Below are 144,179 nucleotides of genomic sequence, written 5' to 3'. Positions count from 1 at the left end.
TCTTTGAAAGCTCTGGAAGGAAGCTACTACTTCTATAAAAAGAAACCAACCCAAATGACTGGTGGCTATCCTTTTGCTTTTAAATGCAGTGATTTCAGTCTTATATTTCTGTTTTTAGCTTTTTAATGATTTATTCAAGAATAATGCAAACCGATCTGAGAATACAGAAAGACGACAAAATCAGAACTACTTCATGGAAATGATGACTGTAGAAGGAGTCTATGACTACTTAATGTATGTTGGTAAGAAGAGATTTCTCTTAATTATTCGTATACTTCATGACAAATATGAAGTCTTTCTGCTAAGAAATGAAATTCTGTCATAGCAGTCATATATGACTCAACACTTTCAAGCTAATATACAACTTAGTAAGTTGGTCATTCCTTAGAAGACTTTATTGTGGTGCTAAAATGTCATTTATCATCCATCATTGCTATGTTGCTTTGTTATGTCTCCATCTTTCTGCATCTCAGTAGTATGAGTTTATGAAAGTAGGTCTTATCCCTTTTCTGAGGTCTGCCTAAGCTGTTAGTAGACTTTGGGAACTGGAATTGTTAAAGGAATAGAAATAGGTGAAGGAAGTATTTGAGAAGCACAGTGGAGAATACTGATATTTTCAGTGCTGCACTAACAAAACTGAAATATTCTTTTCTTGTTTGCAATCTATTTTTTCTTTTCTTTTGAATAAATGATTCTTTTATCTTCAATATTAGGAGACCCTTCTATGTGTTACTACTCATAGATGTTGCTGTGACTTTGCAGGTAGGGTAGTTTTCCGCATTCCTGACTGGCTGCATCATCTCTTGATGGGAGGAAGAATTCTCTTCAAAAATACATTGGAACTATACACAGATTACTACTTGCATAACAAGTTAGAACAGCTATTTGAGGAGCACCGGTTGGTTTCTCTGATAACACTCTTGAGAGGTCAGTAATAGTTACATCTTTGACAAAAAAATACTGCTTTAGTCTGGGGTTTGAAATCCCTTCAGTGAAGTTTCTGAGTGGTAAACTTTGCAATGCTGACTAACATTGGGGAATATTAAAAATCAAGTGGGCCTGGACTAACTTCAAAGCTAGTTATGGAAGGATGTTGAGTCACCCATGTTGTCTGTCAGTGATTGTTACAGAAAAAATATTATGAATAGTAATTTTTTTGGATGGGCAAAGAACAAGAAAAACAGAATGAAGGTGGTTTAGTGTATCAATGCAAATGTTTCATGAAGTCATCGAGTTACTTCACTTGTGTATAGCAGTCTTTCATCAGTCTTTTATTGTTAAGTTTTTGGTTCCCTTTGTTGTGGTTGGCTCTTGAGAGGGCTTGAGTGTCCTGACCTTCAAATAAGGGAAGGGGAGAACAGCTAAAAAAAAATTAAATTACCTCACAACTGTGGAGTATTACCTGACTGCAGTCCGATCCAAACAATGCGTCTGGCCAAAACTCTGGAGTCAAGTCCTTATCAAACCAAAAATGAAGCTTGTGAAAGGCAAAAAAGGAGTGTAGTAAGACTTTCAGAGCCTAAAACAAAAATGGAGCGCCTGTTATTTCAGACAAATAGCAATTTTTGTTTTCTCGTGCATAGGTAAATTTGAAGTTTTTGACAGTTCCATACAGTGTTTTAGCACAAGGTGTAAATACTCCTTATAGTTTTGAAGGCATAAGGGAAATTGTGAGTAAGGAGATCATAACTAATCTAAAATAGACTTGATCCAAACTTAGAAGAGAATGCTTTAAACTTTGAGAAGAATGGAAACAAATTGTGAAAAGATGATTGTCCTTCAAACAGGGGGGTATTCTGGATTTGATTGGGCTAATGTAAGCAAAAAATATGATCTGACAAAACTAGAATTCCCTTCTAATCAACACAATGCAGAGAAAAAGTTCAGTTTTGAAGCCACAATCCAAAACACATTTCTATGTCAGTGATGTGTAGCTGCCTAAAGATACATTTTTTTCCAATGTGTCTTTGCTGCAGATGCTGTCTTCTGTGAGAACACTGAGCCTCGCTCTCTCCAGGATAAACAGAAACGAGCAAAGCAGACTTTTGAAGAAATGATGAGATATATTCCAGGTTCGGTATTCCATGACTTTGTGTAGGAGTGTGGTTAATTGTTCAAGCAGATATTTTACCCAGATACAGTTGCACCATCTTTCCAAATCAAATAATACTTGGGCTGCTGAGATTTGAGTTGATTGGAATACCACGTGTAAAAACCCAGCAGTTCAGCTTTGTCATCTAAGTGTTGCTGACTAAGGTTATAGCATAGTGATTAATAAAGACATGGTGATGGAAATCAAGAGCTTTATACATGTACTTAATACCATAATTTTTCATCTTTTGAATGTTCCTATGGTTTGTATTTTATCCAAATGAAAACTGTGTTAAAAAAGGCACATCATTAAGCTGGAAGGTACATCTGAGCTCTCCTTGCACTGTATAAACTAGGAAATAGGGACCCATTTGTTTGAAAGTAATTTAAGAAAAAATCAGCTTGTGGTTTAATAACAGTGCACTAGAACAAAATATTGATATTAGAAAAAGTGTAGTAATTACTTAGATGTGGAGCTCTGAAAGAAAGGGAGGAGAAAAGGATGAACCCAAAAGTGTGGGGTTTGTTTCCATTTACCATTTGAGACAAAAAAAAAATGAACTTTCTTAAATTTAAACAACTTTCTTCTTGTTAATTACTGGAGTTCTATAACTGCATCATAAAGCTGCTTTGCAGTGCTTCCTCATGACTTGTGTGTTTGTTTTTGAAATTTGATCTAGATTTAATAGGCAAGTGCATTGGGGAAGAGGCTAAATACGAAGGCATCAGGCTGCTGTTTGATGGACTGCAGCAACCAGTGCTCAACAAACAGGTAACTCATAACGTGTGACAAACTTGCCTTCTGGCACAGGATTTCCTGAAGTGAATGTTTGATATAGCAGAGGAATAGGCTGTTACTCAGAATTAAGAATAAAAAGCAGTAGTTTTGCCTTGGAGTGTCCTTAATTTTCTGTATTTTCTTTTAGTTAACTTATGTTCTGCTGGACATTGGGATTCAAGAGCTCTTTCCAGAGCTGAGTAAGGTATGTGCTAACTCCATTGAAGAACTGTAGAATTCTTCAGGCTGCTACTGAGTCTGGTCACTGGTGCATTTTTGCTGTTGCTCTTCCCTGTTACTAATATAAATTCTAAATTTTGGAGGAAATATGTGTTTTTCCAATACGTTGAAATAATTGAAATCTGGATTACTTACATTTTGGCTAATTAGCTCTTTCCAAATCAGCTCAGGCCCATTTATTTAGCACGCAGCAAGTCCGAGCAGCCTTTCAATAGACTTGGACAGATAAACAGCAGTCAGGATCTCTGTGCCTTTCTCTTTGATTGATTTGTCTCCACTCTATTTTATGCATTTCCCAATTTAGGAAGGGAATTCTGCATGCAAAGCTCAGGGTGTTGCAGCTTTTTTCTCGAGAATATCTGGGAGGAGGATTTCTTACCTGTAGTTTGGTCACTGCAACATTAACTTCAACTGTCCAGATAAAGGAGAAAGAATTTTGCACAGCAGAAATTGCTATATAAATGCGTATCATTAGGTTTGGGATCTGTCTGATATTTGTACTTATGTATATCAAACCTTCACAGATTTTTACATAGTAATTTTACAGTTTGGTCTTCATGGCAAGCAGGTAATACTTGCTAGTTACCTGGTAGAAAAACAAAACCCCAAACAAATTTGGAAAACCCTCTCACTAACAATAAATGTTCATTGCTTGACTCCTGTGCCTGAGAACTGCAGAGTGCCAGCAGTGATCTGTTTTGCATAACAAACAGAAACAAATACAAGATATTGGATCAAGCCAGGACACTTCCATTGTTTTCAGTGAAATGAGGCTGGCTCAGCAAGTCTGACCTACTTTGTGCTTCAGCTCTGTAGCTGCCCTCCTCAAGCCAGTGCTCAGACAGCTAAAAACAGGCAACAGCTGACTGAGGGAACAAGGAAATAGCCAGGGAATTTGAGTGCAGAAGTGCAGAAAAAAAGACCTGACTTAGCCCTGCTATTTTACTCTGCTGAACTGGTTTTGTGTCTCAGCAGCTAATTATATATATATGTATTGGAACAGCGATGTTCAGTTGATTATGGAGACTAATGAGTGGCATTTAAACTGTCCTTAAAGCACCAGTCAGGCCCAGAGAGTGATTATCAGTGGAGTGAAGTCTAGTTGGAGGCAGGCCATTAATAAGGGAGTTATTCAAGGGGACAGTTGTGGCTTCATGTGATATTGTTTAACAACTTCATTAATGATCTGGATCATGGGCCAGAGTGCAAAGCCTGATGATGACACAAAACTGGGAGGAGTGGCTGATAAACCATAGGGTCATGCTACTTTCCAAAGGGAACTAAACAGGCTGGAGAAATGGACTGGCAGGAACCTCATGAACTTCAGCAAAGGGAAGTGCAAAGTCCTGTTCCTGGAGAACAGCCGCAGGTGCCATGACGGGCTGAGGGCCAACAAGCTGGAAAGACAGAAAGTTCAACAAAAGGCTGATGGTATCTTGGGCTGCAACAGGAGCAGTGTTGCCAGCAGGTCGAGGGAGGTGATGCTGCCCCTCTGCTCACTACTGGTGGGGCCGCACCTGGAGTGCTGTGTCCAGGCCTGGGCTCCCCAGTACAAGACAGGCATGGACATACTGGAGTGAATCTGGTGGAGAGCCATGGGGATGATGATGGAACTGGAGCATATCTCCTATGAGGAGAGGCCAAAGAGCAGCGCCTCTTCAGCCTGGAGAAGAGAAAGCTCAAAGGGTCTTACTGATGTCTGTAAATACCCAAGGGGATGGTACAAAGAGGACAGAACCCGTGGTGCCCACTAACAGGACCAGTGGCAACAGGCACAGTCTGAAGCATCAGAGGTTCCCTCTGAACATCAAGAAATGCTTCTTCACTGTGAGGCTGACCAGACACTGTCACAGTGCTCATCAGGGATGTGGGATGCTCATCCTTGGAGAGATTTAAAAGCTGTCTGGACATGGTCTTGAGCATCTTTCGGTGGCCCTTCTTAAGGTCTAGACCAGGTGACCTCCAGAGGCACCTTCCAACCCCAGCCATGCTGTGATTTCATAGCTGTGTATATTTAATGGGCAAAAATGTTTTTTCTTCAAAAACAAATCAAGAAGAAAGATTATTCAAGGTAAATCAAGATCATGTTTTTTACTTCTTAATCTATTCTTTTTTCCTGTGTGACTGTGACGCTGCCCGGGTGCTCTGCAGTGTTTCATAACCACCTGCTGAGGAGGGACCTCTAGTGCCACCTTTGCTCCTGGTGAAATGGCATAAGTGAGGGGTGGGCTCCCCCTGTCCCCTCTGACTGAAGCTGATGGGGACAGAGCAAGGGAATCTCCAGACCAGATTTCAGTACGGGGAAGGAAGAATAATACTTCAGCTGGGAACTTGAGCTATTTCCTTATTTCAGATATACTGAGAGCAACGCAGAACAAAGTGCTGCATCTGCGGTGTTTGGCAGTGGGACCTGCTTGTCAGTGTACCGGGACTGAGAGGGGAAATGCAAGGTGGAGAGGGTATGGGTGGAGGGATGGCAGTGGTTTTCATCCAGAGCCCTAAAAACATTTTCCCAAAATGACTGCAAGCACTTGGCATTGTGAAACTACTTGGAAATAGAATTGTTTCTTCCTAACAGCTGCAGTGGGAAGGTTTAAAAGTAACGACTGGTTCTTACTTAGCTATCCCTTGTATTGGGAGGAATCAATCCAATGCCAATCCAATCAATCCATCAGCATAGACTGGTACTTCTTGAGTTGCTTCATACCAAAATATTTTTGTAGTTAAAGTGAAGAATAGAAAAATGTTTCTGGCCAGTTAGCTTTTAAAGGGGAAAACTGAGCATCCCAGAAGTTTTGTTTTGAGCACTGCGCCTTTGGCAGGAAAAACAGTGATGGGAGAAATGGGAAGATTTTTCTTAGTGGGGATGTCTGAGATTGGTATCTTGAAGGTGTTTCCTGCTGCACGTACCAGTGCGGATATATGCTGGATCACTCGGTGTGTGCTCTGTTTGATGGCAGCGTGTGTCAATGAGCAACCTCCAAGAGCTGAAAAACTCCTCTGAGTGTACAGCCAGTCACTTGGGAATCTGTCAGACAGGATGCAAGAAGAGACAGCTGAAAGGAAAAAGCATTCCAAGCAGACTAAGGAAAGAAATCCAGTTGAAAAAATACCTCTCCAGTACTATTTCCAGGGCAGAAAATTGCTGTGTTAAGAAAACTGTATTTTGCAGCTAGGAATGGGGGAGGTGAGAACTTCTAGAGAAAGAAGAAAACACCTATTGTGAGAAATAGTATTAAAATCTAGTAGCTTTCCATTCTGTTAACTCTGGTTTCAAGTGGATGTTTTCAGATACCATTAATCATTGCAGCTTGGTTCAGTCATTTCTATGTAAATACACATTTTCAAACTTTCTAAGTAAATTTCCCCCCTTTCCTGCTTAACAGGGTCCAAAGGAAGCAAGCTCTGTGTCAAGTTGGATGTGAGTGGACACCCAGTAGGATCTGCTGTGCACTGTTGTAATGGAAATGTGGCATTTTAACATTGCTTTGTATATTTTGTTGTAAATAACTTAAAATTTAAAAGTTAAAAAAATAACTTATGCAATAAAGACATTAAAATTTAATAACAATTGCAAATAAATAAAATATCTGTATTTTTTATTTAAAATTTGTTTTAGCTGTTACCAGTAAAAGTCTAATTAATTTCACCAAAATCACTCAGTGTATTAAATTACAGGATGACATCAAAAAAGACAGCTGGGCGATCAGCCAACTTACACTTTGCTAAAAGAGCAATTACTGGGTGTTTTCCTGAAAGGATATGTAGAAAAATTGTTTGGAAGAAGTTGTAGAATGCTCCCATTAAGTTATTTTAAAATGTCTTAAAAAGTCCTTTTTTTTTTTCGTTGGTTTTTTTTTTTTTTTTTTTTTTTTTTTTTTTTTTTTTTTTCTTTTTCTTTTTTTTTTTTTTTAACAACAGAAGTATATGATTGAATCTGTTGCATACAAATAATCTCAGAACTCTTTAGCCTTTGTCTTTCTGTGAGCATGGAAAATCACATTTGTAATTTGGCCTTTTTAATACCTGATCTTCAAATCTAAAGCCCTCTTACAATAATAATGGATATGAAAAGTTTTGACTTAGCCTTTATTTTTCTGCAGTCACTTATCTGGCTTTGTGGGTTTTTTCTGACATCCTCTTTACAGGCTTAGGAAAGAGGATGTGAGTCTGTTCACAGCATTTTATAAAATTCATTCTTATAAAAATGTGTGGAAAATTTTTCTCTGTAAATCTTATTTTGTTGGCAGAGCCTTTATAAAAGAGATTTTGAAAATACTTCTATGTGTGGATTTTTAACAAGTTTTACTCACAGAACAATACAGAGATACTTTAATAGGCATTCCTCAGTTTTTCTTTTCATACACCCATTTTCTCCTTTTTTACAAACAAACCAATCTAATGCAGCATTGGTGTTTTCTCAGTATACTTTGTCTGTATTACTGTTGCAGATCTTTCCCTTCTGTCTGTCAAAGGAAGATAAAGTGTTATTTCTCTCCTTTCTAGCTCTGCTAGAGCAGTTGTGGCAACTCTCAAAATCAGTGTGCAGGTACAGCTCTGTCCATCAGTGCCCTCTCTGTTACTGGTTTGATGTTGATAGGGGGAAGACCATTCTGTAAATTAACAACTTAGGGAGTAGTAGTGACATCATCAATGCCAGGGCAGAACTCGAAGTATGTCAAGGCCTGTCATCATTTGTCTCCCTGTTCTACCACCCCTTACCTAATGCAGTTGTGTAGTCCAGAGCCCTTCAGGCACAGCCCTTGAATGGATGTGGAAATGAATGGAGTCTTTAAATTTCAACATGCTGAATGTTTATCTTAATGCACTTTCTCCTTGAAATCTACAGGTGCAGTGAATGGAAGAGCTTCCATTGTGTTGAAAACTACTGTAGTGAGCTTTCCAGGAAAACAGGAACTTTATTCAAAACATTTACAATTGATTTAAAACAATTTAAAACAATTTAAAACAAAGCATTAAACAACCCAAACATGTTGGTGTCAAAATTCCCAGTAATCTTAGAAAAATAATTTTTCCCCCTAATTAATAAGCAATCGTTTCTTGATAAAGCATCAGCAGTGTACATTTAGCATTTAATCTGATTTCATACTCATTAGCCTGTCTCTTACAACTATTTTTTTAAACACAGCCTTCCCACAGAAGATGTATAATCACAGTTATCATAAAGCCAGGTTACATTGTAAAAAGCCTCATTCCCTGACTATTTCCAAAGGATGACAGAAGTGCCGCAGGAGTCAGTGCCTGTTATCTGACATTTTCTTGGAATATTAATACAGAGTAACAGGCACTAGTCCTGTTCTTTGGAAGAGGTATAAAATTGAGCATATTTATATGAAATACAGTCACAGATTGTGCTCTCACTCTAGATACAGTCCCCAAACTGGTCATATTTAAGAGTGAAGAATACTCAATTTGTTAAAATTGATCAAAATCAAGTCAAGCTTTCATTGCATCTTTTATTAATGGAAAATATAAGTGTGATGTTTCTTTTTCAAAAGAAAAAGAAAAACTTTGAAAATTGTATATTAAATAGACCTCATGATTTTAATGGCATCAAGTTTAATCCAACTCTTTTAAGCATTCATGTAGGTATGATAAATATGACTAGAAGCACAGTAGAGATTTTAGATTGAATACCTTAATCCTGAGTAGAGATCAAAGAAAGAAATACACATATGTATAATACATCCATTTCTAGAATCTTGTTTACCTCTGGAATCAGGTTCTTAACTCCCCGTCTAAAGCAGCTAAAAGAATTTGACAATTTGTTTTGCCCATTTCAGTTTGTCACCGTTTTATGATTGAGCAGTAAGGAGGCTTTTGAGACCCCCATTTCACATACCTGCTGATTCTGACCAAGGGAAGTTATGGATTCTGCCCCCTTGCCCTGCACTGAGTGCTCCAGTGGCACAACCAGGCTAAAGACAATGCAGGGGGCTGCTCACTGCTGACATGCATCAGCCTCACTGCTCATTCTTTGTAGGGTGTAACAGAAGAGAATGAGTCTCACAGCTTTGTCAGTATCATCTCTCCTCTGTTCCTCCAAACAAAAAAATCAAGTGTGCAAGAATGTTACAGTGAACAATACAGAGATCAGGGTGAGACTTGCTTCGATAAGACTTCCAGAAGAAAATTTTATTCGACCTTCAACTGCTGGGTAAACTCTCTTCATTCTCTGGAGGTAGCGGGAAACAACCTCAATGTCAGGTTCACCTGAGGAAACAAATAAATGTTCTTTGCATCTGCCAAGCTCTTATCCAAAATGTAAGGACTTGCCTAAATTCCAGCTTTAGCTCAAGAATCAAATTGTTTTCTATGGTTTGCCATTCTGAATCACCACACATCACCTGTAGTGGTTTGTAGCCAGAATTTTTGGTAGCAACATGTATTTTACAAACAAATGTTAGTTTTGTTTTGTCTGGCTTGTTTTGAATTTGTTACAATGGTATTTTCCAGTCAGGTAGTTTGAGATAGTCTCCCACCTGTTCGGGGTATAGGGTTATAGACCTGGCAAAGCTATCACTTTTTCACATTTTCTTTTTTAGGAGAAGTTTGTGGTCTGGGCACTGCTTATGTGCACGCAAGGTGTTATGTGGGTTTTCTACAGTGGGAGACCCTTTTCAGTCACTGCTGCCAACTATGGAACAAGCCCCTTCTGATCCAAGCTCTTACAATCCAAAAGTGTGACCCTACATCTTAACAATAATTAGAGTTTTACCCTTCTGTTGTACTGGAAGAGTTCACCAGAACCTTAAAGGTTATTGCCTTTCACTATCCCTAATGATTTTTCTCAGTCTTATGGGAAAGCTACTCTTTGAAATCAAGTTTTGCTGAACTTGATTTAAATCAGCAGTCCTACCTGTGAGAATCAATTTTAAATTTAAACACCTGTAGAAACAAAAAAATTGGCCTGCAACAAAGGCCCAGAAGGAAAAATTTTGCGGTGAAAAATGCTTTCACCATGCACAAGCAGAACATACAAAACTGAAGTTCTGCAAAAATGTAGATAGGCTCCTACAGGATAGATTTTTTTAAATACAGCCCTACATCCCTTTTATGGTTTCAAGAATAATGGATTTTAATCTCAATTTTTTTTCAAGTTTCCCTTCATCCTAAAAGATGGACACTGTTAATTGTACAAACACAGACTTTGTAACACTTTGCATGCAGCTTTAGAGGACCTTAAGCCAGCGTTACAAAACACCTCTTCCATCTCTGTGGTGTGGTGTCTCTGGCACCCTGCCTTCTCCTGCCTGCAGAACTCCCAGGGGTCCCTGGTTTTGGCTGGTCAGGCTAATTCCATTAGAGTAGGTTGGCATCTTTTATCCCACCCTATGTTGTTCACCTGAGCTGCATGTCGTTTAATAGGGGAGGTGATGATTCTGTCATTCCAAATACTTCTATACAGTGTAAATTTAAGGTCTATAGAAAATAGCACCTTTCTTTTTGATGCATTGTTCAGTAATGAGTGCAAGTGCAAGGCAGTGTAAGATGTACTTTCCATGTACTTTGCTGCTTTTCTGGTTTACCACAATCTCAGAACTGCTCTCTGAGCACTGCTGAATTCATAAAGATGTTTCTCTCTGAAACTTCTGTGGTTGTAACTGAAAAAGAATGGAGTTGCTGCCTACAACCAAATCTAACAATCCAGAGCTGTCAGAGGAGAAGCAAATTTCATCGAGTAAAGGGAAAAAGTCTAAGGTTTGTACTGTAGAAAGATCTTTTCATTTTGGGGAATTGTTTGTCTGCTACTCTGCTAGTGCCCATACTTACCTGGACTGTATCCCCCTTACCTTTACTGTATCCCAGGTTTTTGTCTTTCAGCATACTGTAGCCATCTCCACCAAATAACATGTAGGATGGCAGAGTCACGTTGTATATTTCATCCATCTGGAGTGGGACGTAGGCTGGGACTCGGCAGGCTGTGCAAAGCACTTCTAAGCTAACAACTCTGCTTCCTGGGGCTCTGGAGAGATCATAGACCACATGGATGCCTACAAAAATACACATAGGAATGCCACTAGTGCATGTTAAACACACAAGGCCAGGAGCAGCATTCTCCCTCATCTTCAGCTGGTTCTCTGCATTACTCTGTCTGACCGAGAGTTGTATCGTTCCAAATTACACCAGTTAATGCCCTGTGTTCTTTGCACACTTACTGAACTTCTATGCAAGAGCATTCAGGAGAAGTGAGAATTGCTGAACCACTGTCCCACTTCATTTACTTGTCTGTTTTCACCACTACTCCACAAAAGGAAATGACTAGTCGTGGGATTGGAATACTGCAAGACAAAAATACCTTCCCTTATTTCTGTAGTCCCATGCTTTCTCATTTCCCTGGCCTGTTGGCTGAAATAACTTTTTTAAAGGCTTGCCAGCCAACCTAACTTGGTAGCTATTCTGGATAATAGACACTGTCCTGAAAAAGGAAAGCGAGACCAGGCTGTACACTGCAGTGTCTCCTCACTGTAGAAGCAACATTTCTCATTGCGAGCCTTCCTTGATCAAGGCCAGGGGCGAGCCAGGCCCCCTGAACAGCACTGCCAAGATTCTGCAGATGAGGAAGCCACTAAAGGTCGTTCAAAGCACTGAGGCTCTTCCAACCCTGGCAGTCTTCCTGCTCTGAATCTTCCATCCTGAACTCTTTCCAGAGCTACTGGCTTTCTTCTTTTTCTGTGAAGAGGCAGCAAAGCAGAGCTTGTTCCTGTTTTACCTTAGAGGTACCTAAGAATATGGGAACTAACTGGTGAAAGTGTGAGACACGGGTTGTGACATGTGATGGATCACAGTGTCAGGGTACTTGGGATGAGAGGCATGGAGGGAGGGAATGCATCAGCCTCTGCCCTTGAAGTTTAGTTCTTCTGCTAACTAAACAACAAAATCTGCACTAAATCACAGAGACACCAGGAATAAACATGATTGTCGCCTAATACACAACTGGATAAACATATAGGCAGCTGCAATTAAAGATATGAATAGGTTTTTGATATTAACTGTTCTTCCATAAAATATTTAGAACTTCACTGGAACAATTCCACAGTCCAATTGGACAAACTAAAGCTGTCACAAATCATTAGAGAATTGCACAAAATTATTTTGATAAATTGAAATTCAGCACAGCTATCCAGTTTGTGTTTCAGATAGGCTGCCAGTTAAGTACTAAAAACTGAAGTTTGTTGTAGCTATTTTTGTGTTACAGCTATACTAAATTATATTTTCCTTTAGTTAATGGCAGTGTTAAACTGATGCCATTATGAGTTCAGGAAGCTTGGGAACACTGTCTCTGCTGAAGGGAGCAGTGATGGCCTGTGTGCTGCAGTGGCTCAGTTAAACATACACGGGATAAACAGTGTCTGCTGGCTGGCATGTGCGAGGCACAGGGCGGGGATGTATGGCCAGCTTGACATTCTGTTCTTAAAAAAAGGCTTCCAGATGTAATAAGGTCAACAGGAGGGATGGCTGTTTTGGAAAACTGAGAAGAGGAAAGAAGAAAATATACCTCCAACCTGCAGCAGCTCTCCACTTCCTTTTCCATGTCTCCTCACACTGTGCTCAAAAGCTTCTTTCAGTGTGGAGCCTTTTAATGTCACCATATCAAAACGACCTCCAAATGGCAAAACAGACAGCAAATCTTCCATAGTAATACTACCTGGGGGAAAGAGACTTTGTTCACTTCTTGGTTTGGGGTGTTTTTTGTTTCTTTTTGCTGTTGTTTACAGAATTATTTTAGGATTGCTTAACATCAAGTTTTTGACAAGGAACGTGGCAGACACAGTTTAAGAAAATGAGGGCCAGTATGGGTGAGAATCATGTGCATTGTCCCAAAGAACCTTTATCTTTTTTTCATCCATCAGGTATCAAGACCAATAAATCAGAGTCTGATGTAACTGCATGTATTGCTATTGGAGCAGAGCTACTAGAAGACAAACCAGCAACCTAAGATGAAGAAACACAGCTATTCATACTGTGTTAGGTGCATTTTCCAGTTGATTAAGGTTTACTCACATAGTCCTACAGAAAGACTTAGCTAAACTGAGAAGGCTGTTTGTTTTCAGGTTGCATTTATAGGGTATCAGGAAAATACAAACAAAAACCTTAGCATTCAGAAAAATCCAGAATTTACTTACTCTACAGCAGACTACAGAAGGCTCACAGCGACCATACCAGATGAACATGACCCTGTACAGCAGGAGACCTTTCTTTGTTCCAAGGCAGCAAGGAGAGAGGGAAATTATAAAAAGCATTGTGTACAAACAATGCTAGAGACTTCTGTTAGTGTCAGCCTGAGTGCAGTTGTGCTCAAATGGTGGACAACCATTTGCAAAAGTTTGAAATCACTTCTAAACACTGTGCAAACCCCATCAAAACAAGCCCATACCTAACACTGGGTTCAGGCTGGCATAACTTTATTCCTTCTTTCTGATAAAGTTGTTCTTCAGCTGGGAATTTTACGTACCATTAGTGCTCTGCTCATCAATGGGTGACCGTATCCCACCTCCATTCAGGATGCACATTGAAACGTGGTTCCACGTCTTTTTATCTGGACGCCCGACATTCTCATAAAGCTACCAAAGAAAAATGTTTAATCAGATTTTATCTTCATGTAATATAGGTTCTGGAAATTTACACCAAATACAATCTGAGACTCAAAAGAGACAGAAAGGTTTTGTTGTGGTTTTTTTTTTTTTTTTTTACATTATCTTCATACCCATTGTAAAATACTTAGTTATTAAAAAACCCAAACAACTATTTGCTTTTTAAAATTCTTAACATGAAAAATGTTTGCCTTTTACTGTAATGAACTCTTGGGCTCTGCCCTAGTCTGTGTGTCTATGGCACAGCCAAGGCAGGCCAGCTGAACAAAGGAAAAGTGATTTTTTTATTTCAATGACTGTGATAAAGACAAATGATTTAAGCATATTTGGGGAACTGAGAAGTTAAGAGGACCTTAAATGCCGTTGTTCATTAAAATCTCTTAGGGAAAGCATAAATTAATCATTTTTGCAGGGAATTAAGTTTTTTCATCTCCTCTGTGGCTGGTTTTTAGTATTTGGAAGGGTCTTGGGTAACTAGAAAGATGTAGTACAGGAAGCAGGCATACTAGATCAGAAAGTCTACTCTGCACAGCAATGTGTCCCCAGCAGTTCAGTGGGGAGGCTCTGACAAAATGCAAGGACAGGATAATATTTGCTTATGACATCTTTACTAGTAAAGAAAATGGAGGCCAGATATTTACTCAGTTGCATAAGGATGAAAAGCCTCCAGTGTTAATCCTCAGAAATAACCAAGTGGTATGGGAAAAGGCTGAAATGACCTAGGATAATAGAAAGGATGGATTGGTTTTCATACAGGAATGACTATGGTCATAACTCTTCAGTCTCACAGAGGGAAGTATGGGAAGCACATGACAGAAGCCTATAAAATGAAGAAGGGCGTGTAGAGGCTGGGTAGGAATTTGTGTATTTTCTCATTTCAAGAATGATAAAAAACCTACAAAAAGTTCAGAGAGGGGTGACAAGGATGGTCAAAGACACAGAAAACTTCTGAATGTAGAATGATGATGTAGACTTGACTGTCTGACCTGGTTAAGAGATAATGAAAGGAAATATTCGAGAAAGCTATAAAATCATGAGTGGTGTGATGGTGGATGGGGAGCAAGTGCTCCAGAGCAAGGACCACTTGACCTCCAGCAGTTATGCAGCAGTGGGCAGCAGCAGGCTACACACTGACAAGTCCAAGGTCTCTGCAGGATGTGCAGGTCTGTGGTGGAATGCCCTGCCACCAGCTGCTGGGAAGGCTGGAGACAGGCACAGGGTGGAGCTGCTCTGCAGGAGCTAATCTCCACTGTCTCCCTCCCTTGTTTCCCTTCTCTCCCTGTTGTTGTTTCTTGCCCTCCTCACATGTTCCACGTGAACCAGTAAATGTCAAGAGACCACTTCTGCTTTGGGAATGCCTGAGCTGTAAGCTGGTGGGAGACTTGGGCAGACCTGAGTACAGCAACTCCACAGGCTTGTCCAAGAGTGTGCTTGTCCCCTACCATCCCCACTCTGTCTTGGAGACAAAACTTTGGGAAAAATGATCCTGTCATCTGTTCCAGGTGGGTCATTTCTCTCTGCTGCACCCCTATTCGAAGTGTTTGTGACCTCTGACTTGCAGCTGTGTAAATGCTTTGTGCCTCCAGCTTAGTCATCAAAGTTATGCCCTGAGGCCAGATCCATGCTTAGGTTTGTAACTCATAATCAAAGGATTGCAACTTCCCAGCCGTGAGCTGAGGCAGCTTAAAAGAGAAGCTCACAAAGTGCTGTTATCAATTTCACTGTATTTTCACACCTGAGCCCCTTTAAAGTCCTTTGTAAAATGCCATCTAGGCCTGTCAACCTTTTATTCTGAGATTTTGGGCTTCTGGCTGATACATCACTGAACTAAATGGACCTGTTTTGACCCAGCACAAACAATCAATCAGTCTTCCGTAATTCTCAATCTCTCAGGACAACTCTAAATATTAAAGCTTGTGGAACAGGCAGGTTTATTTTTTACCTTTATACCTCTGACCACATGTCAGGAGACAGGAAAGCAAATACAGAACAGGGAATACAATGTGAAGAGAAATGTATCTACTGATGACTGCAGATGAATTCTGGAGACATTGATGGAACTAAAACAGAATTTGACTCCCCTAAGAAAAAATGTATAGCAAGAAAATCTCCAGACTTCTGAAACGTTACAGGGTTACTTTCTTTAACCTTGCAAAGTGCCAAAGCATTTGTTCACATTTTTGCAAATAAAGATATTAAAAAATCTAGCAGAAAAAAAGGACAAGATACTGCAATTCTAGGAGAACTGTATACAGAATTCCCAGACATTCATCTGATTTGAAAATTAGCCCATGAACTAGCAAATTATTTTAAGGACTACAATAAGAGCAATACCATGGACTAGATAAATAGCTTTGGGGACATAAGCCCATGAAAACCCATGATTATTAACTGTCCCTTTACTTTCCCTTTATGGGAAAGTTAATTTTCTGGAAATAGTCACATTAGTGAATGTTTTCCCTGAAACACTTAAATTAAATGGTGCTGCTGCAGGGCAGTAAAACAGTCAAACTCAGGAAGATTAAAAACTGGAAGCAACTTCTTGTAAAAAGACTTTTCTGGAGTTATGTGACTGTTAAAGCCCAGTAGTGCCTGTCAGAACACAGCAGGGGCTGGTGTCTCCTTCTGGGCTGGGGTGTTCTGTGCCCAGCTGGGTGTATGACCTTTCCCACCCCCCCTCCTTGCTTCAGCTGGCACCTTTTATACTCTTCAGGGGGACAATGCTTGTTAGTAGCTTGACAGAAAGTTACTCAGATTTGTTTTCTGTGCTAGTGCACTGAAGTGACAGCAAAGCCCAGTGAGTGATGAGAGGACAGAGGGTGAGTGCTGTGAGCAGGGGCCAGTAGCAGGAGAGGGGCAGGGGAGCTGAGCTCTCCTCCTTGCTGGGCTCTTAGATCAGACTGCCACATCCCTTGAAAGTGCAGCCTCAAAGCCTGCTGTGGAAAAGCTGTTCCCTCTAGAAGGCTATGCACAAAGAATAAACTGCTGCTGACTCCCTACAGCAACATTCCTTATAGCCTTGCTTCTGCCAGGTCTTTCTAGGGACACAAACTGGTTACTGCACTGTTGAAAAGCAGGCACAGAGCCCATACACTGATAATTTGGATCTGGATAGCTCTGGAGTAACCCTTTGATGTAATTGGCACCTATAGTGGTGAAAACATCTTACCATAGCATCACAAAGCAAATTTCCCATGTTACATTCTTGGAAACGGCATGCTTGGCTTGTACCATTCAGGTAAACACTAGTTTTTCCAATCTCTTCAGAATAATTCCCCAGGTTTTCTCTCCATTTTTCCACTTCTTCCTTAATGTGCTCATCTGTAACGTAATATAAAAATGTAAAATAAGCATCATACATATCTCATACTAATGACAATTCAGTGAAAACAAACCTTAGGGAAAGAAAAAGGTGTTCATGATTCTAAAAGGTTGCACTTTTCCTAAAAGCTTCTCCAGGCAACATGGCAACTATATTAACTTCAAAAAAAGCCTGTAAGGAGAGAAGGCAGGACAGGGCAATCAAGGGAATAAGCCCACCGTTAAGTGGGGTTAACTTAATAAGTTTCCTCCTCTATACTCTGACTGATGGGGTTTCTAGTACCTACCTTGACAGCTGAGAGAATTTTTAGCATACAAGTGAGATTGGTCTTTGATGTAATTTTTTTTTTCTGTTTGTAATTTCCTCCCTTTAATGTTGTGCTAACAGGAAAAATAGTTCAAATATCAATGTCAATGAATAAACTCTTTACAGAAATTAATTCTCTATGCACACCTGTCTCTCGAGTGAAAATTTAATTATTTCAGATAAAAACAAAGATACTTGTATATGCAGACAGATGTTACAACTATTTTATACCAGCTACTAGTTTTAATGAATTTGGTCACACCTGTCAGCAGGAATAACATTCATAAAATTATACCACCAATGTATCTGAATTTTAAGTTTTACTGACTTCAGAGGGAGAATGTAAAGTTTCATTACATCATCTCACTACATTAATAGGTCACTGAGAATAACACAGTAAATATCTATGAACAAATAATTTTTGAAGGACTTGTTTTACAAATATTCAGGTAGAACTTAGAAAGTCTGATAAAAGCTCAGAACTTCATACAGCGAATACTGGAGAAGAAACAGAGGTTAGAAAACCAGCCCTGGGTAATTACAGAACAGACGAAAAACCAGTTAACAGAGCTCAGATGGAGTTACAAACAAAAAGTGACAGAGAGACTCTCCTCCTCCCACTTCATTAAATGTTTCAGAGTTAAAACGCTGAACACATTAGCACTGCATACAGGAACTCATGGGTTTGTATATTATATTTGCACGTTGGCAGAGTAGTTGGCAGAGTACTTCAAGTTTTTACTGGAACATTTCCACTTTCCTATATTGCTCTAAACTCTGTTCTGAAGAACACAACCTCTGGCAAAACTATAAATTAGTCCTCATAATCTTTTAAATCACAATTACAGGACTAGCTAAAACAGGTTCTGCGAAGTGGTAAGGTATTGTATCACCTGAATTCTTACAAAATGACTTTCAGGGATTTAAAATAGATAAAAACAAACTCTGAATGCATGCATATTCAACTGTAACACAGGCTGAACCCTAGACAGAAGAGAACAGCAAGCTCAGAAAGAAAGTTGAATTCTTATTCAGACACTGTATTTAACATGACAGGCCTTGAATTGTAACAGTACTGCAGGCAAACTCAAACTGCAAGTTCACATACCTTCAGGAATACTGCTGTCCAGCAGAATGGGGTTTCCAACTGCTTCAACTACATTTCCTTTCTTGTCAAATGTAACATTTAAGCAACCAAGATATTTTCCATAAGCATAAGCTTGTACCACTGGCACCTTCCTCCCATCATCTGAGTCAACCATGAATGGATATGGGCCAGCTGGCTGCTCAGTAGAGGGTGGGGTGCCTGCACAGAAAAAAAGCATGAAAAGCAAGTCTTCAGCTCATGTGACCTTCAAGGAGTTACTGCAGTGACATTTCAAATGTTTCTCAGCCTTAAAAATCCACATAGGTCAGAAACAGCAAGATAGTATTGGACAGCAAACACATATTTGATTGTTCAGTTATCTCATAAGAGATAATGTTGTTTTCAGGACACGAACTCAAATAACTACCACAGTGTTTTTTAAATTATGACAGCACACCCCGCCATGACATCACATCACAACAGCAACAAAGCAACTTTTCATTCCAATATTGCAATCTATGCAAACATACCAACCACTGGATGAAAAGTTTATTGTTGAGCCTTCATACTACATTATCCTGCATCAGATAGAAAATAAGAGTCTTTGTAAAACGTACATCAGACTTCTTGATCTGAAAAAGTCTAATGCATTTTTACTGTTAATAAGCAGATAGAATACCTACGAACAATTCTGTGAATTTGTACATAAAGCCAGCTGATTTTTTTTCACTATGCCAAACAGCCTCAAAAATGTCAGACAAACTGCACCCTCTGCAAAAACAAACTTTATTAGCATTAAAGTTGTGTGGTCATGGACTTAAAACTATCCAGACCTGCGAAGTCTGAAAGGTGACTAGAGGTTGGACTTGGAAACAGATTAAGGCAAGGCACTGGCAGAAAAAAAAGATAGCTCAATTGGCATAGGCTACCACAGGATTTAGAAACTACACTGGGGCAGAAGGTGGCAAAGAAAACTTGAACTCCACAGCACAGCTCTTGCCTCAAGGGTACCAGCCTTCTCCGTGTCTCCTTGATGTTATCTGAGTATGAAAACACTATCTGAATAGCAGAACATTATCAGAGTAGTATCTCTCCCTGCCATTATTCCTGTCATTATTTCTGCCCCACTGTCAGACCAAGGCTGGGTAGCTCCAGTGTGACTGGAGCTCCCTCAGAGGCTGCTCCTCACTCCTGTCCCAAAGGCAGAGGCTTTTCCCATCTGTGTGTTGGTGAATGCTGGGCTGCTGGCAAGGCAGGGGCACAGGGTGCAGAGGACATGGATCCAGAGGAGAACAGCCTCTTCACTTCCACTGCTCACAGAAAAACTTGTTTCCTTCCATTTACAGTTGTTTACATAATATTAAATCCTAGGATAAACAGCATGATAAATATTCCTTCTAGAACTCCAATACGATTCATATTCCTCTCTAATCCCTCCTATTTCTCCAAGGAGAAGAACTGCAACAAACTGCAAACTGAACCAAACCTACCACAGAACTTGCTTTTCTACTTTCAGCCAGGTCAACAGAGTTCATTTCTTGGAGTGCCATTTAACTATTCATTTATTTGGGCAAGAATTTAAGAAATCCTGTAGCTAATGAAGACTCTCAAGGATTTATGCACACAAAAGTGGCTTTGGGGTTTTCTAAACTGACAAAGGAATCAGTTTTTATTTCTTCTCCTTCTTTAGTCCTCAAATGAACAGAGTATTAGAAAGATAAAGTTATTCTTTCTAGGCATTATTTCAGTTTATATCAGCTGTATGTAATCAAGTGCTTTTCCAAAATTTTACTAATTTCTTTCTTTCTAACAAAATACTTTCTAATACTGATACTTCCTTGTAGGATTAATTAGCACTATGACATCTCTCCCTTGTAAGATAGATGTGTTCCTTCTGAAATGCAAAGACTATTCAGTGCATCTTACCCCAAAGAACACAGCAGTAGAATTCATGCTCAGTCAAGGCATGAGGTGCTGTTTCATTACAAATGCACCAACTCATAATGGGTGACTGAAGAATACGTAACACTTTTCTATTTCTCACCCTGTTTTAGCCAACACACTACATTTTCAGAACATCATTTCTGATGAAAACCAGGAACTAAACTGCTCTAACCCAAAACTACCACTGCTGTTTGAATCAGTTCCTCAAACCAAAGGCACACTGGAACAAGTCAGGACAATATTTGCCTTATAACCTGTGGATAAACCAGAGATTGACAAGTGTCTTAGAGACAGGGTGGACAGTCCAAGATGATACCTTTAGACTGAGATTTCTCTGTGGAGATGTCTTCTTGGGTTGTATGTCCCTAAACCTCCATGACAGACAGAACAGGCTGAACAGCTCATACTTCTCCACTTAGACTGAGCTGAAACATTCTCCCAGATTCTGCTGCCAGTTATTGACTACTCCTCTTGATTTAAATGAGAGCTTATAAGCTTAATATACGCATTGAGACATGCACAAAGCAATTTCAAATCAGATGTTTTACTCTGCAGTGAAATCGCCTCCACAGATGTGGCTGTTTCTCTGGAAATGTTGACTGATGGCTTTGACTCAGCAGGGCACGGTTCACTCATGATGCTCTTGAGTGGGTGAGCATGTGCTTCACTGTACTTGGCATAAAAACTATATGCTCAGACCACATTCTGTCAAAAAGCATATTTTGACTAAATAAATAGATATTATTGGTGTATCTACCCCAGACATTACTTCATTTTTTTCTCACCCTCTTAGTATTAACCTAAGAAGTAAAAAAATTTTGTTTTATCAAAACAGTAGAGCCCTCGGAAAAGGGACCGGAACTCATTCCCAGCTGAGATTTTTAACCTGAAGAGGTAAAAATGCAGAGTCTCCTGCAGTGCGCTCTCTCTGGCCTTTTGAATCTTGGACAGCTTCAAATGGGAAGGGGTAGAACAGCTTGACATATTCTAATCTGACAGCAGAATACTCTCTGGAATGACTAGAGGCATGCTTGTAAACTCCTGCAGATCTAGACAGGATATAAATTCAGATGTGTCAGCTTCTGCAACACTTCACATTATGATTCCAAATCGTGACACATGCTGCCTCTTTGGATAACCCCCAAAAAGTATTTTGACTACTGTGGCTACCACTATGAGGCACAAACTCTCTACAGGCATTGGCCAGCAAGATCATGCAAGAGCATATGGATTCCACAGTGTAAATGCACAATGAAAGCACACTTTGAATATGGAATCCATCCTTCTTTTTCCCATCTCAAAAATAATTCAATAAAATTGCAGGCTGCACCCCAAGATTAAACCAAGCTCTGTGGGTTGTGCAGATCAGTGCCCGGCTATATAGGCTTTGTGGAAGTTGAAGGTAGCCAAGAGATGGAGCCAGTAAATATCAAGGCACCAGTTCTGTCTTGGGGAGTCCCTGAGGTGCAAGCTGGTGGGAAACATGGGCAGATGTGAGTAAAGTGTCTCCACAGCCTCATCCAGTCCCCTCAACCATCCCCCTTGGTCACTCTTAGACACATGGTATCGGGCTGGTCCATCCTGTTGTTCCAGTTTGGCTACTTCTCTGCTGCACCCCTAGCAAAGTGCGAGCTCTGACGTGAGTGCTTTGTGCCTCCAGATTAGTCATCAAAATTATTCCCTGAGGCCAAATTCAAGAGATATTCTGATCTGCTCAATGTATAACTGTGGCAAGCAATTCTTTCTTTTTAACAAGTGAGATAACAAAAGGTGTGAGTCCAGATAAGACAAAAAAGGCATAAGAAACAGAGAGGAAATGAATAGGGAGAGGAGAGGATGATGGACAGTGTAAACCTTGTAAGAGGTCATGCTCCTAGGGTAGGGTACATAATGTTACCCCTGCGAGTAGGGTGCATGGGAAACTTTTCTGAAAATTACAGAAAGTTCCCGTTATAGTCTCAACCAGTTATTAAGGTTTCTGCTAAATTAAAGAACTTTAAAATTTCAATCAAACAGAACAAGAAAACAGCCTCTCTTTTACTTGTGTCCTTATGCTCTGGGAAAGGTAACAGCACTGGGGAAACTGCTGATGGTAGGTGTTACCTAAAGTAGCATTACTGCAGGAGAAAATAGATCAGCAATGTTTATCTGTGGAATGACATGTGTCTCAACAGAAAAGAAGAATAAAGTCAGATTAAAAGAGGGATTGAAATAAACAAATGAAACTTGGCGAAAGTATTTTAATGGCAGGCTAAATGGCGACCTATGAATATAGAATCAGATACAGAGAAAATCAACACCAGTAGCAGTTCTGAAGTCTTCTACAATTGATTTTTTTGGTTAAGTCACATATATGTTTAGAAGTAGACAACTAATTTACTCTTTTATAGGTGTGATCTTGAAAGAAGCACAGTATATTTAGCAGTAATTTACCAGTTTTACTACCTTTGTTCCTCTTCCTCACCTTGAACATCCACAGCATTATGGGATCTCTCAGTGAGTTGTAGTACTTGGTGTGCACAGGCTGTTTTGAATTGGTTTCTTCCATGAAAGTTATGGACAGCTACTAACCTGGCTGAGTTACCAAGCAGTAAACTATATCGGTGAAAGTTCTCTGAGTTTAAAGACAGTTTCAGCTTAACTTTAGAAGCAACGTTTTAGTAAGAAATAAAATACCTGTATAGAGAAATGTGTTTGTATGTCCTCCAATCACAACATCCACTCCTTTCACTTTTTGGGCAATGTTTTTGTCCACTGTAAAACCAGAATGTCCAAGTGCAATTATTTTGTTCACTCCCATAGCAGTAAGTTTATTCACTTGCAGTTGTAATGCTTTAATTTCATCTTCAAAGGTTACATCATCCCCTTAAAAAAGAAAAGTATTTACTTACAAAGTACCTTAATTGCTAGTTAAAAATAAAGTAGTTGACATCAGATATTAATTTATATAATTAAAAGGACTTTGAATGGCAGTGCCTTTCAAATATCCTTAGCTGGTTCAAGTTCTTGATGTGAGCCAGTGTTCTTCAATCTCTCAGGAGCACACAGGTGCTTAGACTAATACAATATTTCTGCAACAAGCCTAGACGAAAAAAAAGTTATAACTCCATAAAAAAAATCAGTGACATCAATAGTAGGATCAAAAATTGAATAGCTTTTATTATTTAACTAGAGAAAGGAAAGTAAATGTGCCAGTGTTTGCATATAAACACTTGTATTCTCTTACAAATGTCTTTTTCTTCTCCAACTGTATTTCTTTGAGATTGTCTATTTTCTCCTAAGTTACATCTCCCTTTTTACTGCATGCTCTTCTTGTTCTTTCTTTTGTCCCCCCTCCTCAAGGCTTTAAACAGCAGCTTCTTCAATGTCCTACATTAAACTCTGAATTGTCTTTTTATACAAGTTATCTCACCTAATGTGAGCCACTCTCAGTAATACCAATACACCACAGCACAGATCTGAGATATCATCCTGAAACAACAGATAAGGAACAGAAAGTCTGGAAAGGAGAAACCTTTTCCAGACAAGGATGTTGGGAAACTGACAATCTTTCTGCAAGTTTTCTGTGCCTGTTGAAATTATTCTAAAGTAATAGACAGTTACATGAACACTAGAATAACAGGAGTTTTTTATCCTGGGCACAGTAGTTTGGTTGCACAAAAGGACTTCCTATGTAAGAGGATAATTTTTCTGATAAAGTTTTAGGAATAGAGTTTAAGGACAGATTCAACCAACTGTAAACTTAGACTTTCTGGTGAAGACCACTGAGTGACTTTTCTACCAATTCCTCCTCTACCCAATTCCTCTCCTTCCTGCAGAGTTCTGTGATCAAGTGACTCTGAAATATGCCTTTGAAGTAAAAAGATTTACATTATTTCATAACAAAGGGAGGAGTGAAACAAATTCACAATCCACTGCAAAATGTTTCAGGAAATGAGGAGGAAGCTGCTACAATGGAAGAGATAAAAGAGGGTTACATAAATTGGCTCAGCACCACACCCATTCAATAGTTCTGTTAGTGCCAGAGGGAATCTCTGTACTGCACATTGCAGAGTGAATTGTGCAGTGCATCCCCACATTCTCTTCCTGTGGACCTCTTCTCAAAATAAAAGAGTCAGAAGTTAATTGAGGTTGGAAGAGACCTCCAGGAGTCATGTAGTCAAAAACCCACTCAAAACAGGAACTGAAAGCCAAATGAGGATGCTTGGGGTCTAGTCTGAGCTTGCTGAAATTCCAGTCTCTCTGGACAACCTGTTTAATGGCTTAACCATGCTTACTTACCATGACAAATTTTTTCCTTAAGTCCCACCATACTTTCCTTTGTTATTGCTTGAGCCCATTGTTTCTTGTCTTTTCTCTTCCTCTCTGGGAAGTGTCTGTCCCTGTCTTCCCTATAAATTCCCTTACACCAGTGGAAGACTGCACTTGGTTCCCTCTTAGCTTTCTTCTCCAGGCTGAAGGAAACCACTGGCTTCAGCCCCTCTTTGCACATCCTTGCATTTGACAGCAGCTGGGCCTGATGCAGAGCTGCTGGCAGAAAGGGAAGTGCAAGAATTATCCCTGAGCACGGGCTCTCTCACCACCATGGACCAGCTGCATCCCAGTGCTGTGGGGACCAGTTCTGCAAAGGGAGCTGAGCTCTTGAAACAAAGAGCAGGAAGGAGCCACTGAAGAGCTGTGCCAGCATGCAGGTGCCTGTGGGCTAACTTCTTCCATGGCCAGTAGCCAGGTGGTCCCTGACAACCAAACTCTCCCCATCAGCACCAGCTCTGTCATTTCTCTACACCACTGCAGCCTACAAATGCACTGTACATTGAATACACATTATCATTAGTCTTTAACCCACAGAATTATAGAATCCTTTAGGCTGGAAAATGCCTCTAAGATCATGGAGCCCAGCCATTAACCCACACTGCCAAGCCCACCACTAAACTGTGTCCCTAAGTGCCACATCTACACCTCCAGTGATGGTTACTCCAGCAATTCCCTGGGCAGCTTGTTCCAGTGCTTGACAATTCTTTCCAAATTTTTTTTCCAAAAATCCAAGGTAAACATCGCCTGGCAAAACTTTGAGAGCATTTCCTCTTGACCTGTCACTTGTTAATTAGGAGGAGGACACTGTTCCCCACCTTGCTACACCCTTCTTTCAGGTAGTTGTAGAGAAAAGGTTTTTAAAAAAAGAACACACTTTCATAGCGAGGGAAGAAACAAGACCCATCCCATGCAGGTAAGGCCATCCCTCTCCCAGGACTGTTCCATTAGGACAAGCAGACACCAGAGCTCGGATGGGTCCTCCCATTGCCAACCCACACACCCACTGATCTGTTGTTTTCCTTGCCTTCAGAAAGAGAATTCTGCTTGAGGCCTGCAGGGTTTCTTTCAGCCCTTCTCCATTGCTTAGCCATGGCATTGCACACAGCTTTGCATGCCAGCCATCTGAGTATTTGATGTAGTTGAGATGAAATGGGCCAGCAGGTTTGAAAGTTATACACTGGGGGACTGTAAGAGTAATTACAGAGTGTTCAATTCTCTAAGAAACCAGGCAAAAAGCAATATACTGCTCAGCACTCATCTGGGTATTTTTCAAAACAATCTGAATAAAAATGACTAATTTATTGCTCAGGTCAATATTTCACTTCTCTTTCAAGGTATTAAGCTGATGTAGCATTTTCTTCTCTTTAAATGAGGTAGAGTTTCAGAAAAAACAGCCAAACTGCTAAAACTGAATAATAAAAAGAACTGTCTACCTGTTAAAAATATTATGCAAGATAGCCAGAATAAAGTGGAATAGATGCCATTTAAAATTCCATTTTAGAAAACTCTGCCAAGTTGATAGTTTCAGTAAATATTTTGCTGCCTGTAGGGTTACAGAGTAAGTAGGTTTGGGTTTACATCTTATACAAAAGTACAGTGGACCAAACAACAGGACAGAACTAAAGCAAGTGGACTGGAACCCTCAAATATTAGAAAGATAGACTTGTGATTATCAGTTCAAAGTAAATACACAGATAATCATGTCTGTGTACCAAGTTATGAGCAACTCTTATACGACATGGAAAAACCTGCTGGGAACACAGCTGAGATAGCTGTACATAGCAAAACAGGGAACTCCAGAAGAGCTGCCAACTGGCTGTAATCTATAAATGTGTTCCTCATCCCTATGGTTTCCAAACAGTGACATTAACAGTACCTTCAGCAGAGATTAGTTGGTCCCTCCCAGTGGAAACACTGAGATTTAAGGATTTTATACTCTGTTCAAGTCTTTTGATAACATTTTTTAAGCAGACTATGAAAAGTACAAGTTGTAATTTCACAGTTGGGTGGAAGTTACTGAGATTTAACAATAGAAGAAATCACACTCACAAAATACTTCCACAGAAGGCAGTAATGTAGGAATTCACGTTTCAGCATTCTCAAGCTTCCTGTTTGCCTTGAGAATGCCCTAAGAGTGTAGAGCATGCCAAAGCACGCAGAGGCAGAGAAAACGGAATCATCTGGAAGAAATGTGTAGAGATAAGCAAGGTGCTAAATTTAAAATTCACAAGGTCCCTTATTAATTGAATATAAGGAACTGGGTTGATAATAACTTAGCCACTGACCCATGTCTGCCATGATTTTACCAGTCTGAAGGATTGCTATGTCACAGGCAATATAGAGTCACTGAGTTATATTAACGTGTCCTGAGTTCACATTTTCAAAACTTCTAAATGTTCCTTCACACACTGAGAAGACAAAGCAGAAATCTGCGAGAACTCTGATCACTATAAATGTTGCTGTTAGAACTTGCCCTGCTTTTTGCTCAGTTACACTGTGGGATATACTTCCTTAGAGATGCTTCAGCTCCGTCTATCGAGCTGACAAGACTTCCAATTTGACACTGCTTTTTTATCTAGCTATGGCCTCTGACAATGTCTTAGCACACTGAGGCACTGGATGTCTAAATGTCATTGGAAATATATTCAAATGCTTCATAGAACCATTCCAGCACTGTCTGGATTTTCACCTAGTGTATTTATTTGCAAGAAAGTTACTTCGATGATCTCGCTGCCCCAGCACAAGTGTTTGGAAGAAGAGCAGCAGCAGATTTCACTGATCCCTAATGGAGGGCAATACTGACTGTTATTATTCAAACTTAGCACCATGTCCCATGATATCTACCCGCATGCCCTCAGGCACAGGTAAAATTCTACTGCCTACACAAAATACAGATCAATTTTCTTTTTTGTTGGGGAGAAAAAAGACAGGAATCCAAAACCCCATAACCGAAAAATAGAAGGGAGATCAATAAGTCCATTCAGACCTCAGATGTCCATTTCTAAACAGGTTAAGCATGTAGCATTGGAATTAAAAAACACAGAAGAAATAGTTTTATATTCTAATATGTCCTCCAAGTATTGAACATTCCTCTTGTCAGGAAAACAATGCACTATTTCTGTATTACTTAACAATAGAAAGAGAAATAATAATATTAAGTCCCTTTTCAATGTGAGTGTGTTTCAAAGCAGCACTTAGAGCATCCCTAACTGCAAAACCCAGGGAAGAAGCTCTGTTTTTGTTACGTGTAGGCTGAACTCTGAGCGGGCAGTGACTCATATCTCCTACAGCTGATTTAAATGTGTTTCTCATTCCAGTAGACCATTTTATTTTACTAAAAATCCAAACCCAAACAAAACCCTCATCAAACCAAACCCCCTGAAACGCTGGAAAAAATAGTCAGAAATTGAGAAGCTTTTTTCCTCATCAATTCTAATTTTACTCATGAATGAAGCAATTGTGGTAAAAGCTGAATGGGTGTTCCTTCTGTAGTCTAATTTCTGCAAATATTTTGAGAGGCTAAAAACATCTTGGGTAACTTTTGCTTCATAAACAAGTATGAAACTCGCCTTGTTTTTGGGCATGGAGGCACTCAAGAACAAAATTTCAACACACAGAGAAGTGGCACACTTGAAGCTAGAGATAAGCTGTATTCATGTTTTAACTTTCATTTAAATGGATAAATAAAAATATCATGTAATATAACTTTAAAAACCCAAGTAAGAATAAAAATCCCAATGGCCTCTGAGCCCTCCTGCAACCTCACTGACTTTCTGATATTCTTAGATATGGTACAGATCTGTATGAAAGAGGTTTTAATGTTAGCAAGCCTTTTTAAAGTTAAAAATCAGCCAAAGTTGAGTAATACAAATAAATACTGATAAAACAACAGACTTCCCACTTTTCAGCTGAAAATATTTGTCTTTAGATTTAAAAAAGTGGGCAAATAACAAAATAGTAACAAAAGACATAAACTTACATACTGAAGAAAACATACCTGGCTGTGAAAGAAAAGAAGTTTCATTTGTAGTGTAGCCAACAATTCCAACTGCTTCTGAGTCAAAATAAACTATTTTAAACGGATGAACATATTTCATCATTTCATTTGCTAATGGAGTTTTCCCTTTAATATTTGCACTCAGGACCGTAAAATTTGCATTTTTAAGAAGAGGATCCAATAATCCACTCACACCTTCATCAAACTCATGGTTGCCCAAAGCCTGCAAAAACAAGAAGAAAATATGAGACCCTACCTCAAATATTGAGTGCAAATAGTCTCCTAAGTGATATACAGGATATGTTTGAGAAAATAAAGTCTACATTCTATGAAAGAAAACCCTAGCTTGTCTAAACCAACACATCCCTGTTTCTAATGAACACAAAAGTGGTTCAGTTATTTTTCTTTTTAGATGTAGCTTTTTGTTTTTCAGACTCTTTTACATGAGTACAAATGTGAAAATCGAACTCTAAAACTTCTCTGTTTGTGACTGTGTACCAGATCAAACCCCACTCATTTTACATCCTGTAGCTCTGAAAAAGAGGATTAACCACAACCATAAAAGAAAAAATATATTTTGTGTATGGAAAATATGTTGTTTAAATACTGAAGAAAACAAATATTGTCATTGATATGTAGCATTTTCTTTAACTAAAAAGTGCAATTTAAGAGCCTTGTGTTTGGACTACAGTTTTTAAAACATACTTATGTTGCACTTAGTAAAGATTCCTCTCTGCTTTAACATGCAAAAGAAAATATCATTTTCTATCTGCCATCAATATCATTACCTGCCTGTGGAAGATCTAATTATCAATTTGGGAGAAACCCCAGAGCTAATCCACAGTGAGTGTGTGTGCTCACAGCTGGTGTGCACTTAACATGGTGAAGTGTCAAAGACTGCCACACAAAACAAGCAGTCCAGTTCATTTATTACCTAGGTAATACTGGCCAGATGAGAATGTTTGGTTTTTCCAGGCTGGTTAAGAAGACAAAAAAATACTTACTTGGAGGGAAATTTCTCTTACTCACCCCATTTTCATGCTCAGCCTAAGTTGCCACACGCCTGTGCCTGCAAGTTTGGTGATAAGCCAGTAAAACCTCCCTAGATGACACTTTGCAGAAGCACAATGCACACAAGGACTTTTGGGCATATTTAGGTGTTAAGGAAGGACAAGACGCACGCACAGAAACAAAATAATTGTGTAACCTGGTACATAATAAATTCATACCAGGTTTCAGGTTGCAGCTGGAGCAAAGTACGTAAGAGGTATCAAAGTCAATGGGCCAACACTTCCAGGCAAAAGTGTGCTCTTAATTTCAGTCTGAGATTACGTGGGGAAAGCTTCATTCATCATTTCAGAAGGCTTAAGTACCTTTCTGTTCCACTTAAACCCACATACCCAGCTGTGCTTGCCCCAGCTTTTATTCTCCAAATGGGTGCCTTAGCCCTGATCACGTTCTAAACCAAGCAGGACCTTGAAGCCACCTTTTGGGAGCTCAGTATTTCAATCAACTGATTGGCAGTGTCTTTCTTTTGGGACAAAGATCTCTGACTCCTTTTATCCTCACAGGCAGGCAGTCAATGGCTCTGTGGAAATTTCAGGGTATCAGCAGTAACTTGCATTGGAAATCAGCTGCTCCTGCTGACACTGGTGAGAACACGACTCACACCTCTGGGAAGGAGCCAAAGGGTGCTGCTGCGGCACTTTTCCAAAAGAACCATCTTTAAAAAAATCCTGTCTTGAGAAGACACAATGCACTCCAACTATGTTCCATTTCTAATTGTATTCTAATTGCAATCTAATTTGGTGTAAAAAAATACTAATAAAGAGAGAGAGAAAAAAAAAAAAAAAAAAAGGACACTCATCTTGATGCTGTCTGGATGTTCTAAAAAGATATCTATGGACTGGCAGAGTATATCAAAATGATGAAAAGCTCTTTCCCTTTGGCTAGTGCACATGCCTTCTGTTCCTCCTTAATATGCAATTAAACCCCAACAATAGAGGTTGCAAACCGAATTAAGAAACTGAATTGGTGTAACTGCCACTAGCTTGTTGAGGGAAAAACCCCCAAAGCCCTAACCCAACCAACCAGTAAGGAAAGATTGTTTCTCTTGGCTCTGTGTCTTGCATTTGGATTAGTTCATGTCCATTAGGACACTAGCTTTAATCAAATTTTTTTTCCCCATGGTGTGGGTGGTTACAAAGCTGGTAATGAGAAATCACTGGTGGCTAATAATACAGTTTTATTTTTGCTGCTACTCCTCCTCTGAGGAAGAAGATGTGGACCATTTTGGGTTTCTATACTCTGCTGACTGCCCTTGCACCCAGAGCTCCTGGGACTCTGTACCTGTGCACCATCCCTTCACCAAATCTGAATCTGTTGGCCAGTGTAAGTGTAAGTCACAAGGGGGAATAAACAGAAATATTCAGGCACACAGCATGTGATTATATAATCCTCTTTTTCACAAGGAGCATGTCTAAAAATATTTCAAAAATCAGGATACAAATTAACAGAAGGATGCAAGTTAAAAGTAAAGCTAGAAGACTTCCATCACCTCTCCAATTACAGACTTTGAGGCATTTAAATTGGTTTTTAGTCTTAATTACACCAAAAAAAAAAAAAAAAAAAAAAAAAAAAAAGCTAGCGCCATGAAAATTTTTGGAAGGCAATCAAACAGGAGAAAACAGACTGGAAGTGATAACGGGTATAAATGAGAAAAAGATAAACTTAAAAAAGGATTTTTCTCTTATTTGTGAAGAAAACCTCTAGTGTTTCCAGCCTGTCCTAAATCTTCCGATGGCTCCTGCCCGCATCCTGTAACAACTTCAATGACTCATGCTCTCTCCTCCATCCTGTTGGTAATCCTAGTGCTGTAGTCCACTTCTAAACATTTCAGTAATCCCCACCCCTTCTGTCAGATATGCGACTCTCCAAAATGTTGCTCAAAGAAACTCCAGCTCACTCTTCTCAGTGCGGCTCTTACCTTGCTCCCTGGGCCCCCACCCAGCCACCATCCCCACTGCACGGCCCCCCTATCACGGTCCACAGACAGAAGAATAGAAACAGATGCTGCAGCACTGCTCGACACTCGGCATCTCTTCCTCAGGCTCTTTGGTAGCAGAGAAAGATTGAGAAGCTACAGAATGTTTAGCACCTTCCCTGTTACCTTCTGTTCTATTGTAATAAGCAGCACCTCTACATAGAACAAGTGGCTGACTACTTCGCCTAAAGCATTCACATCTGGCACAAGCCTCTGGATATCTGGTACAGGGTGGGCTTATTTTTAAAGCTTATTCCGATGAAAAAGCTCATGGTATCTCCAAAACCAGGTGCTTTTTACACAACTTTTTTCTAAAACTGAACAGTACGTCAACACTGCCTGAAAAAATTTCTTCTTGTGATGCAATCAGGAACTGTATAGGCTCGCAGGCTGCCCATGAACCAGTTATACCAGCAAGCCCAAGACTGAGAAACGACAGACAGCAGAAAACTTTATTAAGAAAGGTAGGAAAAAACACCTCAAGCTATTTCTGCAGTGCAGAATGCCAAGGTGCTCCCCAGCTCTCAGTGAGAATGAGTCCTGAATGCACACACTCCTCTCTCTCCATCACCATTGGGAGGAAAGATCCTGTTTGTTAGTTTCACAATTAGAAAACCGTTCACCAGAGAGTGTGAACAGGGAGCAGTATCCCTCACAGACCTGTCTGGTGCTTAGCCTAAGAAAGGACACTGGGGCATGACTTTCCCTTCCACAGCTGTCCTGAGGTAGAAGGAATACACAGGTGAAGACATTTTTACCTGGAAAGGGGAGCACAGTCCTTTACAGAAAAAGCAAAAAAAGATGAAGGCAGAGACTGTGATATGCCCAGAAGGTTTTTCCCTCAAGTTGACAGTAGGGATGAAATAAATATCCAGTCACTCTCACAACAGCAGTCATGCTCAAACATGACTTTAATCTCTCTCCTTTCCGGGGTTGTACACAAGCAAACTAAGTCACTGCCCTGAGACAAAAGATTTAAGGACACGGTGACATCCCCCAGTGTCAACCACAAAATTTACCTTCCTCTTAGCACTTGCACCACCAAAAGAGACAGAGTAAAGGTGTTCGATTAGCACAGTCTCAGAGACCTTCCCTCACTACGACGCTGTTGTAGTCTCCGGGCTGTTTGTACACATTATATATACATACCCTGTAATGAACACAGGTCTGAGGAGACTGGACACAACCAGGGCGGGATTGATGAAAACTAAAACCCTCACCCTTTGAAACAGCTCTGCCAACGTGTGCCATTTGTCCCTTCCCTGAGGACCGAAGCAGGTCAGGCTGCGAGCCTCAGGCAGACTTAACTCCTCTGTGGCAGACCAGACTTCACCCGGCTTTTGCTGGGGTCATTTCCACGGCTTGCCAATTCCTCTCCAACAGAGCCCGTCCGGCCCCTTGCCCTCCCCCTGCCCCTGCGTCTGCCAAGGAGAGTTCCATTGCATCACTCTGCGTAGCCTTGCCATCATCGCCCGGTTTCTGGCTGCCCGCGGGCTGCCAGCTCAGGACTTTAATTCGGCCGGGAGCCCATCACCCAGCAAATCACTTCCCTTCTCGCCTGCCTCCCAGCCACCTTTGGCCACGATTTTAGCATTACCTGCAGCCTTTTCTGATGCAACTTTACGCACCGAAGGAGGCGGCAATGCGAAAAACCGGCGGCGGTGGAGGAAAGGCGGGAATAGACCCAGCACCCAAGAGAGGAAGAAAAGGAGGGGAAGACCCCACGGCTCCCCTCGCCGTGCCCCGGTCCGCTTTACCATGGCATCGTAGCGCAGGAGGTTCATGAAGTGGGCGGCCTCCCGGCCCTTGAAGCGGGAGAACCACACGGTGCCCTGGTACTGGTCCCCGGCGTCCAGCAGCAGCACGTTCGGGCGCGCCGCCCGCTCCGCCGCCACCCGCGCCGCTCTCCGCGCAACGCCGCCGAAGCATCCCGGCGCTCCGGCCGCGCAGCGCCGCGGGCCCGCGCCCTGCGCCTCCACCCGCCCGTGCACGTCGTTGGTGTGCAGCAGGGTCAGCCGCAGCTCCGCCGCCGCCGCCGAGCACAGCCACAGCCACAGGAACAGCCCCGCCATCCCGCGGGGGCTGCGCGCCGCTCCGCCGCACCGCGCAGGGGGTGGCCGCGGCGGGGGAGGAGGGCTGGGGAGCGGCGCGGCGGGGCGGGGAGCGGGCGAGGCTCCGGGAACACCGCGCAGCCTGCGCGCCGCCCCGGGGAGCCTCCGGCCGTGACCCGCCCGCCGCCGGACGCGGGCTGCCCGCCGGGCGCGGCCGCCGCAGGTGCTCCGCATCTGCCGGGCGTGTGCCTAAGGGGCTCGGGGCGGGAACCGGGCTGCCGGCCCTGTCCTCGACGGCTCGCTCGCTGTCCGCCCGTCCTCGGGGCTCTCCGAGCTCCAGGCAATGTCCTGCGCACGTCCCAGTCCCCGCTGTGTCCTTCGCCCGAAGACGGCGGCTGTCGGATTGGAGAACGGCTTTCATCCGGCTACTGGAGGTCAAACGGGATGAAAATCCAGCCAGCAGGGAAAGGACAAACTCCAATGCTCACAGGAAGCCTTGGTGAATGTTTAGTACGCTGAAAAGAGTTTCCAAGTCTTCACATGGAAACGTTTGCCTCTCTCCTCCTCTTTCTCCAATGATGCTTAAAATAAAGACTGCTATTTCAGCCATAAAAAGAGTTACACTACTTTAAGAGTTGATTTAATTATAGCTCTAGTGGTTTTAGTGTAGACATGAATTGCTTTCAAGATTTTCCTTCCGTAGCTAAATGAAAAGCTCTTAGTTGTGGTTTGGCAAATGCACGGTAAGGGGAAAATCTGCCAATGCGCTAAACAAACAGCTTGTTAGGGTTACAGCATGGGGTGACCATCTCTTGGGTGAATCAGACCGACTGGGGCTCCCACCTGCTCCTTTATTTCGTGCACTCATAGTGCAAGTCCACATGACCCACTATTGAATGACAAAATTATCTGGAGAAAGAAATGTTTTGAAGTTGCAGTGCTGTCACTTCCATGCACTTCCTTAGAACTTCCAGACAATCACATATTGTAAGTGGTGACCGACAGGTCACTTTTTCCCTTAAGAACACGAGCTCTCCCACTGTGCAGAGAAGTGGTGGTTTCTTACAGCATTCCAGAAGCTGAACGGGCTGCTGTCTCCTTTCTGATGCATGATGTCATGCCCCAGTTTCCCGGGTACCCGAAGTCCATGGAATGGAATCTGGACTCATTTGGCTGTTTCCTCATATGGCTGGAAAGTGAATGAACCTGTAGTTTCTTCCATGATGGCTATGCTCAGCTGTCCCCATTCTCCCATACGTGACTTGAATTAAAACAGCTGTGCAGTATCTTGTTATTGCCTTGGTGACTGCACTGTGCAGTGCCCACCTCACCACAGGGCAATCCTTAATGGCATGAGCTGCATGCTAGCAAAATCTGGAGTTGTGCTTCCTCCCCTCCTTTTCACATCCTCTTTGGCTATGCTTTCTTCCTCAGCTGGCCTCTGCTGGCAGCCTGGCTGGGATTCAGTTCGAAGCCAGGGCACGCTCAGGTGTCCACAAGGAGGTGACTACATATGCTCTAGTTCGCTTAAACTTGCCCTGTGGCAAATGGAAATCTGATAAGGACAGTCATGGGCACTTAGAGAGGGATCTGGTCACACTGAAGTAGACCCACCAGGTGGGATTCATCACTCAAACAAAGGTGCTCTCCAGGTTTCCTGCAGTAAGGAGGATCTTAGGAGTACCTGCCAGCCTCATATGGCAGAGTTCTGGGTGTCTGGCTGGCTCTTTTTGGGCAACTGAGTGGCAACTCATGCCACAGCAGGCCTGACGAATTGCTCTTTGGGTGGCATTCCCTGCAGTGACTAGATCTCTGTTCACTTGGTAAGTTTGAATGGCTCACGGTATGCTGAAAGTAAACACCGGTCCTGAGTTTAGTCACAGCCACTTCATCCTGATCCAGTGACCTTGCTCCAATCTGCTAGACAAATAGCAACATCATCATCACCAAGTGTCTCAAATCTGCTAGGAAGTCAGTTGTGTGAGAAACACAGATAACTCTGGCCGGTTGCTCTTCTTCTGGATGTTTGTGTGTACCATCGCCATTTATCTTGTTGGCGTCTGTCTGGCCTTGTTTCCTCTCCTCATCAATCCCTATCCACAGCCACATCATTTCTAAACAGATGCTGGTTCTGCCCACCACAGCTGTGTGCAAACAGCAAAACCCCAAAGGAAGCAAAAAGGACTTGTATACACAATATTTTCTTTGGCTTGTACAGCACAGCCCTACCCCAAATGCCACAGAGCTCTCCATGCCTGGAGCACATATGCTTTAGTCTGGTTGGACAGAGTGCAGCAGAAACAGCCTGGGCTGCCCTGAAGTGACCCTGCACCTCATGGAACAGGGTGGACAATGAAGCACTTGTGGGGGGTCACCCTGCCACTTGTGTTTGGCTGTTCATGATGACTCTCTTAGAGAACTGCTCCTTCTGGTGCTTCGAAGGTCTCATCTCATGTGACATCCATTTACGAGGTGATCAGAAGCATAAATAGGCATCCTTTTGCTGTGGGAAGGGCTCTTTGACAATGCTGTTTTTATCTTGGAAAATCATTTCTTGGATATTAATTTAGGCAATAGGAGGAAAGAAAATATGTGGGATTAGCTTTATGGTAAAATGACCTACTCCAGAATCGTGTTGGGATGCCCAAAACAAGGGTGTCTGAGCCAAGGGATGTGCTACTAAAACAAGATGTCACTGGATACCTAATCCATCTGCTCCTATCGCTGCCTCTCCAGCCTATCACTGAGGCTTTAAGGAAAAGAGTAACACTGTGAAAACATACAGAAATAAACCTGAGACTGCTGGAGTGAGAGGAAATCAGACAGCATTTTCTGGAGTGTCTGTCTAGCAAGTCTGTGAGAAAGAGAGACAGCTAAAGAGAGAGGAGAAAGGGCTTAATGTGTAATGTAATGTAGTTGACTCCTTCCTGTCCTCCTTTCTGCTCCTCTGAAAGAAGTGATTAAGACTTGCTCCAGGAAGTCAGTGGCACATCTCATGATAATGGAGGTCAGTCTTCATATTCAGCACTAGCATGTATCCCAGAAAAGCTCTTCTGGAGTTTCTTGAACCATCTCCAAACCTCTCACGCAGGATTAGTTCTGGCATGGGCAAGTGTTGCAAACCTTGGTTGGTCACCTCCACAGCCAGCCAGCAGTACCTTGAGAGACCATGAGTATCACCTCTCCTCTGATGTTTCCCTCCATGAAGAAGCTTGCTCTATAATGTTCTTCTAGGTCACTCAGCAGAACTGGAGGGGAAACAAATTCTTGGTCTTCGTCTGGAGGCCAGCATGGAACAAAGGCTAATATGTGCATCCTGACTTTAGGGTTCAAATGTTGCTAGAAGAAATTTCTGGAGTGTCCGCACAAGACTTCCTGGTAAAAGGCTTGTTTTGTCACTGTATTCCTTCCTGGAATCTCTGTTGCAACGCCTAGCAGCTCACATCAGATATTACAAAATACTTGGTTTGCAAATGTTCTGGAATGGATCAAGACAGGGCCAGTCAGCTGCACTTGATGAGGAGTTCAGAGCAGTGAGGCCAGAAGAGCTCTCTCTTCAGGGACTGGCTCTGAGATGATTAAGAGCTGTCACAGACCCTGCCAGTCAGATGGGTAAATGTCCCACATAGACGGAATTTCTCATGAAATTTCTCTACCACAAAGATTCCAGGGTGGTCTGGCTCAGCAATCTACTAAGCTGCAAGGAATGGTGATTCGCAGCATTTCTTTCCTTGAAGGTATAACAGGTGTAACCAGACTTCACTCTTCAGCCTTGGCATAGGCTATCCTTCTAGCTGTGCGATGGAAGGAGTTTGAACTAGTGAGAGCCCAGAGCAATGAACTGTCTCAGCAGACATCAGAAGGCTGTCAGGGACATAAAAAATGTCCTTGGCTGCTCATATAGCTCATCACTTCCATGCATGGCTTCCTTTTGCCCTGGTTTACGTAACTCTGAGGCATGCTGCCATTGCTTTTCCAAGGCAGAACAAGAGCGTGCCCTCCTTGGGCACACTCTCATGCCTCATAGGCATGTCTTATAAGACAAAGCAATCCCCCACACTGTTCTTTCCCTCAGTAAATCCTTTGGACACCATTCTCATTTTCATCCTGGTGCAGCGGGGATCCTCATCAGCTGTCTCTCCCTTCTGTGTCTAAGAAGTGTGAATTTTCATTGCGATGTTTAGTCCAAACAGACGCAGTCTCTTTTAATGCAGCTATATTTTTTACTTTTCTAGATGTCAAGGAACCACAGAATGGGGCAGGTTGGAAGGAACCACAGTGGGTCATTCGGTCTAACCTCCCTGCTCAAGCACAGGATTGCATCCAGATGGTTCTCAAATATCTCCAGTGAGGGAGATACCACACCCTCTCAGGGCAATTTGTTCCAGTGCTCAGTCACCTGCACAGTAAAGTTCTTCCTCATATTCATGTAGAATTTTCTGTACATTAGTTTCTGTCAATATCACTAATTGTTCTTAGCCTTGTGGCATTGACTGATGTAATATATACTATGTCCAGTATAGTGATTTTAATTTAATAAAATGAGAAAGTACTTTGCTTTCCTTGAGGATAATTCACTCCTCTGTGCACATGATTGGAGAGATAAGGAAAGGAGAGCGTCTACCATCCCTAATTTTTTTGGGAGCTCTATAATGAAATTTTTCAGGCAGTATGACAAGTCAGAAATGTGCAAAAAAGCTCTAGAAAAAATTCCCCTTCATTTCCACAGTAGAGTAGAGCTGAGTGGAAAGGTGCCAGTGACTCATAGCGTCCCTTCCAGCTGCTACAGGACAGTCGCTACTTCTTCCCTGAGAATGGAACAGCAACCATGTGTGGTTGGTTGAACCCTGTGCTGCTACTGAAAGCAGATTTAACTTCCTCAGTCTCTGTTTCCATTCCTACAGCATCTTCATGTAATGGTTCACTGCAGAAATTTCATCAGTACTCTAGATCTCCTGGATGCAGTGCTAGATTCAGCCATGGATCTCTGACATATACTGCTTTGCTTCTGCTTGACTGAAACCATTATGGTATTGGCATTATGAGTATTTATTACCTGTTCTGTGGAAGTGCTTAGTTTCAAACCCAAGAGATGTCTCAGATGTTAGGTGTTGCACAGACAGCACATAAAAAACAGCCCCTAGGCCAGAGTTTACAGTCCAGATTAAGGGTACATGGAGCAGGCTGTTAAACAAAGAACTGTCTAGAGCAAAGTATCAGGTAGAAAAAAGAGGATGTGGAAAAGATAATGTAGGAATCTAAAATAAAACAAGTTTTGAGATCAAAGTTGGGTTTTGCTTATACCTTTATTATTTAGTCAGAAAATAAAGTTTGGAAATCAAATTCATCAGATAGCTGTGTTTCTTCTTGACTGACCCGATGTAGTTGTGTATTTTACGCATGCCATTAATGAAATACATTGGTTTTCACAATGTGAAATATCATAGTAATTTTTAAGCCATGAAGCAGAATACCTAGTTCTTAAATAAATTTTCTCTGAGAAAGCAGCTAGCAAGTAGACATAAAGAGAGACAAGTGCCCTGCCCGTCACACACGCCTACTTTGAAATAAAATCCCTACTGACTGGAGCCAGTCTAGATAACTAAAACTAGGTCAGATGAATCCAATGTTGCCCACACAACATGGCCATATTTAATTTCATTTCACTCTGTATGTGTTATGGTCGGGTTTTAATTAAAAGATCATAAATATACTTTTCAGTAGCATCTCTGATTCTTGTGCGAGATGGACTATGGAATCCTCCACTGCTGTGCCCTCAGTGTTAGTTAGCATGGTACTGCTTCAGTTGTAGCCTTTGGTAGTCCTACACACTGCACACCACTGATCCTCAGGTCAAGCACATGATCACCACTTAGAAAACAAAAGTGAGCAAAAAAAGCAGAAGAGAACAAAAACAACTAGCAAAGTTTCACCAAGTGAATTCCCAGCTATCATGGCAAAGCTTAAAGGTGCTAAGGCACTGAATTAAATGCTGTTTTTCTGAGTTTGTCCAGTGACTCTAACCATGTCATCGTCTTTCTCCATAAAATTCTCTCCACATATCTTATGTCCTTTGTATTTTTTTTGCAATAAATGAGGTATAAAGGAAGGGAAGTCACCCTCCTTCACTGTACAAATCTGGTCATCCCCAAAACAAGCTTTTTCCATACAGAAAATGAAACAGAATTCCAGTGGAAAAAGACCCAGTTGGCCATGTACTTCAAGGACCCATCACAATGCCTTTTCACTGAGGATTGGGTTAAATCCTCTGACTGTCTCATTGCCTGACTTTTCCAGATTTAACTCTGCAAAGTTAAGAAGGTTTAAAAAGAATTCTTTCTGCAATGTCCTTTTTTTTTTTTTTTTTTAAGAAAATGAGAACACAAAATCATAAATTCTACCACATGGCAGCATCTTATTATCTCCATGATAGCACAGTTGGCTTGGGACCTCTAAATCCACAGTATTGACCTCTTCCTTGTGTTCTTTTTCAAAAGGAGGGACAGCAACAGCATGTTTTCATCCTTGATAGGACAACGATGTTAGACATGTCAGACATGGGCTTTCACAGAGACTTGTAGGAAGGAGAATAGTGATACACATGCATCCCAAGGTCTCCGTAGAGAGATGGGCTTTACTGATAACAGAATATCCTTTCTGCTTATTCCTTCTCTCTTTCATCCCACCTGTCTCATCTCTTCCAATATGTTTTTCTATTTCCTGTCTCTGGCTCCAGGTACTAATTCCCTTCTCTTTGCCTGTACTTCCTCTCATTTCATTCTCTGCTCTGCCAGTCACATGAGTTATTTATTTCCATTGTGCTGCCCTATCACCAGGATACCAGTCAACTTATTAATTTTTTGGCTGACCTTTCACTCCTCCCTATGTGTCTGGCTTGGATCTTCCTGGCTCCCACTTCCCATTCCAGTCATAGATTCTTTCTCCTACTTTCCATCCCCAACACATTCATCGTACACAGCCAATCATCTAAAAGTATCTAATTATTATTCAAAAGTCAAAAATTGAAAGGTGTAATTATTTTTCTGAGAGATTTATTTGCAATAAACACCTACTATTTTACCTTTTATCAATAGGCAAGTGGTTCTCAGCCTTCATGTTCATGCACAGCTCATCCAGGGTGATGCTGCACTCTGCTGGAAGTGTCTAGTTCTGCTACCTGCACTTTTTAGTCTTCTCTCCCCTATTTTCCTGCAATTAGTTTGCACTTTTCAGCACATTTCTACTTTGCAGCATTGATTTTCATGAAAGCTGACTGACATCCCTCTTTCTGATTTGACTTCCATTATTCTCAAATTCTAAGTCATAAGAAAATCACAGGAAGATAAAAAGGCCTCCAACCATCCAGGTGTTTCCTTTATGTTTGCCAGTCCCCAGTTCTGCAAGTGCCATCTCCTGTGAGAATTCTCCATAGTCCAAGCATCAAACATCCCAACTATGATAGGCTCCAGGCATCTTTCTGCAGTTCCTCCTCTTTAGAAGCACCGCTAAGTAAAAGTCTGCATGAAATTTGCAAACAATCAAGGACTCAACTGGTCTAATTAAAACAGAATGTACTAAGAATGTATAGGAAAACCAGAGTGGACTGAAAGGACTTGTCTGAGTTAGCAACTAACTCAGTTTACTCAGTAAATGTCAGGCTACAGAGGTACATCTTGGATTCATTACAAAGGAAGCAATATCTTACTTGTCCTGCGCTCCTATCCTCGGGCAGCTGTCAGCAAGACAATCTCTTCCTTCCTCTCCTTTCTGATCCTCTTGACTACAGTGTCTCAGAGACACAGCCTCCAGTGTCCGACATTTCTTGCCCCTACTGCTCCCACAAACACTGCTCCTTTATAGCCTGTGACCACTTTTGATGTTCCAGTTGTGACAGATTTCATTACCTTATAACATGGGCTGGTCACAGTTGTATTTCAACAATGAAATGTCTGCACCATCTGGGATAAGAGTCTCTCTTCTCTCTACAGTGGTTAACACCTTCTAACATGACCCTCATCCCTGCCCCCTCCAGCTAACTCTGGAGTTATATTTCCCAATTTCCTTTCTCAGAACTTGGCATTTCAAAAGCCTCTTTGATCTTGCCATCACCTCGGCATGCCTGAAGGGTAAAGATGTATAGACCATGGTTTGCATGTCAGTCTCCCCTCATTCAAGGTGTTGGACTGGCTAGGTCAATTTGTCCATAAAGCAACAAGACTGGTATTTTCATATTGTTTTATTATTGATACTTCTCCATAACACTGATGAATTATTGACAAATTAAAGTCCATCCATCCCGGTGACTACGGAATTCAGCACCTTTAAGTCCATAGAGTTCTGTTTCTGAACTGCTTATAATTCTTCATTTCTCATATCTATTGTGTTTGATTCATGATTGCCCTGAATTGTCAGCAAATCAAAAGAAGATTTCAGATGAGGGAAATGACAAGCAAACTGCAAAGTACAACACTGCACTTCTGACTTCTTATTTATGGCACAGACAGGTATGCAGGACCTGAAAGACCTCACCTATAAAGAGTAAGTCCAGTCAAACTTTGGAGAATAAATTCAAAGCATGTGTTCACACAGGAACGGTATCATACTACTTAACTGATAATACCCCGATCACTTAAGAGCATAAATGGCAATAATTTTGCTTCTTCACTGCTATGGAACAACAAAAGGCAGTATTTTACTCTACAGAAACCCAGGACAACTTCAAACAATAAAGTTTTCACTGAAGGACAACCTCAAAAAACTTGTCACTGTTCATAACATAGGCACTTCACCAAGGACCATGAATGCAGGAAGGACCCGGTAGGCATCCTCTTTTACCATATTATTTTGCATACTCGAAAGCTACCTGCTGTTTCTGAGCTATTCCCATACAGTTTATTTCCTCTTAGAAAAGTACAAGTATTTTTCCTTGGCCCATTTTTTTTACCACCCATCTCACATTTTGAAAATGAATTTTATTTTGTAGATGCTACTGCCATAGCTAAACAGTAACAGCAAGTATTGCACACTGCTAAGTCTAGATACCAGAGACACTGTGATTTCAGAAAAGAACTGGGATTGCTTGGGATTTGTGATGCCAAATAGTGTTAGCAATATTATAATGATGATTATTGTGATGGTTATTATCCCACTAGACAATGTTTACGCTTGGAATAAAATGTCAAGCTAAAAGGGTCAGTTCCTATTAATCTTAATGGAAAAGTGTTTTGAAGAGATGCTAAGAGCATAACCTATCTCACCTTTAAAATGGAAACTTTTTTTTTTTTATTTAGAAGGGCACACAATTTTGAATTTTAGCTAATTTATTCTTAAATGGGTGGAAAAGCAATAAGGTCAAAATAAAACTCCTTTTCCATTTTTAGTGGATCTGTTTTATTTTCTATTCAAATTATTTGTTCATGAAAATACCTGAAGTGGTTCCTTTTGGCTAGTTTTAGAGCAAGACCTTTCAGTTTTCTGATACAAATCTTTCCTGCAGAGCTATAATGCCAGTTCCCCAGGGTGTCTATATGCAAGTCACCCACCAAGCTCACAGATCACAGCAGGCCTGTGGGTGACAGCAGTAGAATCACAGAATGAATTAGGTTGGAAAAGACCTTTGAGATCAAGTACAGCCTATGACTGAACACCACCTTGTCAACTACACTGTGGCACTAAGTGCCACATCTGGTCCTTCCTTTATCACCTCCATGGATTGTGACTCCACCACCTCACTGGGCAGCCCATTACAAAGTCTAATCACTTTTTCTGTGAAGAATTCCTCCTAACATCCAACATGAACCTCCCCATGAGCAGTTTTGGAGTATGTCCTCTTGTCTTGCAGCTGGTTGCCTGGGAGAAGAGGCAGACCCCCATCTGGCTATACCCTCCTTTTAGGGAGTTGTAGAGAGTGATAAAGTCACCTCTGAGCTTCCTCTTCTCCAGGCTAAACCTTCCCAGCTCCCTCAGCCACGCCTCATAAGACTTGTGCTCCAGACCCTTCCCCAACCCCACATGGGAAAACGCAAGACAGTACAAAATTAACGTGGAGGAGTATTTAGGCAAGAGGGCTTCATCTGGACTCGGATGGACTTGGATCAAGCTCCGTGAGGTGCCAAGGATGCAGCACGGCCCCGAGGCTCAGCAGGGCACCTCAGCGTCTTCCAAAGGGTGGCGTGGGTGGCAGGGCTGATGTGCAGGAAAGCTTTATAGCATGAGTGAAAGTCCTGCTCTAAAACCAGCCAAAAGACACTGCTTTAGACATTCTCATGAACCAGTAATCTGAATAGAAAATTAAACGGGCCCACTGAAAAGTGGAAAGGATGTTTCATTTGGACCTAAACACTCTTGCACCGATTCACCATAAATTCGCTAAAATTCCAAGTGATTTCCCAGGCCGTTTTGCTGCCTTCTCTGAGGCGGCTCCGAGCGCTCCAGGACGCTGCGGCACCCTGTGCCCTGCGTTCCCGCGGCAGTGATGGGCGCGGTGCCGGGGGCCGCCGCCGGCCGGCCATTCCTGCGCCCCTCCGCGGCTCCCTGCGGGGAGGGAGCGCTCCGGCCGGGAAGGGCCGTGCCTCTGCGGGCTCCGAGCTGCAGGGGCTCGGTCTTCCTTCCCCCCGCTGCCTCCTTCTCGCAGCCCGGGGTGGTCGTGGCTGAAGCTTTGGAACGGGGTGACCGTCGGGAGAAATTGCGTGAAACTCTGTTAGAGGCGTGTGGCTGATTTGGGCCCGCGGGCAGCTGAGGGGACGCAGCAGAAGGTTTCCCCTTCCCCGTCGCCAGCGGGGGAATTGCGGCGCCCTCCTTGAGGGGCCGGTGCCGGGGCAGGAGCGGCGCGGCCCGGGCAGGGCGCCTGCCTCCTCCCGCTCTCCCCAGAGCATCTCCTCCGAGGTGTGGAAACACCTCAGGGTCAAGGGCTCGAGCAGTTCTTCCTCAGACCGAAGAACGAGCGGTAGGAGCCTCCTTTGCCTGCGAGGGAGAGCCCTCGGGGGTCTGGGGGCGCTCCCGGCGCCGTGCCCGCTCCCCCGGGGCTACCGAGCTGCGGGAGCGCCTCCCAAACCCCTGTGCCAGGGACGTGCCTCACACTCCATCCAGGGCAGGGTCTCAACCCCAGTCTGAGTCTCAGCTGGCTGCAATTCCACGTGAAAAGGGACGCTACAATCATAGTATCCAAGTATTGACTATTTCTGAGTATTTAGGGTTCTGTGGTGCATGTAAAACTGGAGTAAAACCTGTCACAGAAAAAGTTTCTGCTGGCGTCTTTTATTCGAGAGAGACACATTCTGCTGGCCTCTTTCATACCTCCCCCTGCTTTCTTCATCAGAGAGAAAATCTAAAGATGACATTTTGTTTATATCTTAAAAATAGCAATAAAATAAAGTAGCAGTGAGAGATCAGAGCTTGTTCGTGTCTCTGCCAACAGGGTGCAACAGACCTGGGGCAGAATGGCTCCTGGCTTTGTACATCAGCAGCAGTGATGGAGACATGGGGAAAATGCACACAGCTCCCTGTTCCCCAGACACATCCCTTCATGCCACCCATTATCCTTTGCATATCTAAGAAGATGGGTTTTGTTCTGAAGCTTGTGGGTGTCTGCATTTGTAACTTATTAAACAATGTGCAATTCTTAGTATTTTGCCTTTTTTAAGGCTCTTCAGGTGCTCAGCATTAGTATTAATTGCTGTTAACCCTAAGGTGCAGTTTATGAGTATTGTAAGGGCTTGGATATTTAAAATTTGCATTTATCTTTTTTTTTGGTGTATAATAGGGAAAGTGTGTGTTTGAGACTAGTTTGAGGGGATTTTGCTTCACCAAAGGCATTAGGTCCAGTCCTGCTACTCCAGTGGAGAGATGTTACCAGGTGCTGGGCACAGTCATCTTCTCAAAAAACTCTTAAGTCTGTGACTCTTCTCTGGCTCCCAAATCAGTTTGGAAAGGGCAACTGATATCAGAGGCGATAAAATTTAAAATTATAAGCAGCCTGAAGATGGTCAATACCTGACAAACAGGTAAAGTAACAGATGAGGGAGAAAAAAAATAAATTCCTCTTTCTCACAGTTCTGCTGTGATTGTCTAAGGATGCAAATGAGGAAAGTTTGCAGAGAGAGTTAACATGTTTTGTGACGTTATAGTGCTTATAGAGCTAGAAAATACATACAAGCTGGAGGGCTCTTACATGCACATAAGCACTTCTTAGGAGAGTTTACCTGGTTTCCCCATTTTAATCTCTTTTGATATTCAGCTGAATACAAGCTGAAATTCAGAATTTTCAGGTGTCTGTATTTGTCAGAGCCTTTCAAGGCCTTTCTCAGAGCTTGATGCACAAATTTCGTAGTTTATGTCTTCGATATCTTTAAATTTATTTATTTTACAGCTATATGTATGCATATACAGTGCCCTGATTTCTTCCCTAATACCAATATAAATTATGGTAATGGAAAGAGAAATACGCAAAAAGTTATTTCCAAGATAACAAAGTTGATTATTATAGCAGCTAAGCATATAGAGGACTGTAATATATATAATTCAGGAAGTGAGAACATCTTGTGTTGTGTAGACGATTTAGGATGCGCCACTTTCCAGTCAGCTCGTACTTCCCAGTAATAGCTGCTGTCCATCGGAGGGCACTCCTGATCCTACAAAGAAATAATGCCGTTCTCTAGAACAATAGTGAACAGCCAGACTTTCCTAATCTGGAAACACGCTTTACATGATTTATATCCCACTGGCATCTGGATTATGAGTCAACAGATGATAAAGTCAGATATTTATGACACCTCCATTTACCACCCTTTACAGCACAGTGCTAAATATCGTATAACCGAAGCACTTGATTTAAAAGTCACTTGCAGCATAGTAGTTCTAGTGATTCCCTCACAATTTAATATGGTGCTTAGCTGAGGCTGTGAGGGAAGTTTGCTTAAAGCAATGATTAACAATAGGGCCTGTGTTTCTTTACCAATGTCCTTAGTGTCCATGTAAGAGTGTTAGTCTGGGTCAAGATACTGAGCCTGCTGTAGTGCAGTCTGTTCTTACTGACATTCACCTAGGAGCAGCTTGTCTGGTTGTGTGTGAGAGGAGTCAGACAGGTAAGGTGTGTGGTTAGCAGAAAAGCTTGGTAAACTTTAATATTTTCTTTATTATGGTCTTATACCCCTATGAATTTTGCCATGTATGTCCTTTTGGATCAGTGTCCTTTTTTTCCCTAGGAAAAACATTCCTAAAGTATGCATCTCTCTCTTTTTTTTTTTTTTTTAATTGCACTTCCATTCTCTCTTTGAAGGGGAGCACTTTTTTCTCCTTGCAAAGCAAAAACACGAGAACAGTTTCTGTTTCTTGAAAACAATTTCAAGAATTTAGAGCAAATGTTCACAAAACCAGCAAATCAACTCCCAGAACTTTTCTTTTTCCCTTTCCATTGACAAAGGGGGATACCTGATGACACCTCTGACCCTAAGACAAGCATAACAAGGGGGAGGGACCTGATAAGCCTTTTTTTTTTTACCTCCAGCACCAGCCCCACAAAGTATTGGAAGGTTTATTCCTTGAGAATATGCAGCTTCCTGCAATTGGTTATACATGGTCTCCTTTGCACCCGTGTCCAGATTGCATAGAGGGATATGGCAGAGGGAAGAGCAGGCATTACTCATATGGCTGATCCACTGGTTTCAGCAGTGTTGAAATTGCTCCCTCCTGCTGTGATTGTACAAACTGAGCTGATATCTAGCTTGACTCGAAATCCCAAATCCCATCCCAGATCAGTGTGTCTCCAGGAGAGTTCTGGAGATAATTTGCTGGCCTTTGCCACTGCTGTTTTGGGAAATGATGCCTCAAGTTTTAGCTTTCAGAGTTTTTGGATTTTGTACTGCCTTAGTGTGTGACTCCAAACTTCATATAAAGCTTTAGCAAGTTCTCTTCACAGGGTAGTTAGACAGAACAATGCTTTTCCAGCTTGAGAACCAAGGACACCTAAAGCTGCAGCTTTAGGCTCAAGAAGTAAAAACAATAGCAAATTGAGGAGAGTGAGCTGGGAGCATGGGACTTCATAACCTGAAGCTGTAATTGGACCATTAACCCCATTATATAAATGGACCCAAACTTATAAAAGTGTGAAACTTCATGACTGGTCATCCATCTTGCATTCACCTTGGGTCCATCTTGGGTCCATCTTGGGCAGAGCCCCAGCCAGGCTCTTGTACTGCCCAAGGTGTATCCTTGGAAGGACTTTCTAATAAATACCTATTTTATTCCATTAACTCTGTCTGGCCTCTCTAGGCATCAGTGTCAGTTGATGGCTGGAAAGCAAGTGTATGTAGGGGTCTTCAGAGGTGGTTTTCAAGTTTCCTGGAGGGAAAGATTTCTTCTTCATATTGTCATAATAGGCTTATTACTTCTCTAGAACTAATTTGCCTGCTAGGGCACTGGGAAAATAACATGACAGAAGTCTGATTACTTATTACTGTGTCTCATATAGATGATAGAAATACCCAGTATGAGAGTAGAGCTTGCTTTTTATGACTAAAATGATCTTGTTTCCTGTATGTAACTTGCTGTTGAATTCTGGGGTTTTAGGAAGTGTTGCTGTTTAGTCAGCTCTGTTTCTGTTTACGATATAGATTCAGAAATACTTTTAACTGAGCAAATTCATCCAGAGCTTTTTTGTGGCATATTAAAATGTCTTTACTGATAGCAAAGAATATGAAAACAAAGTGTGGTTTGGGAGTGCATGCCAAAAGTATATTTCTCTTCAGCCGGTCAAATATTTCCAAGCTGGGAACAAGAAACATTTTTAATGGCCTGGCACATTCACAGGGAACTGCCTGAGGAGTGTGTGTGTGTGTATACACTGAGCTCCAAAGTTGACTGGAAGCTTGTAGGAATGGATAGCCCCTGGGCTGGGTGGGATTTGGCCTGGATGAAGCACACATGATGGCTAAGGCAAGGAGAGCTAAGCAATTGTCACCTGCTGGTGGGATACTTGGACTCTTTGCTTCAGGCCATGGTCAGATAACCTAAATCCCCTCTTCCTAGCCTGTGGGGATAGCCAGGCAGCTTTGATGGCTTCTGGAAAGCAGCCCAGAGACCATAAACAAGGCACTGAGTGGGGAGATACCTAAAGAAACAGAGAGGTGGAGTTAGCTTTGCTCAGTAGTAAATATGGACAGAATGTCCTGACAAGCTGAAAACTGAGATTTGGGTGGAATCACAGCTATTAGAATGTGGTTCTTCTGTTCAGCGGCTGTTTCTCCCACCTTAAGGAGGTAAGTACACAGCTGAACTGCTGAAGAAGAGGCCAGAGTCAGTCACACTGCTCATGAGAGGGGTAGTATCCACCACAATCCATGCAGTCAGGGGCCAAGAACTGATGCAGACCATAAGTTCTGTGTGATTAGCAAAACATAGACCTCCTATTTTGACATAAGTTCCAACCTTCACTTAGAAGGACAGTACAACAGATTTTCTGTGGTTCAGACTTGCAGATTACTACCTATTAGTTTTTGACTTCTTCCTCCATTGGAAATTATGACAGAGAACTCTTGTAATTACTTGGCTATAAAATTGCTTTAAACTGTCTGTTGTTGCTGTCTATTTTGAAAGTATTTCTCTTATCAGTGTCTCCTTTTTCTCCATATTTTCCTCACACTTTCACAAGATTTATTAAATGCTTGTCTGCTGGAAAGAGTTGTGCAGGGGATTTCTGCTCCTCTTAAATCAAGGACAGCAGTCATAAGACTTAGACTGCATCTGATCGTAGAACTGTTTTTTCTATTTCCTTGAAATGACCCATTTGTGGAAAAAAATGATCCAGGAATAATGACATTGTTTGAAATTCAGAGGCAAAATCTACCTGGAAATGACCTCCAAGGGATTTAGGTGAGGTGATGGCAGCTGTTGCAGTCCTCATGATCTGCCATCCTGTGCTGTCCCCAGAGCAGAGAAAACAGAAGAGGGCTGTTGTGACAAAACATTTTCTGTCATTTCTGAGCTAGGCCATTTCCCCACCTCTGAAATTGGGAAAAGTCACAGCCTGGGACATCAGTGCCTTAGACACCAGCCCCCAGCTGGGCCTGTCAAAGGCTGTATCATAAATCCCAAGCAGAATAAAGGGGTTGTTCAGTGACAACCTTCCAAGCAACCCTGAAGAAGCTGAGCTCATCCTATTTGTCTGATGTGTGAGGTTGGCTGCAACATTGGGAGTGTAGAGATGCTGGAAAGGGACAAGTGGAGGGCTACTAAGGTGGACAGAGGCCTGGAGGATGTGTCCTTTACAGAAAGGTGAAGGGTGCTATGCTTGTAGAGCCTGATGAGGAAGCAGCTGTGGGCATTCTGGAACTGCTTGAAAGCAAGCTGTGGAGATGATGAAGCTAAACCCTTCTTCATAGCTTCAAGTGGCCAAAAAGGGGTCACAACTTCAAATTGTGACTGAAAGTTAGAATGGAAGCTAGGAATAATCATTTTGATTTGGATGATTGGAGCAGAGTACCCAGAGAAGAGGCAGAATATCTACTCCTAAAGGTTTTTGGGACTTGACTAAGGAAAACCATTGGGCACCTTTGTCTGCTGCTGGTGATAGGCCTGCAGACACAGGCAGCTGATTGAGATGACCTCCGGAAGGCCCCTCCAACATCAGCATTTTGGTGATGGTGTGAACAATGTAATTTTTTTTCACAAAATCACAGAATCAATCAGGTTGGAAAAGACCTCTGAGATCACTGAGTCCAGTATTTGGCCAAACAACCCCATGTCAACTAGACCATGGAACTAAGTGACACATCCAGCCTTCTCTTAGACGCTTCCAGGGATGGGGACTCCACCACCTCCCCGGGCAGCCTGTTCCAATGCTTGACAATCCTTTCTGTGAAGAAATTCCTCCTGTCCAACCTTTTTGCCCAAGACTGTCTTTAAAAAAGATATTTGCAAGTTGCAGCATATTGCAACTCTGAAGAGGTGATTTTTTAATAAAATTGATACTCAGAAGTGTTCACAGAAAACTTACACCACCATTTCTCAGTGTTTTAAACAATGCCAGTATAGCTGTAGGCTTTGATTAAAACTGTCTTCATTTTGAATAATCGTAAAAAATGATGTTCTGTCACTTAATTCACACAAAATAAAGAACTTTCCTTTACTTTTCTTTTATGGCACTGAATAAGCACTGTAGTTGATTAGGTATTTCTCCCTATTCAGTATGTATGAATAGCTGCTGCACATGCATGTATGTGCATATATAGGATATCTCTAGAAAGGATAAATGCAAACATTTTTTCACTCAGCAGACTGCTAGCTCTCAGTTGTCACCTCATAACTATAAATAATAGCTTTGGAGTTAGGTATATTTCAGACAGAGGCACAGAAAGAGCAAGCAAATAGAGTTATTTTTTTTTCTCTGTCATTGGCACACCATTGTTCCGCTGTGGTCAGTGGTAGGATGTACAAACAGTATTTCAGATTCCATAGGAACCTGTTTCCTATTTATACTAGGCTAGCATCATGTGTTACTCAACTGACTGGAGGGGTGGGAATGATAACCAGCAGCTTTCTTGGGCAAGAAGGAAGAGGTGCTCTTCCCTGGTTAATAAAGAGGCAGAAACTTGAAACAAAATTGGACTAAGATATATGCTTTTAGAACTTGAATTTGCCTACATCAGCTAAGTTTTGTCATAGCAGAAGTGCAAAGAGGAATGTGGGAAGGCTTTCACCAGGTTGTCTTTTTCTGGAAAAACAAAGCAAGAAAGTAATCAAATGTTAACCAGAAATTGAACATTAGCCACTTCTGTGAGTCTTTAAACATTAACATCTATGGAAAGAATACTATATTGCTGTGGCTTTTCCTTAGAGCATTTGCAGGAAATGCCAAACCATAATGCTCTCCAGTTAAAGATGTGAGTCGTTGGACAGAAGGAAAACACATATGCAAATAATAGATTTTCTTAATAAGTTTTATTGAAGTTATCGTTGTTTGTTTGTTTGTTTGAGTCAGCTATTAGCTATGATTATTTCTGTGTCATCACTAGAGATAAGCAATGCAGTGCTTGCACAAAGATGTACTCTGGAAGTGTCCTACTACTCAAATGCACCCCAGTTTGCCCCTGTTGCATTAATGATGTTTTAAAATAGGCCATCATTTACAGAATCCATCTAAAGTAGTTCTCAACTGGCCCTGCAGTGCATCTTTATTACCATTTCCTCTGCTGCATATTTGTCCTTGGAGAGTTACAAAATGCAAAGACCAAGTGGTTGTTCAGGTTCACTGAAATGCACAGGAAGAATTTTCACTGATAATTCCAAATTCTGTACTAACTTCATGGAAAAAATATTTAACATTGTTAGTAACCTGGCCATATAATTCCCCATGCCACTTTTTGATATATTTTCACGCAGTTTTAAAGAAGGACAAGCCATACTTGAGTCTGACATAATTTATCTAAAACTTTTGGAGATTTTGTTCGTAATGTTAACCTCCCATCCGAGATTCATAGAATAATTGTTGTGGATTCCTAAATTTGTGTCATGGCAGATTAATGCTTTGCGGTTTGCCTACATGAAGTCGAACTGCCAAACAAAGTGACTATTCTATTGATACAGCGATGTCCAGTCAGCTCTGCGGTTGACAAGTGGACTAATCAGGCAGAGAAAGTCATAAGGAAATACGGATCCATTGGTTGCATGAACATAAGAGCACCATGTGCTCTTTTAAAATAAATTATTCAAAGTCAGCTTTCAGTTAAGATTGAATTTTATCTTTAAATACATTCTTGTGTAAGTCTTCTTACATCAGTATTGGAAACGCTAAAAGACCTGTTCAAAAGTCACATTTCTGCTTATTTTATGCTTTCACTGTTATCATTAAGAGAATTCTTTGGACACATTGCAGTAGAAATTACTGGTGTTTTATAAATGTATCTGTACTTTCCTATTTATTTCGGTACCAAAGGGCCAATGGCAGTTATGTACAGTAATGCAAGTTCTTAACGCTTAAGTCTGGTCCTGTGTGTATAATAAATGAGATCTACTCTGAAGAATTTGGAAAGCCAGGAGGTTGCAGGGTTAGCCTGCTATGGAATACCAGGGGACTGAGGCCCTGATCCCCAGTCCATTCTTATTTGTAAAAGCACTTCGGCACATATGTATCTCTAGGCATGTGTTTAAGACTCACTGACATCAATGAGACTTTAGCTGATGCTTAACCTCTGAGCATATGCTTAAGTTTCCTGCCGAATAAAGAGGGCCTTGAGCACATGCTTGAAAATACCCCGCTGAATTGCTGATCTCTCTCAGGCCTCTAGCCTGCCCCAAATACAAACCTTTCCTTGCTCAACTAGGTCACTTGTTTTGGCTTGGACTTCAGATTTTTTCTTTTTTAGCATTTCCTTTTCACTCAGCTGGCTAGATCTATTTTCTACAGCCCCCATTATCACACACACATGGTGTTCATTATCACTCCACATTGCTCTACATTACAAAGTCAAGTACCCAGTTGGTTAATTTAATGCTTTCAGTGAAAGTGCTATCTATTTATAGTTTTCTGCAAATTTAAAATCGTGTATGGAAAAAGCTGCTGTCAGTTAAACAAACATGTTGTTTATATTCAGGTGCTGCTGGGATACAAACTTTTTACTGTAATCTTTTCACACTCTCACTGTGCAACATTATTACTGCATTAGGTGGGGAAATTTTAAAGGTTCCAAAAATCCATTGTGGCTCTCTCAGGCTTTTGGATAAACTGTAATTACTCTTGGCCACAGTATTTAGTGCAGAAGATTTTCTTACCAAAAATACTGTTCTCTTAATGCTGACTTTTTATGGTGTTACTTTATTTCCACTGGAAATTTTCAATTTCCCGCAGCAAACACATCCAAAAGTTTTTTTTCCTACAAAATCATGTTTCATAAAGAAATATTCCTGAATCATTTTAATTTGTACTGTTGAGGCTTTTTGGCAAAAGCCCTTGATATTTGGAATCAAAGTGAAACTAAAACACTCCTTTAAAATTATCAAGAATTTCCCATGATGAAAACCTGCAACTTGAAAGGAAGAAGTTTATATAAAGATTTCTTTTTTCACTTCCCATGTGAAATAAAATGTGCCACATTCCTTTTACTCACAGTTAACAATGCAAAATTTACCTGGTGTGTTTTACTACCACCAAGAGAAGCTTGTGAAAGAATAAGTGAAACATGGGCTGATTATTTTGAATTCTATTCAGTAGCCATTGTGTTAGAGGACCAGTTGTGTTGATCCAAGTCATGGATGTGAAACCCCACAAAATTCATGGGTTTGAACGTAAGTGTTTCTTAGGTCTAAGAAATCTTAGATCTGAATTGCCTGCAACTCATAGTTTTTGTCAGAACATAGGAGAATCTCAGCACACAGCTTGGTGCACTTGAAAAGGTAAAACATATCCCAGTTCTAACAGTTGTCTTTGGAAATGAAAATGATTATTTACTTAACTGTTGTTTTCACTATCTGATGTCCACTTTCAGATGTTTGCCATTGAACATTCATGACTACAATGGTTTCCACTGCACATACTGATTGAATACATTTCTTGGACGAATCCAGAAAACCACCAATCAACGAACTGAAACTTGAGCTCCTACTCTACTTGTCAAGAGATTCTGGACCCTCACGTTACATCAAAAAATAACAAACTGCTAAGAACCATTTCATGCTTTGTTGACTTCAAATAAACCAGAAGTACCCTGAAAAAGGTTTCCTCCAACTTCCATCTGCATCTGAATTTGCTAAAATTCAGATGTTTGGCACAATTTGCTCCTGGCTTCAGTCACTGCAACTTACTAGGAGGGCAGTGGATTTTGTTTTCCCTGCAAGTGAGGAAGAAACTTTTTTTTTTTTTTTTTTTTTTTTAATGAAGCAGCGTGATTCAGGCAAAAGGGGCCATTTGTATCTTGCTCCTCACACAAGCCCACACCATTGCAAGGTGTTGTCCCTGGCTGATGGAGTCTAAAGCCTCCATGCAGTGAGAGAATTTTCTGTATTTTTGCAGGGACATGGGTCCCGTGCAAGTGCCAAGAACTATTAGGATCAGAGTGGGTATCTTCCAGGACAAATGGAATCCAACACATATTTTATAAGATTTCAGGACAGATTGGATTCTTAATTCAATGAAAAAAATCCTTCTGCTTCTTTTTTTCCCCCTTTCTTTCTTTCTTTTCTTTTGCTGACTCAGCATATTGTTTGCAGCTCGACTGGAGTGGGAATGCCTGTGTAGAAGAGTTATATGACTTTCTGGAAAAACTAACTAGTATGGAACTAATTGCAGCCCACCCAAACCTAGCAGGAGGCTGGGTTTTCCTTTCAATTAAAAGCATTCTGCTAGAAGGCAGCACACAAGAACTGATGTGTGTGTTCTGATGAATGCTTAGTAACAGCTTTCATGGGCTTAAAAAAAAAAAAAAAAGGGTCTTCAGTAATGAAGGCAAATAGGCCATGGAATTTAAAGAAAAGTATTAACTAGGGGGTTAATTTCAAACCAGAAGCTAGGAATAGCTTTCTTGAAAAGGATCTCATCTACCAAATAGAACTGAAAGGAAAATTAAAAAGGCCATTACTAATTGGACTGTTCTCATTTATTAGAACTTCTATTGCAAGCTGTCATTGCTGATCTTCTCAATTCCTCTTGTCAGCTAAATTTCTTGTTCCTGCAACTCACTTGCTTATTTGGAGTCAGGTAAAAGACACCGACTTCATTCTGGCTGTAAGACAGATGGAGTTGGGAGAGCAATTATCTCTTAAAACACAGGGAGCTATAATTTAGGACAGGAATTTTACTGAGGAAAGCTCAGGAACAGCTTGGCTAAGTTAGCAATTGTGTTTGTGCTCTTATTATTCAAATTACTGACAAAACCAACTCATCCCCAAAAGACTGAAGGATTTGGATTAAATATGGTGGAGGGGAACTCTTCAAAGCATGCTGTCTTGTCTTCCAGATGGTAAAAATGAGGTTTGAAGCTGCCTGCTGTACAAAAGAAATTTTGAGCAGGGAAGACAGGAATGGAAATGAATGTGGAACAGCAGGGGGAGGTGATCTGATCTCTAGATAGGCTAGAAATGGTGATGACTGAATGATTTACTGTCATCCAAAAAAGAGATCTTTCACAAAGGGCTGGTAGACAGGGAAAGGTAAGAAAGGCTGAGGGAGTCTGTAGAAGTTCTGATGGAATGAGCCTGAGGAATGCCCATGGTGCTGTGAGGCACTGGCGAGGAAGAGCACATGAAATGTGCAGAGCAGACTGAAAACTGGTGTACGAGAAGCCCCTGTGTCAGGGGGCTGCAGGAGTCTGCATACAGGGAAAGGACAGCTGGAGCCTGGTGGGTTAGAGGGGACGACCACAGTACTATTGCTGCTCTGGCACAGCTGTAGGCAGGGGGAACCAGGAGGCCTACTGGAATTTTTATGGCCCCACTGAAAGCTGGGCTACTCTACCATCATACACAGCCATTCTCATCCTCCTGTGTTGCTCATTATTTGGGGTGTTGTATGGAGAACCTTTCCTCCTCCTCTTTTAGAAATGTAACCAGTATTAAAAAAAAAACTTTTTCATGCTTTTTAAGTGAAAGGGCCCTGCTACCTGCCGAGAACCTCTGGCTGTCTTTGAAGAGTAGTGTTTGAATAAGGATTATTTTCCACCCAGTAATAACGGAGAAAGATGTAATCTTAGTATTGTGGTGCAAGTTGCAAAAATAATTTCTGCTTGCTTGGTAACTTCATCCTTTGAAGTATCCAGATTCTCTCAGGGGTGTATGTGACCTCACCTTCTAGTTACCAAACTTTTCCAAATGTCGGATTACACTCAACACCAGATTAGGAATGTGCTTGACATTTCTTTATAAGGTGCAGGAAAATATCTGGGTGGAGATGAAAGCAGATACAAGTGTAACTGGGATACTGGAATAAATTATATATTGCTACTATTACACTTCTCTTCCTGTGTTTCAGCCTACCTTTGTGCTGGATTTTGGCTAACATTCAATTGTCTGCATACTTGCTGAGGATTCATAAGAAATTTGTTCATTATAAATCTGAATCACCTGAGAAAGGGACTGCAACACTTTACTCTTTAGCATGCATATTCAGGAAAGCTGACGGTCTATTTTTACGCCCTTGCCTATTTACGTATACCTCTTAAATTACAGATGGTGCTCCTGGTGCTGTACAGCTGCCAGTTTGAATACTATGGACTCCTGGAAATGCCAGCAGAGTGTTTGAATCTGCTGCTATTTGTAGCCAAAATTTATGTGTGGAAAACTGTAATGCAATGCCTGAAAATGCTTCATAGAAATTTTGTTTTAAAATAATAAATATAGTGAATATTTTTCAGGAGAGTCAATGGCCAATCATGCACCCCACCAGGACCTGTCTTCTGTCCTTCACCGATAAACCTTGTTAAAACCTCAAGACAAAACTTCACCATTTGGAATAGAAAAGAAACAGAAGTTTGCTGGAAGCTATGCTGGGCTACTCTATAGGAGTGCTGAGCTCTGATTATGACATGAATAATAGAGGCATCATCAAGATAATAGTCTCCAGGCATTCAATATTTCTTATTCATTCTTATTCAATAGCATTCCTATGGTGCATTCAGTATTCAGTTGGCATGGCTTATGTTAATACATTATTGCTTTTTCTTAGGCAGCATGGGTCTTAATATTTATCATAAACTTGTTAAAGTGAGTTTCAATTCAATGAGCTGAAAAATAAACCAAGTGTGTCTGTTGAATGATATTTGCTGGTTTGTTTACTTTTCTTAGTAAGATTTTTACCTGTTGACTGCTTGCTCTTTTTTCCTGAACAGTCTCCCTTTTCCAGATGGGGGTGCAGCTAAAGGGATCATTTAATTAATCTCTTATGTTTTGGCCTCTTCCTCATCTGAGGCTTAGTTTTGGTACTTACAGAAATGGCCACTGCCTGTACCTTCTCACCATTGTGCCTCTCATTTTGATTTCTACAGAGAGCAATGTATGTGTTTTCTCTTCCATTTTCATTTTTTTTTCTTCCTTATGAACTAGCAGGATTGCCTGATTGTCAACAGATAATGTGTTTTACCTTTTCATGGTATCTAATTCAGATTCAATGTTCTTGTGTGAATGAGTTTGTAGCTGCTCTTTCACTCTACTCCCATGAAAGTTCTTGAATAGCTGAGTTCCTCTGCCAAGCCTCAAGCCTCTCCTGCCAACAACACTTCAGCCCAGTGGTCTGCTTTGGCTTCATACTACTTAGTATCTCCCAAGAAAGAAGCTGTGACCTATGGATCTTTCTGACAGTGTAAACATCATTTTTGCTTCCTTCCAAACCATTAGATTTGACATCAGGATGATGAGTTTCTTCATGGAAAGCGTCATGCCCAATGCATTGGCTGCCCAGAGGAGTGGTGGAATCACCATCCCTGGAAGTGCTCAAGAAAAAACTGAACATGGAACTTAATGCTGCGGTTTAGTTGACAAGGTGGTGTTCAGCCAAAGGTCAGACTTGATGATCTTGGAGGTCTTTTCCAACCCTAATGACCCTATGGTTCTATTGTTACAGCCCCCAGTAGTTATCCACAGCCCTTCTTACCCTGCATATGGCTACTGGGAATGTAAGGGTAAATTAGGTGGGTTCAGTGCTGAGGCTTTGCTGCTTGTGCCAGTACCAGGCTGTGGCCTTGTTTTACCACATCATCTGTCGCTAACCCAGGGACCCCCAGTATGGTAGCTTATAAGACAGAAGCAAGTGAAAGAGAGGATCTGCAGCTGAATAACACTGGAGTTAGCAGACCATAATGTTAAAGGCTGATCAGTGCTTGAGGTTTAAGTGTTTACTCTTCTAATCATTTTGAAACCTACATGTGTCTGGATTACCTTGTACAATGTTTTATCTCCTGAGGCTTTAGATATAATCTTGATTTCTGAACTGAGGGTTGTTTGAACACGGGGTCTCCAAGTGTTTCCTGAGAAGTAAAAGCAATTAATAAAATGACCAGATGGCTTTTTTGCTTTGTTCCTTAGAAGGAGCACAGTGCAGGGGATGTGTGTGTGAGTCTGAGATTCAGGCAGTGCCTGTGGTCTCACTCTGAATGATCAGTGTCACTTGTCAGGGCCCATATAATGCAGACTGAAGCATCTGCACAGTTCAGGACTGGGTAAAACACTCTGCACCCGGCCTGTCCTGAGGAAAGTGGGTGGCTCAAGGGTATGTTCAGTGGTCACTGAACCTGCACATAACCTGTACAGTGGAAGTTGAACTCTATCCCTGGCAGAAATCTGAGAGTGACTGTGAGCCTGTTGTTGCTGTTGACCTCTATCTGTCGGGGATTAAGTTTTTGTTTTGTTTTCACTATTGGCAATGTGCCCTACTAAACTATAGTTAATTTTGAAGGTGCTATGAGGTTGTTTTGGGAAGGAAAGAGGCCACTTGTTTTCTCGTGCAAATATTTAAGAATGATTGCTGACTTGCAGCTAGTTTTCAAACTTGAGGGAATATTCCAGAGAGCAGCAATATCTGTTGATTAGTTAGTGTTGATTAAAAAAATAGGAGACAAAGAACACTAGTGATATTGGAATTGCACTTCCTGAAAAACAGACCTGTCTGTAACTCAGGCCGAGGCATTCCTCATACACAACCCTGTCATTCAGATGGTCATCTGTTTTGTAAGAGTTCTTGATAAATTATGCTTCTTCAAAACTGAGAAATAAGGAACAAGGATAACAGTGAGAAGGAATGGGAATCCTTTTGGGTTTCTCAGGCTGAGGTCTGGTATTTGAAAAGATCAAGAAGAGAAGATTATAGGTGGATTAAAAGGAGCAGAAAACTATTTGTGGAAGTAGTGGAGGAAAGGGAGCAGGATGGGTATACTTAGTTTTGCAGCAGTATTGAGGCTATTCATGTTAGGCCAGTGAGGAGAGTTCTGTTCTGTATCTGCATCTAAAGGAGCTGTTCTTGACTAACACTGGAGAGAGCCAAGAAGAATTAGCATCTCTAGGCTAAAATTAGCCTTACTGGAGTCTGCTTTAGGAAATGACTGAGCTCATCCACTCCACCACTTACTCCAAGGCAATTATCTACGTTTATTGCAGGCACTGTTGAAAGTTGTTAGTGAAACTCTGTTAATAGATTGGGACAGTTGAATTTCCACTGCACCACCTCACTAGTATTGCTAGAGAAAGAAGTCTCTAATGTCAACCTAAACCTCTTTTGCTGTAAGTTCAGAGCATTTTTGACCAATTCAAAATCAGACATGTTCATTCTAATTGGTTAATCTCCTTCATGTTGCACTACTCTATTTTTAAAGTATTACAATCTCGTAAATCAGTTTGGGTTTTTTCCCTAGTCTTAAATATTCTGAGTTCCTTCAGCAATTCCTGATTTTCCTCATATTTCTAGACATCTTCAGACTACCCACAAGAGGATGACATCTTTTGTGAAGGGCTGCACCACCATCTGATAATGAGACAAGGGTTGTAATAATTACTGGTTTTTGACAATGCTCTCATTGCTGCTTCTTTAAAGAACTGGACTCTTTTTCTTTCTAACCTGTTAAAATGGCATTTCTTGATATCTGTTTTCCTAAATTCTGTTGTCCTTTTTGCTCCTTCCCACTTTGTCTTCTAAAAATCCACAGTCACTAACTCACTTCTCCTTGTTTACCCCAACCCTCCCCATTCCTTAGAGTGGAGTCCAGGCAAGTGCTGTCCTTTTTGTGCCAGCACAGATACATTTCAAGAACTTGATGGGAAGGAGTCAGCTCATGTATCCTACACATCTAGACATTTGGTATCTAGACCAGATGTCCAGGCTGTCTCTCCAGTCAGTGGATAGGAGCATTCCCAAAGTGTGTGACTCCATTTAGAATATCAATCTAGGATTAATAGCTCTTGTCAAATATTTATCTTTGTTCACTGACTATAAATGTGTTTGAATATTTGGCCAACTTGAACAGGCCTTGTAATATTCCTTTTTTTGAGCTAAAGGTCGGGAAATTCGAAACACAAAATTATACACTTGAGGTAATTTTTGTTGCAACCGTCACAAGCTTTGCCGTGTGAATTTTCCAATGTGATATTACGCTGTGCTCTAATCCAAGACGGTCCCAAAAGTGTTCTAGCCCTTTTAGTATTGTCCAAAGGTCGTAAAACAGCAAGTGTCTCTCTGTTTGGACTTCAGAGAAAGTGTATTCATGCTTAGTATGTCTGATTTTTCTTTCTGCTGAATAAACTGTAACCTTCTCTTAATATGCCATAATATCATCCAATGCTAAAGAAATAGTTCAATAAGACCTTGGGCTCAACACTCCTTTCCCTTAATTTGTTCATGGAAAAGAGATGGTTCATTTCCCACCATTGTCCTTTGGCCTCTATAATTTTAGCGAAAAATTTACCTTTAATTATTTTAAGCCCCTCCTATGCCCTCATTTAACCATTCCCTGAGAATTTCAAATTCAAGTGTCCAGTAGTTCTGGTTAAAGACTATGCTCATTGTGTTAGGAAGCCAGTGTAGAAATATATTGGTTTTTGTTAACAGGAAGCTTAGGAGCTGAGGAGAGATAGTGGAATGTTGGGTCACTGAGGAAAAAACCTGCAGAAGAGGTCAAAACACAAGCCTAAATCCATTTGACTTCGAAAGTATCAACAGAAATTTGAAAAACAAAATTAAAAACCAAGTTTCTATTCAAAATTTTGCAGTTCTGGCAAACCTGGCAAACTAAAGTAAAATGCTAGTTTTTTAATACTAGTTTGTCATCTCACATGAAAAGAAAAATCAGGTTTATTTTAGCAAGATGGGTTTTCTTGTGGTTTGTTTCCAGTCTCTTTCACTATGTGCTGATGCTAGCAGAACTTGACAGTGTAGTAGAGAAAGACTTGAAAGTGTATATGCAATATAAAAGAGACTAGAAGCTTGTCACTGGAACTTTTGTACTGCCGGGTAGTTTGAAGCAGAGTTTTTCTTTATTCTAAAATTAGTTTGAGTCTGAGAAATCTTATAAGAACAAACCTACACGCCTGGGAGTGTTCCATGTGATTTCTGTCCTGCTCCAGTGTGTAATGTTGCACTCTAAACAGGCAATGAAATTCTCTAATGCTGAAACTTTTTCCGTTGGCCTTAGGAAAATGTCAAACCTGGTTGTGATTGTACTTCACTGAATTAAATAGCTGTTAAACAGTCTTTCATAGAATCATAGGATGGCTTGGACTGGAAGCGACCATAGTTTCGATGAATTTTGGCTCATATCCAGTTACTAGAGAGCTGGCCCCACCTAATGCATCCCATCAGACTTAAAAAGCTTAACAGTTTTAAAATTCTGCATTGATTTAAGAATTTCAGATGGTTGTTCGAACACCAGATTTGCAAGCAAGATATGGGATTATATTGGCCCTTCCTTGTGAAGAGGGAAAGCTGTTTGCAATTTCAGCCTATATGTCACTTCGAGCTCTCTGGAACTTTTTCTGCTGCACCTAAATCTGGTCTAAGCTCATTTGTGAGTCCGTCTGCTCAAGACTCCTGATGGATACATGGCTGCTTTCTTTTGATGGCAGTGGAGTCTGTTGTATCCTCTTTCTTTTGTACCACTGGTGTCTCTAGGAATCAAAACCTTCTATATGCTTGAAAAAATGCTGGATGGATGCTGTCAGTGATTTAGTAGACTGCCAAAATGACGTGTCTATATATCACTGATGGCAGTTATGCAAGTGATGGACTTGCTTTGATGCCTTAAGTTTTGACTTTCATGTTTTTCAGATTCTGTGCTGCCTAGCGGTGTAGTTCTGAGCCTCATATTAAGTGCTAGTAAGCTCTCTTCACAGGGTAGGTAGACAAACCAAATCTTTCTCCTGCTGAAGACCAAGGACAATGAGTACAAATTTCAGGCCCCAAAGCATAAACAACGGTGGACTGAAGGGAGAAACAAGAAGGATGAGACCTCACAACCTGAAGCTGTAACTGGAAAATTAAGCCCCAATATGCAAATGGACCCAAACTTATAGAAGTGTAAGACCTTGTGACCAGTCGTCCATCTTGTGACCATTCTAAGTCCACCTTGCATGTAGCCCTGGTCAGGCTCTTGTCCTGCTCAAGGTGTATCCTCAAAGCCCTTTCAATAATTATCTACTTTATTCTCTAGCTCTGTTCAGTCTCTGTTTCAGGTCAGACTTCCAAAGGCATCAGATTAACAAATGAAATCTGATGAAAACAAATGAAGTTCTGATAAGTACTTGAATACAGGTATGCAAATAACTGTTTCAGAAAGTATTGTAAAAGTTCACACATTGATTTGCTTGCTTTAGTGGTTAATATTTCTTCTTTGTAATTTTGGGATACGAGATTCATCTGTAGCCGAATTGTAGATCTGGGAGAGAATTCTTTTATAGGATATCTCCTACAGAACTTGGTTCTCAATTTTGTGAAATGAGAGAGTTTAAGTATTTAGATACTTATAAATACACATAATCTGTAGGTCTATTTCCTGATCAGAAGCCAGAAAAAAAAGAGTTCCTCTGTGACTTGAGAAAGGTTGAACTTATGAAGAACAAGATTTTATTTATAAATAAGACTCAGAATAAAGCTCCTTATGGTAGTCTACTGAAAGACCATGAAGACCAGACCCTCAGTAAATTTGAATCCGCAGTAAATTACCATGGCTTCACTGAGTTCAGAGAAGCTGCATCCATTTATACCAGTTGAGGATGACAAATTTCCAAGGACTGGAAGTGGGTGGAGGCATGAAATTACTTCAGTATTATTACTTCAGCAAGGCCTTCTACACATGTTCCTACCATGGGACCACCACGGAGCATTTGTCTGAGGAGCAGTTTTGTCACATCAAACTAAATGAGTTTCTGTTGCGGCTCTCAGCCCTCAGACCCTTCGAGGTCTCTCACATGGCTGCTCCAGCACACAAGAATGCACTCAGGAAGGAGCTGTGATCAAAGCTCTGCTGAAGCTGGGAGTCTGGACAGAGGACCAGAGCAATTCCACCCAGAGCAGCACACCCGGGGTGTGTGCTTGTGGGGGAAGGAGAAGGCTGCAGATGGTGGGCGTGGATTTCAGTTCTGCTCCAAGCTACATGTCTTCACTCATGTTTCCTTCAATGTAAAATTATGTTTATATGTATTTAATTCACTTTAATGATTTGCTCTAATTTGTCTGTCTTTATTAGACTTCATGGAAAAAAATCCCAACTCTATCAAAGAAAAAGCCAAGTCAACTGAACAAACTTGCCTGATGCAGCTTTTTTAAGAGTCAGTGATTCACAGTAGTCTTGTCCTTACTTAGTTTTTCAGATTTTGCTGAGGGTAGGGATAGATCTGGGGTATTTTCCTGTTTCCAAGTTGCAGCAGATGACTTAGAGCTCCTCTCTCCCACGAAATGAACCTTCTGAACATGAACTGGAAATTGAGCAACCAGTTTCATGTGCCAAAAACGCTGTCAAAATGGTCTCATTCATGCTTCCTGTCTGCACGTGCAACAAACACAACACAAACACACACCTGCATGGCTGTGGGACTGAGACACTCAGGGAGCTGACTCAACTCACTGTAGTAGCAGAAAACAAGTCCAGCAAAGAAGTGCATGATTTTCTGCTGTTGCAGTTAGTTAAATTGCCACAGCAAGGGTCCCGTGAGCATCACAGTTAGCACAACAGAAGTGATGGCTTGGTGTGGGTGGGAGTAAGAGTGGGAACAGGAGTGAGATACCCTCACTAAACTCTTTGTGGGAGTGTGCTCAGTTGGTCTTGGTGAGCATGGAGCTGAGAATTAGTTGCCTGTAGAGTTTTCAGGCAGAGGAGGAAAGTGCCTGATTTATTTGAGTGCCTAAAAGGTTAGACAGTTCTCAAAAAAAGGCAGACTGCATCATCACTCCTGGTTTACGCAGATTTTAGAGGCTGAAGTTTCATCTTTGGCAGGATTTGAGCTAGTTGGATCCCACCCTGGAAGATCTGGTTATAAAACAAACAAACAAAAGGCTTGTTCTGTGTTTTTCACTGGAACGCCACTAACTGTGTTAATGACAATGGGGACCACCAATAGTGTGAACTCCCTGTTCTAATGCAATACTTCCAGGCTTCTTTATAAGAGGCATCAAAGGCAAAAAAAATTCTGCATTAGCTCTATGGGAGCTTAGTGCATACATCAGAGGGCAAATTTGGCCCCCAGTGTTCTCCCTGCAGTGGATTTGAGTCCCTGATAGCATCAGTTCAAGAAGAATAGAGCAGTAGCTTAGGAGGCATGTGGCATTTCCTGGCTTGGTGCAATGGATTCCCCAGCTGAAACCAATAAAAATCAGTTCAGGAAGAATTTTTCAGAAAATCGGTGGTGAAAATGACAGTCTTGAAATGCTCACACAATTCTTGCAGCTGTGGAGTCCTTAAAGTCAATGAGTTCCAGGAAAAATGACAATAGTTCTGGAAACTTTCCCATGACTGCCTCTGGGCAGGCATTCAGAATAGCTCGTTTACTTCAACGATGCTAATTCATTAATCATTAGAATACTTTTGTTCAGTTCCCTTTGAAGTTGGCCACAACTTTTCTTTTCTCCTAAGATGAAATGTGGTCAATTATATCCATACATGGATATAACACGGGGCAGGTTCTTCTCTTTGACAAATTATTTACTTGCTTTGTCAACCCAGACTTCTAGCTCTCTGATGTTTCTCAATTGTATATACTAACCAGAAAATGTTGCATGTGGTCCAGTTTTTCTGCTTTAGAGTGGCTTTTATTTTAGCTCAGTCCTTTATGTCCTTAGTCACTGTGGTAAACCTTTTCGTGATTGGTCCTCAATTTTCTTATTAGAGGATACATCATTTTTTGTGCTCACAGCCCTTTCTGCAGCACTGCCCTTTCAAAGGCATGACTAGTCCAGCACTACCCCTGCTCCAGGGACTGATATGGTTTGACAACCTCCCTTGTCCTTCCTGCCTTTCCTTCCATTTTGGAGTTGGTGGGTGACGAAACTTCAAGCCAGAGAGTGTCACAGCTCTCCTCTGAGAAGACTTAGTTTTACCTAGTCCCAAATTTCTAGCAGCTTGGGCCCTGCAGCACTGCATCTGGACTAGAAAGGTCTCACTCTATCTCCCCCAGTCCTCTTTAGAGTATCTCTCCAACAGGCTTTATCCCGTCCTGCGGGTGATGCTTCATGAGGCAGCTGATTCAGCCCGTGAACTTGCTGCTGGTGAAAAGGGCAGGCCTGCTCCTGGACACATGCTCCATTTGTCTCCCTTCTGTCATCTCTGGGATGTGTCTGATCCATTAGCTCACTGAAGTGGTGAAAAGTATTCACTTTTTCATGATTTGTTGTGCTTTTGTTGGGTTCGATTTTTGCCAGTTCAGTGAGCTAAATTCACTTTCCGAGGGGTCAAATGAATGCAAGAACTGGTGAAAGGGAAGGATAGGTCTCCATTGCTGGCAGCAAGAGAGGGACCAAATACAGTGTTGGTTAAACTGAGCTATTTTGGAAAAATATGGCAGCTACTGCTGCCTTTTGCACATTCCTTCAAGCACTTGCTAGATTGAGTGTCTCAGGAGAGACTGAATGAGAGTTCCTGGTTTGCAGATATGAAGGAGGCCTCAAGTAGGTGTTGATAAGGAATTAGTGGATAAAGAATTAGCTGGATGATCATGCTCAGAGTGACGAGGGACATCCCTCAGGGGCTGATGTGGGGATAGGTGCTGTTTAACACCTTTCTCAGTGACATGGACAGTGGGACTGAGCACACCCTTAGGAAGTTCGTCAATGACACCAAGCCACAGTGAGCAGACAACACTCTGGAGGGAAGGGATGTTATCCAGAGGACCTGGACAGGCTTGAAACGTGGGTCTGTGTAAACATCATGAAGTTCAACAGAGCCAAGTGCAAGGTCCTGCCCCTGGATCGGGGCAATCCCAAATAAACTGGGTAGAGAATGGACTGAGAGCAGCCTTGAGGAGAAGGACTTTGGGGTGATAAGATACTCAACATGGCCCATAATGTGCCCTCACAGCCCAGACAGCCAACCACATCCTGGGCTGAACCAAAGGGAGTGTGACCAGAAGATCAAGGGAGGAGATTCTGCCCCTCTGCTCTGCTCTTGTATGACCTCACCCAGAGTACTGCGTCCAGCTCTGGGGCCCCAGCATCAGAATGGTGTGGACCTGCTGGACCAAGTCCAGAGGACGACCACAGAGATGATCAGAGGGCTTCAGAACTTCTCCTGTGAAAAACAGGCTGGGAAAATGGAGGTTGTTCAGCCTGGAGAAGAGAAGCTCCTGGGAGACCTTCTAGCACCTTCCAGTACTTAAAAGAGAGTGACAAGACAGCTGGAGAGGGACTTTCTACAAGGGCTTGTAGTGACAAGGGGCAATGGCTTTAAGCTGAAAGAGAGTACATTTAGGTTAGATATAAGAAGAAATTTTTACTATGAAATTGGTGAGGCACTGGAACAGATTGCCCAGAGAAGTTGTGGATCCCCCATCCCTGAGAATGTGCAAGGCCAGGTTGGATGAGGGCTTGAGTAACCTGTCTAGAGGAAGGTGTTCTTGCACAAAGCAGGAACTAGATGATTTTTATCATCCCTTCTTACCCAGACTATTCTACAATTCTATGATTTGATCATCATCATCATGGGCAGTATTGCCATCAGTATCTGTGTGATTCATTCCAGAGGAGAAAAAGAGAAGTTTGCCAACACTGTTATCTTATATGTAGGAGCTGTCTGTGTTCCTGGTGACCACGTTCAGCTACTTCTGGTGAATTTGTGGTTGTGGGAAGGTTCTATATGTCTCTGCTTCAGTGGAAAGGCTGAGAGTCTGGGCAGATCTACAGGTGACTGAATCCATGGCAGAAGTGGGACACTTTTCTGGGGAGGAAACACAGAGGTCTGAAATTCCCATGGGGAAAAAAAAAAAGTGACAGGTCCTAGTTTCAGTAATCTCCTCCAGAAATATGCAGACAAATTAATGGATGTTAACTGCTTTTGCTGAGCACTTAAAATACTGAACCTTAGTCTCCTAAAATTACACCTTCAGGATGGAATATTTAATTCTGACTGAATTTTTCTTGTGATGTGTTATGGCCAAATAATTTTTGCAGGACATTAACGTACATGGGAATTAGCTATACAAAAGACAAATACAGTAAGTCCTTAGATCTATTTTCTCTTTTGATTGTGTTTTGCCAATTAAATTGAGTTCCTGGCTTGCACCTGTGGAATATCTGACATTTCTTGTATACTTTAATCAGGTACACTTCTCTGTTTGCATACTTTTTACTGTATGGGAGGAAGTGAGATTAATTCCCATTATAAACTGAGGTGAATTGATTATACATTAAGTGCATTCCTTTGTCTCTCTGGTGTCCTAGGCTGTTCTTTTCCAGCACATGGAAGCTTTTTCCTTCTCTTTTTCCTTGGTGTCTTAATACACCAATAACTGCTGAATAAACTGAATTGGTGACTCTTTTGTCTTCTGGACATATGATTATTAATTATCAGAATACATAGGTCTCTCAGAATTATATACATACAAAAATAATTATGTTAAATATTTCTCCCTCCTTCATATAGTACAGTCACCTAGCACCATCTAATTTGTCCCAGTGTTAAATTACCTCTTTCAAGATATTGGCTAAATACAGTGTGGGCAAATGTAAATTTGCTAACATCTCTCATGTTTTTGGTATGGCACAAGATTAGGCTTGTCTTGAAAGGAGAAGCAACCCTGTTGGACATTTTAACATGAAAAGTAACTTAGACATTTGCTGGAGGATAGAGAGGAAGAAGAAGAAAGCAAGAAGTATCAGTCAGAGAGTGAAAGAGAATGCAAACCTCCCATTTATCTAATTTGGTGTTATGGGATACTTTGGCCTCTCAGGAGCCATATTCATGCACCTGATGCAATCAGCCACTCCTGTCAATGACTTCAAGCCTGAGAGTTACACCCATCTACATTAGGGAATGGAAATATTCCTTAAAGAATACTTAACTCTTTGGGACTTTGACCTTTAAGCTACTCTACTTTATCATCTGTTTTCTGACCAATCCCATCACTGTGATTTAATTCCAACTGCTGCAAAACTTGGCTTATAGTGTACTGAACCAGGCAGGCAAAGCAGAGCTAATTTTGTGAATCTCATTATTCAAAGAAACAACTATTTTAGTTACAAAATAGAGCTTGTTTTGTGCCAAATCTTGATTCTGATCCTTCTCTGTTATTGTTTTTTACTAGACTAACTGATAAAATAACACAGACAAGATTTCAGGCATACAAGCCCTTTTTCAAATATGAAGCAGAAACAGCAAATATCAAGGGTGTAATTAATTGCATGTGCCCATGCCCCATTCCATGAACACTCATTCTTCATGCCAGTCTCTGTCTGCTGACTCTTGTGCTATGCTGACAGAACCATTTGCAACAGCTCCTATTGAATTTGATCAGAAAACTGATGCAGGTGAGGAATGGCTGTGTTTTCCTTCTTCTCATCCAGGTGAGCTCTTTGGTGTATTGCTGCCTGAGTGCTTGTGTTTGCACAAGAGAGAAAAGAACTGAGTGAAAAGCAAAACAGATTGGCACCAACCCCAGGGCAGGGTCTGGGGACACCATCTCTGGCAGTACCTCTGTTCAGCACAAAGCTAGGATTTAGCAGTATGATGCAGTACTTGCATCTAGGAGTACTGATCTCAGCTTATATTGTAAAGAAATATATCATTTGAAACTACTATTTATCTCACCTTTCTTTTCAGCTCAATTTATGTGTCCTGGAAATTTCAGTTTTCTGTTATGACCCACCCCATGTTTTCTTGCTGTCTGTTCCCTGCCTGTCTAGTCTGCCATGCAAGTTTTTATGTAATATCACCATACTGAGAACTAGGAAATGCAGGTACCTCACCATTCTTTCCTTTCTTTTGCTCTTGAACATTTCTTGTTTCTTTTGCACATTATTCCCCTTTCAACTTGAACCTCTTTTCCGTTTCCTGCACAAGTTTCTCCTTGAGTTATTCTTCTGCAGATTTGTTTTGTAACATTTGCCTGTGTCTCACATTGATTCCAGGAGGATCTGAGATTATTTAAAAAATGCCATGACCTTGTACTTGAATTTGTATCTTGTGAACTGAAGATAAGAAGCACCTACTGGAACTCATTTAGTGTCCAGCTCATCCAAAATGGTCCAGCGTGGAACAGTGGTCACCCTCTCCCCTTTGACATCTTGTCATAAATGCTATTGCATTGTCATGCTGTTGCATAAAGGATGAGAGCTGTGCTGCAATGGATTTTATCTGTTTTGCAGTATTTCTCTGTTTAATTGTGTCCCTACTTCTGAAACTAGGAACAGTACATTCCTGGGAATTATGTTTCTGAGAAACAGCGGCAGCACAAAATGGCATGCTGCACTGCTGGGAGTGACCCTTTGAAATAAAATGAATGTTCTCTGACATTCTTTCTCTCTTCATTGTAGCTTAACTGGCATCAATACAAAGGTTTACATCTGTATTAAAGATGTTGGTGATTGCTGAATGCATGATACATGAATGGCCATTATCATCTGCAGAGAGTTAGTGTACTATGCATATAATCAATCAGATTCTGTTCATGTCAGGAGCTGGCCAGCTCATTACAGCCCATGTCATATTAACCCTTGCAGCAGAGTGATAAAATGCAGAAATATTCTGAAACAGGCCAAGTGGTCATCCAATCTACCTACTTTTTTTGTGTGACAACCCCATAGGAGAGTAGATTTATTAGACACCAACCCAGACAGCCTGAACACTTTCATTTAGTCACTCATGTCTAGTCTTCAATCTATTTCTCACTCATTCAAGAGAGGAATTTATTTCCCACTTAGCAATGTCCTGATATTCAAATTCTAGGCATCCTGGTACTGTATCTGGTCAGGGAAGCAACTTCCCTCACCTGACATGCTGCCATCTGCCTCTTGCATGATAAGCTAGTGCTAAAAACACTCAGTCGAGAAGTAGGAGGTAGAGAACAGGAGGCAGAAGGGAGCCTGACTAGTCCTCTACTCTGCCTGGGCTAAGGGCAGAATTGTGATTTCAGATCATGCTTCCAGGGCTCTGTTATTTTATCCAGTAACAAATCATTGAGGGAAAGTAAAAACAAAACTGAGAGCATGGCCTGGGAGGCCAGCTTCCTAATGTGCATGCACTCCAGCAATCATCAAAGTGAGCCAGCAAAATAATAGAGGAAATTATGCATATTCTGGAAAAGTTAAACAGCACTGATAAAGCTACTTCGGCTGTGAGATACATAGATTCGGGGAATTTTTATCTGTTATAAAGGATAATCTATCTGGCATCGTAATCTATGAAAGGCCTTGATCTCTGGGTTTGCTGATCTACTGATGCTTCACAGCCACAATGCTGCTTAACTGGCCACATCCAGCATGGGAGGAGACACAGCTTCAGCAACAGCTGGAGAAAGATTATCTGATCTGTAAATCTGTCATTTTGCCATGACCTTTTCAAGGAATATGAAAAAAGAAGGAACCTCATGTTTCAACCAGAGTTAGTTTAGAATGATTGTGGCTTTCAGTTGTGACTCATTGCTAATTTCCATGGTAACTCTCAGGCTCTATAGGATACTGAAGGTGAACTGAGGGAAAGTCCAATGCACATCTGAGAAGCCCAGAGATGTCCTCAGACATGTGCTCCCACCTCTTGACTGTGCTGAGAGCTGAATCCCTGTAAACAGCTGAAGAACCTCTTAAAATAGCTTTAATTTTTACAGCAAGATGATGACATCTTTGAAACTGTAGTCAGGCTTTGAAGCTGACAGTAGCAAAGCTGAAGCTTCTGGAACTGCAGTCCCAGACCAGCACAGATGCCTGCTCTTCACCCTGCATTTGGTTTATAATTGTTGGCATAATTTTTGAGTTAGTAGAATTTCAAGAATAAAAAATTCTTCTAATCTAAACAAGTAAAATAGCACTATAAATAACATTTAATCTTCATTGTGACTAAATTAAGTGAAGCAAGACGTTATTAAACACATTTCAATTCATTGCCATAGCTTCTCTTAAATTTTATGTGAAGCAGGAAGCTGCAGTTGAAAGCAGGGAAAGACAAAAGTTTCTGACGGAGCCAAGGATGTGGCACAGCTGGGAAAAAGTAAATATAAATCTCAGGCAGAATATTGCTAGCAGAGGCATTAGACTAAAGAATTTTTCTGTGTGGTACCAATTTGACCTTAGCTGAATTTGCATGCAATTTTATCTGCTTGTGTTAAAAAAGATTCAAATTGGAACAGGTGCAAAGAAGGGTGGAAGAGGAAGCCTGCTTCAGGAGGGCAAACTAAAAATAATTGATATTTAGCCTGATAGATGGAGGCTGATAAGGGAGATAAATAGTTCATAGATGTATTTTGTGAGTTAGGACAATAGAGAATTAACACAGCTGGGAACTACTCGGTCTTAGCTAACTCTGGAGGGAAGGCAGAGGGCTGCGAAATGGTATAGATATACTTAGACTGAAAGTCAGAAGAGCATCTGTAACCACTAGATTGTGTTATTTTGTCCTTTTCATTTTAGGACTAATGTTCAGTCCTAAGCAAGTCTTTACCAATTGGAAAGGCACCAAAAAGCAGGAAATAGAGGAATTAAGCCAGGAGGAGGATTGATGAAAGCTGAAATAACATGGCATAAAGGTTGGGAAGAGATTGCTAAGGGATGGGGTGGGGAACACTGAGTACCCAGGGAAGTGGTGGGAGCTTCCTGGTGGGCTGGGTTCTACTCAGAAAGGGAGGTGAAAGAGGGAATTCACATCACCTTGCCCCTTGAACTTGCTGTGAGTCTTGCTGTCATTTATCCTACCCCTGCAGACCAGAGGTGCCTGCTTGGCCAGGGCCAAGAGGTGACTGTGGAGGAGACTTGATGAAGTTGCCTTCCAATGGGGCCCTCAGAGTAAAAAAAAGTTAAATTTAAGTTGGCCTTCTCTGCACAGGAAAGAACTGTATGTTTTAGTTTCATGTACAGCAAGGTGAAGCCAATCTATAGGAACAGTCCATATGGTTCTACTTTTTTTTATTTTTTTTCTACCTTTATTGTCTTAAAAAAAATAATCCCCTCAAAAGCTAATTCTTCCCCTAGTCAACTGTATAACTGTTAAGAGTCTGAAGATCTGTTTTGTCCAAGCCAGCTAGCATCACTTTGCATTTACTTTGGGAAATATAAGTCAGGTTTTTGGCTGATTCATCTTTTTTCTTTTCTTTTTTTGAGAGGTATGGCAAAAGGCTTCAGGTTTCATATCAATCTCTGACCACAGTAAAAAAAGCTGGACAGAGCCAGTTGCAATGACAACTGCCTGTATGATATTGACATACAGCAGGGTTTTATTGTGAAGTTCTTTTAACCTAGAAGTGCAAAACTTCTTGGATTAATATCTTTATATGTCAGTATTTCATTCACTGAATGAGAATGTGACTAGAGAGCCTTGACAATGTTATGTGCTGGAAACTGTCTTGTGAAGACATTTTTCAAGCATTTGGCATTGTCAGGTTTTCAATGTCTCTAAGAATTAGATAAGAATGGAGAGAAAACTCATGACGTTGTAGCTAGGGCTAAGTGCAAATTTCTGGAGCTACTTTGATATGAGTGGAAAAGAAAAATAATTCTGTTTGTCTGGAGGATACCTTCTTAGAGTTCATACCAGACTCAAATTGGAAGCATAATTCCATCAATATTGCTCACAGATTCTTTTAAATTACCCTTTTATCTTTCCTTCCCAGCACTTCAGCTAGTTCTATTCCCCAAGAATTTGTTGGAAGAATGGATGCCAATAGAGTTTGCATGTCCTGAGAATCTCTTGTTTCCTTGCCAAAATCTCTTTGGATTCCTTTTGATATGAAATAGGTTCTTGCTGTGATCTGACAAGATGCATGTATGACCATATAACATCATTGCTGGTTTTAGATGACTTTATGGAATCAGTCTGAGACACTAGAGACATTCTGGTTTATCCCTATATCATTATATACCTGAACTTATTTTTTGACCTCTAACTGTTAAGCAGCCTTAGAATGGTTGTTTAACAAGGTTGTATCCTTAGGAAAATATGGATTCACATATAATAGCCCTAAGTGGAATTAATAATTTTTATTGGACATTTTTATGTTAAGCGAAGCAAAAAGATCCCCTCAAACCTCTCCAAACCAACCCCCTGTTTAAACACTTGTATTTTAACTGCCCTGGGATAAAAACTTATCAATGCTATGAAAGTAAAATAATGCCCAAAATCTATAATTATGTCTGCTTGAAGAGCAAGTTTCACGGAACCATCTTGAGGGTGCAACATCTAATGGGTTTTTCTTTGACATTAGCCTGAAGGGCAATAAATTAAATCTACCAGAGGTCACACTAATTATGGAATAGTGCTTCTCCTGAATATGAACTTTAATGTTTTCCCTACCCTGTTTAGCGCATTGTCTCTTTCAACACTGTTCTTTTTGCATAGAACTGTTGGGCACATGTTGAAGCATATTATTTCTCTATTTGCATAAAGCATATATTAATTCAAATACAAATTTAAAAAAAAATCAAAAATCCCACATAGTTTTAAGATGATTCAAAGTTCTTTCTCCCAAGCAAGAATGACCAAGCATTACACATAAAAGAAGTAGAGACCTAGAAGTATTTTGCTCTCTAACATACCTGTTGACCTTAGTTAATTTTTACATTCTTTGCCTGACATCATTAAAAGACTGTCACACATTTGGCTGGCGTTTTTTCACCTGAATTTAGGTGTTCAACCTGGTAACTCGACTAGGAGTTTCATCTAGACTGTCTCTACACTGACACAGGTCACTTTAATCAGCTGGTCTGAGGATGTCTCACCCCCAGAAGCATTTCCCTTCCTCTCTTCAATACATCTGGAATTTAAGGGCTTAGAATGAGCGCATAACCTTTGAATGATTACCTTGGGATAGCATGTAATGAACCTACACTGATAAGTGTGATTGTGACTCCACGGTATTCAAACCTTTTACCGTGATGTATTTAGTGTTAATTGTGGCTTGGCCTATTTTAACTAATCAGCTCTACTAATTATACTCTCTGCAATTAGTATTTTATTTAGTGGTACTACAGGGTTCATAACTTGGTCATGAGAAAATAGCAGGTTTTGTCTAGCTCAACAGTTTGTGTGATAGTAAAAAAAAAGTATTTTTTAGCTTGTATTAGTTATGCTATCTCTTGGACAGTATATACTCGAGATAAATAAGAAATGGGCAGTTTGTGCAGATTAAAAACATGTGATTTGAAACAAACATGCATTTAAGAAAAGGAAACATTTGGAACTTGTTAGCTTTGTGAGCACTTCTTGCAAATAGATGTAATTCTAATGGTCTTAAGGATCTATGTAAGGAAGAGAAGGACTTTATCTCTGTTGACCTCTGAAGAAGAATGATTGGCAAATATTGGGACCTTATTTGTTGGAAAACAAGTGATCTCATGGTTTAAGTGGCTTTGTCAGTGAGTGCAGTAAGAATTACGAAGATGCAAATCACAGGGAATGAAAGAAATTTGGTTCCACATCGTTTTTATTGTCATGAATGCTTTCAGTAATGTGTTTACTCTAGTATTCTCTATGCTGAGGTACAGAAACATCTGTTAGTCAGAGAAGCCCAAGTTTTAATAATTGTCTTGTCAAGGCACGAAAAGATCAAGTAGCTTGCTCAAGGTCACACAGAGAGTGAGATTTAGTTTGTGTTTGCAGAGAAATATTGCTGGATCCCAGCCTTTTATTTAGCTGGTGGAGCTCATATTCTCCTTAATATTTAGAACTTGTTCCATATAGCACATGATTAAAGTGCCTGTGGCTGCAGCTTCAAAACCTACTGATATTGAGTTGGAACCTAAAGCACTTCTATTCCAAGTGCAAATTAAAGGTATTAGATAGAAAAGTAAATAAACCATGATTTTGTAATATGTGGCTCTAATCATTTGGAAAAGCTAAGCTTGCAGAGGATAGTACAGCTGCTAGCAGCATAACAAGTAATGTGCAGTATTTTAATCCTGCTGCTTAGAAACATTTTTGACATTATTTCTAGACAACTGAAAACAGAAAAAGATCTATTCTTGTGTTATGCATTTGTTATTTAACACACCAAGCTAGCGGGTTTTAAAACACATTATAGTCCTAACCTCCTTAAAATTTGTTATTTATTTAAAGAGGAACCTTCACTTTGATTTTTTGTTTTTTAATTTAAAAGCTTTCTTAAAGGAATATTTTGGACATAAAATTCTTTCTTTTTAAAGATGGAATCTATGACTATTGAAATAATTTATTTTAATAAAAAATTAGGTGTGTGATGCTGCAGAATGTAAAATTTTTTTGATATTCATTCCAGTTAGAAGTAATTTGGAAAAATGATTACAGTGGATTGCTCTTGAGTCCAGCAGGTTGATACAAATATGTAATAACTGTATTTAAGTTATAAAACCATGAGATCTTTCTTAGCAGTTCAGAGCAAGCTGAACTCCTTTATCATTGTCCTGGCTGTAATCAGATGCTAAGACTGAGCAGGAACAGGACAAGGATGTGCTGGTACTATCATAACATCACCTGTTGTCTGCCAGTTCTAACTATTCTGTCAGCTCAGGTTTCCTGGATCTGTAGCTGTTGTATTTTGTAATACATTAAGTGTGTATCCTACCCTCCCTGGTGATGATGTATGTGTGCCTCACCTGCAATGATCCTGGTCCAGGAGCTGCGTGAGTTTGCCACATCCTGCTGCCGCGTCCTGCTTGTTTCAGTTGTGGCTCTTGTCACCTGCATTTGATGGCTGTTTGATGGCTCTTTGTAGTGGAAGCTGCCACATGTAGTTGGACCCTTCTTCATGTTATCCAGAATTGTAGACCCTCCTTAATTTTCAGTATAAACCAAACTAAAACTTACCTTTCAAATTTATTCAGTGATGCCCAGATCTCCTCAGGTTGTATTCAAAAATGTATTTTACAGACTTGCCCAAGAGGCCTTTCTGTACTTTTGTGGTTGCACTAGTTCCAAAGTTTAACAGCCCAGCTCCCAGCTTTCCCATCAGGTCTGTCTAGGGTCATTTTCATTTGGAAAACCTTGAGTTTGTTGCCCATGCAGTAATCTTTAGGCCATGATAGAAGGAAGATTCATTTTGAATTATGTTTGATTCACTGTTTTTTGCTATTCTTGTTTCCAATGTCCATAATTTAACCTTATTCTTAATTTCCTCAATTAAAAACTAGAATGCTATGAATATAAAATCTCAGGTTCCCAAATATTACAATGACAGAGCTGGAAAAAAGAGTAGATATTTTTAGTACATTAATATTACAAATTTTAAACAACCCTGGTACCTTGCTGGAGTACTGTGCATCGTTTCAGTTCCTATTCCCTTTATTTTTTCAGACAGATGGATCTGAAAAAATAAAGTACAGTGAAATTGCCAATTAAAAAAATCCATTTCAGTCATAAAGCTTATCCTGAATAAATAGCTTACTTTTCTCAGAATCATAAAATTAAATATAATATTTCATGCCTTTTTTAATTTTAAGGGTGATGTTGGCAGCCTTCCGCAATATTCTCCAAAACATTCAGCTTCATCAAGTCTCAGGCTGTGGTGAGGTATTTGGCACAAGGTCCAAACAGTCTGGCAGATACTGGCTGTCCTTGAGCATTCATTGCTGCTCTTGTGTCTGATCACTCAGTCTTCTGACGTGTCTCTGGGTATAAGCTACAGAGATGCATGTGTAAATGTGACTGATACTGGAAAATATGTCTTTAAAATAAATGTTGCCTGACATACTTTATCCATTTCAAACACTTAGATGGTGAAAAAATGGATGTAAAAGGACTTGGAAGACTGTTAAGAGTCTTTCCATCGGAAAGAAAGGTGAAGTATGGCATTAAGCAGCTGCTGGGTAAAGTGGCTTAAGTGGTGAGATATGGAGTGACTCTTCTAGAACTGTCCTGAGACACTCAGCTGGCCAAAAAGAAAATTTGCTCTACTTTTGGGAACCAGTACCACTGCCAGTCTCAGACATTTGAAAATTATGAATCAGGTCTCAAAAAATCACAAGATTAAGAAGAAGAACTTCTAGAAACAGTACACATTTGAAGATATTTGTAACCTGTTTTTTCAATATTTTTCCTACATTGCAGCATGTTTTCCAAATAATCTTCCACACCCTTGAGGGTTAACAGATACGCTTAAAAACAGAGGTTTTCATGAGGTAACGTGACTTGAAGAGCTTGAGTTTTGTGAAAACCATTGCCTATCAGAAACTTGGATAGTACATTCAAAAGAGTTAGCAATAAAGAGTAAAAGAATGGGAAAATGAAGTACAAAGGCTTCAGAAAGCTTAAACTGCCTCTCTGAGTGAGTTGACAGCACTGTTACTGAAATTAAAGTGAGGCTGGCCAGATGAGAGGAGACTGTAAAGATTTTATCGATTAACCTTGTGCAGGGAACACACATCTCATTTTTCCTGGTAAAACAGAACAGGCTCCAAAGAGTAAAATGTGGTGATTTAGAAAACTGCTCAAAGGAGAAGCAATGACAGGATTTATGGCATTCTTAAAAACACAGAAAATAACTAAAATGTGGGAATGTTGTCTCTGTCACTTATACAATCCTTCCATTTTGGAAGTCATATGTAAAGATCTTATAGGGGAGAAACAAAAAAACCCTCAAGATACATTGTTTTCTGTTTCTAGAATTATCAAACTCAACAATAATTTTTTACAGGCAGCTGGGAAGAACAATGAAGGGCTGTATAAGAGCAAAATTATCTATTCCGATGACAATTGCTACCCTGAAGTTCAGAAAATTTGGAGGCATTTTGGAACTAAGCAAAACCATCTTAGGAAAAGTAATAAGGACCTTCATTTCATAATCATCTCAACTAAGATGAATATTATTATATAAGAACAAAAGAATCTAGAGAAACATTGCCAATGCTTGAGAGTTTGGGCGTTGTGATTCTTCAGAGAGAAGCAGCAGAAGGATTGAACATCCAGTCTGCTGTATTTAGACCAACATCTAACTTTATAACAAATTCACCTAGATTTTTAGACATGAGGCCTGACACACATTGGCATTCCAGAAAGGGAAGCAGAGAGAAAGAAGTGAAATATGAAGTCCGGATGCTCTATTATGTCCAAAGAGCAAAAAGGATGCCCAGGGGAGGAAGTATAAAGCTGCCTTTTTCTGAGTTGCAGTGTTCCTGCATCCAGACCCTTCAGGAACTTCCAGCAAACTTAAGGCTGTTTGGGGTTATGTATTATCTGGCAATGGACTCGAGGGTCCAATAAAGCAGCTGGGGATCAGCTTAGAGAAATACTATCTCCTGTGGAGGCAGCAAGAAGAAGGGGAAATTCTGAACCTAAATTTCTCATTTTCTAGTAAGCATAAGAGCTTCTCTACAGCTGTACAAATCCCTTGCAGAATGAATATGTCAGGCTTAAAAGCAAAATCTTTGGGCTGTGGAGCCACACCATCAAAATAAGCAATAAGCTTTATGAACTCCATGTTTCACATTGTACTGTAGTACAATGTAGCTTAATAACCAGATGTCAAAGATGGATATTATGGATACCAAGAAGGGAAATAAACAATGGGATAAAGGTATTAAAAAGAAAAGGCAGTATGCTGGGTAAAATGTGCAAGGAAATACTGATAGAAAATGGAGTAAGCAAGCAGAGGAACATACTGACAGCCTAAGTCAACTCCATCTCTTTTAGATATGCCTTGTTCTTTATCTTCTTAATTTGAAAAATTAAAGAGAAAAATTAGCCAAAAAAAAAAAAAAAAGGTAAAATATGTTGCCGCTTTCTGAGATGTTTCTCTTTCCTTCATATTCTTTAATAGAAAGAAAAGTTTTCTAGGCAACCTTATGGGAAGGCAATTCTTTGTCTACTTTGGCTGTTAAAAATAGTAGTCATAGTTGTCAGCCTACTTATCCTTGAAGCCACACAGCTTTTCTGTCCAAATCAATTTGAGTTCACGGACTACTAGCTTAAGTTATTTGCTGATCCTAACCAAGTGTTAGCATCAACCAGTTTTCGCCAGTCAGAATGGCTTTATACCCAGAAAAAAATGTAATTATAATGCATTCTTTATTGCATTGTGCTGGGTACATTTGCATTGCTTTATCAGGAATCCAAACTTAGAACAAGGGCTTTCCTTTTCTTTTTTTGGGGAAGGGGTGGGGAGTTGTTCTGCTTTTTTACTTCTTTAGTTCCTTTGCTTATAGAAGGAGGTCCATATCTAGACATTAATGAATACTATAGCCCTTCTGTTTTTCATGTGGGACAAATTGACGATGTTTTTCTTCTTTGCATTGGTTTATTTTTCAGGAATATTAATATGAATATATAGATTTTTGTACAAGATTTTGTGGCTTGATTATGAATACTGAGACTTTGGTAAGTGACATTTCATATTTTAAGGTTATGGTGAAAGAAATTTTGATTATAACTCACGTACAAAGAACTTTAAGAACTGAATGTCACAGAACATCCACAGTATTAATTGCTGATTAATCTTTCAGTGTGTGGACTCCAAAAACTCAGATGCCAGCAAGGGGAGAAGCACACAAAATTTAATCAGCAGGTTGTGGGCTAAAACTTCTGGACCTCCTCAGCTGTGCTGTAATTAATTACAGTGGTATGAACACCAAATTATCTATGCACTAAGCTCAGGACACAGCCAACCAGCCATAGGGACTTCAGGGCTGAATAGATTCTGCTTTGTTCAAATATAGCTAATACAAGCAACACATCTGCTGATGGTTAGAGACCTCAGTGTGGCTGGGAGACAATGTATTGTAAATTGTATGAGCAAATTACTGTTGGCTCTGTCTGTTACTATGACAGTAATAGTGTGTAAAATATGAAGCTACAGCCAAGGTCAAGATGGACAGTATCTCAGTGAGTAAGATACTAAGGTATGGCTTTCAGTGTTATTCTGGCCAAATATAAATTTATGCTTACCATGTTTTTTAATGTGGCACAGCTTAGGTCTCTGAAGACAGAACAGAAAACCATGCTGGCCCTAATTCTCAGTTGATTTATTTAAAGACAATAATAGATTCAAGCAACCCTGTATACATAGCTGTTTCATATGGAATATTTACCCCTGTTCTCTACACCCTTGTCATAACAGTGCAAAATCTACAGAGGAATTCTGCTTATGTGAATTTAACAGATGACATAACTTATTGGTGCTAAGATTTGCTTGTATCTGAGCTGTCAGAAATATGAGATCATCTTTCTTTCTTGCTTAGGCTGACCTTTTCCTCCAGAAAATATTTTAGCCATAATTTCCATTACAATCCCACTTTAGGCATTACGTACATGAACTGAAAGGACAGAACATTTTAAAGAAACAACACTTTCATCCTCCTCTCCAAACTTGAAAAGAGTAACTGTCCTAACATTCCACATCAAAAGGAAGAAGCAAAGAAAGAAGAGAAAACAAGGTAAGCTAGTAACTAGTCCTGAACTGTGAAATAAATAAATCACTGTCTTATCTAAAAAAAAAAAAAAAAAAAAAAAAAAAAAAAAAAAAAAAAAAATCACCCCAAATGAGAATCCTCAAGCATACTTGCCCTAACTTGCTGCATATATTATTCACCTTACGTTGCTCAGTTACTTATAATTTCACTGCCACAATCTATCTATAATTTTGATTTATTTTCAGCTGTAATATGTTTAGTTACACATCCAGGGGTAGCAGAGTAGAATTTGCTCAACCAATTTGATGCCAAACTGCTCAATCTTGTATTTGAATTCAAGAATGAGAACTTAAAACAGTCTAGAGCTAACTTGTTCCTCAGCTATCTGGAATAATTAAGCTAGGCCCAGAAAACTGAAGACTTTGGAGTATGATGGTAGAAATCACTATCTGGTTTCTGCAGGTATTTTATAACCATGAATTTTGAAGGTAGAGTAGCATAGCAGCTTTGTTGAGACTTTGTGCACTTTTGGTTTAGTAGCAGATATTTTTAGAGATGCAACAGTGCCAAATGAAATTGTTCTCTACCTGAAATTCTTGAATTAGTCGTATTTTCTGATACCAGATTCCAAAGGACAAGAAGTGTTGGAATGCTGGAAAACTGACTGGCCCAACAAAATGTGATGTTACTTCTTTTTTTATTGTGTGGGCGAGGTTGAGCTCTTTCCTCACATCATTGCTTGCTGACTTTTCTCGATCTGGAGTTCTGTTTAGTAATTTTCTTTCCAGTGGTCTTCTGTGCATCTCTTTGAAGTGTTTCAGTCACTGGAGATCTGAGCTGCCAGACTCCAATCTCTGAACAGAGAGCTGGTAATCCTACACGATTCCTTGGTATATGTTGTTCTTCAGCCTTATTTTTAGCCTCTGAGCTCCCTCTTGGGCAGAGTCAGCCTGCTCCATTCCTAATTAAATGCTGAAGGCCTGCCCAAGTCCAGCCTTGCCTCTCGTATATTAGACTGCTTGCCCAGACTCCCTCTTCCTCAATGGTCTCAAAGGGAGCTTTTGATTTCTTTTCTCATTTGGAGCTTCTAATTTCTTTTTTTCTCATTTGTGACTTCAAGCTTAAGTGGAAATTTGTCATAATCATTTGGTAATTTTTTCACTTCTATCCATTTCTTCCTACTTCGTACTGTCTTCGTCTGCTTCCTCTTTCTCTTTTGTCCATTGCCCTCATACTTTTATTGCTCTCATCCTGTGGATGAATACCTGCATTTCTGAGATGCCAAGGTCAGATGTCCAAAAGGCTTTTGTTTCCTTCCTATTCCTTCAATTTAGCCCCTCTGGGCTAAAGCTGTGAGCAGTGGGCAATGCTGCAGGGAACACCTTTGTGAACAGCTGCAATATATTTACAAGTAGTTCATAAGACAGCAAATCAGCAGAGTACATACAGATGCAGTGGTCAAAATTAGCAACCTTCCTGCCTTTCTTTTCAGGGTACATCAACTCCATCACTTGGGCATCCTCAGATTTGGTGGTACTCCTCTGATGGACACCTCCAGCACAAACTAGTGTGGTCAGGACAAACAATCCAGTAGTCAGCACCACTTCAAAAATACGCTGTTGTTCTCTGCTAAAGACCGGGAAACCTAGGTCAGTTCTGGCAGAAGAACTCTGAAAGAGAAAGATATTGAACAACTTAACATTGTAAGAGGCAGTTTCCAATCTTCCTCTTGAAGCTGGACTGCTCTGTAGAAATAAACGCAAATTTCATGTAACTTGATAGGAGTCTTTGTCTGTGAGTAAGTGAACGTTACTTGGGGGAGACAAGAGCTGAGCTCTAATCAAGTCTTTTAGGGCTCTACATTATTTTACCTGAAATTAAAATCCCAAATGGACAGGGTATTAGACATTTCTCTGTAGCATTTTCTGTTGGTTTTCCAGTATGGTCCCCATTCTCAATCCAGTCTTCACCTGGCTGACAGCCATGTGCAGAGTGTAGAGAGCACCAGTGGCTGTTCAGTGCTGTGGAGTTGATACTATGGCCATGCAGTGTATAAGATAGTCATCATTTACCTGGGTCCCTTTGTGGATCAAGCCCTGGCTGTCTTATTAAAATAATGAGAAAACATGGACAGGGGCAATCCATCTGCAATCCTCAGAATTTTGTTCCTAACAGTGGTCCCAGCTTCTCTCCTGGAATGGACGATGCCCTTTTCTTTACCTTTGTCTACAGCTCCTGCTCTTTGCTTTTATTTCACTCAAATGTTCTCAGTCAGCAGCTGGTTCTCCCATCCCAGTCACTAGATCACAAAGCACACTAAGGCTGAGTGACATACTGAGTAATATCTCAAAAGGTAGTAAATAAAGGCTTATTTATTCAAAGAAAATGAAATACACAATAATGAAAAATTAATTGATTTTAGCTTAAGAAAATAAGTCTAGTGAGATGCATTTGAAGTGTAGATCCTTTTTGTATGTATTTATTTTTTAAAAAAAGTTCATGGATGCCAAAGTTCCAAATATTTTTTTAGAATAAGTTCATGAAGTTGTCAGATGCGACTTTGAAGCTTTTCCCAACCTTTTGAAAGTAATAAAACTGAGTGGATTCAGTGCCTCAGATGGAATCTCCTAGACGTAAAATCCATCTACTAAGGTGTTTCATATTTTCTAAAAGCCAAAATCGTGCAAACTGCAGCCCGAACTACGAGGTGCTTGTTAAGCGTAGGCAGAAAACAGTGTCAAATGTTCTTTAGGCTGCCTTTCATAATCACTTGTTGGCTCCACTCCTGCAGGACCTCCTGGAAGGAGGTCTTGGCCATGTTCTAAAATAATACATTTATCCATAAGCAGCAAAGGCTACAGCTGCAGCCTGGTGTTTGTGTGAGATTTAAACACCAATGGAAAGGTCTTTTAACTTCTCTGAATTCCTCATTAAATTGCTGGTGTGATTTTCTGCAGCCACCTCAGCTAAGAGTAGCAGTCCAACAAAGAAGCTCTGGAAGAGATTGGCATTGTATAATTCCTTTCGAAATGTGGCAAACCGAGGAATACATTTGGATCCCCCATCAAGAAAAACTGGAGCAGGAAAAGTATTTTCACCACTAGCTGCTGTGGGGAGGGATTCTATGGGGACAGCTCTCCAGCAAGGAGCTGGTGGTGAGAAGTTCAACAAAAGACTGTAGTCTCAAAATGCTGCATGGCTTTGTTGTCTTCTTAATGTTATCTTCTTAAAACAAACAAACAAACAAACAAACAAACCCCTCCCAAACAACTAAAAAACTTTTCTAAGTGCAATATTTTCCCTAGCTGGGCATTGCCCTTTTTAATACATGAGCTAGTCTGCCTTTGCCATCTGTTCAGATCTCTGGGAGCTGCAGAGAAAACAGGACAGGAGCTTCAGGGCTGTATATCTATGTGTACGATTATGAACAGATTTATTTGCCCAAGGAATAATGAAAACCAATAGCCTGAAACTGAACACAGAAAAAGTCATATTGGAAATAAGACACAAGGTTTTAACAGGGAAAAAACTAACCTTTGGAAAATACCACTGTAGGGAATGTTGGTGTCTCCATCTCTGGATATGTGCAAATCAAACCAGGGCCCTGGTGCCTGATTGATGTTCTGTACTCACAGGAGTCAGACAAGTTCAGCCTGCTGAGCCCAGTACAGGAGCAACTGGGTGTGAGTTAAAGACCTGCAAAGTCAGACCATGGGATCCAGATCTAGCACATTCTCCTCACTTTTTGCGTATCAGAAGCTTTTTCAGGAAAATAAGAGCATTGAGAAATACCCCAGCTTGAGATTGACAGGCTTGACTTTTACATCCGCTTGTTTTTACTAGATGTGTAATGACATAGTTAAGAGGTATAATAAATAGTTTTATTTCAGGTCTTCTAATGTGTATGAGCTTCTGAAAGCAGTTTCCCAAGGCTAGCATGCACCTGATTTGTAGAAGTTTCCTGAGGCAAATGTGGTCAACTTTGTCATACTTTTATCACCTCTTCTAGACTGTTACAAATTTCCTACCTGGTCCTTGTGAAGTGATAGTACATCTACCATATGAAGAAGTCCTGGGTCTGTTGGATGCACAGTGTAGGACTGTGTGACACATTCAGGTGAACTGAAAGGGGTGGGACCATCTGCTCAGTATTAGGATGAAATTTTCAGTCAGTGACAGTTAATATTTCTTTCTCACACATGACCAGAAATATTTTACCTTTGGAAAATACCATCTGTTTTCAAAAACCAAAAATAAAAAAATCAGAGTTCGACATTCTTACAATGAATATCCTGACATGAGTCCATGGTGGCACTGGATGGGCCAGATTTGGATGTGAGTGTGAGTGACAGCTGCAAAAATCAGCCCTGTTACAGAGAAAATACTTAAAGAGAGAGGAAAAGAAAGTTCAAAATAACTGGAATTAGAAATATTGTTTCTTTAACGTCCCTTGAAGAGAAATATGTGCCTGTATCTTTGAGGTGAAGTTTAAAAGTGTGTTTGATTTTATTTTGTTTAGAATATCTGTGATTCTGTTGTTGCTGTCTGAAAATCTGCATTAGAGATTTTGTCACATTTCAAAATCCATCAAACTTTCTAGATTTTGCACAAATCTGCTTAGCTATACAAAGCTTGTTTTAAAGGATTAAATAATTTGACGTTCTCTTGACTTTGGAAAGGCCACAGGATTTATGTGTTTAACAGAGATCTTAGAGAAGAAATGCTCGTTTTGTTATAGAATTAGGGAAAGAAATCAAATTGTGGCTAAGATGAATGTTCATGTTGACAGGTAGACACTGGGCCTGAAAAGCTTTGTACTGCTTATGAAATGGTGGTTTGTCTTGGTGTTTGGTTTTTTGTGTGTGTGTGTTTGTGGTGGGTTTTTTGTTTGTTTGGGTTTTTGGTGGGGTTTTTGTTTGTTTGTTTGTTTGTTTTTTGTTTTTGGTTGTTTAGGGTTGTTTTTTTTTTCTTCTTTTGTTGTGGAAGAGAGAGTTAAAATATGTCGTGTCGTTATGAAAGAAAGAATCATATGTGATCATATGTGGTAAATTATCACTGTGCAGTAAATAACCAAAAGGGAAGAGATTTACAAGACTCCACCCTGAATTTTATTGGCCTTCATGTACTTCTTTCTTCCCAGAAGAATCTGGCTGGGAGCCGTACTGGGACACGTATGTGGAGGGATAACCATTGGTGTGACTCCAGCAGATGCACCAGTCAGAAGTGAAGGAGAATCCAACTGTGTAGCTGAGGACATCACCCAAAGAGGGTTTGGAAAAGAAAGGTCATAAAACTGTGGCACTAAAAGGCACTGTAAGAAGAGTTTAAGAGCAGGTGTAGAGCAGAAGGAAATGTGAGTGGAACTGAATATCTGCTCATATAAATATGTTCCTCCTTCCCATTCACATTCAGTAGTGCAGAGCATTCACCATATCCTGGCCTAAAATATTGTGAAGATCTTCTGTGCTTTGCTAAGCATTTGTGGCAGGTTGTCTTAGAGGCTGAGCACATTTCAGTAGTGGGGGAAGAGATCCCTGTATACATTGGCTGTGTATCAGCTGAAGTTTGTAGAACACTTTGGAGTCCACTGGGCTATAAGTCCACGTAATGTAAGGCCATTATCATGTTTACTGTGGAAGCTAGATTTATTGCCAAAAATGACAAAGTCTCCTTTAAACTTTGAAAGACTGTAGCTAGACTCTCCATTAAAGTGGGGCAAGAACAAAGTAAAATAGGACTAACCAGTAATTTTTGTGTTGCCTTGGCACTGCCTCTTCTCCCTGTAAGCAATGTTGATCCTATTCCTTTTCACTTTCTTCCTCTGGGTTCTCCAAAGTCGGTGGCTATAATCATGGGGTGGACTTGGCAGCAGTGTGCAGGACCTGGAATGTGTTTTTCCAGCAGCCGTGTCTGGCTTTGTGGCTGAGTTCTTTGGCTGACGCCATGGCTGGCTCTGCTGGCAGACACATCTTTGGGGGCTGTCTTGGGTTCACAGGGCTGTCAGCTTACTTGCTGTTCTGCCCTGGATGTTTTCTTCCTTGAGTCACACTTCCTTTATTGTTTCTATTTTTTTTTTCTTTTTTTTGAGGACTATGTTTATGGACAAACTTTCTATTATGAGAACACCTGATACAGCAAAAATCTTTCCATATTTCAGTGTTCTTGTAATTGTTTCCTTGGGAACCAAGTGTAAATGTGCACATTTGCTCACAAAGGTAGCTGCTGCTGTGCACATGGTCATTTCCAAATAAAGCTGCTCAGCTTGGGACCATCTTTAGCAATTTCTGTCGCTGGTAATGCCGCGAGTCTCAATTTCCATGACAAATAGTGTCCTATTGTGTTCTTTACTGAAATAAGACCTGGATCTGCAAAGATGTTTAGGTGACTAACCATTAGGTAGGTGCTTCATTTCCACTGACCCCTGTTAAGTGCACTGACTGCTGTTGAGGGTGTGGGCATTAAACCTTGCAGAGAGCTGGAGCCAGCAGGTCCTGGCTGTGATGCCAGCTCGGCAGAATGGCTTCTCTTCCTCAGTCATGGATTCCCACCTGTTTGCTGCTTTATTGACTAATTACTCTGCTGAAGTTTTTGGTAGATTCCTGTGAGTAGTTTCACCAGGAGATGAGATAGTAAACTGAAAGACCCTCATTGGATCCTGATGAGACATCTCCATATTTTTTTAGCTTTTCTGACATTTTAAAATATATTTTCTGTGATCAAATTTCATCTTCTTTCTCACATCTTTCTTCCTCCTTTTCTTCTCACTTTTCCTTTCTCACTTTTACTTTCTAGACTAATTCCTTCCGGGATGGCTTGGAAAGTAAGAAAAAAAAAAGCTAAAAATTTAGAGTACTGTGAGTTACACAAAATACTTAAATCTCAAGAAGCTGTCTCTGCTTTTTAGAAATGCTTTGAATGGAGAATGTTGGTGTTGTGGTTTGAAAACAAACTAAGTAAGAGGCTTTAAGTCAGAAATAAAATTTAATGAGAAGAAAAGGAAAATAAAATAGAATAGAATAAAATAAAATAAAATAAAATAAATACAAAAAGAAAAACCAGTGACAGAGTCAGAATACAACCTGATCAGGGTGATGGAAACAGTCCAGACGAGGTGCTCTTCCTGAAACAGATATTTTGTAGAAAGGTCTGGTAGCTCCGGTCCTCTGGGAATCCAGTGGGTGAGGGCTGCTTCTACTGTCCCAAATCCCAGCTTATATCCAGGTGAGAATGCTTGGCTCTTCCCCATGGGTGGAGCATCTCACAATGGGATGATGAGTCATGGAAGAGAGCCTTAATGGCCCATTAAAGAGAGAGATAACTCCCGGAGGGAGTCATGCAAAAGGCATTGATGGGCCATTAACTGAAGATGGTGATAGAATACATCTTAAACTACAACCCAGGACAGTTGGTCATTGTAATCTTAGTAAGTGGACTGAGGCAACCCATGTTCAAATTGTTTTTTGGAAAAAGGGCTTTCCCTTTTTATATTAGATATTCTTATAAGCATTTTACATTTGGATGTCTGCATCCCTTAGCTGAAGCTGTGAACATGTACTCTAGGCTGTACCAGCATGTCAGCGAAGTTCCTTTGACTGGTACCCTCTTTTGGCTGTTGACCCTGGTTCCTAGCTGTAGAGGCACTTGTTTACTTCTGGACTTTTTTTTTTTTTTTTTTTTTTCCCTCAAATGAGACAGCTCTTGGTATAATCTTGTTTCCTGCATTGTTGAGTGGCTGATTGAATAGCATGGAAATCAATCCCCCTAAGGACTTCTGTACAACCTTTGACCTCCTCTCTCTCTGGGGAGGGCTTATAGCCCCTTCCAGTACCTAAAGGTACCTAAAGTACAAGAGAGCTGGAGAAAGACTTTTTACAAGGGTCTGTGGTGCACAAGGGAGAATTGCTTTAAATTGAATGAGAGTCAATTTAGACTAGATGTAAGGAAGACACTTTTCACAGTGAGAGTAGCGATGCACTGGGATAAGTCACCCAGAGAGGTGGTACTTGCCCTATCCCTGAAAATATTCAAGGCCAGGCTAGATGGGGCTCTGAGCAACCTGGTTCTACTAAAAGGTGTCCTGGCTTATTGAAGGGGGGGTGGAACTAGATGGCCTTCAGAAGTCCCTTCCAACCCAAACTGTTCCTTCGACCCATTCTCTTTCTTCTGTCCTTTATTTGGCTGAGCTTGAGTCCAATTATTTCCAAAGCAGACTTTTTTTGAGGCAAATTTTCCCTGGAGTTCACCTAGAGTACATTTTTAACTTTTACACCTTCTAATCCATCTTTAAAACACAGAAGCAGGACTAAGAGGGAATTAGTAAATAATGATATGGCTTTGTGTAAGAGGATTGGGAATATCAAGTTCCTCTTTTGAAATAAATGGGAATTCCAGTCTTTTGAGAAGTAACAAACTTTTCTTCTCACAACAGCAGGGCTGAGTAGCAAAGGAGAAGTACAAAAGAACATTTCTGAAGCTGCAGAGGAAAAGAAGACCCCCTGAATTCTGGATTACAAATGCAGAACATTCTGGTTTTCTGTTAGTAGTTCCAACTTTGTGTCCTAAACAATTGTGTGGGAACAATTTTTTTTGTTGGTTTGTTTTAAATGTGCAGTGGTATTGGTTTTATTATTTTGAAAAATATGTGACAGAAAATATCTTCAGGAAGTGTTTATGAGTATAGTTTGCATAAGGGTGTTATTTTGTTTGCTCCAACATTTTAGAAAAGTAGGGTTAATTGAGGTAAATGGCTGTTTCAATTCACTGGGTCACCATTTGTCTTTTGCATTTTGGTTTATAAATACCACAAAAGAAGATATTATCAAACAATAATAGCTGTCAAGCTCTCTTGCCAGCCAGCCCGAAATAGACTTTTAGGTTTTTTTCAGTAATTTGTCCAGTTTACTCTCTAAGTTACAAGGAAAAATGAGACTCCTGCTGATTTTCTTCAGATACTTATCTGTAATTAACAAAGCTCACTGTTCAGAATTTCCCCTAATATATTTATTTTCTGTATTTTTAGTTGCATCTTCTTGTTCTAGCCTAGTAAATTATTCCCTTGTTTGCTGTTTACCCTCTTCAGATATTTGAAGTGTTTAACATATGGCTTTTGGACATTGTGCAGACAATCAAACATAATTCGTTTAATGTCTCTTCATAAATCAAACCCCCTAGCTGTTCAATTATTTTTATGGCTTTTTTTTTCCCCCCACATGCCCATCTTTCTGCTGCCTTTTTCTTATATTAAAATATCTAGAATTGTGCAGTGATTCCTGCATATAATCCCCCCAGAGGGAGGCTGAATCATTCACCATTCACCGGTACAGCATCTGTGACCTCATACACAGCTAGCTATGAGCTTCAATTTGGGTTGCTGTCTGACATCTGATAATTTGGTTCTTTGTAACATGTCTTTAATTCTGGTTAAATCAGAAAAAACCATTTTGGACTGTTTGAAAGCCTGAATTAATAAATTTATGGTATTTAGAAATTTTAGAAGAGATGCTGTAAACTAATGAGCATGGATTTGCATAACAACCAGTTGCAAATAGGGACTAAATGTGATACTGCAATATCAGAGAAGGAGCTCTAAATGGAACATGTTTTGACATGGCACATAGGAAAGAGATGTAGTATTCACATACAATGAAGGATAACTGGTAGTATTAATGAATCTGGAAAATAAGGCTGGAAGGATCTAAAACATCACCTCATCCATTATCCTGTCTAGAGGTAGGATGCAGCATAGTTCTGTTGCTTTTGAGTAGTTTATCTTTCCTATCATTCTGCATGTGTGCTAAAGAGACTGTAATTCCTACAGCAAATCTATTCCAGCATTTACAAAGTAATCTTACTAGAAGGTTTTTTTCTATTTTCCAACCTGCATAATACTGATGTTTGATTAAAAGTTGCCTTTTTTCTACTTGAAATGACAAAGTTGATGAAATGTGGGGCTGGGACCTGGACCCACCTGTTCATTGCAACAAGAAAAAAGAAGACATGAAAGAAATATCATTACTGTGTGGCTTCTCATTATTATTCTACTTCTCTAGTCACACAATACTTGAGCAGCCATAATCAGTGCTCTTGAGAATGACTGTCTGGGAGGGAGATGCCGACAAGGAGAAATGCTATTAATTCAACAAGAAAGGCTTTACCCATGCCAGAGACCCAGCTGCTGATAAAGCTGATTGCAGCAGTGCTGTGTTGATTTGCTGCATCCAAAGGTCTCTGATTTATGGAGACTGAGTTTGTCTGAAAAATAAAAAACTGTGGTGTAATTTTTGCACCAATTCCTTATGTGTGTACCCCAGCTCTGAACTAACTAAACATCACTTGCAAAATACTATCAATTAAAAACTGTTCTAACAGATAAAAATAGCAGGGCAGGATGGAAGGACTGCAAAACTACTCTGGAAGCATTGTAAGAAGATCTTTCAACGTAAGTTAAATTTAGAATACTAAATTATTTAAGGGAATGGGAGGTAAGTACATTGCAAGTGATTTGTAGCTTTATTGATACTTCAATTCCACATTCTAGCTAGTGTCAGGAAATGCCGGGAGACATCATGGAGAAAATGCTACCCAAGCCTAGAAAGTGTTTAGTGGTCTGGGAAATGGGCCAAATGAGATATTCAAAGCAAAATACAGCACATCTTTTGAAAGTCTCAGAAGCAATCCAGTTTCTATGTAAGTATTAACATTTACAGGAAATGTAGTACAATGGGTCATCCTTATCCAAAACCAGACTCATTTGATGAATAAGTAAACACAGTTTTAAAGTAGATGCTCAGTTTTTCAGTTTAGAGGTGTGGTTATCGTAGAAATCAGATGTTCAGATGATTGCATGACATACCCTGTTGCCCTTTGCTGCTCATAAATGAACTAGTATTAATATCCTCTCTGTGGATGAGCCTGGGAATTTTTTTCCAGATTTTGTTCTCAGAAAACATACAAGAAATGATTCATGCCTCAGAGAAGGGTGCAATAGGTATAAATAATTTTTTGGAATTTGCCCCTGTCAAATAGCAATAACGTCATCAAATATGTCAAGACTGTGAGCCAACACCCTCTCTTCCTTTTAAAAATGACAACAAAGGCCAATAAAATGGCCCTGTTGAACAACTCCATAAGCAAAAATCACAATCAAAATGCCACATAACCTTGTAGAGCTTGGTTTACACTACCTCACTTTAATCACTCAGCTGAAATGCCTAAATAATGAGAAAAGTTCTTCAGGAAGATATCTACAGTCAATGGAAAGCAATGGATGTCAGTAGAAGGCAATATAGGTCTTCAAGTCTAAACAGTAGTGCTGTTAGACAAAACTTCTACTTCCTTCCCCAAATCAAACCTGAATATATACTTAAATTAGAAAAAGTAATTCAATTTACCAAATAAACTAAAATGCACATCTTAATAGTCTGCTTTAATCACACAGACTGAAACTTTTCCTACAGCCCTTTCCCAGTCAGCCTCACTGCGGGATATTTTGGAGAAAGGGATACTGATGTACAACAGACCTAAAAAGCAGTAAAATTAGACTCTGGGGAAAAAGTAAGGAAACAAAACTTCAGAATCAAGATTTTCTTACCTAAAGTGTCCTGTATCTGATATGATCTTTTCTTACTTAAATTAGGATCCAGTCATGTTAGTGATGGAATTTTTAAGGACGACACTTAGAATTGTATAGAAATTTGTTTTATACTACTTGGAATGTTTGAAATCCACAACTAAGAATGTATGTTTCTCTATATTGTGCATTTTATACATACATATGAAGTACTTAATAATCTATTATATTTTTCAAATACATTTCAGGTTTTGTAAGCGCATGCCACATTGAATTCTCCTATCTTGAGTGTAACTGAGAATTAAAGCCTGGAAGCCTTCAACTGGAACTTTTTCAAGGATAACTGTACCTAGCAGTATGTACTTTACTAAACAATAATCCCCTACAGTGTCTATTTTACTGAAGTTTTCTGTTCCAAAAATGATATTTTTCTCTTGTAACTGACCTCAACTAAATGTGGGTAGGATGCACCTAACCTAGTCTGCTTCATCTCCGTTTCTATTCAATGAAAAAAAATGGGCATCCCCACGGAGCAAATGTATCTGTGCCTTTCTTTTCCTAAAACAGAACACAGAGTGGTGCAGGTTAGAAGCAAACTCTAGAGTTCATTTAATGCAGTTCTTGTCTCAAAACCAGGCCAGTTGCTCAGGGCTCATCCAACCTGATTTTTGAAAATCTCCTGGGAAACCCATTCCAGTGTTTGATCAGCCTGTGGTAAAAAGTTTTCTCCTTCTTTGTGATCAGAATTTCTGATTCAACTGAGCTCCAAGTGGCTTATCTTACATCTCATTTTGTGCCTGTGCACTTCTGAGGAGAAGTTCGCTCTGTCTTTCTTATTCCCTTTCCTGAGCCACTTACAGGCAACAGTAAGGTCCACCTGAGCCTTCTGTCCTGAAAACTGAACAAACCCAGTTCAGGCAGCCTTTTCTTGTGCATCCTGGGCATTGGTGTCCTGCTCATCCTTCTGGCCCTCCACTGGGCTCACCCCAGCATGTCCATGTCTTTGTGTGAACAGCCTAAAACTGGGTGCCCTACTCCAGGTGCAGTCTCACAAGGGCAAATGGAAGCAAGCCTTTTGGCTTGCAGAGACAGTATTAACTCTTCCCACATGGTTCAGTTGGCCTTCTTTGCTGCAAAGGGACACTGCTAATTTTCACTCAGCATGTTGTCCAGCAGGATGCCCCAGTCCTTTTCTGCCAAGCTTTTCCAGATGCTTAAGCTCCAGCCCTTATTTCTGCCTGGAGCTATTCTCTCACAGACACAGGGCTCTGTATTTACCTTAGTCCTCATGAGGTTCACATCAGCACAATCTCTTCAGCTTGTCCAGGTCCCTCTGAACTGCAGCCTGTACTCCTCCATATTGTCTGGTATTACCTGCAAAGGGGCTGAGTCTTCAGTTGTTAGTGAAGACTGAACAGTATCAGCCTTGCTGAAGTCAAGACAACATCTTTTGTTCCTCCATTGTCCATGGAGTTCATCAGATCATCATGGAGATCAGTGGGATTGGTTGGGCATGATTTGCCCTTGCTAGATTCCCTTCACCTTCTTGCTTTTCATGTGGTCAGCAATGGCTTCCCAGAGGATTTGCTCCATAATGTGCCTAGGGGTTGAGATGAGGCTATTTGACTTGAGTCACCCTGCTTTCTCCTTCTGAAGATGGGTGTGATGGTGACCTTTTTTCCCCGTCATCAGGAACTTCCCCTGAGTGCAGTGACCTTTCAAAGATGGCATCTCTTTCTAGAATGATGTCAGACAGCTCCCTCAGCACCCCTCAATGCAGCTGATCTGCTCCCATGGGTTGCATGTGCTCAAGTTTGTTGAAGCTGTCCCTGACCCTGCCTTCCTCTACTGCAGATTCCACGTCATTCCCATAGACTCTGCTGGTAGCCTTTGGGTACTGCAGTGCCTGAATACATCTGCCTAGTGAAAAATTAGGAGGAAAAAAAAAGGAGATGGACAACCTCTGCCTTTGTCATGCCTTTTGTCACTCAGTCCCTTATTCCACTGAGCAACCTGCCCACATTCGCAATAATATTTTCCCAACTGGACGTATTTCTCTTCAAGGAATATAAGGACAGAGCAGGCTGATTTGCTTAGTCTTCATTAATTTTCAGAAGCCTAGAAAACAATTACATCAATTGTATCTCAGATGCAAATACACCTTTGTTTTGTGAATGATTGTTACCATTACCAACCTGCACCGGGCTGTTGGCATATTTGCAGTGGTTGATAACTGCCTTCAGCAGCCTGGCAGGCTAGTGCCACCACATTGCACAAGAAACAAGGGCTCTGATCAAGCACGAAAACTAGGGGTTCCAGGCTTTTATTCTTTGTTGTGTACTGACTTGAATAATGGTTTTAATTATTTGAAGAGTGATTCATGGCTGGGGAACACAGCTCCATCATCAGTGTGATCCCAAGCAGTAATTCCCCCCCCAATGACGTGGATCACCAGAAGCCTTCCAGCTCTTTGGAGGTTCCTGATGGTGTGCAGAGGGACATGTGCTTGGCTTACTTGTCACATACAGGAGTTTTGTAAGTTTAACTTCTGACATGAAGTGGTATTAAGTCAAATAAAGATGTCAAACACTAAATTTCTCTTATGAACTAGCACTAGAGTAAGGTGATACAGAAGGTGCCTCTAACATATTTAGAAGCACTTAAGGGAAGTCATTCTTCTGCTGCTCTTCTGCAATGCTGTTCTTTTTTGGGGCAGCTTTACTCACAGGAGTACAGGCAGATGTTATCTTTACTGGTTCTTCCAGTGCTCAGTGCCTCTTGAATGTTGGGTGTACTTTTGGATGCCTGATTTAGATCATGTTCTAGACATCAATTTAATGGTAAAAATCAAAACATGTGACTTAATCTGAACAGGGCAAAAGACAGTTTCTACCTTCAAGCTCCTAAGGAGAATATTTGGGGAGGGAGGTACAGTGAGGTGTGCCATGACAACAGTGAGTGGGAAAAGAAGTATTCCTTATGAGAACAGAAAAATAAATTGGTGAAAAAGAAGAAAGAGGTTATCTCATTAACCTCTCTGCTAGTGCAGTCCTCCCATAACTCCAATAGTGCAGTTATTCCATAATATCTGTTTTAATAACTTTTCCAGGAGATGCTTGCCTGCCAAAAGAGTGGTGTCTCCATGGAGCATGCAACACGCTGAGGGTCTGTGCAGCTTCCAGTGAGGGTGAAGAACGAATTCCAGGTGACTTTAATGCCTTTCCAATCCAGGTCTAAAGCCTACAGTTAGCCCAAGACAACAGTTAAGTGAGACCTTAGTGTGCTTAAAGGCACAGATCCTCTGTAGTAGGCAATGCCAGATTAGCAAGGCAAAAATTACTTTATAGATCTTTAGGCTGCTGTAAAGCTATTATAAATTAATCTTGGCTACTTGTGACCCTGAAGAGTACATCTGGCAGCAAGAGAGGAATGTGGTATTGATACTGCACCCTCCAGCTGAAGAAGAGAAGGTGGCATGCAGCCACTATTCCTGCTTTGAATTATCCAGTATTTCCCCTGAGGAAAGACCATCAGGAGAGCAAGACTGCTGGGTCTCTACCTCTTTTGCACTGCTGGAGTGGCATAAAACAGCTGAGACAGACCTGAGAATTGAAGCTGTGCAGCTCATTTCTTTTAACATGTTAATACGCTTTCTTCCTGTTTCTGAGTATATGGAAAATGGCAAAATTTTTGATTGTCTTTAATTGCACAATATGTTAAATTATAACTAATCACTCTTCTTACATTAATTGCTTGCAGATTTCTGAAGACACTTAGTGACATGGAACAATTACACAGGAGATGTGCATCTCTCATAAAATGGTTAATCTTCAATAAGTTTATTTCTTGCAATAATTCTGTAATTGTTTTACATTAACTATATTTAAATTCAGTAGCATAAATCACAAAATATTAAATTATTATATAAAATAATATTTTTAAAATCTAAACTGTATAAGTTAATCCTACAGAAATATGCCTTCAATAATCAACTGGTATTTTTGAAAAAATGCAATTAGAATCTTATCAAATCTAAATTAAAAGCTTACATGCAAAACAATTTAAAAATAGATATTGAAACTTAAGAATTCCCACTCTTTAGTGTTTGTGCCTGTTATAATGCAGACTTAAGAATTTAATAATTTTTCCAGGTGGACAAAAACAAAAATGGTTTAAATTTGTAGCTAGTTTCAGGTTTTAAAGTAAACAGGCTATTTAAATGGAAGGACATGGTTTGCCATGTTGTACCCATATGGGAACATTTAATATTAAACACATCATAAAAATAAGGGAGATTAACATTTTTAAGCAGTTTTGTGCCATTTGTGGGGAGGTTTTATTTTTATTTCAGGCGCTGAACTGAGCTTGGTTTTTCCAACATGTGAATTCGTAATCAAGGATAGACATGGTGAAGCAAAAGCGAGGATGCAGTGGACAGGCGTTCCTCTTCACAAGGTGAATCTCAAAGTTTAAACATCTGTAGAGAGCACAGGCTATGAGGGCACAAATTATAACAAATGTGCTCAGTCACTGGAGTTGTGCTAAGCTCGATAAAACTGGTTAAGCCTAAAGCCATGGTTTGCTCTCCTTGCTTCTGTAGAAGGGTTAAAATCCCATTATTAGGAAGCAAATCTTTTGTAAATATACTTCCAAACTCTGCTATTTTGAGGTACTTCTCTTACCATGATATAATATGCTTATGCATTGAAATCTGTGCTTGGCATTTCTTGTGTCATATCCACAGGGCAAAAGCAGAATTAGACATAGTAGCAGAGGGATCCCTGCAGAGACCGCAGCAATGGCAGTGTGAATTCTTCCTGGTATTGCATAGAGATGTGTAACATATGATCTGTAGTTGGAGGCTGTAGTTTTGAGCTCAGATGTTCTACAGCTTCACATACTAAGAGCTATCAGGATAACATAATAGCTATAGGACAGTCATGATTTTACCAACTTTCCATCACTGCTAAATATTTTTCAGGCTTTTTCCATCTTTACTATACAGTTAATAAGCACAGACATCTATCAAATATCCATTGTTCTCAAAGGATTGCCTTTGGGAACTCAAGGGATGCTTGCTTGCTTTTTTTGTGGAAGGAAGATAATAAGCTTATTGGAAGAAAATCAGGCACATTGGAGCCGGGTATACTCACAGTGTTTCCAACAGTTTGTGGTGGGTTTTCTGAAACATAAATTTTCTTCTCAGCTGCAGGATTGGGTCAATGACCCCTGATGAAAATAGCTAAGTGACTAGAACATGGTTTTCTTTCTCTAGAAGGTTGTAATAACAGGACTGTATCATCATCTCTATGACTTGTCTATCTCACTTGACATCTGAGGAAAGGGATGGTCTTGCAGCAATGAAAGGGAGGCATTATAAACAAACACAGTGTGTTGTTTGGTCTTTCACAACCATCCTCTGCACTTCTCTATGTTACCTTACGTGTAAAGGCCTGTAAATGTATGTAAATAATTAGATGCCAATCATCCTGGGGAATTGTTTTTCAGTTTAGAGGCAGAAGAAATGCTGAGCTACCAAAGCATATGGGAAGCAGCAAGTAGAAATGCCTAAGAAGAGCAGGGTCTCTATAATGTGGGAATTCACAGTCCTGCTAGGAAGGGGTGTAGGCTGGCCAAGAGTGAATGTCTGGCAGGTGCATAGACTGTGTTCTGTGAAAAAGACCTCTCAGTATTTTGAAATACTGCCTTACCCACAGTTTTTGTGCAGAGCTGCACTGGAAAGGCGCTCTGAAGGTCTGAACCAAAGAGCTTCTCCTTTGCTGGGGGAACACTTGCTTTCCATTCTAGTCCCACTGAAGTGTTCTGTAGAAGCTGCTGATGTGATTTAAATATTCATTAGCTTAGAAAAGACTTGTGTAACATACTCCCTCGTGCTTTCATTGCCTTTTTGAGCTGTTACAATGGATGGGCTAGATACTCAAATTCTTCTTTTGTCTAGAGGAACATTTTCATTCTGCTTTACAGAGGACTTACTTTCTAAGAAAGGATTTGTAAAAAGTGATTTTCAGTCTTCTTTCTGGCCTCTGAAGGCTGTTACCATTACTAAACCAGGTGTCCCAAGTGAAATATATGCCTGCCTAGCAGCAGCTGATTAGGTTTAAGGACTTATTTGATCCTCCTTTCTATCTTTCTGAGCCTCTGATATATGCTCCAGATAAAGACTTAAATCCCTACTGTTGTGCCCCTGCAGAGGTTAGGAAAGAGTGCTGCCATCTAAAGTGTTTGTGAGATCACAGGAACGTTCAGTTCCTATTCCTCAGTCTGTGGAAACTCAAAGCCCCAAATATTGGATCATCCTTATGGCAGTGCTGTTGGGCATCCTTTGAAGAGCCTGCTTAAGGACCTCCAAATCAAGTTTACTTTCCCTCTTTTCCAGATGTTCATAATCTCAAGTGACTACAAAAGAGTCTGGATAACCACCTTAGTCAGAGGTGTCTCCTCTGTTTAAGGCTGGGTAAGCAAAGTCCTGCTGCAGAACCTCCTTGCCCCTCAAAATCTCAATCTGAGTATGCCTTGAGGTGTTCAGCTATATTTAATCCATTTGTCCCTCAGCCCACTCTCCTGAGTTACTCTAAACTCTATGATGGAGAGTTTAGAAAGTTTCCAGCTTCCTAGCTGGAAATAACTCTTCTCTGAAAGCATCCTCTGGCTTTCTCTCTAAAGAATTAGTCACAAAATATGTGTTTATAAGGGACTGGAGCCCAAATTCTACAGCCAGGCCAATAGTGGATAACTCTCATTCTGGAATATTTTATGCCAGGAGTCCTAGCAGAAATATCAAATATTTATTCTTAAGAAGACAAGGTTTCTTAAGTTCATTAACTTACATTTTTCTGTAGTATCCATCTAAACGACCTGCGACCAAAAATATTGACCTGAAATGAAAAGAGGACAGTATATATAGTTCATTATCATTATGATACTGAAAGATTTTAATTTTAGTTAGATGGATGAGGCAAATGCTTATTACTTATAGGAGACATAAAAATTCTAAGTGCTGCTTTATGAAAGAAATATGTGTTTGTATATTTCTCAGGCTTGCTCTCAGTTTGCCAAATCTTGATTTCTTTTAATTTTTTTTTTTTTTATGATGAATATTTTCTGAATTTCTTAAATCTTTCCCATACCTTATGATTAGAGCCCAGGTAAGTCAAAGGAGTGGATTTTCTTGGGTTTCAGGTCAGGTGGTGTAGTTTTAACACTGTGTTCATAATGCTCCTGTTTTCCTTTTCTCATCATCTTGCTGTTACAGATTACTGGTGAACACGAGCTGCCTTTTCTCTTTTTGTGACCTGATTTGCAGATCTTTGTTGTTCATAAACTGTAATATGAGAGGGTTGTGAGAGAACTGGATAGTCACTTCATTCTCTCTTCAGAGTCTTACCCAGGGTGGATGGATCAGTATGACAAAGGCTATATAATGTCAGAACTTCTGAATTATTCAGGGATTTTCAAGGGCTTTCCTTTACTGTCTGAATTATTAATCTTATTCATTTATGTCACTTTAAAGTGATGAAATTGATAGCTGAGTATGAAAGCAGTGACATTCTTTGCATATTTTTCCAACTGCAGGTTTGATTCTTCTTCCTGATAACTCTAAGTGTATATTTGTACCTCATCCTCAGAATTTCCTGTGGTTTGAAATTCTTTTGCTGACGTGAAAACAGTTGTGATTTGAAAAACAGAACAGTGTTGAAACTGGTAATACATAAAGCAGTTGAACTTATTAATATGACTCAGAAACAGGATATAAGTAAAAGGTGCCATTTCCTATGTGTAAATGGAAAACCTCTGAAACTGAGGTCTGGGAATCTCTTGTGATTGCATTGACAGACTGAAAATAGCAGGATCCACTTATAGAGACTGACTTGAAGGGCCTGAAGACAGATCCAGTGTCGTCCCAGCAGTAAAACTATGTAAAGCCATTTGTAAAAGGAATTGCTATTGATGTAATGAAACAGCTAAATGGTCCTTCAGAAACTGTCTCTTTGGGAACCTGTTGTTGCCTTTAAGGGGATAGAATGCAGGAGAAGGGATGCTCCCTTGCTTTTTAGTGGAAGAGTCCTAGTGCTGAGTGTGCATGGCAAGGTTTTGGTAGCAGAAGGCTGCAGGGGTGGCTTCTGTGAGAAACTGCCAGAACTTCCCCCATGTCTGACACAGCCAGTGCCAGCTGCCTCCAGATGGACCACAGCTGGTCAAGGCCAAACTCATGAGTGGTGGTTGTGCCTCTGGGATAACAGACTTAAGGGGGAAGAAAACCTGTTCAACAATCTGGGAGAGAGGAGTGAGCATTTGTGGGAGGAACAGCTCTGTAGATATCAAGGCCAGTGAAGAAGGAGGGGATGAGGTGTTTCGGGTGCTGCAGAGACTGTCCTGCAGCCTGTAGGGAAGGGCATTGTGAAGTAGCTCTTCAACTGCAGCTCTTCAACTTAACTGAAGGGTCATGGGGGAGCAGAAATCCACCTGCAGCCCATGGAGTATCCCACACCAGAGCAGGTGGATGCTCAAAGGAGACTATAACTCCATGGGAAGTCTGCAATGGATCAACATCCTGGCAGGACCTGTGGGTAGAGGAGCCCACACTGGAGCAGGTTTGCTGGCAGGGCTTGCCACCCCAAGGGGTAGCCACACTGGAGCAGCATGTTCCTGAAGGACTGCCCCCCATGGAAGGGACCCACACTGGAGCAGTTAATGAAAAACTGTATCCCATTGGAAGTACTCATGTTGGAGGAGATTGTGGAAGGATGTCTCCCATGGGAAGGATCCCACACTGGAGCAGTGGAAGAGCATGAGGGGTCTTCCCTCTGAGTAGGAGGGAGTAGCAGACATAACGTGATAAACTGATCACAACCCTCAGTCCTTGTCCCCTCCTGCAGCACTAGAAAGAAGTAGGTAGAAAATAATTATGTGTGAAATTAAGCCCAGGAAGAAGTGGGGAGAAGGTGTTTTAAATGTAGTTTCATTTCTCATTACCATATTGCATTATTTGATTGGTAATAAATTAAACTAACTTTCCCTAGCTGAGTCTGTTTTGCACATGATGGCAACTGGTGAGTGATCTCTCCTTGCCCTTCTCTCAGACCAGGAGCCTTCCATTGTATTTTCCCTACTCTGTCCAGCTGAGATGGGGAAATAGTAAGGTGGCTTTGGTGGGGCACCTGGCAGCCATCCAGGCTCACCTACTAGACAAATTTATTACCTTGAATTTGAACCCCACAAAGACTTGAAGTTTTCTCTGGTACCACTAACCACTGGTAAATATCTCACCCCTTAGAAACCCCTGTTTCCTGTCACAGACAGAGAAGAGATTGGACTGGAGACAGCTGAGGCCATGAGAGGCATCACAATTCAGAGGTCCTCCAGGAAGAACTACCTCTTCTGCATTTGTCATGGTGCACAGACACTTAATGCTGATCTCTCTGGGGTTTATTTTAGTAGGGAATGGATATTCCTCTGTGTCTCCAAGCTGGATATGAGTGCTGATCTGCTGGAGGGCAGGAAGGCTCTGCAGAGAGATCTGGGCAGGCTTGAGAGATGGGCCAAAGCAAATTTTATGAGGTTTGAAGTGCACAAGGCGAAGTGCTGAGTCCTGTGCTTAGGTCACGGTAACCCTATGCAGTGCTACAGGCTTGGAGAAAAGCTACTGTTAAAAAAAGATGAGGGGGTACTGGTTGAGAGCCAGCTGCACATGACCCAGCAGTGTGTCTGGGTGACCAAGAAGGCCAGTGGCATCCTGGCTTGTATCAGCAATGGTGTGGCCAGCAGGACCAGGGCAGTGATTGTTCCTCTCTGCTTGGCACTGGTGAGGCCACACCTCGAGTGCTGTGCCCAGTTCTGGGTCCCATCACTCCAAGGAGGACACTGAGGTGTCAGAATGAGCCCAGAGAAAGGCAAAGAAACTGGGAAAGGGTCTGGAGCACAAGTCCTGTGAGAAGTGGCTGAGGGAGCTGGAGATGCTTAGCCTGGAGAAAAGGAGATTCAGGGGCAGTCGTGTGGTTCACTACAGCTATGTGAAAGGAGGTTGTAGCCATGTGGATGTCCATCTCTTCTTCCAGATAACAAGGCAAGAGGAAATGGCTTCAAGCTTGAAGGGTAGATTTAGGCCAGATGTTAGGAAAAATATCTTCGTTGATAGAGTTGTCAAATATTGTACGACTGCCCAGGGAAGTGGTTGAATCACCATCCCTGGAGGTATTTAAAAGATGTGTAGGTATGACTCCTTGGGACATGGTTTAATGGTGGGCTTGATAATCTTAAAGGTCTTTCCAAGATAAACAATTCTATGATTTTATGATTCTATGATTTATGTCCAGAATGAAGCACTTCAGTATTGTGAAAGGAAACAGTGAATTGAAATGTAAGCTTACAGCTGATTTCATTTGTTTCAAAATGCATGTTCTAGGAAAATAATGTTTTTTAAGGGTGATTCAAAGCTTAAAACATATTCAAGGCATAAACATTTCCTAAATTACTAGGAAATCAGGTTTTCTTGGAAAACAACATTGCACATCTTTGATGTGGGAGCCTGCAGAGCAGCAAGTATGAAGATTCCCGTTGTATTCTCACCTCTGTTGGTGTCAATAAAGGTTAAATCCATTGAACTTAAGGGATTTAAACTGATATAAAACTTGTTTCAGGACAGAAACAGGGTTAAAGCCTAGTACTATGACAATCCAATTGACAACTACAATACAATGACTCTGAAAGCAAATCCATGTTTTCAATAAGGTACAAACATTGAAAGGCAAACAGTTACAAATAGGCAACACTAATTAATTTTAAATTTAAATTTACAGAGAAAATGCAACCAACTCTGTTTCAGGGGAGTTAAGTTGTATGATCTCCATTAGCTGGAATGCACACAGTTAAATCTAATAAGCAAAGAAACAAACAAATAATTTATCAGCCCGATGACTATTTTGTGTGTCATGGCAATTCCCCCCCAAATTGTTTATTCCCTCATTGTTGTTGGCTTTTTACCTTCTGCATGATGTTCACAGCTTAATGAAAATTGCCTTCCCAGGTTTATTTCTCTAACGAAAAGCACAAGTACAAGTAACACAAGTTTAGGACAGTATCTGTATTGGTACAAAATGTTTAAAATCACATCTTCTGCCCTCAGTGTCTACTTTTGTGCCTAAAATATACATGATGTTGTTCTGCTCCAGCGGCATCCATTTTTCTGTGTATTTGGTGTGCCCCACAAAATTTGTATCATGGTGTTTGGATGGTGTCAGAGGATACACAGCTTAAATCATGTAATTCTTTTGTGTTTGGAGGATTTTCATTTTAAGATTGGATTAATCTCTCTCACCTTCATTTTCTGGTTCTCTCCTTGTGTCTGCCTTTGTTTCTTACCTACGACTTCACCTTTTTTTCTTCTGATCCTTTGTGGGTGTTTTTATGCAAAATTTAACCTTAGGATCTCTGTTTTATTCCCCAACCTGATTTGGTATGGTGGGCACAAAACCGGAAGATTTACATCTGTAGTTGTAGGTGTGTGTCTGAGCTGAATGAAGTTTTTCTTGGTTTTCTTACTGAAAAAATGATTTGGGTTTTCTTTAAACTGCCTCATACTTCTTATGGTAAACTTTTGCTGTTGGGGTTTGGGGAGAGCTGGTGTTTTTGAACCACTGGCTATAACAAAAGGGCGGATATCTGAATGTTCCTGTGTTGTCCCCAGCAAGGAAATCTTTCTAGGTAGGGTTTCTCTCAGGGTAGCCTTTTGCAGCCTGGGGAAAGGTGACAGCTGGGGAGAGTCAATCACAAGGAGGTCAGCACTGTCTTTATCAAGTTGCCTCTGTGTTGGGATGTGAACATTGTCGTATACTGCCTTTTGAAAGTCTTTAAACCTCATGTCGTGATGAGGCAAAGGACTTCTGGTAATAATTCTGTTTTCCATCAGGGACTGTGGAAGTACTTTGCTTGTACTTGTCATTGCTTGGATGTTTGAAAAGGGAGATTGCTTATTTGCTGGTGCGGATGGGGATTTCTCATGAAGACACAGTTTTCTGGCCTCTGTCAAGTCTTCAAAATCATTCTGATTGTTCTGAGAGTCCAAAACTGGCTGATAAATGGGCTCCCATGGCATACTTTTTCTTGATGACTTAGGAGGTCTACAGCAGACCAAGCCTCTGCCTGCAAACTTGGAAACTAAATAGAATATAGAAAAAAAATCAGATCAGCCTCTGTTGGAATGTTATTTTCAAGAAAACAACATGTTATTATCAAATCAGATTCATCCCATAATAAAATCAGTATTTGTAAAGGCATAAATAGAAGTAAATCTTGATACAGAATGAATTTTTGCACTGATGATTTCAGACAGATGGTGATCTGCAGGTAGGCAATTGTCAGATGTTTGGTTGAGTGAAAAGTCTTAAATGAGCCTCTTACATAAGGTCTGGCCATATTTTATTGAGTACTATAGAAGCAAAGAATCATACAACAGTTTGGGTTGGAAGGAACTTTAAAGTTCTTATTCTAATCCCCATTCACCATTCTCTAGATCAGGTTTCTCAGAGCTCCATCCTACTTGACCTTGAATACTTATAGGATTGGGGCATCCACAGCTTCCCTGGGCAACAAATGTATTTGTGCTTCTGGGGATATTTATCACATCATTCGAAATATGGTACATATCCAAACATCTGTGAGGGTGCAATAACTGGAGCAGAAATAATTTCAGATATGGAGTTTGATTATCCAGTACTGGGCATCTTCTATATTTTTGAGACTGTTGAAAATGGTGTCATGAATATGAGTACAGCCACACCCTGAGTATGGTGAAGCTGTGACACTCGCACCATGCTCACGTTCATCCTGGGAATGCAGATAAATGCCGTTTTTTACTCATAAATGTCTGCTCTTGGAAGCGCCTTCAGGTACTAGTACTGTCCCAGGGATACTCTTAGAGGAAATAACCCCCATAGGGACATGGAACAGTAATTTGTGATCAGTATATGGAAAGTACTCACTAGATCAGTCATTCATCTGCTAATTACTTCACCTGATCAAAATTAAATCTGTCATCATATTAGGGCCTAATAAACAATTTTGAGTAAACTTAAAATACTCGTGATTTAAAAACAAAATGCAAAGACAGTTCTATAGAATTTTCTGGATTTTTTTCCCTCAGACAGATACCCTTTTACCCTTTCGAATTAACATGCTGAGACTTATTTCAGAACAGTACCTTTTGACAAGTTTTCTTGGTTTTCCAATGCAATTGTGATCTCATCTTCTTGAATAACATTTTGCATTGCCAGGGTTAGTAGAGTAGGAAATGCCCTGCTGCCATAATTTCTGAGGTTTTCTGGAGTGTCTATTTCAGCCTTCTGGGAAATCTTAGTTTCTGACTCTTTATTCAGTTGTTTATCAGGATTAATACTGTGCTTTTCTGCTTCATATTCTCTCTGTAAAATGATCAGACACCATTTGATTTGCAGGGAACAAAAAACCATCTAAACTTTAAAGGAAATCACACTGTGAGGTGCAACAGGAAATCTTGTTTCCACACAAGCCTTAGTAATACAAATCAACATTTCATCTGAGCAGACCTTACACCAGAGGTTCTTCCTGAAACCCAGCTGTACATGGGCTGGCAGATCTTTCCCTTTACCATACAGGCTGTAGGGGGAGTGTTCATGAAAATCCATTGGGCACTAGAATGCCATCTTTGGAGAGTCCATAGCATTGCCTTTGAGAAGTGCTCGAAGAGCTCACAGAGTCTCCTAAGCTGTGTAACGAAAGTCAGAGCAATACACAGAGCTCAGGAAGCAAAGCAGAAACATCACAGAAAGTTGTGAGGCACTCCCTGATCCAGAAGGAAGATTGGCACGAGCAAGCTGCCTTTTTCTGCCAGGACAAGTAGTCAGCACAAGACTAGAATGGATCTGGGGAGGTTCTGCAGTTGAATTGCAGCAGGAAGACCTCCATGTGCTGTGGTAACAGGACCATTCATCCCAACAAGAACATGGGCTTCAGGACTCATTCCTTGCTGCAGTGCCATTTCCCTCACTCACACAAGCATCTTCCATGCACAAGGGATGGGTTCTCATACAGAGATCACTCGTCTATCCTATGATCCAAGGTTTCAGAGTCCTCACTGTGTCAGCCTCATGTACATTGAGTTTCAGTTATCAAAACCTTGTGAAAATGCAAGGGTTGTGGAATAAAATGTTAGCTTTATAATATATTTTTCTCAAGGGGAGCACTTTGCAAAACAAAGAATAGAAGAAATAAATCCCTTCCTACAGAACTAAGTCCTGTGATGAGCTGACTGTTCTGTGTCCTGTCTCTGTCACAGAACATCTCCCTTCACATCTAGCACTCCTGAAAAAGAAATTTCTGAAATGCAGTTTCTGAAACCCAGACTATTACCCACATGGATATTCCAGTCCAAGCCCAAACCTTTTTTGCTGTTCTCCATACCATCTTTGACAGATCCACTTTGTTGTTACATGGCTATCACTTCAAGACTTACCTCTAATGACTTTTGACTTTTTTTACAGCCATCCCCACAAAGCAAAAACTTCTTGTTTCCATAATCAGAGAGGTAATGAAGTTTACTATGATCTACTTATCTTTTTCATGATTTTCTTCTAATCTTCACATTGAAAAGTACTCCCCTTGTGAAAAATATGTTTTTAATCTAATTGTCATTTTAAAAGTGGGTATAATTTGTAAAGAAAAGTCACTTTTGATAGTTTGAATGTATTTTGTGAGTTAGCAAAAATGTTTGGAAAAAATTTGAAGGGCCTCAAACCTCAAATTTGTGGGGTCACCCCATCCTTCCTACATACTTGTAGTACCCAATCACAATTAGGGAAATTATTTTAAGAGTATTTATAAAAAGAAACAAAATATGTTTAAGTTGACAACATATTGCTAAAACCACACTAGAACAATTGGGAATTTGAGATGTCATAAGTATTTTAGGCTATGCAATCAAACAGTCTCCCAGGATTTTACACACTGCTAGTTAAGAAAACAAATTTTCATCTTACATTTTGCAAGCTGTCACCTTATATACAGTATATCGAAAAACTTGCCATGACTGGTTTTACTGCCAGACCTCTTAAGAGCTAATTGGTTAAGCACCTGGGCAGGAAGCTTTTTGGCAGAAATGCTATTTTCTGCAAGGACTAGCTATAAAGTTCTGGATGGCAAATTGTAATCATTAAGGCTCCCTCTTCTACAGCAGAACACATAAAATGTAAATACATTGCTTGGAGAAACTACGATGCATAAAAAGACAGGCTGTGTTTTAAGTTTATCCAATGACTTATGGCTCAAATTTGAACATGGAAAGGATCTTATGCTTTTTTAAGGGTAAAGCTTTCAACAGACTTTTCTAATTGCAGCCAGAAAAATGAGAATTACATCTGGTAGCATCCAACAAAACTTATATTTGCATGTTCAACTGTTAACTTCTGTATACAAGGAGATGGTGTAAATACTATGACTCATACTGTTTTTTCAAATGCAGGGGATTTGTACATGAAAAGTAATTTCCACAGCCTTTTTTTTTTTTTTTCAGTTTTAGATTAAAATTTCTTCTGAAAAATTTTCTCCAGGAAATTGTATGTTTCTTGGTTTGTGTGAAAATCATATCATATTCTGCTGCCTAGAATGGGTTGAATGTACTGTTTTGTGAATTTGTGTTTGAATTCCAAACACTGTCTGGGCTGATTGTGTCAGTAGAATATTTTATTGCTTGTTATTCATAGGCATTATCATGAATGCAATTACTTTTATGTTTGAGTTGATATTTGATATATTTTGTTCTTTTTGGACAGAATATTCGGAAGAGCCAGATGCCAACTTTTTCTACAAGTCACTGAGAGGAATGGAGTTTTCTAATTTGTTCAAAATACCAGAGTTTTTAAAAATAAATTTTCTCTTTAATAGATATTATTTCCCTGTAAATATCTCTTTCCATAGGCAGACAGAAATATGCAATAATCTTTATGGTCCTAGAAGGAAATAGTGTAAATAAATGGCAACTAGTTTTCAGGTTGCTTCATTTTACCTGTAACTCTTGTTACTTGTCTGTTTCCATAATTTAGATTTGATTTATATGAAAATTCTATTTTTTTTTTTGCTTTAATTTTATGCACACAAACTGTCTTGTTGAGCTCAGTGAAACTATCCATATCCTTAAAGTTAAAGCAGATGCATACATTTGCAAGATCTGGAGAGCTGAAAGGAAATAATGTGATTTAAAGATGGATCACACACTGCTAGTAATAAATAGCAAATAGTTGGCTTTATACAGTATATAGAGAACATCTATCTATGCATTTTGAAATATCCTTGGCATAATTTATAACACAAATATCAAATACCCATGCTGTTGCGATTAAAGCTCTAGTAACATCAGGATCTCAAAAAAAAGATGAGTAAAAAGTGGGAAACTCTCCCTTTGCATTCAGCTAACAATCTTTACTGTTCTTCCTCAGTTTCAGCTCTCTGTGGCTGGGTGGTCGAAGAAGTGCATTTACAGCCTGCCAAAGAGGTGGTTGAATTTGGCCTCTTTTAGACCAAAGCAGAGAATCCTCCCCACAAGATAATCCCCTGCCAGCTGCCTCCTTCCAAGAGCCATGCCAGCGCAGCATGGGCCAGTCTCCAGGGAAGCTCTTGGCTCTGCCTCTGCCCAAAAACGTCATGCCACCCGTGTGGGGCTCCGCCTTGGGATCCAAGAGATGCATTCTTTTCTTTTCCCTATATCCTTCACATATGCTTAGGGCTAAGTTTTGCCATTGTGCAAGTATGTGCCATAAAGTAGCTTTAGCAGCAGAACAGGCCAGAGGATACTGGAAAAATAAGAGCATTGATTGAGTAAGAATGCCCAGCTTGATTTCTTAGTCAGCCTTCCTCTCTTTCTTCCCTGTTTTTGCCCAAATTCCAGCCTTGCTGGGAAATACGAATATTATTGAATGTTGGAGAAACGGGTATAAAATCATAGCGGTGATAGCCATGATTTGAAAGAGCTCCTGGGGAGGACTGATTGCATGGGTTAATTATGCAAAAGCTTGAATAAGAAACATTCAAATCTGCAAAAAGTTACAGAGACTAACTACTAGCAAAGAAAAATATTAATTTTCATAATAGAGAAGGATGTAAGAATGAATAGAGGGACAAAAACAAGAAACAAATTATGTAAAGTGATTATCTAGGGATAAAATAGTGAGTTTACCAACAGTCTTAGATAACAGATGATGTCCAAACTGTGCTAGTACCAGGCTTTGTGTTCATGAGTTTAAAGGTAGCATTTACAAACTTTGTGCTGATAGAAAAAGGGAAGCAAACTTTTAACAACATGAAAAGATAGTAAATTATCTGTTCTAATTTCCTAATTTGTATGTCTTAGTAACAGATATTGGAAGGTATTATTTGTGGTAGAACCCACTTTGCCAAATTTAGACATTTATCTGGTGCCTGTATTTCAAGTTATCAGCAAAGATGTCCTACTAAAAGTAATTTCCCTGTGCAACCATCAAAGGGAGATTCTGTCTGCAAATTTAAGAACTCCCTCATTGGTCATGTGAAAATTTGCAGATGAGCATGGTTTTGTGGTACAGAAGAAAGCGTGCAGAAGAAAGCTCTACACGCCTGGGAGTTATGGGGAGTTGTGATATGACACAATTGAATAGACCCCGGGGTGCATATCCAGTTTACTTGCTTAGATATGTCTCTGCTGGGTTTAGTCCAGCAAGGGAAGAGCAAAGTCCTGCTCCTGGGGAAGAGCCACCCCAGGCAATAGCATATGCTGGGATCACTGGGCTGGAAAGCAGCTGGAGGTTGAGCATCCCGGTCATCACCAGGTTGGCCATGAGTCAGCAGTGTGGCCCTGTTGCAGAGAAGGCTGATGGTATCCTGAGCTGCAACAGGAGTTGCCAGTGTTGCCAGCAGGTCAAGGGACGTGATGCTGCTCCTCTGCTCAGCACTGGTGAGGCCACACCTGGAATGCTGCATCTGGTTCCGCACTCCTCAGTAGGAGAGACATGGGCATGCTGTAGAGATCTGGGCCACAGAGGTGATTGAGAGACTGAAGCACACACAAGAGTTTCCCCCTGAACATCAAGGAACAATTTTTCACTGTGAGGGTGACCCAGCACAAGTTGCCCAGGGATGCTGGTGCTCATCCTGTCCAGGTATGGTTCTGGGCAACCTTCTCTAGGTGGCCCTGCTTGAGCAGGGAGGTTAGAGCAGATGGCTTCCAGAGATCCCTGCCAACCTCAGCCTGTCTGTGATGCTGTGATTTTGTGAAAGTCATCACTGTTTTGAGCTGGAAGCTGGTCAGATTATTTTGCATCAGTACTGGTTTGGGTTTAAACCTTTAACTGGAAAAATGTCAACACTGAGAAAGAAAATATCACTCACTCCTTCATTAAACCTCCCCTCTTTTCCTCCTTGCTCTACCAAAAGTTTCATTCTGCCTGAGAAATGTATTTACTAGGACTCCAAACCAGGTTCTTTTAGTGTTTTTAACTTACAGAGCTATTTTAAGGGTCTGTGCTTGAATTCAGTTTGAGTCTCTGCCTTAGGAGGGCATTTTGGATGTCAGGAGTGGCAGGAAGTATCACAGACCCTTAATCAGCCTGCAGCTTTATGTACATGATCACTTCCCTCTTCCACCTGAGCAGGATACTGAAAGAGGTCAAACATGACATGAAACACTGCCACTTGCCTGGAAGGCTAGATCTCTGTTGGCTGTAAATCAGCTTGATATCCAGTGGTATTAGAAAGCCGGTCAATAGCCTTCACAATAAGGGTCTTTTTGAGTGACTTATGATTTAGCAGATCCTACTTAAAATCATAATATGAAAAAATTTGCATATGTGAAGAAAAGCCTCCTCTCCCTAAGCATGCACACACACACTCTCCAACTCATATTTTTGAGTTATGGCTCTGTCTGCAGACACTGCACAGACTGTTGCGACCTTGGGGCTGTGTGCTGGCGTGGAGATCTGCATCTGCTCAAGCTCATCTGAATAGTTTCTAGAGGAGTCAACTGGACCTTCTCAAAATACAGCTTCTCCAGGGTGAAGGCTTTGAATGGGAGGCTAATCACTAATGTGTGTGTTTTTGTAGCTGAAACTTTTCCCATTGCACTTGTGTGTTAGAAGCTGGAATTTGGCTTCCTGTCTGCCTAGTTTCTGCCTAAAGCAAAATTTTTATGGTTGAGCTGTGAACCCCTTAGTGGAGACCGTTGTAAAAGAAAAGCTTACAGCCCTTTTGACTAATTGTGGCCTTACCAATGATTGCCATAATTTTTTGAATTTATTTTTAAAATGTTTGTCCCCTCTGATCTCACTCCACGTCCCTGAGTGAGCTGGAGCTGAAGTGTGAGAATAAGATACAGGGCTAAAAATATGAAAAAAAAAAGATGCTGGGAAAGGATTTTACAGCTTTCACAGCTTCCCACTCACCTCCCCAGACTTTGGATTAAACTCTCACAGACCAGTCAAAAAGGAAAGGAATGACGAGGTCACTGAGATGCTAATGCTCCTTTTCCCAATGGAAAAGTAATCTTATATGTAAAATAAAATAATTCTCAACGACATTACAACCAGGAGCTCATTTTAAAAATTCATTAGTCATAAAAAAAGGTATATTTGTCTCTGGGAATAAGAAAATCTCATAAATTAATCACCTCTGAGAATGCCAGAATGTAGGTTTCTCGAGACTGCACTTGGATCTGCAATTTCATAACCATTTTTTTAATGAATTTTCCCCCGTTCCTTGGATAACCACCTTTTTCATGTGTGCTACATAGCTGCTGCATTGTTCCTCATAAAAATCCAGGGAGCACTTTATGCCTCTTATGACCATAATATCTTACCTGAGCTCTTTTGCAGTCTTTCTGGTACCTGAGCAGTTTCTTCAGCAATAAGCAATAAGAAGACATGGCAGGAGACGGTCTGTTATTTATTAAACTGTTGATAACTTCTGAAAGACTGAACTCCATAATGTCTGTCATGTAGTTTAAAACGACAGGATTCAACACACTGGGGCAAAATCTGAAATATTAGGAAAAAGTCTTTTAATACAAATGATGTGACAGGGTACAATGTCAGAATTTACAATAAGCAGAGAATGCACTTCTTGTGATGCAGCTGGAGTTGGCTAAGTTGATTTTACAGGCAAATTATGATACACAGTTGTGCAATAATCTTCTCATCTGGCTGCGCTAACTTCACTGCTGGGCTGAGGCTCTGTTACTGCATCATTAAACATCCTATTGTTGATATAATTGATTACTCTGAAAGGACACCCACCAGGATTAAGCTTGAAAAATTAAAATATGGAAAACAGCATTTTCTCATTTTAATCAAGTGTGTCTACTTCAGTTCTCAGTACAGAAGCATCAAATGGATTAAAAGAGAGATAGTGTGTCTGCATGTACATAAGAAAGCCAGGAAAATCTTGAAGGATGAAAGAGAACTAAGGAACATACAGTAGGATTCTAATTTTTATATAATTCAGATTGTGAAATAAAACATGTTTTGTTATAAGGATAATTGTTTTACTCACGGGCTTCTGTGAGTAGTAGTGTCTAGCAAAGGCGTTATAGAAATCATCCTTAGCTTATGAGACTCCTGAGACATCTTTTCAAACTTCAGTATGAATGAGAACAGACACGTAAGGGAAGGAAGGAAGATGAAGGTAGGAGCAGTGGGAAATTCTCACAGAAACTGTATATAGATTTCTAACAGTTCTGGCTGTGACTGGCAGTGCATCACCCTGGTAGGAATACCTGCTAAGAGTCCTCTAGGTACCAATGCAGATGGTGCAGATTACATGGGCTAAATTTCTCTCTTTTTCAATTAGTCTGAAATATGGACCTATACAGACTAGTTTGGGAATAAAATATGTGACCCATTACCAGCTACTTCCAGCAGTGGGTATGATGTAAAAGGTCCATGGCCGAATTTAGACATTTAAAGACATGCAAAGTATGCTTTGCAGCCTCCCAATATGAAAGATGAATAACATCTTGAAAGTTGGCAACATTTATGTGAAGTGTTATACTGCACATATCGATTTCAAACATTTATAATAATCTTAAACCATAAAGTGCCTTGCTAAGAAAAAATGGAGACTAGTTAAGACCAGTTACAAAGATGGATGAGAGTAAAAATTATTAGAATAATAAGAACTTTGGTGTAATATAAAAATATTTCCTCAGGTGGGCATGTGAGACCTAGTTTTGTAGGAAAGGATTAGAAGCACACTGAAATTAGTGGCAGCTGTGAAGCATGTTAAGAACAAAATTATTGATACAATGGATATAAACAGTTCTATAAGGTGTTTCCTCTTAAATAATATCTACCCACAGAAGTGTTGATGTGGTGTTTTCTGAAGTAAAACTCTGTCATTTTGGAACAGCAAATAGTAGATAACAAAAATCTTCCAAAACAAACAAACAAATAAACAAAAAAAAAACCCTCCTAAAAACACTTCCACCCAAATCCCCTATCCTGAAATCCCAAGGCAGAAGACAGATATCAAAACTGTTACCTGTTCTCATAGGCAGCAGAATTCAGTATTTTCCTGCTGAAACCTTCATTCAACCATTTGTCTTTTATTGCTTCTTTGACTCCAGGCCTCTTAGCAGGGTCGGGCTCAAGTAAAGTTTGCATGAAGTGTACAGCTCTTGTCCAGTATTCCAACAAAATGGCTTGTTGGCTAGGAATATTTCACTATCTGACCACTGCATATTTTTCCTGCTTCTTGCCCTGGTTCTCAACATTGTAAGAGCCTCAGCTACAATTCAGTCTCTAGAGCTTTTCTCTGAATCTGTGGTCCTGTAGGGTGACCCTTTCCCCCCAAGAACGGTGGGCAGCAGTGGCCAAACCATGCTGAGATGCCTGCTAGGGACCTTTGGATGCTGCTGTAGATACAGTACTGGAACTCAGTTCCTAATTTGCTTGATTTACCCCATTGAATGCAGCCTGTGACACTGGCAGTAACCTCAGCATTGTGCTCACTCAGCATTTGATCAGGCCTCTGAGAAGGAGCACTTCTGTGCCAGCTGACTACACAGGAGTAATGTTCGTCACCCAAAGAAACCAACTGCATGGATAAAAGTCTCTGTAATGAGGGATGGAGACGGACTCCTGTGCTTGCTTATATTCTTTGGTTGGGACAGAGAGCTCATCCAGTTCCTGGATGTCAATCACTCAGCCCCAACATTGCATAAAGTCCCTTTCCTTCTCTCTTTTTTTTTTTTTTTTTTTGGTCTTGGGAAAACTTTTTTGAATTCTTCCATATTCCTTTGGGAAGTTTTGAAATGAAAAAAAAAAAAAAAAAAGGCAAGTGAGCATTAAACTGGAAACATATTGCTCCTTTCACTTGTAATCTCCTTCAGAAAAATTTAGATCTAAAGTATGCAAAGCCAGTTTATTACTGCTCTCTCACTGAATTCCCAGTGGGCAAGAGAACAATAGAGTTATCCACAATCTTCCACTAACTGTGTGGGCTTTGTAGAAAGGCAGAGATAATGCATTTATTAGTAGAAGCTATAACAGTAACATAAATAAGAAAAATTAGAAATATAATAATTATAGCTATGGAGGGATTCTACAAAAATGCAGCTGCTACCTAGCAACTGAACTCCAAAGAAAGAGAAATGAGAGACTAATGCACAGACATTCTTGACAGCTATGGTAGATATCCTTATTCCATTTACTGGGGGAGAAAAAGAAATTGAATCATCACATTATCTTAATACCCCAGACTAGATCCATCTAGCTTGGTCTGGAACTGTCTGCTGCACCCCAATGCTTGGCTGCAGGCAGTTGCTGAAGCTAATGCTGGTTCCTAGGATCATTCTTGCCTGACATCATCACCACACTCCTCAAAACCATGGGGAGATCTGAGCTGTTGCTGGTGGACAGCTGGGCAAAACCTGTCTCACTCTGCTCTGCTTTCCAACTTGGTCAGTGAAGATGTACCAGGATGTGTCATAACAGCTGTCAGAAGGGGCCTAAGCCTGTGATGGTCAACAGACAGGGTGCTACTCCAGGTGGACAAGAAACAAGGATTAAAGCCAGAGGTGTGTAAAAATCATTGTGAAACAGCAGAATTTTGAACTTTGAGGAAGTAAACCTTGTACTGCTAACTGTGAGTGTATGCACACCAGCATGAATTCTGGGGTTTAGAGCCATAGATTCTAATTCAGGCTAGAATTTTTGAGAACTGTCATTCTCAGTTGTCCCAAAAATGTTTCACTGACTGTGCCTCATTAAAGATTGTCAGTAAAATTAATTGAAAAATGCTGCATTTCAGTTCTTTCTCATGAAAAAAATGAACAGACTCTTCACAAAAATAGCCCTCCTGTGCCTTTAATAATCTCAGTGTTGCAGAGTCTCTCGGTAGCCAAAAGATAAGGTCTCCAGGAAAAAAATATCTAAGGTTTAGATAACTTATTTGTGGGAAAAAACAGGAAAGAATGCCTGCCTCTGACACACAGCATGGAACATACTAAACATGGCAGTGCTCTCGTTTATTGCAGAGCTGCTCCACTTATGTGAAAGAAATGTACATTTTATTCCCCCTGTAAATAAGAACCAATAATAATGGTCTTTTGAAAAGACAACAATGTTATTTTTCTTGTAGCCTGAAATAAAGTGATACTGCCACAACCTCAAAAGAGTTATTTTTAAATGCAAACAAAGCAACTAGAAAAGGTACATCTTAATTTCCAGAATACTGTGTTATTGATAAATTCACATAATTACATGGGTTAAAACTTTTTTTTGCATTGGTATTCCTTATAAAAACTGAAGTGCTTTACCGGGGGAAATATCTGATGGAATAGGGCTGATTTCTCCAATTAACATCTTTTGATGTAGTTGCTTGATATTAAAAGGTTCCACGGTGAAGGGCAATGTGCCAGTTAGCATAGCAAACATGCTCACACCTCTGTCAAAAGAAAAGACAAACATCAGAGCTCCATATAATGCTAATAAACACTTATTTAAAAATCTCACAAAGCTATGAGTCAGTTTTCAGAGAGTTGCCTTCAGCATCACAAATGAGGTTACAAATTACCTCTAAGCAGAAATTTGTACTGAGTACACATCTTACGCCTTTTTTTTTCTTGGTGTAAATGCCATTTTATCTAGAAAAGAATGTTGTGGGAAATGTGCATAAAATAGAGTGTACAGTGAGTGACGGGCAAGCCTGCAGTGTTGAAAGTGGAGACCTGCTGTTTATTTTAAAAATAAGCTAATTGGAGTGACAGCGTAATGTACCCAGCCCATCAGAATAAAGCATTTTCGTTTGCAGCCTGAGTGACAACATGGAACTGGGACTGATGCAATAGATCTTGTTCCAAATAGTAATTCAGTTCTTCTTGCTTTGCTCAGATTGCTAAATTAGGTGTGACTTATGCCTAGAAGGCTTTCGTTTGGTTACAGCTTGCTGTTGGCTAAAGACTTAAAACTTTAACTCTTGTGAAAGACTAACAGTCTGCTAGCAGCAATCAGCAAACTTTGTGAAGGTTTGCCATTCAGTCTGGAAAAGTACCAACATTTGGAAAACTTGCTTAGCTGTCCTGAGTTTGTGAGCAGGGAGGCTTCCTTGAACACTCTCCATGGTACTTCCTTGCTCCAGCTGAACTGCACCACAACAGCTCTCATCTTCACCACAGAACGAATCATTGAACCATAGAATGGCCTGGAAGGAATCTTAAAGATCATGCAGTTTCAATCCTCCTGCTGAAGGCAGTGACACCTTTCTCTAGACCAGGTTGCTCAGACCTCCCTTCTCTACTGAGCTCAGCAGAAACAATAATTTCAGGATTTCAGGCAACTGTAATTCGGTTGACTTGTTGATACATTAGTGCAGATGATATCGGTGAAACAAATCTGTGATGTGCTCAACTATGATTTTTTTTCCCCGATATATCCCTGCTTTTGCCTTTTATGCCCCAAAACTGAATGCCACCAACCCATTTATATCAGTCTTGTCTAAACCAATTAGTGCTGAGGGTGTTTCAGTAAGTACCTTTTCAGATCTACTTACATGGACCAGACATCTACCTTTGGACCATATTTCTTATGAGCAAGGAGTTCTGGGGCAGCATAAGCTGGGCTTCCACACTGGGTGTGTAACAGCTCCTGGGAGAGGCCCTCGAACCTTGCAGTATTGCTCAGTCCAAAATCTAATGGTCACAAAGCCAAAGGCAAAGAAGTTTTAGTCTCTTTTCAAATTACTTTAACTTTACCAATATCTGAAAGTAGAAGAAAGAAAAAAACAGCAGCTGGTTGTAGCATCTATTGATGTCTCAGCTGTAGATGCCAATTTGGGTTTGAATAAACATGCCATGAATTAGCAGGGGACTTACAATGAATTCACCCAGCCATGGACCTGGCTTGGTTGATTCTGGTTTAATTATTTTGGTTTGCCTCTGCTGACTGCATGAGCTTAACAACACAGCCACATTAGCATGGCTTAATGAGCTATGACATTGGGCTCAGCTCTGTGTGCTTTAGCCCATGGTAAATGTGGGGAGAAAAGTGTTACCTTAAGCCTTTTTCTCTGTGTATGTGCATGTGTGCAAGAGAGAGGAAAGAGAAAGGCCTGATTGTAAAGGACTGGCTGGCTATAAAACAGGGGTGAAGAGTTGGTGCCTTTTTTTCTCAGAGGTGTTAAGCTTTTAAAAGTTTGGGAAACACTGGGTTAAACATGTGGCTTCTCTAAGATTTAGCATTCCTTGTGGGGATTTTTCTGTGAGGTTTCCATAGAATAAAATTAATGTTTCTCTGAGCTGTGTTAACTGCTTGGTGCAAATTCTCTCATTTTTATAAATGTTTGCTTCACAGCCCTAGCAAGATTTCTGTTAGTGACCAAAAGACTCTCTCTCTCTCTCTTTTTTTTTTTTTTTTTTTTTTAACACATACCAAATGATGAGGTCTCTAGATGAACTAACGACTCAACAGATACTAATGTGTCATACCTGTGTTTCTCTCCAGAAGATTTATTTCTTTGTCTACAAATCACTTCTGCTGGGAACAGCCTTCTACACATGAAAGCTATAATTGTTTCTTGGTTCACCAGCAATACACAAGGGAAAACAATAGGCAAAATTGTTTTCCTTGTTCTCTTAAAAATATGTTTCAGTAAAAGTTCAAATAAACAAGCTTAGTTATACTTCATAACTTGAATTTATTTTAAAAGTTCAAGTATGTTAATTGAATAATCACAAGCTCACTCATCAAGTATGGTATTTGAACACTAGCTGAAGCTGCACACACACAACAAAAGCAGAAAACATGCCTCACAGATACCAGTACACCTACCAATGATTTTAATGTTGTTGTTCTCATCAAGAAGAAAATTTTCTATCTTTAGGTCCCTGGAATTAAGACAAAAAACAAACTTTAGGATGCCTGATGTCCCAGCTAAACATTTGCAGATAGTTTTTGGTAAAATTTAATTGAAATTATAACCGTAATTCTGCCAAGCCCTGCCTACAATTCAACAAGATCCTTATTCCTTCCTGAAGTTTTCAGTCAGGAAAATGGAAACTATCTGTTCAGGGGATATTTTATGAACATACATTTTAAATAAAGTATTAATTTTAGGAATCATCTATTCTGATCTAGACTTTTTTAAAAATTGATTACATTTCTTTCTTCTTTTGAGTAAAAAAAGTTGCACATACTGTACCAGAGTTCTTTTGGCTTTTTGATGCACTGAACATTGTTGAATATTTCTGATTCCTTTTCAAGTAAATCGTGCTTGGGAAATATGAAGGATGAGAGGGGAACTGGAAAGTGAGTTTTGCCTTGCTTGTAAAAGAGGGGAGATGTTCTAAAGCTGTGTTGGAGACAGCTGCCCTGAAAGTGGAGACATCTTCAGTGATGTTTGTGTAAACAGGATCAGCCAGTATCGGCCACTGCCTGCCAGGAGGATGTAATTCAAGCTGCAAGAAATATGCTGGCTCAGGTACTTGTGTGAACATTTACATATTTCCAAATTAAAAGCAACATCCAGAATAATGCCTCTCTGTGGGGAGTGTCTGAAGAGGCCACTGAAATATTTTTCGTGAGGAAGGAGTCCTCAGCCGGTGTAATTTCAGAGTTGGGAGCCAGTTGAACAGCCTGTGATGCTTTGCTAAGTCCTTGATTTCCTTCCCACCTGATCTGAAGTTGTAACGTGCTTTTGTCAGCTCTTGTAGAGACTTTGGAGGACAAACCAGAAGGAAGCATGGAACAAGGGCTGGGTAGACTGGCACTGCTTGAACAGCACTACATTGCTGCAGGAGATCAAGCCTGGAGGTGGTCATGATGAGTGGGTTTTGGGGACCCACCCATCATGACTTTTAACTCTGTGGCTCTGGATGGGAGACCATTGCATTCAAAACCCTCTGCTGCCCCAGGCTGAGAATGGGAATGGGGATGGTTTTAATGATCTCTCTTTAATAAGTTTTAATTTGAATAGTATGTTTTTTGGAGTGGCAAATTAGCCAGTGCCTAAAAGCTGGGAGGTAGATTTAAGGTAAGTTTGTTCATAGCCTGCCTGTGTCATAACCCTATGAAACCCTAGCAGTGAAATGCTGCAGTTTAAAGCTATTTGTGTTTTGGGGTACTGCAAATCTGACATTTCTATCAGATTTTGTACCACACAGTGCACTCTGATGACGTTTACTCACGGCCACTAAATAATGTTATGTTGGATTGCTACAACTGCTCTTCTATGGGCTGAGCTTACTGCTCACAGGGTTAATACAAATGTAGACTTTCTTGCCTGAAAAACCTGATAATGGTCACTATGAATGTTTACATAATGTCAGAAGTTATCTTGCATCAAAGATACACCATGTTCTATTTTTCCCCAAAGGAAACTTTCCTAGGAATGTTGTAAATTTAAGCAGCACCATGATTTTTTTTTCCTCCTCATTCCCATGGGGACTTCAGAGAGAGAGAGTCTAGAGGGCAGCTTGTGATGTTTCTCCAGGACTCTGGTTCAGTAGGGATTCAAAGGGATATATAACATTTTTATATGCGGGAAGGGAAAATATCCAGGAAAAGCAGCCAGGAAAAATTAGGAACTGTACAAACAAGTAAGTTACCGTCACCTGGCAAGCGCCAGCGGTAGGGGTTGGTGGCTGACTGTGCTCGCGCTACCCCAGTCCAGTTGGAAGGCAATGGGATTTAGCTTACACGTCTTTATTTGAGGTTTCTAAGCTCAGATGCATTACCTCACCACTTGGCCATGTCCAGAGCAGGCAGAGGGATAGTAAGCAGAACTCAGCTGATGAGTGTTAGCTTGTGGAGCTGTTGAGCCAGTTCATGTGCCTGAGCCTTCTTATATCTGGCACAGTAAAATGCTGGGAGTCAATGCTCCATCTTCTGGGTCACTTTAGCAACTGTGACAAAAGATCAGCCATGGTCTTACATGGACAAGAAAGGTTGACCTTTACTCTGAAATGTGGACTCAATTTAATGGGTAAGAATTTGTTGCATCAGTGCTGATTTTAGTGATGAATTGAAGAAGCAAAGGTTAAGACACCAAATAGCTGTCTGAACATAGTGTCAAATTTCTCTGGAGATATATCAATTTGGACTAAAACCAGCTACAAATTTGGCCAGTTTTTCATCAAGTATATTGATAAGACAGTAGAAAATACTGTTTTTCTCAGATACATGAAGGGTTAAAAATCAGGAATACCCATAAGAGACACTTTTGAGAAGAGTAAATTTAATGAGCATATTCCTAAGTGATAATCTTAGGGATGAGACCTTACAATCAGCAGACACCTCAATTCTTGGTGTAGACCCGAGAACTGGCACACAATTATCCATCTCATGAACTCATAATGGGTGTCATACTACCAGGATCCTGCCCATGGATCAGCAGTTGTTCCCAACAGGCAACTTGGGAACCCTCCTTCCCTTGTGTTAAAGCAATGCAAGGAGCTGAGCATCAGGAGTGCTTAGATGGGAAAACCAGACTGGATTTGTGAGATAACTTTCCTACTTCTCTGCGTCTTTCTGGAAACATTGATGCCTTCTTTTCAGAAGAGGATACACCCACAATTATCCTTGTTGGTTTAACCTCTGCAGCGAGTTGTGATAAATCACTGCAGCTGGAGCTGAGCAGGGAAGCCGTTCCAGATCCTTCCCAGTCTGCTGCTGGTAAGAGGTCAAGGCCACAGCTCTGAATGTCAAAGCTAGCAGCAGGTCACGAGTTGAAGTACTGCTGACTGAGCCTACACCTGTGACTGGGCTCCTGCCAGACCCATGCAACTTCATAAACCCTATGACAAAGCTCTGGAGAGCCAGGAATGAATTTTCCTTTGGTAAGGGCAGTCTGATAGTAAATCAAGTCATCAGAGGAGCTCACACGACTTTGTACCTGCCTAGTCTCAGGGTGTGCAGCAAAAGTCTTCTCTCTCACAAAGCTTTTCCAGCAAAGCATGAACAACAGAAAAAGTAGGGCAAGAAGTCAGGCTATTCTCCAGCTCACTGTGAAGAATTATTCCAAACAAAAAGATGGGAACAGGACTTGAGAAAGTAATGGCAAATGTTGTCATGAGAGGAACATAAACATCATGATTGTGAGCATTGAAAATATGCTGTAAAATAGATTTGTTAGGGAACCAGCAAGGCAGGGATGTCAATGAACTAAATGGGTGAAGCCCCTTGGGTTTGTTTTCTGGTGTTTTTTGTTGTTGGTGGTGGTGGTTTAAATTCTCTTGGTTGGATACTATTTCTTTCTTGACCATTCCTTTTTAGTTGACAAATGCAATATAATGAAGTGCTGGATTGCAAGCATTTTGAGTCACAAAGCACTTGTAAATGCTGAGACATCACATTCACAGCTTATTTGTTTCATGGTTGCTGTAACGATGGAGTCAATTGGATTACTTTTTAGGTCTTGTAGGCTTTCTTGGTGAGTGCACTTACCATTTAAAATTAAGAATCTGATTGACTGTGAATCATTAAGTAAAACAGAAAAACGATGGGAAAAACTGCATCTTGCCTATTCTTTCAGCTAAAATGGAAGACTTATTCTGCTGCTCTTGGCAGCAGATCCCTGATAGAGGAGAAGATCAGGTCTCCTTGCATGGGCTGCTGAGGTTCCTCTAGCAGTGACTGAAGTAATGATCTGTTCTCGTAATGCAAAAGCCAACATGGAGAGTTATGAACCAGTCGCAGACCCAGATCTGCAGCACATGTCCTCTTGACAGCCAGTGGGCTGTGATTCCTTGGATTTCTGGTCTGAGTGACATATGGTTATTTCAATATTTTGTGGCTAACCAAAGGACAACAATATTTATATGCATAGCCACATTGAAATATTCGAGTTAGATACACATTTGTCATGAACTAATTCTGAGACAATTGTGGCAAAGTATTGGTTTGTTGTGCTCATCATGTCTTGTCCCAGGCATAAGTATCTTTTCTACTTTACTGCCCAAGGAGTTCATAACAACGCATAGCAGTACTAACCACTTCTGAGAATAAAGTATTTTATTAATATGAGCTGAGAGAACATCGTCTTCTTTGTAATCCCTGTTTTAACGATGGAAAAATAAAGAAATGCTCTTGTGGAAAAAGAGCACTATGTTCTTGCATGTTTCCTCTTCTTACTGTTTGAAAGAGGAGAAACACCTTACCTGTGAACAATCCCCTGGCAATGCAGGTGCTCTACTGCAGACAGAATTTGCCTGGTGTATCTCTTTACTTCCTGTTCCACCAGCCTCTTTTTGTCACAAATTCTGTCCAGGAGGTCCCCACCGAGGCACAGCTCCATCACCATGTAATAGGAGTTGTCAGTCTCCAAGGTCTCATATAGCTGAACAATGTTGGGGTGCTTAATCATCTGGTGTATCCATGGTTCACGCTTCATGTTTTTTAAAACGTAGTCATCCTGCTTGGCTTTCCTCTTGTCAATGACTTTTATGGCTACCTAAATGTCAGGATATTTGCAAATTAGCAACAAGCTTTGCAACAAGGATTAGTTTTCAGGAGGATATGGAGTAAAAAGACATGGGGGAGAGGCTTTTTCTGACATGGTGTTGATAATCAGAATCACAGAGGGAGATGTTCCCAATGGAAGAATGTGCTATTTATTTCTCTTGAAGGCCAAAACAAGGAGGTTGAAGTCTGTCATACCTGTCATTCTTATTGCATTAATAAAGATGCATATATGAAATATTCTGAAACGCAAAAAAAAACCCTTCATGATTGACTTGTAACTGCATCTGAAACGTACTACATTTTTTTTTAACATGCTCCCTTCTGACTTAGGCTAATAGCCATTCCAGATACTGGCTATTATGGGCTGGGATTGGACTCTGCAGTCTGGGGAGCTAGACAGACAGTGCAGCTACTAAAGCCACAAGAAAAGTAAAAATCAAAAAGTCACTTGACAGTAACCCACTTTTCCACACTTGTGTCTAGAGGTGTGTTATTTTAGCCCAAAAGAGCTGGATATAACTTATGCTGTCTGTGTCCTTCCATATAAATATTTGCTGTTGGAATGATTGGCTTTTCACTCAGTGTTATCCATAACTTTAAAGGCAAGATGCACAGCACTAATTGCTCAATGAGAATTATTAGGCAAAGCAGATTTGAAATTGTCTTTGTGCCATCACCCTTTTCTCTTTCATCAGGAGGATATCTTTGTTTTCTATATTTTATAATTGTTGCACTCAATATGTATTCATACATGTAATTGATTATGCATAAACAATAAACTGAATTTATGAGGTTAATTTACGAGGATAAGGTTCAGAGGATAATTAAGTGAGTGGATTGTGGTTTTCAGATTAAAGAATCTGAAATTTTCAGCAGTAAAATAGTGTGAGGTTACTTGCAATTCCTAGTGCATGTTACCCTCTTCTAATGATCTTACCTTCTCCCCTGTGGGGATGTGCAGTCCCTCCATCACCTTGGCAAAGGAGCCCTTGTTGATCATTTTGCCTACTAGGTAATTCCCAACTTGTTTGGAGTGAGGGAAAGTCTTCCCAGTCTCTTGGGGCATCTTGTTAAAAAAAGTAGGTATTTTTACATCCTTTAAGTTTTTCTCCCATTCTGGTAATCTCTCATCCCAGTTGCCAGTATCTGTCATTTTGTCATCCAAGCCTGCTCTCATTGCCATGGGCATCCCTGGAGAGCTGGACTTGTACTGATATTTTCCAGGTGTAGTTTCTGATTCATGGCAGATCCAGGCATTACGTCTGAACATCTCGTGCAAGTGCCATCCTGCTGATCACAGAGCAACTCATCCTTTTCCTCTGAGACTCCAAGTTTGTCAAGTGATCCCTAGTTTGGGCACACAGATCTGCTCAAGCAGAACCAAGTGGTGGAATGTTAACCTAACCTGATATGTGATGCCAGTTAATGCCCCAGAGCTGTCAAGTCAGGTGACACATAATCCCAGCCCTAGCCTGGAATATAAGGCTCTCTTCCTCCTACAAATGTTCCCTAAACACATGTTCAGGGCAAACTAAACTGTGTCATAATTTTCCTGGCACTCACTTGGCTGGTGTGCAAGGACACAAGTTTACTCTAAAAACACTGTGGTAGCATGAATGCAAAGCTGAGTTATGTACCTGATGCTGCACAAGCATTTATATATTTGCTGTGTAAAACATATAATCATTTATGCACTTGTAGCACATTTAAGTACAGGTCTGACTCCAGGTTGCACAGAGGTATTTTGTGTTTCATAGGATGTAATTCTTGTTCTCTGTCCAGTGGGGACTCTGTATGTCTGTGTGTATATGTGTGTGTGAGCTTTTTCCTCTGAACAACAACGACTGATTAAAAAAAAAAACAACAAAAAAAGAGGCTTTTTCTTTCCTACAGCTGTTGTCTATCTGTATCTGTCTTCATAGCCTGGGTTCTTTCCAAAATCATGGAGAGAGAAAAGAGCTTTTCCAAAGACTGCTTTCACATACCTGCTATTTGAGATGGGAGTTGCCATCTCTCTCCACTGATTACAATGCTTGGGACCCAAAGCCCTTCCCAGAACTTACTGCGATGACAAATCCTTTCTCCACCCTTCATCACTTGGAGCTGAAAAATAAGCAGTGTCCTGCTTGCCTGATTTGACTTGTGAAGCTCACTAAGGGCAAAAGTTTCCCAGGATGAGTGAAAATTAGAAGGAATTAAAAATAAAAAGTGTTTATACTCCCAAATGGATTTACTGTTTGCTTTGCAGTTCAAACTCTCCTGGGTGAGCTCAGTGCATCGCCATCTGTATGCAGCTGCTTGCAGGCACAGGGCAAACCCTTGTCTTTTAGTGTCTAACTAAAAGATAAAGTCCCACTAGTTTGAATGGGTTGTCACACTTTGAAATATATCTGTTTCTCCCTTGGAATGGGACCTAGGATGCTTTTAGCTATTCATTACAGAAATCCTGAAACAAATGAGACTTTTCTTAAGGAAAGAATGAGGAAAATTCTCTGATTTGTGCTTACTATTTGTTCTGACTCTTTCCTGTCTTCCTAAATCACTGCTCCTACTAAAATCTGGACAATAAAAGTGAGGGGAACCACTGTATAGAACAGAAACTCCATGTTTCTGGCATATTTCAGAAGAAAGGAAAAAACCTCATAAAAATATAACAAACATGTAAAGCATGATAGCTAGCTAACTTAACTATTGCGATTTTTGGGGAAAGTCCCAGCCCAACACCTTTAAAAATGTTGAAATCAAAAAGCTTCCAAATACCTTTCAAAGTCTGGGGTTTGTTTTGGCATGGGGGAGGATTTTAAAAAGGGGAGTAGGGCAGAAGGAGCATAAGAGAGTCTATCTCTCTCTTTGGGAGTCAATGGCTATTGATCACAAGCCAAATGAAGCTGAAATGCTGGATGAGAAGAGTGCTGGTTGTGTCTCTGCTCTGTGGTTCAGCTCTCATGTGATGTGCTGCAATGGAACACGAAAAAGGTGTGAGGAAAGACCAAACCAATCAGATCTCTGACAGAAGAAAGATGCCAGTAAGGAATAATCTCCAGCAAGGAGGAGGAAAAAGGAAGGAATGACCTTCTGAAGGAATGTTCATAGAAGGAATGACAACGTTAGTGGCTTCAATAAACAGCCTTCCTCCCCAAACAAGCCCTGGGGAGTAACCACCTTGCATTCATTTGGGGGTGTGGTAAGAGGGGAAACAGCTCTGCTTCCCCGAGAAATGAAACAAACCAAAGCAACAAACCTGCAGATATGAGTAAGGGCTACAGTCTTGCTATCAACAAATGAAAACAAAAAAAGTTTTGTATAAATTGGAGACTAGCTCCATATTTAGGAAGAAAACTTTTACTTTATGACTTCATGTCCTTACTGCCTTCTGTGGAAACAGAAGAGTGTTTCTCATGGTACCTGTGCTACTGATCCAAAACACATGAGGCCATCTGGGTGCAAAAGGCCACTTTATGTTGATTCCAGGCTTGTTAAACAGCCTCATTTGGTTCAGAAGAAATTAAACAGCACAAGCAGGAATTTATCACTTTGCAGCCACCATCTTGGATTTCCTACTGTCAAGCAAAATCCTACCTGCAGCTCTTTCCAAATCTCTTCTTGTTTTACATCAGAAATCAGGAAAAGTGCTCCTGGCTTCTGGATTTTGCTATTGCAGGATGGAGCCTTGGCTTGATGAAAGGTTGGGGTTTATTTCTTGGAGGAATTCTTTTTGAAGTCCTAATTTATACTCTTGTGAATACTGCCAGTTTTGTAAGATCTAGTGTGAGATCTTTTGATCTTTCAAAAGGGCCAAAAAGTCAGATTCTTAGAGCTGTAAAGTCTCTCTGAATCGACTGAAGAGTTGCCCCAAAACCTAGATTTTTGGGATTGCAGAGCATACGCCCCACATAGAGATGTACTTTCCAGAGGTAAACTTGGCGGAGTCTGTGTTGCTGCATCGGAGAGATGTTGAAGTGGGCTGGGAAACGAGGCTCATTAGTCAGGGGGTAGCATCCCACTGGAGACAGGTCTGGTTAACTGGGAGACAGCATCCTGCTCACAGGACAAACTCAGCCTCTCCTGGATCAACACTGTCATGGAGATGTCCCAGCATGTGCAGAACTAACATGAGCATCACTTTTCCAAGAGTGGTGCACACAATTTCTTTGTTGCTTTGCCAATGCTTCCCACTTCTTGTCTTCCTACTCTCCCACTAACTGGTGCTGTCTGCTGCTTGAGGTATTAATGGTGCTGGCTTAGGTCCTGAGCTTGGCCCACTGTGAAGGTCTTGAAAGTTGTGAACAGTTCATATTTCCATGCGGCTTAGGTTACCTGGCTGTAGGATGTAGGCTCAGCAGCTTCTTATAAGACTGAAAGCTTTTCAGGTTTTGCGCTGAGAAGTGGGGATTTCCTTTACTGAGAAGGAAATCCAAGATGGTGGCATCTAAATGTGGTGAATGGAGAAAATAAAGGGGGAAAATTGGTTTGAAGACATAGTAGGAGGAATTTAATCTAAATAGCAACTGCACAGTCTGTATTGTAATAACTCTTAGATCCTGGAACCACTTCAGTCAGTGTTTTATAATGTACCTAAGATATGCCCTTATTGCACTGTAACACCTGCCATATTGTAAGTTATTTCTGACTTCTCATACACTTTTTGGCAGCCATGGGGTTTACTTTAGAAGTTACTGCATGTGCAAGTTCAGCAGCTTTTCTGCAGGATTTACTTACTGCCATGTGTTAAGGAGTTAAGAAAGCATGCACTCAAGGGCAGGTCACACTCTCCTCCCAGAATGGAGTAAATCAGGGATTGCTCTCTTTGAGAGTCCTAGGACTTCCTTAGTCAAAGAAGTGTCTGTTCTTCACCACAAGAAGACCAGTGAAATCAGAAACATATGGTCTGTTATTTTCTCTGTATCAATCTGGTCCAGAATTCACACAAGTGAATGGGAATATTTCTTTTGTCTTCAGGGCTTGGATTGGGCTCTTAAAGTGCAAAAGACTGTTCTCCATAATATATTAAATTTTAGTTCATGTAAGAGTATTTCCAAGATGTCACTTTTGAACATATTTCACTCACGCCATCCATACCACCACTAAATTTACACCTGATTCTGTATGGATTCCTTAGGCTAGTGGTTAAATTTAAAGATGAATAGGTTAGCTTTGTAGATAGTCCTTGTCTTCTTCAATGCAATACATGCTTAGCAGCTTTACAAAAATTTTGTCATGTATGTTGATACTTCTTTTAAGGTCATGTTCCATTTCTAGGAAAGAAATCTTGCACATTTCATTAATTGTCCTTGAGTACTGGCTCATGGTATATTTTAAATGAACTATTTAGATGAATGTATGCCAGACACAAACTATTTATGTCAGACATTATTTTCTCCAAGTGTGGGTGTCTGTTTTTCAAACAAAGTGACAACTTTGGTCTAGTAATCCTCACTTTATTCCTTGTTTTACTCATTTAATTATAGACTGATGAAGGGAAGGACCAATTATCATGCATTCAGAAATGGGGTATTGCTACGGTTATTTACTTTTTGACCTGTGGTGTTTCCATCTGATTTTGGTGGAATAAAGTTCAAGAATAAGACACCTTAACTTGATGTTTTACAGTTAGGTGTTCTCATGGGGGCCAGTAAATGGGGTCTGTTGGTTGAGTTTAGGCATTTAGTGGTGTTTGAACTGCCCACAGATATCCTGTCAGCTATCAGATTCTGCTTAAGATAGACGTAGTTATCCACAGAGTCCCATGCCACATCTGCCAGCCCCAGGGGGGTGTCTTGGATACCATGCAGTGTCTCAAGTGATGCCAGACAGCTATTTTAGACAATGGAACTGATCTTTTTGTGCCAAGATAGGGATGAGATTAATCACTGTTGAGGCTTCTCCAAATGTACTAGGATCTCAAAGGACTACAGCAGGAGCTCTGAGCCTCTTTTTGCATGTAGGAATTTCTGTGTAGGAAATTTGATTTCAGACAGTAACCACTCCTCAGCGTGCTAAGTGTGTGTGTGTGTGTGTGAAGATAATCCCTTGCCCTTGATAACCTGCTGATTTAAAGGTGGATTTTATCACTGTAGCATCATGAAGTTTCACATTTTATGATTGTCAGCAGCTTGATGACTTCAGAAGATGAAGTTGTAATGCTGGGGCTATTCACTGATGAGATAAATTCAGATCTCATTATTACCTTTCTCCATTAATGTCTTTTGGAACGGGATAGCTATGTTCCTTTTTTTTTTTTTTTTTTTTTTTTTTTGTGAGTTTGTCTTCATTGAACTCAGGGGAAATCAACAGTATCAAACTGTAACTCCTAATGAACTGAACTTAGAATGAACTCTCTTTCTTTGGTCAGTTTTTGTTGCTTGTTTTATATTTGCTTTACTGCTCTGAATATAAGAAAGTGATACTATAATTGTCTGGAGCCTGTTCTAATCAGCTATTTTTTTCTCCTTTAAAACTTTTGGTATAGACCTAATATTGTCCTTGCAAGTAAATGAAAAACTACCTCTCACTAAAATGGGAGTAGAATCATGACAATAAATAGTCATGAAATCCCACTGAAGATGGGCGGAGATCATTCCATTATCTGATAGACTTTAACGCAAACATATGTTCGACTTTCAATTAATAATGATCATTGGAGAGCAAGAGGAGGGTAGACAACAAAAAAATTAAAAATTTCTTAGATATTTTGTTTGTATTCAGAGGTTTAATATACTGCAGGCAGAAAAGAGGCAAATGGGAGCCATTAGCTCATGTGATTGTGAGATTTCTCCTTGGTTTCCTGCTTTCTGAGTCTTCACCATCCAGAGATTTCAGACATGCAGGAATAGGAGTGATGCCTTCTGCCCAGCCTCCAAGATTAATGACATCCTGAACATGCAAAGGCACCAAATTGTACAAGATCAATGTATGTTTTGGGATGTCAACAATACAAAGAATTATATTACAGTATCCATGTTCTTGGCTGTCCATCTGCTGCTGAGTTCTGTATTGAGTTGCATCTTCTCTTTGTTGAATTGTAGTTTGCAAGAAACGTAATACACTGTTTACAGGTTGTTTTTCTACTGCAGCATTGTTTCAAGGCCAGATGGCCACCACTTGCATGGTCACTGAGCAGAGGGAGAAAGGAAAGCTGCAGAGATCTTTGCCTTCGTAAGCTCCATAACTTCTGCGAGGGTGAGTTCCCTGCTACGATTCTGCAAATTAAGAGATCATGCTTGGATGATAGCCAGGCTCCTGCAGTGGTATGATTTTTCAACCAAGCTGAAGTCTAGTCCCTTTTACCTGGATGAAGGGTAAGAAGATAGGAGAAAGGATGTATCACTGGATCTTACCTTCATTTTACCTTCATCTTACTGACCCCTTCATCTTACTGGCATGACATCCAGTTCCTGCAATGGGGAAAGAGTGTGCATCTTTCATGTTTTCTTCTTACAGAAGGATTAATCAGTCCTCAGGGAGACAACTCTTAGTGTTACACCTACCCTTGCTCCCAGATGAGAAAAGATGAGAAGTGAATACTGTCTGGGTGGTTAGGGGAAAACATAATAACCCAAATAACAGCATGAGACTAAACTCTCTATGAATGTTGTGGAGGACACAGCCTTAGTGGAAATCTCCATCCTCTGTCCTCACACATCTTCAACTGCTTTACAGGATCCTTTCCTCATTTTACAGGATCCCTTGGACTGTGCTGTAAGCTTCACATGCATGGATTTGTAATCTCTGAACAACACTAAAGTGGTAAAACAAAAGGGAAAATATTAACCCATTCTCTATGTGTCTTATGGGGTTGTCCCCTTAGCACAGACCATGTTTACAAGCAAGTTATTTATTTCTTTAAACAAACATCTCAAGATTTTGTACTAACAAGTGAACAACAGAAATGGGCTAGAGAGTAAGGCTTATTGTGAAAACCTATTGACAAGCTGGAATTTTTTATACCATGACAACACAGTGAGAACAACAAGGATGCCCATTTACAGAAATAGCTACAAGAAAGAAGAGGAGCTAAAACTTTTCTTCAAAAGAACCTGTGCAGAATGAAGTTCGTACTACCTTCAGGTTCTCATTCCTCTGTGGATCAATAAATTAAGTAGCACATCAATACCAGATAGTAAATGAATCTCTGCCAAGGAGGGCTTCCCACTGCGGGTTTCTGTCTTGCCATGAGAAGCGTTTGATCTGGGTGTACTGTCAGAAAAAAAGAGCTATTTCATCATCTTTGGGGATTCTTGATCTACTAGCTAAAACTGATGGGATACCTGTCTCTCAGCCTTCATCTGAGATGGTATGCTTTTATTAATTTATTCCTTTGTTAGAAGGTTTGCTTTTTGGGGCAGAATAAATAACACACTAAGTAAGTAGGTGAAGTACCTGACTGTCTTTGAACAGGCAGGGCTAAGTTGGCAGGCAAAAGGCAGATGAGGGCAGAGCAATAATTCCTTTAAGTTTTCCTTGTGCTAGTACCGTTTGCCAAGGCCAGACTCCTAAATCAATACTGGATGTGGGATTTTGGGAATGGTTAATACTCCTCACGCCTCTTTGGATGGATCCCTCTGCATGGCCTCAAGGAGAGCCGGGGAGCTCTGCTGGGTGTGCAGGGGGGCTCCCTGCCATGGGCAACAGGGTCTCCTCCATTAAAGTACAGCACAAGATTTTACACACAGCAAGGTAATTCCCCACTGATTTATATCAGGGATGCAGTCTGGGAAATGTCTGGTGTGGGGTGGGGGTGCCTACGTTTTCATGCACATGCATGCAGTTTTGTCTCCTGGAACACCTTTCCTCCCTCAATCCGGAGCTGTGTTGTATTCCCGGCTACTCTCTGGGAGTAAATCCCGTGGGCTGTGGGGTTTCCTTGGGGTCTGTGCTGCCACAAGAGCAAGCACAGTGGCTGGGGAGGGCATGGGGCACATCTCCGCAGCCAAGGGCATCCCTTTTTCAGGACAGTGAGGCAGAGGCGTGTCAAGCCCACAACCTCTTCTAGAAAAATAGTTTTACATGTTACATCTGTCAGACAAATAACATGTGCATGTAACACACGCAACAAGATTGCTTATAAATCAGATAATTAAAGATGTAGCTGACTATAATGTCTTGAAGGAAGCTTAGTATTGGGCAGTGACTTTTATTTACAATTTAACAGTTAAACGTATTATACCACATAAACCTTGAAATGGCTTGATTATAAAATGTGTTTTGGAAAGTCCATGTGCCTTCCCCACAGAGCGCTAAATCTGGTGAAAAATGGGTAGCATCAATAAACACCAAACCTTGTACCAATAAATGTGTTCCCTTCATTACTCAAAGAGCCCAGAGCTATGGAGGTATAAAGGGCCCCATTCTCCCCTACAGGGGAATAACACATGCAGGGTAGAGGAAACTCAATGAATTTCAGCATGCAGCTTCCTGTTCATTTCTCCATAGGAGGGGGGTGGGTAAGGACTTAGTGCATGCGTTCTCCGTGGAATAAAATAAGTATCTGCCTCCCTAACTTACACAGAACATCTTTTCTAATTAGTTGTCCTACAGACTGTTTCTGCAGTCATCATTAGGTGGCTCTCAGAAAACATCAGGCAAAAAAGCTGAGTGTTCTGGTCTTGCATTAGCACTAGAGGGGTGGCAGCTCTGTGTCCATGCAGCATTCCAGGCACCCTAGCAGACTTTCACACCAGTACAGTGTTTGGCTGTAAATTGCAACCTTTGAATTCTTGCAGTCCTAACAGTGTGAGGTCTGCTGTGTTCTTGAATAAAATAAAATTGTATTGTTGCTATAAAGTTGTGCTGTATGGGTTTTAATGCTCCTAATATTATGTGTGCTTTATATAAAAAATATACAAAGACAGGGGATGTGTAATTTGTCTCAAGTCTCTAAAGAAACCTGTTCATCTGGTGGAGGTATAGTGGCATTTGTTGATTCATATCACTACAGCAGCATCTACCTCTCTCAGCCCATGAACTGAGCTTGGGGACTGCTCCAGACCCACCCCTGTGACACATGAAGGTGTCTCATTGGAGGCTCTGGGGGTGGGAAAAGGAGAAGACAATTCCATGTCAGTGTCCACGATTTTCTCTCTGGTTTGAGATGTATGTGTGTGAGGGGCGTGCTAGCCTTTTTGACCCTCTCCTCCTCTCTCTTGCACTCTGCAAAGATGGATTCCTGAAAGACCAGGGTAAAATTGTGCTACACTACAGTGACTGACTTCCCAAATGACATATTTTTTGCAGCAAAATTTCTTCCTTCACTTGTCCCATATCTCAGTTTGAGCCTGAGAGACATCTTTTCCCAGACTTTGAATCAGATCCAGAGATGGGTATATACATTTTCTGTGTATGTCTGTTGAATGATTTAAAGTATCTGTAAAGATATGACAATCTCATTCTTTTTAGATTATTCCCTTTAGGTGAGTTTTTTTTACTTGATGTATATATTGAATAAGGATTCTCCCATGCAGCTTTAGCGTTGATCTGGAAGAAAATGTTGAATTTGCTTTAGTTGTTTGTTTGTTTGCTTTGTTCTGTTTAATAAGCTTCCCTTTTTTGCACCTGGCTTTCTCAAACATAAATCCCAAACCAAGCGTGAAGGCAGAAGCGCTCCCCTCCATGCCTCTGAGCAATCTCTCTAAAAAGGCAAAGTGGGAGCCTCCCCAGACATGACAGTTGTTGCAGATGCATTGCCCCTGTGTGGCAGATGAGAGAATAATCAACATGTAGGAGTAGCAAATGCTGCTCCAACACTATAGCAATGAGCACAGGACGAGCCCCTGTAAAACAAAATAGACTTTTTGCCCTAATCTCTTTTCAAGTACCATAAAATTGCATTTATTTCAGGCACATTTCCTTAACTCTTGCTTTCGTCGTGTTGTTCTCAAAGATTCAAGCCACTGTATCTGAGCGCAGACTCCATGCAGTTCCTTGGATCAGAAAGATGCTTATCTTGAAAATTCACTTGAGCTGATGAATTTCACGCACTGGCTTTTCCTTTGCCATATGAGGGGATGTTTTCCCTGTAGCATGGCGGGAACCAGCAGCTCCTAGCTATAGCTCATGTTGTTTCCCAAAATATGCCAGGAGATGCTCTGCAGACCCCCATGCTGCCTCTGTCCTGAGCCTGCCACCCATGCCAGGAGTGTGCTCAATCCAGAGCACACTGTAGTAGCTGTTTCCTCCAGGCAGGACAGACCTTGTCCTGTAAGCACTTCAACACAAGTGTGTTACCTCTAGGAAAGGTGCTTTTGTTGCTAAATATTTGATAAAGATCAAAGAACTTAAAATTTTGGACCTTGAACCTACTTCGCTAGTGAAAGCACAAGTTGTTATTTTCCCTTGCTGTAGACAGCTGTAACAGTTATAACAACTTTGTTCTTTTGTTTTCCCCACTTGGAGAAATCCTCATTACCTAAACATCACCTCTGACCCTCTTTTATACTTTCCGCATGCATTTTATTGACTCATTTTTCACATGGGGCGTGTGGTGTCTGCCACTTGGTGCAAAGAAGACAAAGTTTCCACTTCAGAGGCGAAGAGGAACAGTGAGAAAGCTGGATCCTTCCAACTATTTATACAAAACAAACAAACAAACAAACACCAAAAAACAAAATTGTGGGGATGGTTGAATTTAATCTGTGCATATGCAGTCAGATTTTCCTTGGGTTTCCTGCTGGAAGAAGCCTATTGCACTTGATGGGATTCAGCTAGGGAGAGTGGAGTGCATCCCTATCCCACCCTCTGCACGCACTTTATGCAGCGATGATAAATTTCAATTAGTTGCCTGAGGAATTTATTTTCACAGCACCTCTTTACTTCCCAGGCTAAGAAACAAGGCATCCAGTCCTTCTCTGCCTGTAACACTGGAGGTTTTGCTTTTATTATGCATTTGGTGAAACAGTATGCGACAGTGAAAATTTACTAGATGTTGCAGAAAGAAGCAAGGGAAAGTTAAAGCACAGCCTAGAAATAAAAAATGAGTACTGTTTGCATGTACTTTTATTGATTTCTGACAGCCATGCTATTTTCAGGGACAACAGAAGGGAAAAGAATTTCAGTCTTTGAATGGATGAGTGATATACTACCCTCTCCTTTTTAACTAGTCTTATATATTTATTTTTTTGTGCTAGTGTGTGCATGTGCAGAAGAGTGTCTACCTAATTGGCCTCAAGAGGGGATTAAACTAAATAAAATCACGGCCCACAGGGGGCCTCTAAATATGGAATTTTAATTTGAAAATTTTTGTGGGTTCCAGTGTAATTCAAGCTTTTCAAGCTTTATTAGTGCACAGTCGTTTGTGCAGCTTGCAAAGCTCCCATCTCGGCGAGTTCGATACGCCCGCCCCTGCTCGGGCAGAGCCGGGGAACGCGCCCAGCCGCACAACCAAAGCCCCGCTGTAAATAAAACACTGACGGGCGGCGGCAGAAAGCGGCCAGGCGCACCCAGGCAGCGATGCCACTTGAAAGAGGCACTAAAGAGAGGCAATGACAGTCGGCAAACATCTCTGCTCTGCCTGCCTCGGGGGCCCTGGGAGCAGATAGGAGTCAATACCAGCGATTTGACATGTTCGTTTGTAGTAAAAGTCAAAATATGCAGCTTGGTGTAACTAATTGCTGTGGAAGGAGAACGAACCAATAGTGCTCGTTGCTGTGAAACTGTTAATGGAGAACTTATGGAGAGAAAGTCCAAGTTCTCTCGTCCAAATTGGAATGTGAAAGAAATCTGTTGGAAGGTGATGACAGAAATGAAGTAAAACAGTTGTTTCCTGATCCATGTGCCAGATGTGTCACATACTGTGATAAATAAGATCTGCATCTTACACTCCAGAAATTGGGGAATATTACAAGCGTTTATTATAGTGAGGTACAAAAAAAATGTACTTGAAATGCTTTGTTTCTCCTGGCACCAAGCAGTGCGAAGTTATTGCACAATGCCTGGAGCTGCTAATTCTTTTGTTTAGGTTCAGTCCAACACAGCCTATTAAAAGCTTAAATTCAATTTTATTGTTAAGGTATTTATTAACTGATTATGAAAAGACATTAAAGGGCTCATAATTAAACTATTAAATTGTTCCTTACCTTGACGAATCCTCAGTTTTCCAAAATTGACTTCCACAGTATAAAATATCAGGGTTTTAATTTGGAGGAGAATGCCTCTCACAGGAACACCCCTGCTTTTACTTCAGCTCTTGAGCTGATCCCAGACTGCCTTGCTGCTGTTCTTAAGCCCAGAATATCATGGCAGACAGCCTAATGCATTGGTGGCATTTCTTGGGAAGACTGCTCTGTAGGTTTGTGGCATGTTGTCACACATTTGCAGAAATAGCTGCATGTTGATATTGGATAACCCAGTCTTATTACTCAGGAAAAAAGTCTCATTGACTTTTGGCCCATATGCTTTTGAAACTGTGTGCTGTGAACAGCTTGCTAGCCCTGCTGGGACTGAGGGCGCGTGCTTCCAGGCAAAGCAGATTCCCAGAATAAGATGCAGGTCCCCCAAATTCAAAGCCTGGGAAGCTGAGTGACTGGATCTCCCACAGCAGCTCAGCAAAGGACCTCAAAGAATTTGCAGACCCTCCAAGTCAGTGATTTTACATAGGCAACTGCATTATGGCTTCATCCAGATGACTGATGTTTGGGTGGGGTGAGATGGATGCAGGAGGCAGACAAGGGAGTTGAGTCTCTTTGTGGTTTCCCTTTGGAAATTGCTCTATTCTTCAGAAAGACCATATGTCCAGCACCTGCACCAGGGATAAAAGAGTGACTGGGTTGTCCTCCCAGAGCTCTTAGAGCTCTCGGTTCTCTCTGGCTGTGTCCTCACATAGCTTACCAGCAGAGCTGGAATACTCCTTTCATACAGACTCCACCGGGAGGCTTTTGCTATGAGAACAGACAGAAAATACATGTCTGATTATCACAAGTAGAGATGAAAGCTTTTTTGTGATTTGGGTGAACCTCTGCAGTCCCAGGAAACTGACAATGAACAGTGATTCCCAGAATATGTGAGCTGTCTTTAAAATAGGAAACCAGTAAATTAGTCTGTCCCACCTTGATGATGGTGACATCACCTACGACCTTTACTCACATTTCAGAGAAAAAGACCTCTGCATCGGTTTTATAACTGTTTCTTGGAAACAAATTTGTACTTAGGTTGTGTCTTTGCTGCTGGATGAGTGCTTGCTTACCCAATGGTAAAACCCCAATTCAAAACAGCACAGGTAGCTTTTACTTTGAGATAGGCCTTTCACTCCTCCTGGGATTTCCCTTCATTAGTCATGTGCTCTTTTACCCTCCTTTCCATTGAAATTTCCCAGTGAGATGCTGAATTTAGCAACCCCATTGGAAAAACCACCCTTTATTTTTGGCAGAGAAGCTGCAGCTGTAAGTGTTTATGGGAAATAAAGATATCTGATTAGGTTTTTTTTTACACACTAAGCTGCATACCCTCCAGTAACCTTATTATTTGTTATACTGCTTGAGGCTGTGGAAGAATGGAAAGACTGTAATCTCTCCACAGCACAGCTAGAGCTGGCTCACCTTTGAAAATACAGAGGTGCTGCTGCTTTTCAAAGATACTTTACTGAAGAAAGCAATACTGTTTTTGACAAAATCAAGCACAGCCTTACAGAAACAGCTAGTTAGGAGCCTCAGCAAAATGTTATTTTCATCTGGAGTCATATTTACTCTTAGGGGACACATTAGAAAAGACAATGGACAGTGAGCCACACTGACAGCTTATGGGAAGAAATAAATGAAAGAAATAAAGCTTCCCATGCTTTTATGAAGCTGACACAAAGAGAGCTGACAAAGGTCAGTACTTTATAGCTTTGCAATTGGCAAAACTATTGATTGTCCTGACTTGTCATGGAAAGTGAAAACACCTATCATGTAGGCTGAGTATATGAAAAAAGAGATGATACTGCAGTGAATAGTCAGCGATGAATGTGGTGAATAACACATGATGCACACTGCCAAACCCAGTGAGCAGATCCCCCTGAGGAAGGGAATATTTTTGTGTTGCTTCCTTATACAGTGTAGGATTTGTTTGTCCTAAATAGAGAACCTAAGACCTAAAGAGTTTAGTCCAGCCACTTTTCCAACTTCACAGGAAGCTAAATTCCTTAGGTTCCTTCCTCCCTCAGATTCATTCTGGAGAAATGAATCTTAGTGGCCAGAAATACCAGTTCAGGGAAGTGGATGCTCATCTGCCCCCACATACCATCCCAGATGTCTGTGGTGATCCAGAGGTAATTGGAGAAGAGCCTCAGCTCCATTTGGGGTCTTGGCAGAGTCCAAGCATGAAGATACAGTGGGGATGAGGGGAGCTCCATTTGCTGCCTGAGACAGGGACCAAAACCTGAAGGTAGAACACACTCAAGTCAGAATCCAAAGGACTGGATGCACTGGATTCCTTCCAGTGTAACCAGTGACACAAGGATTCTAGTCAGGTTCACAGACAATCTGTGCCACGGGGCTCACAGGTAACAACTGGGATTATTTACATTTTCAAAGTTTATGTGGTGGATTTCTTGGTCTAGCATAGATTTGATGTAGCACAGATAGTCCAGCATTGCCAAATAAAGTACATTCCTAGCTCTGGCTAGATAATCCAGCTTTGCTCTTTCAATCTGAATTCACTGGGAAAACAACATGACTTGGGTTTTAGGCAATGCCTGTGTCTTAACACCAGCTTTATACAGGAGACTGGAGCACCTTGCTCAGGCTGTGGTGGCTTTGGGGCTCTTTTCACCTAAGTCAGGTAAAATGGAGCAGAAAGCTCTTAGGGTCCAGGAAACTTGTAAGGTCTCTTTAGAATTCTGTCCTTTATTGAGTGGTATGCTGTGGCTCAGTGTTCATACAGTCAAGCTGTAGCTGCAAGAGGTGCCCAGTGTGACACGGGGATGGATGTGGGACCCCATGCAGTTTGGAGAGTACCTGGGGTAGCTTTCCTTCTGAGCACATGCCAAGGTTTGTCCATTCATATTTCACAGTTTGTACTGCTCTTTGCATTTAAGAAATAAAAGCTGGTCCTGTCTTTGCAAACAGAGCACTAAATATGGTTCGAGTGACCCCTCAGTGAGAGGAGGGTAGTGTGGGGTGCATGAAAAGTGCAGTGTATCTTGTGCAAGCCTGGACCTGCCATCAGCCTGCCTGAAGAAATGTGTGCTGGCAGTTCCTGTCCATACGTGTTACTGACTGACAGATAGTGATGGAGGCAGAAAAACGTCAAAGTGTTAGAAAAGTCAATATTATTAAGACCTTGCTCCCCTTGCTTCCCTGTTCTGAGTAGTTTCTTGAGTATGACCAATTACACTCTTTTTTTATGACCAGTCAGAAAAGCAGTTTTTATTAGCTAGTTTGCTCAATGATTCAAATGTATAGACTTTATTTCAGCCTCATTTGAGTTGGAGGAAAGCATACAAAGATTTTTGCTGGCTTAAATTAGTGGAACTGCCCCTTTGGCTGAACGACAGGGCTCTCGCCTTGCAGAGCTCAGCTCCAGCCCCGTCTCTGACTTTTGCCTGTAAATTAGTTTGTGAAGTGGTGTTTATTGCTACATTGGGAGGTTAAGACAGCCTAATTGTATGTTTGTACAGGAGAAAACATCACGCCAGAGCCTTAAGCAATTATTCTTTCCATGTCCTTTCGCTGTTTAATCTTGACACTGTTCAGAGGGGAAAGGAGACAATTTGTCTTCACCCTACAGCAAATTAGCAGTAAAAGTGCAGAATGGCTAATGCAATATCTATCCACTGAAGTGCCATCAGCCATTCATCAAGATAAGATCCTGAAATAGCAAGCATCTAGAACCTCTTGTTGGGAATTTTTCTGAGTCCAAGACTCATCATAGCCAATGATATCTCTGTGATTTATAACCAGCGTGTGGTTTCAACATCTGACAGTGCTCAGCACCTCTCCTCCCACTTTTCCTCTCCAGTGGCCACCTTCTCTTTATGGAAAAGCTATTCTCCAGAGAATAAGCCTTTTTAACAGATCATTGCTCACTGAAGTGTTTTGTCTTTTTGAAACAGCTATGGTGAGTCACAGGGAATTACCTTTCTTTTGCAAGGAGGACATGGCCAAATACAAGCCAGACATGTAGTGTCCTCTCTGAGTTGACTGAAAGGCATGACACAGCAAAAGTAGTCCTTTGATATGAAAGCCACTCTGTTAGAAAGAAGACATGTCTCATACGGATTATATCATCTACAGAAGTGGCAAATCTCTTAAAACTGGCCAGGTCTTGAGCCCCACATTTACATGCAAGGATCCTACAGAGACACAGTCAGATCCAAGGTAAATGATGGACACCAGTGGAGATTTGGTCATGTACACATGATATTTGGTTCTGAATGTCCAGGATTCAGTTTCCTTAAGAGTGTCTGCAGGCAGGTTTTCTAGTTGGTTTTTTGTTGTTGCTGCTCACAAAGAACTTCCCTTAAAAGTTTTAAAAAACCCACCAGGTCTATCTTCCCTGGGGCCAGCTCAAGAGGGCCCCAAGTATTTTTCACTGGATGCTTAGGTATATGCAGTAAGAACAAGACCATGCTCCAATTTTGCTTTCAGTTGGCAGGGCAGAAATTTTCTGGGCTCTTGCCCAAGAGTGATCTAGTCCTATATGCTTCAAGAGGTTGAATTAAGCCCCTGACTGTTGGTACAGGTAATTGCATTCATCAGGAATGGGCACGACCCCTAATTTCACTGTTCACTCAGTCCTTAGTGTGCTTCCTTACGCTGACCCATGTTGCTGGAGCAAACAGAGTTTTTTCTAAAAGATGCTGAGTTTTGATACAGAAAAACTGCACTTTTTGATAGAGATTTTATTTGCTGAATGGAATAAAAGGGAGGTGCCAAGAACATTTTAATCAAACACTCATTATGGAGAGGATCCAAGAAAAAAAGCACTGCCTGCCCTATTCCTTTCCAAGTCAACAAACTATTTTGAAGGCTTCAGCATCTTTCTAGCTATGTATACATGCACAAAATGTTCTTAAACTTCCAACAAAGGATGAGGTGGAGGAGGACTAGTGGTTAGCAAGATGGGAACAAGACTGCATGTCAGACAGATCTGGGAAACATGTTAGACTGTTCCAAAAACTTTAATTCTGACCTTTCTTCAGGGGGGAAAAAAGTGCTTTCTGTAAAAACCCTCAGATCTTTAGCTTCTCAGAGTAATTTTTCTTTGCCAAGTAACACAGTGACTTACATTCCATACATCTCTGCCAGAGGGTATGTCCCAGCCCGGTGTGCTAATAAAATGGGGAGTGTAAATCTGGCTAGGATGCTCACGCCAGCCTTGCGGATGTGAGAGGAGCAGAGACAGGCTTTAAAAGCGTCACTGCCTTAGAGTGCGCCTGAGAAGGTGCTCGTGGGTGCTGCAGTGCATGTGGAAATTCTGCTTCCCAGGTGCCCCAGGGACAGGAGAAATGACATCACAATGATGTCATGCTCATCCTGAGCTTCCCTAATGTTAATCACAGCAGCATCTGCCTCAGGGGAGCATTTCTGAGAGAAAGGTGTTAAGAACATGACACTTTCCAACTCTAGTCAGAGTGGGGAGTTTCAAGCAGCAGAGCACTGATGCTGCATCCCCTGGGGCCTGAACCAACTTCTCTTCTAGGTGTCTGACTGTCAAATGTGCCGTGGTGTGTGTTTTTCCTCTCTTTCATTCACTTTATTGAGGACGGCACCGGTTACAGCTGTTTAAAAAATATCTGAGCCGGTTATTATGGGAAAGGACAGAAGAAGTTCTTGCTGCCCAAATGCAAAACTCAGATGGTTTTCTTTGCAAGGGTGAGGATCATTAGTGGTTTTTCTTCCTGGGTTGTTTCTGGGGAGGGGAGGCATCTTTGGTGTGAGAGAGCTAGCAGGATGGGGAGTTGGGGATTTTGAAGAGCTGACTGCAGTTCTGGCACTGATTCCCTCTGAAACTTAGCTAAAAATTTCAAACTGGAGTCTCTGAAAGGTCAATAATAATAAGTAATAGGGCTGGCCAGAAAACAAGAATTCTGTTTTGTGAAAAATGTTGTGGTTTCAAAATTTGTTTTCATTCCAGTGCAGAAAGAATATGAGATCTTTCTTCCTTTTTTTTTCTATTTCAAGGGAGAGAGCAAAAAATTGAACAATAGACATATTAAAAAGAAGCTTAGTAGCCTAGTAGAATAGGGCAATGGTTCAAATGAGGAACTTGACCTGACATCTCCCCATCCCAGGTAAGATGGGGGATCTTGGCCTTACAAAGGTGCTTTTCCCACAGAATAATTTTATTCCAGAGAATAAAAATTTTCTTGAAAACTTTTTCCTTGAAACACTTGTTTAAAATGCTTAAATTAAAATAAAATTAAATTTAAAAGCAGCTTTAATACTATGACTTCTTTTTTCTTATTTAGAAAGAGATTTGGGACAATTCTTGATCATTTCTAATCACCCCTTTCAAATGTACTCCTATTATTTATAAGAAATGCCAGATGCAGAGACAGTTGTTCATCTCTCACATGGTATCCAAATTCTCGTTGAAATTAGGAGAGAGACAGAATGACAACATGTGGTATTTTGCCATTTACATACAAGGTTGATAAAAATTCTAGTTGTTCTACAACTTCAGGCAGCTGCATTAAAAATACAGGTCTTAGCATCTCTGACTTCACCTCTGCCACTTCTGAAATGTTGATGGTAATAAAAGGATCTTTTCCCAGCTGACATAAATGTTGATAAGTTCATTTAAATCTGCACAGCTCTATGAATATGAATATGAATATGAATATGAATGTGCAGTCTTAACAGCAGTTCTGAATACCTCACCTCAGATAAATGCTGTGTACAGAGACAGAGGTGTAATTAAAGATACTGACATACAAAACTATCAGAGAGCACTCCAGACTGTCTAGAACAACCCAGCCCAAACAAAGGTCTGATTGACAGGCCAGCTAATGGCTGTTCTCACTTTTGGACATGGTACAACAAAACAAGGTTGGTTTTAAACAGCTTTTTTTTTTAATGTTTTGTCCAAATTTCTTAATGTGAAAGCTTTGGAGACTTCTTCTAGGTAAAGTGAGTCATTATGAAGTATAACGGGGATGAGGTGAAGCTGCAGCTACAGCTACTACTTGACTTGTTATAGCTAATATCAAGTGCTTCAGCAGTGCTACAGGAGATGAGATTGCAATTGCAGGAAATTGACACAAGAAACAGACTTCTCTGCAAAGCACTGCAGATATTAGACTGTCAAACGTAGCCTGTGAACTTGTAAAGTCATTTCAAAATCCAACTGGGGCTTTCCAAAGCAAAATGAAATTTCTGTAAGCAAAGTAGATTTAGCACCTATTCTTGCATAGCTGTGAGTCTCCTTAACTACCACTGAAACTAAATCAACTTAAAAAAAATAGATCAGACTCTTGATACATAAGAGTTCTGTGCTGACTAATTCTCAGATCACAATATTTTTAGCCCAGGAGAAAAAA

The 144,179-nt window shown here is 40.6% G+C and overlaps 3 protein-coding genes across 11 annotated transcripts in view; 1 reads left to right on the top strand and 2 right to left on the bottom strand.

Moving 5' to 3' along the window:
- SNX14 (sorting nexin 14) overlaps positions 1 to 6,718 on the top strand; it is a 146,393-nt gene extending 139,675 nt beyond the window's left edge. For 4 of the 9 annotated variants that reach the window (XM_066315108.1, XM_066315106.1, XM_066315107.1 and 1 more), the window contains 6 exons: positions 119 to 242; positions 763 to 927; positions 1,977 to 2,072; positions 2,772 to 2,863; positions 3,018 to 3,074; positions 6,496 to 6,718. In XM_066315108.1, coding sequence (XP_066171205.1) covers positions 119 to 242; positions 763 to 927; positions 1,977 to 2,072; positions 2,772 to 2,863; positions 3,018 to 3,074; positions 6,496 to 6,534 — 573 coding nt within the window. In that variant the 3' untranslated portion in view covers positions 6,535 to 6,718. Of the gene's footprint in view, positions 1 to 118; positions 243 to 762; positions 928 to 1,976; positions 2,073 to 2,771; positions 2,864 to 3,017; positions 3,075 to 3,413; positions 3,510 to 6,495 lie in introns of those variants that run through there. The other 5 variants (XM_066315110.1, XM_066315103.1, XM_066315104.1 and 2 more) reach the window with 2 other exon arrangements.
- Positions 6,719 to 8,087: 1,369 nt separating this feature from the next.
- Positions 8,088 to 33,810, bottom strand: NT5E (5'-nucleotidase ecto). Its single transcript, XM_066315096.1, has 9 exons — positions 33,496 to 33,810; positions 28,696 to 28,918; positions 23,061 to 23,249; positions 18,462 to 18,659; positions 16,895 to 17,046; positions 13,587 to 13,695; positions 12,630 to 12,779; positions 10,924 to 11,124; positions 8,088 to 9,343 (listed from the first exon to the last, which is right to left on the bottom strand). Exons 1-9 carry the CDS (start codon positions 33,808 to 33,810, stop codon positions 9,186 to 9,188), a joined length of 1,695 nt encoding a protein of 564 aa, XP_066171193.1. The 3' UTR covers positions 8,088 to 9,185.
- Positions 33,811 to 44,157: 10,347 nt separating this feature from the next.
- On the bottom strand, positions 44,158 to 124,997 carry LOC136358533 (hormonally up-regulated neu tumor-associated kinase-like). The gene is made up of 8 exons (XM_066314409.1): positions 124,665 to 124,997; positions 123,424 to 123,716; positions 119,099 to 119,154; positions 117,822 to 117,960; positions 116,577 to 116,717; positions 114,312 to 114,446; positions 112,633 to 112,810; positions 44,158 to 44,685 (listed from the first exon to the last, which is right to left on the bottom strand). Exons 1-8 carry the CDS (start codon positions 124,995 to 124,997, stop codon positions 44,158 to 44,160), a joined length of 1,803 nt encoding a protein of 600 aa, XP_066170506.1.
- Between the last annotated feature and the right edge of the window lie 19,182 nt (positions 124,998 to 144,179).

Source organism: Sylvia atricapilla, chromosome 3 (genome assembly GCF_009819655.1).
Source record: "Sylvia atricapilla isolate bSylAtr1 chromosome 3, bSylAtr1.pri, whole genome shotgun sequence".
In the NCBI taxonomy this organism is placed as follows: Eukaryota; Metazoa; Chordata; class Aves; order Passeriformes; family Sylviidae; genus Sylvia; species Sylvia atricapilla.
This window is presented reverse-complemented; position numbering and strand designations above follow the sequence as displayed.

What these genes read in the sequence shown, in the direction of transcription:
- NT5E (XM_066315096.1), bottom strand. Translation starts at nt 33,810, where the DNA reads ATGGCGGGGCTGTTCCTGTGGCTGTGGCTGTGCTCGGCGGCGGCGGCG. An exon ending in ATTTGCTTTGTGATGCTATG is followed by an intron (nt 13,696 to 16,894) that starts GTAAGATGTTTT and finishes TTTCTTTGGTAG; the next exon opens with CTTTATGAGAATGTCGGGCG. An exon ending in AAACCTGGGATACAGTAAAG is followed by an intron (nt 9,344 to 10,923) that starts GTAAGGGGGATA and finishes TTGTTTCCTCAG; the next exon opens with GTGAACCTGACATTGAGGTT.
- LOC136358533 (XM_066314409.1), bottom strand. Translation starts at nt 124,997, where the DNA reads ATGTTCAGACGTAATGCCTGGATCTGCCATGAATCAGAAACTACACCT. An exon ending in TCCCCCGGTAAAGCACTTCA is followed by an intron (nt 114,447 to 116,576) that starts GTTTTTATAAGG and finishes ATACTGGACAAG; the next exon opens with AGCTGTACACTTCATGCAAA. An exon ending in TCTGCTGCCTATGAGAACAG is followed by an intron (nt 112,811 to 114,311) that starts GTAACAGTTTTG and finishes CTAATATTTCAG; the next exon opens with ATTTTGCCCCAGTGTGTTGA.